General features: G+C 38.9%; 10 protein-coding genes, 1 long non-coding RNA gene and 1 other non-coding gene across 16 annotated transcripts; 6 read left to right on the top strand and 6 right to left on the bottom strand.

Annotated features, from left to right (window-relative positions):
* Positions 1–18,813: 18,813 nt before the first annotated feature.
* On the bottom strand, positions 18,814–29,550 carry tmem120aa (transmembrane protein 120Aa). 2 transcript variants are annotated; one of them, XM_059352294.1, is made up of 12 exons: positions 29,385–29,550; positions 26,337–26,455; positions 26,029–26,160; positions 25,685–25,744; positions 25,500–25,595; positions 23,723–23,812; positions 23,040–23,105; positions 22,801–22,862; positions 21,297–21,392; positions 20,120–20,184; positions 19,778–19,846; positions 18,814–19,296 (listed from the first exon to the last, which is right to left on the bottom strand). In XM_059352294.1, the coding sequence occupies exons 1-12, from the start codon at positions 29,460–29,462 to the stop codon at positions 19,183–19,185; spliced, it is 1,047 nt and encodes a 348-aa protein (XP_059208277.1). In that variant the 5' UTR covers positions 29,463–29,550; the 3' UTR covers positions 18,814–19,182. The 2 variants fall into 2 exon arrangements, with proteins under 2 accessions (XP_059208277.1, XP_059208278.1); XM_059352295.1 differs by having other exon boundaries at positions 21,297–21,389; positions 29,385–29,549.
* Positions 29,551–31,501: 1,951 nt separating this feature from the next.
* Positions 31,502–35,134, bottom strand: styxl1 (serine/threonine/tyrosine interacting-like 1). Its single transcript, XM_059351882.1, has 8 exons — positions 34,915–35,134; positions 34,049–34,110; positions 33,462–33,561; positions 33,190–33,323; positions 32,506–32,651; positions 32,319–32,416; positions 31,970–32,082; positions 31,502–31,664 (listed from the first exon to the last, which is right to left on the bottom strand). The coding sequence occupies exons 1-8, from the start codon at positions 35,015–35,017 to the stop codon at positions 31,533–31,535; spliced, it is 888 nt and encodes a 295-aa protein (XP_059207865.1). The 5' UTR covers positions 35,018–35,134; the 3' UTR covers positions 31,502–31,532.
* Positions 35,135–40,777: 5,643 nt separating this feature from the next.
* Positions 40,778–44,163, bottom strand: LOC131986994 (serine/threonine-protein kinase pim-2-like). Its single transcript, XM_059352137.1, has 8 exons — positions 44,088–44,163; positions 43,826–43,990; positions 42,870–43,121; positions 42,618–42,712; positions 42,453–42,503; positions 42,104–42,322; positions 41,007–41,400; positions 40,778–40,893 (listed from the first exon to the last, which is right to left on the bottom strand). The coding sequence occupies exons 1-8, from the start codon at positions 44,161–44,163 to the stop codon at positions 40,802–40,804; spliced, it is 1,344 nt and encodes a 447-aa protein (XP_059208120.1). The 3' UTR covers positions 40,778–40,801.
* A 788-nt stretch (positions 44,164–44,951) lies between these two features.
* On the top strand, positions 44,952–50,264 carry LOC131987260 (hepatic and glial cell adhesion molecule-like). Its single transcript, XM_059352447.1, has 7 exons — positions 44,952–45,051; positions 47,038–47,379; positions 48,386–48,667; positions 49,516–49,609; positions 49,702–49,778; positions 49,919–49,992; positions 50,115–50,264. Exons 1-7 carry the CDS (start codon positions 44,967–44,969, stop codon positions 50,262–50,264), a joined length of 1,104 nt encoding a protein of 367 aa, XP_059208430.1. The 5' UTR covers positions 44,952–44,966.
* Positions 46,753–52,915, bottom strand: LOC131987261 (uncharacterized). 3 transcript variants are annotated; one of them, XR_009395751.1, is made up of 4 exons: positions 52,783–52,915; positions 52,596–52,635; positions 49,513–49,632; positions 46,753–48,622 (listed from the first exon to the last, which is right to left on the bottom strand). It is a non-coding gene; the product is annotated as an uncharacterized LOC131987261 (long non-coding RNA). The 3 variants fall into 3 exon arrangements; XR_009395752.1 differs by having other exon boundaries at positions 49,513–49,616; XR_009395753.1 differs by lacking the exons at positions 52,596–52,635; positions 52,783–52,915 and adding an exon at positions 51,960–52,557 and having other exon boundaries at positions 49,513–49,616.
* On the top strand, positions 47,516–47,604 carry trnay-gua (transfer RNA tyrosine (anticodon GUA)). Its single transcript is given in 2 exon segments — positions 47,516–47,552; positions 47,569–47,604. It is a non-coding gene; the product is annotated as a tRNA-Tyr (tRNA).
* A 277-nt stretch (positions 52,916–53,192) lies between the features above and the next one.
* Positions 53,193–72,710, bottom strand: ap2b1 (adaptor related protein complex 2 subunit beta 1). The gene is made up of 22 exons (XM_059351504.1): positions 72,612–72,710; positions 69,873–69,927; positions 69,664–69,769; positions 68,855–68,990; positions 67,956–68,201; positions 66,916–67,106; positions 66,139–66,360; positions 65,797–65,917; positions 65,117–65,212; positions 64,518–64,633; positions 63,967–64,132; positions 63,434–63,532; positions 62,698–62,957; positions 61,204–61,396; positions 60,610–60,651; positions 59,688–59,840; positions 59,315–59,460; positions 58,591–58,720; positions 58,027–58,111; positions 57,557–57,643; positions 56,637–56,791; positions 53,193–55,376 (listed from the first exon to the last, which is right to left on the bottom strand). Exons 2-22 carry the CDS (start codon positions 69,907–69,909, stop codon positions 55,302–55,304), a joined length of 2,862 nt encoding a protein of 953 aa, XP_059207487.1. The 5' UTR covers positions 69,910–69,927; positions 72,612–72,710; the 3' UTR covers positions 53,193–55,301.
* Positions 72,711–73,252: 542 nt separating this feature from the next.
* On the bottom strand, positions 73,253–81,047 carry mks1 (MKS transition zone complex subunit 1). 2 transcript variants are annotated; one of them, XM_059351654.1, is made up of 18 exons: positions 80,686–81,047; positions 79,224–79,345; positions 79,033–79,085; positions 78,629–78,796; positions 78,197–78,297; positions 77,606–77,734; positions 77,272–77,376; positions 77,023–77,131; positions 76,856–76,912; positions 75,930–75,972; positions 75,774–75,836; positions 75,593–75,663; positions 75,435–75,504; positions 75,184–75,291; positions 74,506–74,639; positions 74,295–74,377; positions 74,063–74,160; positions 73,253–73,685 (listed from the first exon to the last, which is right to left on the bottom strand). In XM_059351654.1, the coding sequence occupies exons 1-18, from the start codon at positions 80,760–80,762 to the stop codon at positions 73,582–73,584; spliced, it is 1,695 nt and encodes a 564-aa protein (XP_059207637.1). In that variant the 5' UTR covers positions 80,763–81,047; the 3' UTR covers positions 73,253–73,581. The 2 variants fall into 2 exon arrangements, with proteins under 2 accessions (XP_059207637.1, XP_059207638.1); XM_059351655.1 differs by having other exon boundaries at positions 78,197–78,294.
* Positions 81,048–81,872: 825 nt separating this feature from the next.
* zw10 (zw10 kinetochore protein) lies at positions 81,873–89,446 on the top strand. Its single transcript, XM_059351265.1, has 16 exons — positions 81,873–82,109; positions 83,252–83,386; positions 83,492–83,593; positions 83,810–83,887; positions 84,233–84,392; positions 84,847–84,999; positions 85,543–85,740; positions 85,828–85,964; positions 86,061–86,243; positions 86,417–86,640; positions 87,044–87,115; positions 87,211–87,380; positions 87,588–87,718; positions 87,879–88,010; positions 88,929–89,125; positions 89,212–89,446. The coding sequence occupies exons 1-16, from the start codon at positions 82,005–82,007 to the stop codon at positions 89,330–89,332; spliced, it is 2,298 nt and encodes a 765-aa protein (XP_059207248.1). The 5' UTR covers positions 81,873–82,004; the 3' UTR covers positions 89,333–89,446.
* A 3,111-nt stretch (positions 89,447–92,557) lies between these two features.
* On the top strand, positions 92,558–95,880 carry LOC131986360 (G protein-activated inward rectifier potassium channel 3-like). The gene is made up of 3 exons (XM_059351267.1): positions 92,558–92,953; positions 93,328–94,531; positions 95,201–95,880. The coding sequence occupies exons 1-3, from the start codon at positions 92,759–92,761 to the stop codon at positions 95,395–95,397; spliced, it is 1,596 nt and encodes a 531-aa protein (XP_059207250.1). The 5' UTR covers positions 92,558–92,758; the 3' UTR covers positions 95,398–95,880.
* A 797-nt stretch (positions 95,881–96,677) lies between these two features.
* Positions 96,678–106,909, top strand: pom121 (POM121 transmembrane nucleoporin). The gene is made up of 13 exons (XM_059351264.1): positions 96,678–97,276; positions 99,015–99,221; positions 99,489–99,638; positions 100,172–100,252; positions 100,379–100,550; positions 100,642–100,730; positions 100,810–100,889; positions 101,777–101,898; positions 102,008–102,107; positions 102,316–102,588; positions 102,954–104,555; positions 105,188–105,286; positions 105,425–106,909. Exons 1-13 carry the CDS (start codon positions 96,705–96,707, stop codon positions 105,523–105,525), a joined length of 3,648 nt encoding a protein of 1,215 aa, XP_059207247.1. The 5' UTR covers positions 96,678–96,704; the 3' UTR covers positions 105,526–106,909.
* A 2,126-nt stretch (positions 106,910–109,035) lies between these two features.
* On the top strand, positions 109,036–115,142 carry tbl2 (transducin beta like 2). Its single transcript, XM_059351696.1, has 7 exons — positions 109,036–109,250; positions 110,896–111,017; positions 111,437–111,621; positions 111,921–112,072; positions 112,819–112,945; positions 113,421–113,573; positions 114,337–115,142. The coding sequence occupies exons 1-7, from the start codon at positions 109,121–109,123 to the stop codon at positions 114,794–114,796; spliced, it is 1,329 nt and encodes a 442-aa protein (XP_059207679.1). The 5' UTR covers positions 109,036–109,120; the 3' UTR covers positions 114,797–115,142.
* Positions 115,143–116,713: the final 1,571 nt, after the last annotated feature.

Here is a 116,713-nt window from a genome sequence, read left to right as displayed (position 1 = left end):
AACAAATAAATCGACAAATAAATCCCACCAAAGTTGTGGATTATTTTACAGTGTATTTTTTTGCTTTTTCACTGTCATGGCAATATTTTGTGCTGCATTTTATTTGTGTGTACCCATGTACATGAATGGAAAGAATGATGGGAGCAATGTTCATGCATAAAATAAGTAATTCACGGTAGAAATGATTAACTTGTAAGCAAGTTTATCACAAAATTCACCCATATCACCTGTCAGGCTCTGTCTCTGTTTAAGGTAAAAACAAACATGATGTTCCTAATTCAACAAAAAATATTTAATTTTGCATTACTTTTTCACTTCAACTCACATAATTTAATAGAGTGAAGCCTTGTGCTACACCTACACGCAGCAGATGCTGAATAAATTGAGCACACAGTCTGAATTGTTTCGCAGAAAAACAAAAAAAAAAGGAAACCATGTGCCTTCATCTCGTGTTAGAGGTGAAGTTTATTGGAGGCTTACTGGAACACGAATCATTAGATATACTACCAAGAATTTTCTGATTAGATTATAGCTGGAGCATTGTGCGTTGTGGTGATGTGTGTGTGCTCATTTGTGTGTGTTTTTGTAAGGCAGAGGGCATAAATAGGTTATGGGACCTCTGGATGTTTGGGGGATGGGTAACTGATTGTACCTCCTGCCATTGCTCAGATCCCATGACAGGTTTCGCCCTGAAGGGGACCGTCATGTTACCATTGACCCCTCTGAGAGATTGTTGCCATGGCCACAAGACACCTTAATGAACTAATGAATCACTCTGGCACACCTCAGCTCAGACAAATCAGTGTCTCGTTGAGGGCACAGAGGGAGGGAGGAAGGGGGCGGGGCCAGGACTCCATATAGACACCATCCCAGGGACCCAGGTGGCCAATTGTTCCCAAATGCAGTGAATCAAAATTTGGTCAGGGCGGCTCTTAATCACCAGCAGACAGCACACTTCAAATCCATCCATTCTTCTCTGATTACATTAACAAAAATGTCCAAGACTGTGCCATCTATTTTATACTCACATAATAGAGAGACTGCAACCGCCTTTGTGTGCTCTATGCTGCGGCATGTGGAAATCTTCCAGACTTGATTTGTTTTAACCCAATATTTTCATCCATCATATGAATTATTCAGTTCTGCATTAATTAATAATCACACTCCATATTTAAGACAAAGTTCACAATTTTTTGGATTTCTAGAATTATGCCTGTTTGCATTCATTCAGAGGGTGAGATGAAAGGATTGATACCATTTCGATGTAGTTATCTTAGCTTAGCATAAAGCCTGATTCTATTCAAAATAAAAATGACCACCTTAAAGCTCATTATTTAACTTGTACATATATTTAGGGAGATTTAAGGGTTTTTAACTGGTTATAACAGTCTCAATTTAATAATGATACCTCTATATGACCTACATAAGCAAACAAGAACATCAGCAAAAACATATGTCGATCTAGTTATTCTTAATGTCTGTCCCAGGGGCCTGAGTTACTGCAAAATCAACAAGAAAAAAAAGCTAAAGGGACATTGATAAAGCACAGGTTAAAACACAAGTCAACCTTCGTCTGTCATTGAACAGATGGAGAGAATTGTGGGACTTAAAAAGATTGAAATCCAATCCTGAATTGACCTTCTTGTAAAATGTGTATTTTATTTTATGAAAAAATTAGCAAGATATGGTTTTACATCAATAAATGAATTTACGTTGGTGGCTAAAACAATGTTGACTTTATTTCACCATCATCATATGACAGTTTTTAATCTTATATACACAAATAGATACATTACATCACTGTGCAACCTGCAAACAGTTATGTTTAAAAAATGAAAGAGTATTAAAAATTAGTTGCATCTTTCTTTTACTCGCTTCCAAAATGAAAAATGGCAAGAGGCGGAAGGACAAAAAGGCCGCCAAAATCAACACAAAATGTAAGTTCCTTGTTGCTTTAATCCGTGCAGAAACAAAAAAAATTTAAAGAAGACAAAGAACTATTTGTTGGTGAACATCAGCTGGGTGTACAGACTGTAAAGTTTTGTCATCACAGTGAGGTTGCCAGGTTTGGTACCAGCGCACCTGAAAGCTTTGCTCATCAATCATATTTTGGCAACTCACATGATAGCTAGAGAAGCTGCAAAGAATTACTGGAAGCCTTTAGTTGTTGCTTTGCACTAGCTCCTCCTCCCAAAAATTTAAAATACAAATCCAATCACAAAGCAGGCAAATCGAGATAACAAGAAAGCTTATTAATACTAATGAAGTGTGAATGCAAAGGCCTGTAAAATTCGTAATTTTGGAGATAACACAGATACAGATCACATGTTAATAACCAGGTTGAAAATGTGGTCAAAAAGTGTAACCTCAAGATAGTGCTGCAGACCAGTGGGAAGGGATTTACATTGTTTTACATAAGGTTTGACCATATACAGGCTACGGGCAGGGCAGAGATACAGAACAAAGAGTTAGATGTTCGTTGGGTTCAGCACCAGAGGCATCATTTGAATTAATAATCTTAAAATATTACTTAATTAACACTTATTACAAGTTTTTATTGTGCTAAAAAAAAAACAACAACTAAGGATTTTCTTTTTTTCTAGGTCTATGTGTCGGTACTAAGCTACTTTCCTGTTTTTAATGGGTGGGGACAAAGTGTTTTAAATATCCCAAAATCTATGCTAATGTGTACTAGAGACAGTTACTTTCTGACCTTCCTCTCTCACAATAAACAGAGCAGCTTTCATGTTGTGCCCCTTGAATGTTTACATGTGTTCAGTAATCCTGGTAAAATTTAATTCAGAAAAAAAAAAGCTGGAGCCTTCAGGCAGCTCTGATAAGGCAGCTTTAAACTCCCCCCTCCTCGGCCACATTATGACTGCAGCCCTTTCAGCTGTTTACAGCTCCGCAGACAAGAAATAAGAGCTTCACTCCTCTTTTCTGGGGCAGTTCTCACAGGCGGAAAACACACACTTAAAATTAGAATTTATGAAATGTAAGCAACGTCTTCAACAGACCTGGTGACAGACCTTTTAACTTCTCACATACAAATGTGGGCTTCGGTTTCTTGTTTATGCATTGGAAGGTATGTCACAGAGTGCTGAGATTGGCCCCTTGAAACTGGCCCCCCTGTTACTTGACTGACAACTCCAAGTGCAGAGGCTAACACTATTAACCTTAACCCATTCAATCATCCAATCACATAAAAAAGTCAAGCGTGCAGTTCTCCCAAAGGTGTTAACTGTTCACTGTGCAACATTTTGAAATTAGGGGGGTCAATTTGAGGGTAAAAGCTTCCCATTAAAGTGCACATGAAAACCGTCTGCATGCTTGAAGACAGTTGACTGTTGTTATTCTCTATATTTCTGGTCGTGCTGCAAGCAAACACACACACTCTTTAACCTCTAATTGGGTTAGCTGACAGATGCTTTTATTGTTGACATTTATAACAAGTGAAACCCCTGTGTTTTGAGCTGTTTTATTGTTACGCAGTTTAGTGCTGCAGCAGTGTTTTGTAACCCCTCCTGTGCACCACAGACAGCCATGACACAGCAGTGGCCCTATGGTTGCTTTGTTCAGTGCGGTTTTTATAGCAGGCTGCCTCTTGCAGCTGCCAGTTATGTGCTTTTGCATTGTATTTGTTGCATTTAGTGCGTTAGTTATGGGGAGTGAGCAATGCTTTCCACCACCAAGCAGGGCATATTTTCAACCTTGTCTGTTTGTCTGTCAGAAGAGGGAAAAACTACTGGCCCGATTTTCACGAAACATAGCCGATGAAGAACCTATTAAGTTTTGGTGGGATTCATACAGGTTTGATGTCTTTCTATACAGGTTTAGGTGTACAACTGTGTGTGTATGTACACCTACATGCATGTTTGTTGTATATATTTCTGTATTTCTTTTATTTTTTTATTTTCCTCAAACGTCCTGAAGGGTTGGATGGGGCAGGTTGTCCTCGTGAACGGTTTCTATGATTTCCTAAGAAAAATAATGAATTGGCATTCAGAGGTATCCCACCAAAGTTTGACCAATTTCAAAGCAACGTAATGTTGTAAGCCACATAGGTTGCCTCTCGGGTTGGTGGATGGGTCAAGTCTCTGGTCTTTGAACCAGGAGATCAGTACATGTGTCCTGTGTATAGACTGTATATAAATAAGGTCCTGTGTTAGAAGCTATTTACAGAAGTACAATTTGTATAAGCCTAACCCTGTTCTTTCTCATTAATCATTGGTGCATTGATGACCGAACTGTTTTACAACATTAACTTCACGCTTAAAAAAATTTGGTGATGGATCCCTTCCTATTTTGTTGCTGTTGCTGTGGGGTGTCTACATATAAAAAAAATATTTGAAATAATTTGGGGTGCATCCGAATCATGGGGTGGATAAACAAATTATTTTTCACATTCATTGTCATTGCGAGATTGGTGTTGGAATAATCAGGAAAAAATACTTGACTTGACCCGACTCTGGAAATGGGACCATCTGAGGCGCATGTGAATACACCACTGGCCTTGTCAGAGGTCTTTGCTCTCTGAGTGTCATTCTTGTTTTAAACTTGTGTTATACTTCTGTCTTTTATGTTTTTAAGTTGCCAAATTTTACTAGTAGTCAGGCTTAAAAAAAGGGACCTGCAAACTCACACACCCGGTACCTCATGATTTACATCCAGAACTAATGTTCAGTGCCAAAGCAGGAAGTCATGTCTCCTGTAAGGAGCCAGGCAGAAAGTAATGCCGTGTAGGTCTTCTGACTTTCAAAAAGGAGACCAGAGTTTGCTTCGCATCACAAACATGCAATTAAAGTTTGCCTTCTCAAAGACCACCACATTCTTTCCTGAATCTTAACCACGTGTTTTAGCTGCCTGACCTCAACCTTACACATAGTTTTATTACTCTGACCATAATCTTTCCCTTACCTCAACAATACTGTTGTTTCCAGATGTTGTAGAATGGGAGACTTTAAAAATTGTTTGCACTGGATATAAAGAACATAATTTAGGGTTTTAAAAAATACTGCTCTTTCTATCCAATAACCTTTAACCAGAGCAAGAATACTGAACACACCACTCTTATATTTGCTGTGGTAATCATATTACCCCCTGAAGGATACACGCTGATGTTTCTGCTGACCTGCTGGCCTTTCTGACCTGTCCTCGGGACAAACAATCCACTTGTACAAGAAGGATTAGGTTCTATTGGGCGGATTGCTTTGAAATTTGTTTTACTGACACGCAGTTATTTCCCCCTATTGTTTCCTTTTTGGACAATATCAGCTTTCCGGTGATCTTATTCTTAAGATAAAGTGTCAAATGTGCATGCAAGATATCTCGTCATTTGCTCGGCTTATTCACCCTTTTAGTGTACGCTTTTATTATTATTATTATAAGTTTTATTATTTTCTAATAATTTCCATGGATGTTTTCTGTCAAGAATGTTGTACAGTTATTTATATAGAAGCCAAATGAGAGACATATTAGACAAAATAACTCAGATGATGAATTTTCTTAGGCTAATTTCAAGTGTTCTCTCTCTTTCTCATTAAATATTTTGAATTGCATCTCAATTTGGTACTAATTACTGAGAAAATAGTTTTTTTTTAATCCTATCAAATCCTAATTAATTAATCAATGTAAAGTTGTATGTTTCATGTTCAGCTGACCTGCTAGGCACTGAAGAGTGTCCAGATTGTCAGTTCCTGGAAAGATACTGAGCTTCATTCCTGCAGCCTGGAGAACCTCATTAAAGAGTGGAGTGGAGTGTAAAATAGAAAAATGGTTACATATTGTAGTATAAACCTTTTGACTCAGTAGTTCCTGACCCTTAGGCAATGAAAAAAATTATCCCGGAAATCCAATGATTCAGCAGAAAAAACCCTGATATTCTTTACAGAACTTTACAGGATATTAAAGAATATTTTCATGTGAAGTGTCTTGAAGTTGATGCAGTCTGTGCTGTTGTTCTCTTCATCTTTCCTTGTCATATGTCCCCTAAACATACCGAAAAACATGACATAAGCCGTCCTTCATGACCAACTTTCAACATTCATCAGAAACTCTTGTGTGTTTCGTTCATTTTTCTTTACTACATATCATATAGAGTTTCACTTGGCCCTCTCTTTTCTTTGTTTCCTGTTTCTGCAGAGTGAACATGCAGAATCATCTGTGTTACAAATGTGTGTGTGTACTCTCTCCAGCTTTGTTTATTTGCTTGTTTACACCTCAGCTCAGTGCGGGGGCACAGGATGATTTAAAAGGGAAATGGTAACCAGGGGAAACTGGAAATAGCAGTGGCCGGCGCTCACCAACAATGGCTGCAGTGAAAGTAACAATAACAGATGGAGGCTTTAGAAGCCTTTTCACTCTGTTTTGTGCTGAAAAGATGGAAACAAAGGCAATAAACCGGATATTGCACAGAAAAGCTTTACAAAAAGGCAACACAAGCAGTGATGTGATATTTTAAACCTGTCACAGAGGGGGGGCTTCTGTGTGAACAATGTGAGATTTTTAGCCCTCAAGCCTGTGTGATTCCCTGCAGCTTCTTGTTCTTTAGAGCCATCAGTATTATACCTGCTTAAATTTGTTCCTGCTGTAAATATATAACCATTTTTTAAGCTTCTCTGCGTCAGTGCATTGGAAAGCAACAAGCCCATTCTCATTACAGAAGTGATGTACTGGGTACCACTGTAGCCCTGCAGAGTCACATCCTCTGTGTTGTTTTGTGAGAAGTTGTGGGTTTGACAGCCTCAGGACAAGTTTACATTGTAAGATTTTTTTTACTGTCAAGGTTTTAGACTTTAAAAGGCAAACACTATTAAATAGAATGCAGTTTTAATAAATTAATTCAGTGGCTCTCCTCCTCAATTATATTCCTGGCAGTGTGGAGGCGGCTTTGAAGAAGCATTTAGACCATCATGAGGAAAATAACATTTACAGAATAAATAATTAACTGTTATATGAAAAAAACCAATTAGAGTATTGAAGAGACTTGGAGATTATGTGCCAAGGAGCGCTGGAGCTCATGGTGAGGCAAACGGTCTTAATTCACAGAGTACTTTTTTAGTTTTTCAGGTAAATATATGGAATAAGAAGACTTTTTTTAGGCTAGACCAACACCTCAGGCGCAGTCGACAGAATATGTTGTTTGCCAATGACTCTCTGTAAAGGTAAGGCAACACATCACTTGTTTTGGAAAAAATATCAAGACAAATAAAAGACACAAAAGTGTGAAACGGTGAGTGTTTAACTAAACGTTTCATCTAAACCTAACCAAGCTGTGAGGTCAGAGTTAGAGGTCCTGTCCTGCAGTACTATGCACCTGCACATAAATCTACTTGTTTCAGACAATATTGTTTTCAGAAAATATGAACTGGAGTCTCCTGGGTGAGTTTTCCTGCATTTTTTCAATCTTTATACAACATCAACTAGAGGTGGCCGTCTAACAACAAATGTAAATATGGGTTGTAATAAGATGTGGGCACAGACAAGCTAAACAATATAACTGTTTATTTTGGGTGAAGAAAATCTGGCCAGACAGCGTCACACTAGACCTGTCTTGTTGTCCTCCTGTAGGCTACATGTAAATCCAGGCAGTAACAACAAATTCAGTAAAAAGCGGAAAAATGTCTTTGGCTGAATTAAATTTATACTGTATACAAGCCATGTTTAAGAAAGTACATACACACACGCACACATAAAAAGTAATTACAACACTTGATCACAAACTGACAGCTTTAGTGTTATACTGCTGATGAAAGTGTTTGCTCCTGTGATGCTCTATGGACCTCTGTGTATGTACACATTCAGTGAACGTGCTGCACCTGACCAGCTGACTGACTCTGCAGGAGGCTGCGGGCTGTTTATCCTGCACTGTGCAGGGTGATTGTACTCAATCAGACGGAGGACAAAATGTGTTCTGATTAATTTTCTTTTGGCTCACACTAAATTGGCCATCTGGCTCACAAGAGCACGCAGTGTGTGTGGGAGTGGGCCTATTGACCCACTTCATTGTTCATTCCTTGGCCCCTCAGGGCCAAATATTACCTATATGTGGGTCAAGGACTCTGTGGGGCGCAGTTGTGTATGCTCTAACAAATAAATGTGAGTTACATATATTTTTATGGCTTTATATACTGCTACAGTGTGTTTTTATTCTCTATATGTGCATTGGAATATTGATTTGTCTTTGTTTTCTGACTTTAAGGAATTTGTCTACTTTGATTTGGAAAATGCAAAATGATTTTGACCATATCTGGCCAAAGTGAGCAGGGCAGCTGAGGGTGGCATTTTCCCACTGTTATCCAGGTACAATAAAGCTTTTGGGAAAATAAACTTCTTTCCTTTCTTAAGAAAGAGCTGGAGAGCTGGAGAGCCCGAGTCAGCACTTCTTCAGCCTCAAAGCAGAGAACCAGCCAGCCAACTACCCCTTTAAAGCTCACTAATTAACATTACTTGTATCTTGTTTATTGAAGGTGACATACATGCACATGCTAAATTATAGTTTTATGGTGAGTTATGTGCTCTAACATTTTCTTGGGCAACAATGGCCGAATGCAGTCACAGCTTGCAGCATCCTAGAATCTTATCTTATTCAACTTTTGTGCTTTATTCAGCCACAAACTTCCAAACAACATCATTACTGTCCATCAGTGATGTAGAAAAGAGTAGAGTTGTGTGATCCTCTCCTTTAGACTACTGCAGCTTCTCATGTTTCTGCATTAGTCAAACTCAACTGCCACACTCATGAACACAGCTGATAGAGCCTCTTTTACATTATCAAGTATGGCCTCAGGACAATGTCTTCTAGCTGACATCTACCTGCTAGTATCTATCTGTGGGCCTCATGTGTTTGCTTTCAGGGCTTCTAAACTCTGGAGTTTACTTCTCAGAGTCAGTGACTCTGGATAATCCACAGACCTTGCCGTAAGCATCGGGACTATCTTTAATAAAAGCAGTTTACAGTGAGGCCTGTGGATTATGCAGAGTGGAGACACTGTTTCTGGAAAGATATGTTGCTGCTGAATATGTAAATATTATTCCTCAATGCTATGAGCAAACTAAGCACTACTGCAAACTTAATGCTAATAGAGGCAGAAGTTTCAAATCCTGGACACATAAAATGAAATGGATGGATGATACTAAGGGGAAGTGAAAAAATAAGTTATGGTTTGTTTGTTGATGATTTGGGTGAGCCAGCCTCTTTCACTTAGTTTCACTATCACAAACCCAAACTGTGTTATTGCTGATGCTCATGACTTGGTAAATTTTAGGTAACAAAACTACTTGGGTAGAACATTAGTAAAGTAATGTAGTAAAATAATTCATAACTGATGTTTGGCTTTTCACAGCACACCTGTGATTGTTTGACAAATCTGCCCATGCCCTGTTTTTTTTTTCTAATTTAACAAGATTATAATCTCAAAATTCTGAGAAAAGTTATCCCAATTTTTTTTATATCAATAAATATAATTATAAAAATATAATATAAATATTAAATATATTTTCCATGTAAAAAAATGGTCTGTTTTCTGAATTAATAGGATTTTTATCTCAGAGTTATGAGAAAAATAAATTGTGGAAAATATATTTTACCTTTTGGTGTTGGAATATTTGGAATTCTGAGAAAAGTTTTTGTGGAAAAAATGTTTTCCCTCGGATAATTATCTCATGAATTAAGAAAAAAAACACTGCAAAATTATAATATAAATAATATATTAGGACAAGTTATAATCTTAAAATTCTGAGAAAAGTTTTTAACGTAATTTTTAAAACCTGTTTTCCTAAATAAATAAGATTATTATCTCATAATTAGTTTTCATGGGAAAAAATATTTGCCCTCATATAATTATCTTTTCAATTTAGTAAAAACCACTGCAGATGATTTTTTGCTTGAAAATTCTGCACTTGTTTTTCAGAAAAAATGAAATAATATATTCAGAAAAACAAAGAGCAGAATATTTGTACATGAAAACAACAGGGCAAATATTGTTTCTGAAGTGATATAAAATAATGAAAGAAACTGTTGTCCAACATTCATAAAAGAAGAATATCTACATTATATTGGATGAAATGTACTGTAAGATTTGTCCTTTTTTCATCATCGAGTCTGACAAAGAAATACTTTGAGGAGCAGAAGAAGACACATCGCCTATTCCAAAATGCTGTTTGATGGCTCAAGAAGAAGGTAAAAATATGAAGCCGCATGGCAAGCTAGTCTACTCTTTACAGTCTGCTTTTTGTGGTTGCTATAGGAACCCGCAGCGCAAACCCCCAGAAAGCCAGAATGTGTGTAATCAGCGCTACAGTGTGGGGGGAAGTCCTGCTAGGGTTACTCCCAAAGAGCCGTGTTAAAATAAAGATGAATTCTCTTTTTTCTTTCATACTCTGCAGGCCATGAAGATCTCTTTCTCTCTCTGTCTCTCTCTCGCTCCCTCTCTCTCTTTTCTCAGATTTCCTGATTCCTCATGCTCTCATTTAACAAGTGGATGTAATCATGTTCCCTTCCTATTAAATATGCATATTTAATTTGGCACTCAGTTCATATTTCAAGAGGTGAAGGAGTGGCTGTCGTGGGACTCAATTTACTAATGAGGAGGGAAAATATCTGAATCTCTTTGCTGCAACAGAGCTGTGTGTTGTCTTTACAACCCTTATTTTGTTGAATCATTTACTTAAATCATATGCATTTATTTCACTCCCTCTCTGCTGATTGGCGAGATGTGCTGTTGGTCTGGATTGTGACTCACACTCTCGTCTACAGAGAAAGACGAAAGTTAATGCTACAGATTTCAGGTACATGATGAGGGCTGTAGGACAAGTTCAGATCTGCTTTGATACAACTAAACCTTCAAGGATGTATGACTTCAAAGGATAGCTTGGATTTTTTTGAAGTGTGGCTGTATGAGGCACTTATTCACATTACCCACAGTAGATGGAGGTCAGCATGCCCTCAGTGTGGAGAAGCAGGGAGGAGTACTGAAGATACAGAAGATAAACAGTGTACTTCACCATATTAAGAATATTTCCAGCCCTTTACCTTGCTGTCAGACAACCCTTTTCAACAGGGAACTAAAGCATTTACTGCATATTTCACTCTTTCAAAGCCACCAGATTTCTTTGACAAAAACAGTGGTTTTACCTCAGAATACAGGAGTCGCTAGTCTACAGCTGCCTCAGTCAATTTTGTTTATATTACTTTGTAGCTTTGGTATTTTAAAGGGTTAGTTCAGATTCACCAGAGATGAAAAGCAAGCAACTTTTACAATGCTTGTTTTCTGAATGAAGTTCAGATCGATCAGGGCTATGCTATGCATGAGAATCTCAGGGTACTACAAAGACAGATGCGTCAGTAATGTTGCCTGGAAATAATTTGCCTCTATTTGCGTCTTTGCATTGATTTAGTATGTAATTGCACTGTGCCAAAAATTTGCATTGTGCTTGTTCTGAACCAAGCAGCAACCTCGAGGCCTGAAAAGTAAAGCCAATGCAGAAGAGCCGTAAACCTGCATTCTATCTACTCGCCAGCAGGGGGCGACTACACAGTTTGCTAAAAAAGGAGTCCATTTCTATGAAAGTCAATAGGAAAATGACCCTACCTTTCACTGTTTTTTTAATTTTATTTATGGTCTCAATCACTTCAAGTCCACTTCAATGCAGCATGATGTTCATTTGGTAAATTATGGTCATTTAGAGTAAAATAGATGGTAAGATAGATGGTAGACAGATAGTAATAGAAGTAGGGTATGCTTTAGGGAGGGGCTACCACAGCTCACTGTGTGTTCATCTTTCATCTTTTCCATTTCACAGTTTGTCAATTCAATACAGTTTATTGTAACAGTTTTGGTAAACTAAATATGTCTTGTTTAGTGTTTAGTTGAAAGCGAGGCGGAGTCCTCATTAAACTGAAGGTGTCCCTGGCCTCCTCTTTCCACGATCCCTGTCGTCCACCAGCCGGATCCTTCACTGTCTACAGGGGCTACGATCTGCGGAGTTCCTCGGAGTACAGATATCGGTGGCTCCGGCCGGTTCTCCACGACACCGGGGTGCTGCTTCCGTGTTGTCGGCCGGTGCGGACTTCCCAGCGGGGCTGTGTGCCGGCGAATCTCCGCTCCCTCAGTCGCTTTCCTCGCCAGACTGATCTATGTGCAATCCACACGGCGCTGATAAATACCAGGTCTCTTACAAATAAGACATTTATTTTAAACGACTTTTTTAAAACTCACGATCTGGATTTCCTCCTGTTGACAGAGACCTGGCTGAAACCAGGTGAGAACAGCGCCTTTTTCGGAGCTCCTCCCTCCCGGCTGCTCCTTCTTTAGCACCCCGCGAGCTGCAGGTCGCGGTGGCGGTCTGGCCGCTATATTTAAGGAGCGTTTCAGATGCTGGGCGAAAAGCGCTACTAATTATTCCAGCTTCGAACTGCAGCTGTTCGTGATTGACCTCACGTGCCCTGTGCTGTGTGCCACAGTTTACGGCCCACCCAGATTTGATAAGGACTTCCTTCAAGAGTTCTCTGAGTTCTTGTCTGAGTTTATCCCGAAGTTTGATAAGCTGTTGATTTGTGGCGATTTTAATATTAATGTTTGTTGTGCAGCAAATCAACTGGCCAACGAATTCAAAGGCCTTTTAGATTCTTTTAATCTCACTCAATTTGTTAATGCACCAACACATGAGCATGGACACACCCTTGACCTGGTAATTTCTCATGGGCTTTCGGTTTCCCTCAGAGAAATAGTTGATACTGCTATCTCGGATCACCTCCCTGTTGTTTTTGACTATGCTGCCCCCCCATCTGCCAATAAACCAGTCTCCTCACCTCGCAGACACCGAATCTTCTCTCCATTAACAGCCGGGGAGTTTGCTGCTGCCTTCAGGGACTCTCAGCTGCTTGATGACTGTGGGCTGGTTCCTCCCCTTTGTCCAGACAACCTACTCTCCACCTTCCACTCAACATGTTCTGCGATCCTTGACTCTGTTGCACCTTTTCGGCAAAAATCTTCAAAAACTAAGCCAGATCCCTGGTTCGACGACCACACCCGTCTGCTCAGACAACGTTGCAGACAGGCTGAACGGCGCTGGAAGAAGGACAAATTGCATGTATCCCTGGGTTGCTTAAGGGACAGTCTGGCTGCCTATCAGAGAGCTCTAAAGGAAGCCAAGGCAAAATATCTGTCCTCCATCATAGCTCAGAGCTCTCATCATCCCAGATTGCTATTTAGCACTATTGACTCTGTCATTAACCCACGCCCCACTGTCCTGTCTGATGCCTCCACTGCAACCTGTGAAGAGTTCATGTCTTTTTTCACTGATAAAGTGGCATCTGTTAGGCAAACCATTTGTAACTTGAACTTGTCCCTTGTTGAAGTCTGTGCTCCTCCGGCACAGACTGCTGTTTTCGAGCAGTTTGAGACCATTTCCCTGTCATCTCTTTCTAAGGTGGTTAGTGGCATGAAACCCACTAACTGTCCTTTAGATATCATTCCAGCTAAGTTTTTGAAGGAGGTTCTGAGTTCTGTTGGGTCAAGTCTGCTTGTTTTTATAAACACTTGTCTTAGCTTAGGGTCTGTTCCAGCTGCCTTCAAACACGCCATGGTTAGGCCCCTTTTAAAAAAGCCGCATCTTGACCCCTCTGTGCTCTCCAATTTTAGACCCGTCTCCCACCTGCCTTTCCTTTCTAAGGTTCTAGAAAAAGTTGTTTTTATTCAATTACAGGCATTTTTGGAGCTCAATTCTACCTTTGAAAAATTTCAGTCTGGTTTTAGATCCCGACATAGCACAGAGACTGCACTGTTAAAGGTGCACAATGATATTTCTTTGTCTGTGGACGCTGGTAATCCTGCTGTGCTGGTGCTGCTGGACCTCACGGCGGCCTTCGATACAGTCGACCACGCAGTCCTTGTATCTCGCCTAGAGCAGCACATTGGTATCCGTGGCACTGCTCTTCAATGGTTCAAGTCATACCTGGCAGACAGGAGCTTCTCTGTCGTCATTGGCGACCACTGCTCCTCAGCCGCATCCCTGCCCTGTGGTGTGCCACAGGGTTCCATTCTCGGCCCTATTCTGTTTTCTTTGTACATGCTTCCTCTGGGATCAATTATAAAACAACACAATTTGTCTTTTCACTTTTATGCAGACGATTTGCAGATATATCTGCCCATGTGTCCTAACGATAACACTGCATTCACTAAGCTCCTGGACTGCATTTCTGATATAAAGCGGTGGCTGGCACAGAACTTTTTGCATTTAAACGACAGCAAAACTGAATGCATTTTGTTTGGTTCACCATCTTCGTCAATTGTTTCTGCCACAAACTCTGGCACTCTGGCCCCCTTTTTTAAATCACATGTTAAAAACCTTGGTGTAATATTTGACAATGGACTCAAATTCGACAAACAGATTAGTTCTGTTGTCAGCACAAGCTTCTTTCAGCTCCATCTCTTGGCCAAAGTGAAATCTTTCCTCAGTCGGCCGGATCTCGAGAAGGCAATCCATGCTTTTATCAGTTCGAGACTCGATTACTGCAATGCCCTCTACGTTGGCCTCAGCCAGTCTTCCATCTCTCGTCTTCAACTTGTACAGAACGCCGCTGCCCGATTTTTAACAGGCACATCGAGACGGGAACACATTACCCCTATGCTGTCATCACTCCACTGGCTTCCAGTCCGTTTTAGAATTGATTTTAAACTTTTGTTATTTGTTTTTCAGGCCGTTAATGGACTGGCCCCATCTTATCTGTCAGAGATTTTAACTGTTCGCAATTGTGGCAGAGCCCTGCGCTCTTCGGGTCAACTTCTCTTAGAGATCCCGAGGACACGGCTTAAACAGTGGGGCGATCGGTCTTTTGCCGTCGCTGCTCCAAGGCTGTGGAACAAACTGCCCCCTGACATTCGTTTCACTTCTGATCTCAGCCTTTTTAAATCAAAGTTGAAGACCCACTTTTTTAGGCATTCAATTCTGCCAACTCTGTTTCTTAGGTCTACTCATTTTGTTTGTTCCTTTCTATGTATGGCTATGGTCGATGGCTCGTACTACCTTGCAGCACTGCAGCACTTTTATTTTGTACTTATATGTTATGCATGTGTTATGTATTGTTTTTATGGATTTCCTGTGAAGCACTTTGGGTACCTTCTGGCTACTGTAAAGGGCTATACAAATAAACTTGATTTGATTTGATTTAGTTGGACTAAAAGACACACAGTAAATCTAGTTAGTGAGTCTAGTTAGCTAGCATTAGCGTTATCTGATTACGTAGTGTTATTCTCGCTCCTGATCCGTTCTGCACATACATTGTTTGCTAAAAAAAACCCAATATGGTGACCGCCATAAACCAGGATGGTGATTACCAAAACATTGAACTTGAGGTTTAAAAACCAGAGTTAACAGACCAGTGGTTGACATCACAATGACTACTTCCACAGCCTTTGGTCTTAACAGCGTTTGATCCACCTTTATTGATCTCTTGTAGTGTTCTGCATGAGGGCAAATAAGAACATTTCCCAAAAAGGTCAAACAATTTCTTTTACACTCAAGTGAGGAGCTATAAGTATTTTCAAAATACTTTGTTTTTAAAAAAACAAACTAAGACCTTAAACAATCTGTATTAAATCAAGCTTTCAAACCAAACTGTTAACACCACAAAACACAGACTATCACCAAGATAAAATGTCAGCCTCACTGAAAGCTTTCCACTCCTGGCTCAGTCTCTTTTCTCAGAAGCACCTCTTCTATCATGAGCTACTTCCTCTCTTCACCTCTCTTTTAATCAGTCTGTCCCAGATGGAAGCTGCCCTCCGCTTTCATATTCGTTCTCTGAGAGAAAGCTTGTGTATTTCGGACCTACTCAACCAGAGACGCCCCCACCACTCTCGCCCTCCCTGCTGCTGCCAGACTCGTTCCCAGGCAGGGAGAGAAGGTGAGCACAGATAAGAGGTCTTTATCTGGGTCCCAGAGGGACGCTGGGTTAAGTTTAAGGTGAAGGTTTGACATGGCGGCCCGTCTACTCGCTGTGGCTGGTCCCTCCTTCCCTCTCCACCTCCTGATGTGAGGCTCAGACATAGTCCCCGATCCCCATGTCCTTGGGCTCATTCTTGGCGGCCCCCACTGCTCCATGCTTTAATGAGAAAGATGAAAGAGGTGCAGGCTGGGAGAATACCCAGCCCTCCTTCTTCTCTGATACCACCCCATTCACTTTGCTCTTCGTCCCGTTTGTTCAGCCCTGCCTCGCTCTCACTAGCCCTGCAGCACTAACTCATCCAAGACTTTTTGCTGGGGTGGGGGAAGTTCTTCTGTAATGAATTGGGATTGAGGCTGGTTTCCATTTTAAATTTTTCAGGTATTATTCCCTCTGATCTTAGGTGAAAATTTCTGTGGCTCTACTGTAGATATGTTTAAATCACAAATCCCTAGAACGGCAGCTTTCCTGAAATCTTTCCATTCTTCTTTTTAGTTACAGTGGCAATGGTGTGCATTAAAATTTTATTACTGTGTCATGCATATGAAAACGTCCACGTGTGCAGAAAAGACACCACAGATGAATTAAACAAAACTTGTTTTCTAGGCATTGGAGACAAAATGCTACTTCCAATTATGTCTATTATATTCTGGATTTAAAGTCATGAAGTTCTGTGGCAGAATTTGAATTACATTTAATTCACATAGCTTGCTCCAGCACTACATAAAAAAGACATAATAAAGAATAAAAGAATATAAAAAAAATAAAAAATATGATGATGATGATGATGATGATGATGATGATAATAATAATAATAATAATAATAATTTAAAATAAACATAATAAAATACACAGGTATGTAAATTATAATATAAAATCTAGACTAAAAATCAAATAAAAATGATGCATTTGAGTAAAATGGGTAATATATATATATATATATATATATATATATATATATAAATAATTGTTTTTATTTTTTTATTTTTTCTGAAACCTGCATGTTTCTAGGATAGCATTGCATGCCACCCTGACGTATTACAGAACTTTTTTTTGTCACAAAATTATGATGATTTAATGAATAATGACTGAGCTGATGATTAGATTCAACTATTTAAAACACAAATGAACGTTCTACTGTTTTTTAATTAAGGTTAATTGTTTTGTGTCCTTTTTAACCATCAATGACTATCCCATCAGGTGGGGTTCTTGATGTGTTTGAAGCTCAAATGTTTCTGAAGTATTTACCTTGGCAACATATTTTCTTTAAAGGAATATTGCAAAGATCCATAACAAGTTGTAAAAGTATTACTTTAGCCAGTCATCAGAATTTTTGGTGGCTTTCTCTGTAAACTAGCAAAAAAACTGTCCAAAACTGCCTGACTTCAACCTAAAAAAAGTGTGATGATGTTTGTCCAAAAATAGAGTTCAAGTTTGAATGGATGAACTCTAATGAGTGTTTTAATCTACAGTGAAGCAAGAGCTAGATTGTGTTCGCTGTCACCTGTTAAAATGAAATGCTTCCACCTTGTGGTCATTTTGATGTAATGCAGTAAGACAAGTTGCTAAAAAACGCAATTTTGTTACCTTGGAGGAAAAAACATCGGCATCAAAAAACTGCCATAAAAATGCATATTAATAGTTAAATAATAAAAAAAAAAAGTTAAATCTTTTAAGTAACATCAGTCCTGATCATAACTAGCAATTTTCAGGATTTTAACCCTTTAAATTCCAGTTTGTTTAAATAATGCTACTGTTGATTTTATATATTAAAAATACATACCAATTGAATTATTTCATTTATGCTAAATGTTAGAGGGATTAATCTTTTCACAGTCTGGGATATGCTAATGATTGGCAATAATATTGATTTTGATGTATTGCTTCAAACACTACAGTGCTCCATAATACAGCAGCAATAACACAAATGGAAACCAGGAAAATTTCATGTATCTGCCCCATAGGGCTAACATGAGTAAATTAGTCTGATGGAAAAAAAGCCATGGCTCCAGATTGAAAGCCTGATATAATAGAATGCATGGCTTTATGCTGCAATGGCCTTGGGATTAAAAGAAAAAATGTTTTAATGGGTTTCAGTGGAACTCGACTGTGTTATTGGAGCTAAGGTTTAAGTTCCAAAATAAAAAAAATAAAAAAACAATCTATACCACGTGCAATAACACAGCCAAAATGACTGAATACATTAATTAAAATATAAAGGGACAGGAGTTAAATTCTGATCATATCATTTAAGTGTACTTTATGTTCTACATACATTTTGAAAAACGACAGAAATACTCCACAAGTGTGTTGAGCATGAGATTATACCAAAGACATTATATGTAGAAATATGTAGTGAAAGATCTTATAACATGAAGTACTAAATGTAACAGAAATATTGTATCACTAGTAGTGGGAAAAGTATAGTAAGATCCTTCACTCAAGCACAAGTATAAATAGATTACTGGAGAAAAAAACATTATTGCAAGTCCTGCAAATCCTTGTAGAAAATATTTCATCAAAATGTACTTTTAAGTATTATTATATAGGTTAATTCTATTGTATCAATGTGTAAGATCTGCTGTTATTGCTCAAAGTGGAGTGAATTTTGTTTATTTAGCAATTTCCAACCTCTTGGTTGGGCCCCTCAAAGGGCCACAATATACATTTGAGGGGTTGTGAGATGATTACGGGGAGTAAAAAAGAAAATATTCTCTTACACAAATCTACATTGTTTTTTCTGGATTTTTCTCTAATTGTTGCCTATTTGAGCATTAATACATATTTTTTCCTCGCAGGGACTCAAATGTAATTTAAATGACATTCTCTTTAGAGTTTGGAGGGGAAACAGAAAACAAAACAAATGAGGGTTTGGAGGAGTGTTTTATTCAGTACTTTCTGCAAAGTAAAAATACACAGCAGCTGCTAAGTAACAAACTTGTACAAAATGTACACAACTGAACAACCTGACTTGTAAGACCTGCCTGGTGTTTTTTCCGGACAGGTCAGTGTAACAATGTCTGTGACCTACCTGTACAAGTTATTGCTTTGACCATTATTGACACAAAAATCAAATCTAAGGACATTGATAAAAGTAGCAGTACATGTAACTGGTCCACAAGGACAACAATGAGAACATCGATAAAGAGCTCTAAAGAGAATATTAGAGCTGATTGTAACTTTGCACATTCCGTAAAGGGAGGATTTTTGGTGATTCTTGTTCATTTTTCCAGTTCTTAAAAGCTCTTGGGCTTGTCCTGGTTGTTCATGTATTTCTGGTAAACCACTCCCAGCGTGGTGAAGAAGTTTCCCATGAAGAGCACCATGTAAGAGCAGCCGCACATCGCAACCTGCACCACAGCAAGGGAAAAAATAATAAATATAGTTTGGTCAGAGACTCTTTATGACTCAAAGAACATTTGGAAAATAAAGTGATACACAGACAACTATCAGATTTCTTGTATACCAAAATATCTATGTTAATATCTGCATTCAAATTTACAATGAAAGATGTTAATGTCTGTCCCATATATTCCTCATAGAAATGTATCATATATAATATGATATAATATATCACAACTGAAAAAAAGTAGGCAGATTAAAATTGAGGTCTTAAGTTTACCAACTGGGGTTTTCTTATGAGTGTGGCAGTGAAACAGTGCTCTAGTTGATTCCAAGATTAAAAGCTTTAACATTATGGCCATTCTTACACAGAATAAGCATGTTTGGTAGGACCACAAGACACTCTGAGGAGTCCTCTGCAATGAAGAGGAGATATGACATTACACAAGTAAATGGATAAGGAGCATTGAAGCTCTCTGGCATACAAACCTGCCACTCTTTACACTCTGGGAGTTGAAACATCCTGAAGAGTGTGATGCTGTTGTAGAGCTGCCAGAACTGCAAGAGGAGGAACAGTCAACAGTCAAAAATGCCTTAAAAAGTCAGCTTTGGAATAAAAAAAGTTAATACATGTAACTTTCCGAACTGAGGCCTAGTCCACAACTATACAGATGATACAAAGGAAAATATGTACAGAGTATGTGTGGAGTAGGCCGGAGATTTTCAGCCAGATTGTTTTTATTTATGTTTTTCAATGGGACTTATTAGCTATGGATCTTCAGAATTTACAGAGATAAATAGCCACATCTTTTTTAGAGAATGGCTACTCACATGGCCAAAGAACAAGAAAGGAAGAAGGAAGGTCAAGCCTCTCCACATCCAGGACTGGAAACCCTCTGAACACCAGGAGAGAAGAGAAGAGAATCACTGAGCTGAAACTTAGAAGATATTATTCCTTATTCCTCTTACATAAACACTTTCTGTAAGAATCCATCAGAACTGTAGAGTTGAACAAGAATCTGAAGCCATGCTAGTGGCCCTGAATGCTAATGCGCTGATGACAAGGCTGTTATTTATCAGGATTACTGTTTACCATGTTAACCTACTTTTAGCATACGTAGATTTGTTAATGAGCACTAAACACCTCATTGCACAAAACCACTTAGGCTGAAGTTGCCCTTACATTTTAATCCCATACCTACTACCAAAGTATTGTCTAATGCATTGTTACAAAGTCCTTAGTAAACATATTTCCCACACCATACTGAAATCACCTGTGGATCTTAAGACAGTGGCTGAATTTATGGTGATTGAAGAGGAGGAGATACAAGATGATTTAAATCAGCTATGCCATTTCTTTGAAAACTCATGTTGATGTTTCTTCTTTCTTGTTGTCATGGTAATATTTCATATTTCTTCATTACTTCATCTACGGTTTTGTTTTACAGCAACATTTTGTGTCTCAGTGTTGTCAGTTATTTCTGCCACATATTCTGCTTGTGGGTATTTGTTATGGGCGGGTTAAATTTACTTTGGATTATATGCTTGCACTCTTTGAGGAAAACAACACATTCTGTATGCTGACAGTAACTACCGTGAAAGCCTCAGCAAGGAGACAACCTTTAGAGGCTTTACACAACGCTCCTTAATGAACCCCTGAGCTTAGTGAAAGATTTTGCATAAAGGACAAACTTATGCAACCACTAGTACTGGTATTAAGTCATGAACCGAAGTACTGGACACATTAAAATGTTGAGCTGTTGACGGTGCTAGATGTAAAATGTTGTGACAGTTACTGAGAAATTTCACTCAAAACCAGAAATGTGAGCCTGCTGGTGGCACATAGGAAAATGTATGTTTGAATCAAATTTAATGGCAATCCATCTTATTGTTGTTGAGACATTTCAGTCCTGTAGAGTTACCAGCTGGCCCACACTGGCAACCCTACAGACATGTGTATATCGTTATTGCCCCCAGAAGCCGACAGTGATGAGACATTTGTACTCACCGACTGTAACGTCCATGTTGTGCCTTTCTCCCAGTGCTCTGAGTCTGTACAAACAGCCACTCTGGTAGTAGTACTGGAGAAACTGGACAAAGCCTACTTTGCAAACAGAACAGGGAACACATAAAAAACAGTGGTTGTCAAGACATCAGTAATAAATGTCTGTTGACAGTTGACAGTAAAACTGTAAAAATGGGAATGTGTAAAAAAAAAAAAAAAAAAAAAGTAACAATATTCTAGGGATAAAATGTATATTGTTTCCAAATATAAAACTGAAAGTAGCTTTGTCAGGTTTCAGATTAAGTGCCTTTTGCTGCAAGTTTTGTACATGTTTCCTGTTCACACAAAACACTGTAATCACTTGATGAAATAAATACCAGAGGGAAAAAACTTCTAATGAGAACTTCATGCAATTAACTGTGCAAACAAACAGTGAAAGATTGAATGCATTTTTTGTAAAAACAAATCATTTCTGTGAATTCTGTGTTCGACCCCAAGAAGACAAGCTGACATCACGGTTTTAGCTAATTGTGATCCGGGCAAACTAAGCTAAACACTGTTGTACATTTACATGTATGTACAAAGTACATTTATTTTTATATGCCAACTGTCTAAACTAGTGGTTCAGCCTCAGTGTTTATCCTGAGTCCTTCATATTAGGGAAGAGCAGAGGTCACAAGATGATTCATGGATTAAAAAAGAGAAAAAATATTCCTGTGACATAAAATCATGCTTTCCTTTTATCAAACAACTGTAAATACTGGATTTATTTTCTCTTCATGCTGCATAAAACCCTAAAATTATCTGAATCCCACAACCTTTAAGAAACTGCCAAAATAACACCACTTATCACATTGGGAAATTATTGTCGGATTACCACATTCCTGTCGGCCCTTGAACTAATCATGTATGACTAACACTTACATCAGGAAAAGAAACCAAATCTAAGCTCAAAATAGTGACTTTTCAATAAAATCCCTTTATTTTACATGTTTTATATAATAATATAATATAATGTTCTATGTAAGTCAATTTTTTCCAACTTTTGTGTCAAGAAATTATTGCAAAAGACATTTTTGAGTTCTCCATGTTTCCAGCCATGATTGTTTTGTTTTCATAGAGGTGCAGGACTTGTATCTTGCAGTGAAAAACAAGGCCACAGTGAGTAAAATGTGACAGGAGCAAAGAGACATCCTGAAACTGCTTGAGGTTCAGATAGTGAAAATGAAATAATATGGGGAGAAAGAAATCACTTAAATCTGAAGTAACATGGTTTGAAGCACACAGTTATAGTTAGAGTTTTGTAATAGCCACATTAAGCAGGCTCACACTATCATCATATCCTGTGATGAGTGGTGGAAGTAGGCTTTGCTTCATTTAAGGCACTGCAAGCCAAAAACACTGGGAACCACTTGCTTAAACCGTTTACTATGCGGATTTGTAAATTCTGTATATTTAATTATGTAAGAATGTAGTGCGGAACTGGGACAGAGCTTCATTCTCTTACTTTGGTATAGACAGTATGTTAGGAACTGATTCCTAAACATCTGGTAGAGAACACCTTCAGGCCTGCAAACAAACACGATATTTAGTTAGAATGGAGCACAAACTTTAAACTTTAAGAGAAAAAGGGATTTTGATGGTACTTTTTCAACACCAGCCAGTCAATATATTATGATAACATTTTGTGAAGTTAAAGTAAAAGTATAAAAACTCTTCCTCTGAATAAATGTGGATATTACTCACCACGTGAGCATGACTCCAGACAAGAAGGTTGACACGTATTGATGGAAAACCCACCAACCTTTGATCCTGAAACAACATGAAGGACTGAAGGAATCAGGGCTGTATGTACAGAAGTACAGCGGGCCAACAGGATGTTATGACAGGTACATAGATACAAGCTGGATCTGTTTGACATCAAACTAAAATATATATATGTGTCACCCCCAACATACAGTCATGGAAAAAATTATTAGACCACCCTTGTTTTCTTCATTGCATTTGTTCATTTTAATGCCTGGTACAACTAAAGGTACATTTGTTTGGACAGATAAAATAAGAAGAACAAAAATAGCTCATAAGAGTTTAATTTAAGAGCTGATATCTAACCATTTTCCATTGTTTTCTTGATAATGATTATGGTTATTATCAAGAAAACCATGGAAAATCACTAGATATCAGCTCTTAAATTAAACTCTTATGAGCTATTCTTGGTGTTATCATTATAATTGTCCAAACAAATGTACATTTAGTTGTACCAGGCATTAAAATGAACAGGAAATTGAAGAAAACAATGGTCTAATAATTTTTTCCATGACTGTATGAAGGAAAATTATATCATGTAAAACCCAGAGGAGACATTTATGTTACCAGTGTATTTGTTATTATTATAATAAAAACAGTGGAGACAGTGAGTTGTGCCAGACCTTGAGCCGTTGCTGATGAGGATGCTCTCCCGAATGGTGAGTGTGCAGTAATACCACACCAACAGGAAGTTGAACAGTGCATCGAGGGCTCTGAAAATATCATCAAACAGGCGTATAAAGAAGATAAACACAACCTATAATAATTAATTAATAAATAACAATTCAACAGCCTCATTCATTCATAGTGTAGTCCGTCATATGGACAGTGCTATATGCCACTTTTGCTTTATCATTTTGAGTTCAATTGCTCTTGTATTAAATATTTAATTTCATTTACACACTAATTATCTATTGTTTGCTTTCTTAATATACCTGCACATATTTATGTTGGGGTTTTTTTATATGGACGTCACCGTAGCATTAAAATTTGTGATGTATGCAAAAGACCAGACACATGGTGTTAATTGTATGCCATCTGTACACAGGAGGTTTTTAAGAAAATACATCCACAAATTCATCGACAAAGAATACACCAGAAGAGACCATAGACACAAACAACAAAATACATCTACAAATACCACAAATAAATTTTTTTTAAAAGCCAAATACAAGTATGTGTATGTGGTATTGGGTGTAAGAATAATGTGATTCTTCTTTAGCCACGATTTAAAACCTCTATTAAGACCTTTTTGTCCTTTTGCTGCTGCAACACCCTTATATCCCCTTTGGGCATCAATAGAGGACAGAAACAAACATTGGTCAGTATTTGGAAATTTTGGTATTGGTTTTCAAAATACCAGCAACAGTCAGACCTGAGCATGCATGTACTAGGAGTTACCATGGTGACTTAATGACTGTAGATAAATTAGACTGGGAATAATTCACTTTGTTTGGGCATTCCCTTCCCTCTGAATTGTTGCACTAAGGCTACGTTTACATGATGACGGTCTGAACAGAAGACGCAAAAGTGGCGTTGCGTCTTCACTTTTTATTCCACGTTGAGACGAGCGTTTTCGGGAGGAAATCTGCGTGCATACGGTGACGCAAAAGTGTGTGGAATTGGATTGGGTATGCATGCCAGGCGGCATCACTTAAAGCGATAAGAGCATCTTTGGGCATGTGGAAGTTTTCACACCACGTATTTTCATCAAATACTCCTTCCACAAAGTTCTCCACCATCCACTAGGTCTCCCAGGTCCAAAGCCGTCTGGCTCGCCTCCGACCAATTGCTGCATCCAAAATGTGATAGAGGTAATTCCAGATCCTTCTCTGTTCACTAATACTATCTGTACATATCCTGTACATTTGGTGGAAAGACTCCTGTAAGTTTATTAGAGCTGCCAGAACAGCTTGAAGGTCCGACGCATGAAAATAATCCCACATGTTTGTTTATTTTCCTGTACTGGAGCATGTATGTGACGTAAATGCATACGTGACGTGAGCAGATCTGAGCAGAGTTTTGCGTCTTGGCAGTGTAGACGGACACGCTACGGTGGAGCGTATTCAACTTTTCCACTTTGGAAGGTGGTTTCAGATTTTTGCGTTTTTAAGCCCCAAAAACACCGTCACCGTCTAAACGAAAGGCACTTCCGATAAAATATTTTGTCGTTTTTACCCGCAAGCGTCCCTGTGTAAACGGGGCCTAAGTGGCATTTTCCTTCACAGACACTGTTTTTTCCCAGTCAATCCCATGTGCACCATCCTGTTGCAGTAAATAATTCAGAGTGTCAAATGATAAATAGAATCCAGCACAATGGCGTTTTCTTTGCACAGAAACAGATGCAGTATTCCTTCAGAAAAGTTCTGCAAATCTAAACAAGATGTTGGGAAATCTTACCTGTAGCTGAACAGAAAGCGACACGTGAAGGAGAACACGAAGAGGATGACCGTGAGGATCAGTTTAAATTTCTCGTATTCATCTTTGTAGGCAAATCTGAAATGATGACAGGATGTTAATGTCACATGACTTGACTTTTTTTAGAAAGACATTGTTGCAAGTAAAGGAACGTCGGTGTGACTTACTTTGATTGTTTGTTGAGGAGTGTTACGTTGACGTTTCCTAAAACGAGATTGAGGTACAACCTAAACAGGGAGACGTGTCAGTCAGTCACAATGCAAACACCTTAAACATTTTAATAATTTTTAAGTTTAAGTTTTAAAATGTGAAAAGATTAAAATAAAAATATGGTGCTTTGTTACCTCATGTATCACATCTGTTAGAGCAGTTATGATACATGTACTGTGCCTGTACAACTGCTTTGAACAGTTCAACATTTTCATGTTTACTGGGACAAAAATACAGCTAATTTATCATTAAGCTTCTTTTTGCCATCAAAATACACACAACACATCACAGAGAATCACACCCGTTCTTCTTTGGCAGAAAAGCTTCCATCTCAGAGAAAACATTTGCTCTGTCTTTGATGGAGCCCTCAATTTCAGTCATTGCCTCCATGTCCTCCGGACTTAATTTGGTTGTTGGATGATTTTCTTTGCATCTAATCATGGAAAAAAAAACATTATGACACCACAGCACAGACTGGCAAACATCATTCATGCAAGTTCTGTTGAGAGGAAAGGGCATTAAAGTAACCTAGCACGTTGTACACTATTGACTTGCTCTTGCACAAATGCTGCTAGAATATTCTCATTCAATTGCCCAACCAATGCTTACTCTTGTAGGGACACAGTGAGCTCTTTCAGTTTCTTCCTCTGACGTGCTATAGCACCGGAGCAGCTGTCTTGCAGTTTGGTCACTTCCTCAAGTTTCTGTTTATAAAGACGATGGGTGTCCTGCAGGTGAAAAAAGCAGGATATAAAGTTGTGTTGTGCAGTGCCAAAGTTTTATTTAGTCTTCTATTGCTACACGTTTTTAACAGGCTAAAACAAGCAAAATGTACCAGAATTACCTTTAAATGAGGAAGTTTTTTTGTATTATTGTTTGTCTTTTGGCATTAGACCTTTATATTATTATTATTATTATTATTATTATTATTATTATTATTGTTACATTGTTTTTGTGAGTGATGTAAGTGAATCATGTAAGTGAATGTATCTGTATAATATATATGTGAGCTGGCCATTTTGGTGAAATGACAGACAGAGGCTTACTTTTTTTCTACAAAGCATGTGACCTAATATGACAGTCGCTCCAGAATTAGTTGTGTCGTAATCATGATCATGCTTTGAGTTTAGAGGGCCCTGAAGCAATTCCTATTTCATAATTCTGTCTAACCAGTCATTCATGTTCCAGCAGCGATGATGGAACATAAATATAAAAAAAAGTTACTCTGACCTACTTCATAGGATTTGGGGCAGCCAGAGATTTATGTTTTATTTCACTTGCACTTCCAGAATTCTTCTCCCCCAAAGTAAATTTTTACTTTCCCTTTCACATATCGTTTCATTTATTAGCAGTTATTTAATCATGAAAACTTGAGTTTCGAGCACATCTGCCAAACCCAACAAAACTCCTGTTTCCAGGATAACTCAAATGCTCGATTGCACTTCAGCTCATAAACTTTCAGGACACAGCATTGGAGGTGGGGCCCTGTTCAATCCTATGAAAGTTGTTAAGTGGTGCATGAAAACAACCAAAAAGTTTGACTTCTATGCACTGCAAAATGAATGCCTAGATCTTCTATGCATCTTCTATATCGATGGGTCCATGAAGAAACACACACTTTAGTTGGCAGGTTTAGTGCTTTGCTAACTTGAATGGAAATAAAATGGTTTAAATCATGAGGCTCCTTGAGACTTTCCAAATGTTACTGGACCAAATTAATCAAATTCTTAATGTAAAAAAAGTTATTTTGGGGGTTTTTAAGTTGTTCGAAAAAATGTTTCTGCCAATTTACAGACATTTATTTCTCAATGTAAGTCTACAGGGAAAATTTTTTTATGGGTTCCATGGCATCAAGTGACAGACCTGGACATTTTAATTCCACGTTTAAGTCAAATTGGCTTCAAAGCCTGGTGCTCTCTCTGGGGGCATGGTATAAACCCACCACAATATTCTTTTAAGTGCCCAATCAGTATTGCACGTCAATCAGCATGTGCAACTTTCAACAGAGACAAGAAGGAATGGACATGACTAAGTTGTCAGGCAAGTGAGTTGCAAAATATACTAGCCTGACAAAACATTTCACTTGCCCCTCTGAGCCCTGCAAACTATGAATTAAAAATCAATACGGTATTTTTGAGATTCCATACAGTGCCACAAAACATAATATTGCGATATTCAAGGATATTAATATTTTTTCTCTATTTTTTTAATCTATTAATAATTTAAATCTGCAAAGTTACTAGTAATGTTACCTTAAGTTATCAAATATATTTGGTGAATTAAAGGTAATGAACAACGCAAATGCTAGTAAGGTACAAGTACTTGCAAAATTGTAGCTTAGCTAAGCTCAGTACTCAGAGTAAATGTAATGTAGCGTACTTGTGTAACTGTACTTTTGTACAGTTAAAAAACAGTTTATTTTAACTAATAAAACTAAGGAAGTGTCATTTAAACTGCTACATAAATTTTACCCAGCGGAAGTGCTGTTACATAAGTTTAAAGTTGACATTGAGGCGGAATGTGGTTTTCGTGATCTGTACCCTGAAACTATTTCACATTTATTTCGGTCTTATGAATTTACATACAAACTCTGGAAGGACATTGCCTCGTTTGTTAACACAAATATTTTCACTGGTTTTACTTTGCATTATAAAGATGTCATATTTGGCTGTTTAAAAATAAGGGTGATGATGCATATTTTCTGATAAATTAATTTTTTATTTTTGCCAAATACCACATGCACAAATGTAAGTTTTCAAGTAAAAAAACAAACAAATTTCTTTATGTTGAAGTCGGAGTTTGAACAGTATATCTCAACTCTCTCCTGTCTACAAAACAAAAAAGCAGTGAAGACTGCCAACATATGCACTTAATGCGTTTAATGTCTTTAACATGTAATCTTGCGTCTGTTTTATTTATTATTTATTTATGTGTTTTTATTTCATTCTTTTCCATTTAATTATTCTTCTATTTTATTTTTTTAAATATTATTTACTTCTATTTTATTTTTTGCATTGTTTATCTTTCTGTAACTCGTTTCTTCTTCTTTGTAACTGTGCATTGTATTGCTGTTTGATATAAATAAATAAATAAATAAAAATAAATAAATAAATAAATACATTTTTGTGGCTAACGTTAGTGGTGCTGCCTCAAAACAGTGTCGTGTTGGGACAATGTGACAACAGTTCCGGTAGCAGATTACTAACTCACTACTTTAACTTTCACTGACTTTTATTATTTATTTATTTGTTTTTGTTTCATTCTTTTCCATTTAATTATTCTTCTATTTTATTTTTTAAAATATTATTTACTTCTATTTTATATTTTGCATTGTTTGTCTTTCTGTAACTCGTTTCTTCTTCTTTGTAACTGTGCATTGCATTGCTGTTTGATAATACAGATAAAATAAAAAAAACTTGTGGCTAACGTTAGTGGTGCTCCCTCAAAACAGTGTCGTGTTGGGACAATGTGACAACAGTTCCGGTAGCAGATTTACTTACTCACTACTTTAACTTTCACTGACTTTGTGTTTTTCAAAGTACAACTATCTCGATCTGCCGAGGGCGGATCCCTCCCACACTCCTCCGGCTGTTAGCTTACCAGGGCAGGGCACACTTTCATAGGTGTTAGCTGGGACAGAGCTGTCGTTTGACCTACCTGGATTTGTTGGTAGTTCTTCTCTAAATCCTCCCATTCGCGTAAACATTCACTTAAACCCGTCGGACTGAACAACATTTTCTGGCATCAGGAAACCTCCAAGAGTAGGGTAACGTTCAACCTCAGCTGTGGTGTGCAACAGTTGCTGCTGTCAGTGTCAATGGAAAACCAACGGAGAAGTGCTACTTCCGGTCCCACCCTTCATAATAAAAGCATCTGCGACTGATTTTTTAACAATTTTATTTAATTTTCATCATTCAATAGAGGGCAACACGGTGGTGTAGTAGTGGTTAGCACTCTTGTCTCACAGCAAGAGGGTCGCCGGTTCGCCTGCGGCCCTTCTATGTGGAGTTTGTATGTTCTCCCCGTGTCAGCGTGGGTTCTCACCGGGTACTTCGGCTTCCCCCTACAGTACAAAAACATGCACTTAGGTTTAATTGGTGACTCTAAATTGCCCGTAGGTGTCAATCTCGCCCAATGTCAGCTGGGATCGGCTCCAGCCCCCGCGACCCGAGTGCGGATAAGCGGTTAAGGATAATGAATCAATGAATTATTCAATAGACTAATTTACAGACAGGCAAAATTCTCATCCTCCAGACTGAACAGACACCACCTAAGACACAGACAATACAAAAATGGTGTATTATAAAGTACATATCACACTTCAAAGAGTTGAAATATTATTTCAACGAAAAACCAATATAATTTATGTAAGTATGGCAAGCAATTAAAGCCCATACCTATAAAACCAAAACGTTTCTTTATTAATTTCTCTCTCTCTCTCTCTCTCTCTCTCAGCTATCCCAAATTGTATTTTGTCATGCATATTGTAATAAGAAATGTTATAGAATAGAATAGAATAGAGTCTTTATCTTTATCATCTAACATCCGAAGTTTAAAGCACAATTCAAATTAGTCAAACAGTTAAGTTTCCCTCTATTAGAGGGGTTTTCCCCTACAGATTAAACTCAGTTTGGGGTTTTGTTTGGCCTAATTGCAAATATATCCAATCATTCAACAGGGTCTACAGAATACTTTACTTTCCATCATTTTTACCTTACGATTTTACTTTATAAAGTCTCCATTAACAGTACTGTTTTATTCTCTGTGTATATAATGGCGATCTAACGCTATGCTTTTACTTTTAATGCCACATTAAACGTCCGGTATTCTCATATGTAACGATGACGCCCTTTACAAAACTCCTGCGGGCGTCGTGGTCCTCGTTTCAGCCAATCAGCAGCAGGACCTTTAACACCGCTGGTGTGACTTGAAAATATGCTGCTCTGTGTGCAGCAGCATTATATCTCATAAGCCCCGTTTTATTAGCAGGATTTGGCTATTTATATTCAGATTACTGCTCTAATAATAGCCATCTATAACAGAAACAAATCAATTTCAATGAAACAGGCTGTTTGTTTGGAACAAGATACATTATAAGAAAATATACTCTTACTGTTTGGCATGTGGCCTGTATTTTTAGAGCTGATGTAACTCCAGACAGGGGGAACCTATCAGTTTCTATATTGTTAGCATCTCTGGCAGAGCCATGTGAGGAATGAACTACGACATTTAAATAACAGTAAATTATATTTAACAATAAATATATAATATAATAATATAACTGTTTGTGAATACAAAAAGTACTCAAAAGCGCACAGCATACAAAAAAAAGTTTAATGTAAATCTGAACATCTTTTCTACATCTATATAATATTTTTAACCTTTTTTGGGGGGACAGGATACATGAGTTGTTACTTTACAAAGGTTTTAAAACCCATTATTGAATATCATATTGTTAAGTTTGGCAGTTCTATATAAAACAAAGATAATGAATATTTGTTTAATAATATTTTTATTTATGCAAACCTTGACAATTGCATCTTAATTAAATAGTTTTTTAAGCATAAGAAGCCCATAAAATGTACAGATAACTTATGAATTCAAGCGAATTAATGAATAAATGAAAGGATTGAGGTATGGATTTAATTGTTTATCTTCACTGTTTAAGGATTTTTTTTAAAAACCTAGAACTTATTCAACCTTCTCTCATTAAGGTTTATTTATGGCTTATCTGAATGATATAAGAGGTTTTAAAGACAAAAACTCCTGTAATGTGTCATTGTAATAGCTGCTGGTTCTTTTTAATCAAAAATGAGGTTCAGAGATATTAGTCGCTTTTGTTCCAATGGTGTGAAGCTCCCAGTCAGACAGTTGCTGTAGAAACCCTGTGTTCGGCCTCATGCTGGGTTTACATTTGAGCATGTACTTCCAGGCCTCCTGAAAAGTCACACCAGAACCATCTGTGATCAATATTATTCTCATATCACTGTTAAAAGCATTGTCATTTTCAAAAACAAAAACATGCACAATAGATAAACTTGCTCTTTTCAGTGCTTTGATGCACAACAATAACATACTGCATGTCAAGAATAAAAATAATTAAAAACACTTTTTCTCAGGCATTCTCAGCAGTGTTTAATCGCTACCATCCTAAGATCATGCAGTGGCACTAGGACTATAATTTTCCCAGCACATACTGCATTCTGCACAAACTGACACAAAACTGAATGAACCCCACTTGCCTCAAATGTGTATTTAAGGTGCTGCATGAGAAAGGCGATGGTGGCAGCACTGCATCGGCTCCTGCCGTGCCAGGAAACTATCAGGACTCGAGAGCCCATGCTGATGTGTGAACCTAAAAATGCACACAACGTATCATTTAATGCAAATTTTCATGCATCCATACAATGAGCTGCTTTTTGTTTTGTTGGTTTTAATAACCTTCTATAACCTTATATATTTTTGTATTGGAAAGTTTGAGAACTTGGAAATACAGCGAACACAGCACACATACGTAGGTATTTAACCTGAACGGAGATGCATTTTATTTCTAAGGAGTTAAAACAGCTTATTAAGTAAAGTGCAACTTACCAATAAGACTACAAATCCTTTCGAAACTTGAATATAAATCCGACATCACTGAGTCCGCCACAGGGATGTTATGGATGGTCTGGTTCCCGTTTCCGGATCTAAATTGAAAAGAAATTTGGAACAAATCTAACAGCAGTGACATTCAAAGTTTCTCTCATGATTTTTCAACCATCCAGTCTTGTCTTACTCCAGAGTGTTAGTCTGTGAGAAGTTGAGGACGGCGCTGATCTTCAGGTTTTTAAGGATGCTGGAGTCCATGCCATGCTCCTGGTCACCCATATACAGCTGCCCTGCTATGATCTCCACTGGATAAATCTTCAGGTTTTCCAGCTCCTGACACAGTCCAGAAATATTAATTTAACTTTAAGTAGCATGTTTAATTAAATGAGTTATTGGAGAACAAAATCTATTTCTGGAACACTTTCAATGAAGACCACATATTTTAGATATTTACAAGTAATTTATAAATGACTGTCATGTGTTGAAAACAGCATTCGTCACATTTATATAACATGTTTAAAGCAGCGTTTGTCATGTGTCACATTGAGAACAGGTTGCAGCAGTTCCGCAATGTTCCGCAATGTTTGTGTGTCAAAAATGTGGAAATTCGTCTGTGGTGTGTAGAAACTTACAATGCCAGCATATATTTTGGCAACTGGGTTGTAACTGTAGATACTCACAGGTCGGCCCTCTGCACTGACCAAGGATTGTGTTTTTAGTTGCAAAACTTAAACTAAATCACTGAACTTAACCTCCAAACTGAATTGCTGTATTTGGATTCAACTCCCTCCAGATGTTGTACCACCTGGATGACTGAGATGAACCTCCACAGACTTAATAATGAGCGATGAAGCCCCCAGGTGTGTCTTACCGTGATGGTGTACATGATTTTCTCAGTCCTTAAAAAAGGGTACAGAGCTGAAAACCTCTGAAAGCCTCCGCTCACTAAGTGGACTGGACAGAGGCTAGCTTTAGCCAAGACCTGGGCACATTCAACTGCTCTGCCTGCAATCACAGTCAGAAGCCAACTGGTGAACATCAATTAACATATTTTTGCTGCCAAAGCGGCTCAAGGGAGTAGTGGAAAATACAGATTTTTTTAACATGATGCTGCAGTGCTATATTGCTTCAATGAAGAATTACCTTTTTCCTGTAAACAGTTTGTGTTGCTGTCATAGACCACCACGTGCTGCATGCTGTCAACTTCCACAGCCTCTGGCAGGAGGAACGTCCCCTCTGAATCCTCCAAAGAGCAAAACAGAAAGTTTTGATATTTTAAAAATAGTCCTAAAAGACGAAGGAACTAAGAAACTAAGTCTTTCAGTTGATGAACAAGATGAACATTTGCTTACCATCATCATAAATAAAAGCACTCCTGAATTTAGCTACACAATTTCTTGTATGAGGAGATACAATCTTAACAAAACATCCACTAACATGCGATGAAAGAAAAACCCCAAAGCAAAAAGAGAAAACTAAAATATCCTGCAATAGTAGCAAATAATTCACCATGCACTATGAAATCTGGTCTTATTCTCAGTGGGTAGTGAAGTGAACTGTGAGCAGCTTTAAATCAACACTATAACTGATCTATTTGTGAAAGTACTGAACATTTGCTAAGCACAGATTTCAGATAGCATTTCATAACAGCCAAACTTTGCCCATTTACACCAATTTGTACTAATTAGGCCCAGACTGATTGAAAACTGTGGATACAGTGACATCCGTACCATTTTGACATTTCTAGCTGTTATGATGTGGCTCCTATTGTAGTCTTGGGCTTCACGAGCATCTAGAAACAAGACATTCAATACACAAGTTAGTTTCAACTCAATTGAAATAAAGGGATAGTTTGAATTGTTTGAAGGGTGATGTAGGGGGGGTATGGAGTAATAATCCATAGTCAGTATATAACCTGCAGTTCAGTTTGGAGAAGCAGGCAGGAGTACTGACAACAAAGCAATGTACTGCTGCAGGAAAAACTGAATGCTAAAGTAAAATTACTGTTTTTGTCAAGGGAATATGGTGGCTTTGACAAGAGCGTGGAACGGCTTCAATCCCCCCAGCATAAACTTCAACAGGGTTGTTTGACAGCAATGTAAACCGGGGAAAATATTCTGATGATTTTCATGCACAACAATCTCTGAGGTTTACAGAGAATGGTCCCTAAAAAGAAGAAATATCCAATGAGCAGTTATCTTGGCCAAAAGGCATGTCCATCCCTTTATGACTACAGTGGACCCATCTTCAGAAAGCTACTTCCAGCACCTTGTTGAATCTATGCCATGAAGAATTGAGGCATTTTTGAAGGCAAAGACAGTCCAACCCGGTAATAGCAAGGTGTACCTAATAAAGTGGCTGGTGAGTATATATGCCTCTGTCCACAGCAGTATAGTGTCTACTAGCTTCCATGCTTCTCCAAACTGGGGGCTTGCAGTCAACTACACATAGACTATGAATAAGTAACTTATACAGCCAATCATCACCAATACAATTATCACCATAAGTAGCATAATCATGCAAAGCAAACTCATCTTAAGAGTTGGCATAAACTCAAGCATTAACAACTGAGCAAACGTTGCTTCCCATCTCTTACCAATCAAGCAGAGGTAGTTGATCTCTGCCAGCCTTGACACATGGCTGCCCTGGTTGAAGAGATTGTAGAGCTCAAATGGCTCACACATAATTACTTCAGCCATTGAAACAAATATCAAGAGGAGTAATTAAATTGGCTCAACCTACTACGAAAACATGAACGTTAACTTGTGTTAACGTTAATTGTAACATGTTACAAATGAATACTTGAGGCGCTTGGTTGCTGTTTGTTTGGGTTCTGTTGCTAAGCAGTTCAACGTCTTCCCTCATTGGTGGTTGGTTGATGATGCAGAGCCTTAAAGTCACAGGCATCCATTTGTTGACCAATGTTTATCCACACATTTACCATTACCACACATTATGATTATTATGAACCAAATAACAACACTTTAATGAAGACAAAAGACTGGAGTTGAATTAAAGTTTTAAAAAATATATTTTTATTCAACTAAAATGTAATTAGAAACAATCATATTTTTCACAAATATAATGACTATCTTTATAAAGAAATATATTAATGCATTGGAATTAAGTTTATATTAAGTTTATTTTATTATATAAAATTAAATTATGTATAGCATTATTATTATTATTATTATTATTATTATTATTATTATTACTGCTACTACATATAATATTACCTTTTTATTATTATAAATGTATTACAAGTTGAAATATAACAGTATTATCACTATTATTACTATAATCATTAAATTACGGAAATTAACAGCTGTGGAATCTTCCACCACAGTGAGGGCAGCCAGAGGTGGACAGACTGGAATTTCTGGCCTCGAAGAGAAAGCACTTTTGGCAAAACCATAATACCTATCATTAATCCGACTTCACTTTGAGCGTCACAGGCCGGCACAGGCTGACACAGACTGACATAGACCGACACAACTGACACAGACGAACACAGACTGACATGGGACAACACAGGCTGACACAAATCGACATAGACTAACAAAGATGTCACAGACGGACACAGACTGACCCAGACAAGCAGAGACTGACATGGTACGACACAGGCTGACAGACTGACACAGATGACACATACTGACATAGATGACACAGACTGACGCAGACCATCACAGACCTACATAGACAGACACAACTGACACAGACCAACACAGACTGACACGGGCCGACACAGGCTGACACAGACTGACGCAGACATCACAGACCTACATAGATCGACACAACTGACACAGACGAACACAGACCGATACAGGCTGACACAGACTGACACAAATCGACATAGACTAACACAGACGTCACAGACCGACACAGACCGACCTAGACCAACACAGACAGACATAGACGTCACCGACTGACACAGACCATCACAGACCGACACAGACTACATAAGCAACAGACTGACACAGACCAACATAGACCAACACGACCGACACAGACCGACACAGACCGACAAAGACTTGCACAGACGACACAGACTGACACGACTGACACAGACGAACACAGACTGACATGGGCCAACACAGGCTGACACAGACTGACACAGACCGACACAACTGACACAGACGAACACAGACTGACATGGGACAACACAGGCTGACACAAATCGACATAGACTAACAAAGACGTCACAGACGGACACAGACCGACACAGACTGACGCAGACATCACAGACCTACATAGACCGACACAACTGACACAGACAAACACAGACTGACATGGGACGACACAGGCTGACACAGACTGACAAATCGACATAGACTAACACAGACGTCACAGACTGACACAGATGACACATACCGACATAGATGACACAGACTGACGCAGACCATCACAGACCTACATAGACAGACACAACTGACACAGACCAACACAGACTGACACAGACTGACCCAAATCGACATAGACTAACACAGACGTCACAGACTGACACAGACTGACAGACCGACATAGACAACACAGACTGACACAGACCGACATAGACCAACACAGACTGACATAGACGTCGCAGACATCACAGATCAACATAGACTGACACAGACTACATAAGCGACAGACTGAAACAGATCAACATAGACCAACACGACGGACACAGACCAAGACAGACCGACACAGACGACAGACTGACACGGACCAACAGAGGCTGACACAAACCAAGACAGACCAACACAGACGACACACTGACACAGACAGACATAGACAGACAACATAGACAGACACAGACGTCACAGACTGACATAGACCAACAGAGGCTGACACAAACCAAGACAGACTGACATAGACGACAGACTGCCACGGACACATAGACAGTCACAGACTGACACAGACGACACAGACTGACACACATGATATAGACAGAAACGACTGACACAGACCAACCCAGACCGACAAAGACAAACACAGGCGACATTGATGACAGACTGACATAGTCCAGCACAGACTGACACAGACCGACATAGACAAACATAGACCATCACAGACCATCACAGACTGACATAGACAGACACAGACTGAAACAGACCAACATAGACCAACACGACTGACACAGACCAACACAGACGACAGACTGACACAGACCAACAGAGGCTGACACAAACCAAGACAGACTGACATAGACGACAGACTGACACAGACCCATAGACAGTCACAGACTGACACAGACTGACACAGACTAACACTGAATGACAAACACGACAGACTGCCACAGACACAGACAGTCACAGACTGACACAGACTAACACAGACCGACATAGACTGACACAGACAGATACAGACCGAAACGACTGACACAGACAACACAGACCAGCATAGACGACAGACTGACATAGTCCAACACAGAACAACAACAGACTGACACAGACGGCAGAGGCCAATGCAGACTGACATTGGAGTGAGAGAGCTACAGAAGGATTTCAGGAGGAAGGCCAGACTGGCTAAAATTAATTATAAGGACAGCGTGGAGAAGAAACTAACATCAGGAAATGCAAAAAAGGCATGGCAGGGCTTGAACACCATGATGGGCAGAGCATCCAAACCTGCAGTGGTAGCATGTTCAGACCCCGCCTCCTTCGCAGAACAGCTAAATTGCTTCTTCACCTGGTTCAACATCAACAGCACACCAACAACCTGGACTCCTCAAACCCTGAGCTCCCCCCTCCAGGCTCCCACCATTGATGAGCAGCTGGTAACCTCCATCCTGCATAGACTTAACCCTAACAAAGCCACTGGCCCTGACAGGCTCAGTGTGCTCGAGGAATGCTCAATCCAGCTAGGTGGGGTGTTAACCAAGCTGTTTCAGCACCTCCTCGACACCAGCATCGTTCCCAACCAGTGGAAGGAATCCACCATCATTCCAATCCCCAAAAATACACAACCTAAGGATCTGAAGGACTACAGCCAGTGGCCCTGACATTGATCCTATGTAAGTGTAAAGAGAGCAGTGTGTACATTATTGCTAGATGGGCTGTCAGACAAGCTGGATCCATTCCAGTTTGCTAACAAAGCAAAACAAGGCACTGAGGTTGCAAGTCTCATGCTCCTCGACACAGTCACCAAACAACTGGACTTTACACACCCACACACGATGATTTATTTATGGACTCATCTGCTTTTTAGCAAAAATATTCTGGTTTTACTGTAGAACGGACAATACGCTGCACAGACTGACACTATAACATTATGTCAGTCTGTGTTGTCTGTGTTGGTCTGTGTCAGTCTATGTCTATCTGTGACGGTCTGTGCCATCTATGTTGGTCTGTTTCGGTCTGTGTCAGTCTGTCGTCTGTGTCGGCCTGTGTCAGTCTGTGTCAGCCTGTGTTGGTCTGGGTCAGTCTGTCTTGGTCTGTGTCTGTCTTTGTCGTCTGTGTCAGTCTCTGTCCTCTGTGTCGGCCAGTGTCAGTCTGTGATCTCTGTGTCGTCTGCAATGTTTGTGTTGTGTCAGTCTGTGTTGTCTGTGTCGGCTTTTGTCAGTCTGTGTCATCTGTGTCAGTCTGTGTTGGTCTGTGTCAGTCTGTCTTGGTTTTTGTCGGTCTTTGTCGGTCTCTGTCCTCTGTGTTGGCCTCGGTCTGTGTAAGTCTATGCCGTCTGTGTCAGTCTGTGACAGTCTAATTTGGTCTGTGTCAGTCTGTGTTGTCTGTGACAGTCTATGTTGGTCTGTGTCAGTCTGTGTCGTCTGTGTCAGTCTGTCATCTGTATCGGCCTGTGTCAGTCTGTGTCAGTCCCTGTCCTCTGTGTCGACCTGTGTCAGTCTGTGTCGACATGTGTCAGTCTGTGTCGTCTGTGTCAGTAAGTGTCATCCATGTCGGTCTGTGTCAGTCTGAATTGTCTGTGTTGTCTGTGTCAGTCTATGTCGGTCTGTGACGGTCTGCGTCATCTGTGTCGGTCTGTGTTAGTTGGTGTCGTCTGTGTCAGCCTGTGTCGTCTGTGTCAGTCTATGACGGTCTGTGACGGTCCGTGTCATCTATGTCAGTCTGTGTCGGCCTGTGTCAGTCTTGGTCAGTCTGTATTGTCTGTGTCAGTATGTGTCATCTATGTTGGTCTATGTTGGTCTGTGTGAGTCTGTGTCGTCTGTGTCTGCCTGTGTCAGTCTGTGTCGGCATGTGTCGGTCTGTGTCAGTCTGTCTTGGTCTGTGTCGGTCTTTGTCGGTCTATGTCAGTCTATGTTGTCTGTGTCAGTCTGTGTCGTCCGTGTCAGTCTGTCATCTTTGTCGGCCTGTGTCAGTCTGTGTCGATCTGTGTCAGTCAGTGTCGTCTATGTCGGTCTTTGTGGTTCTGTGTCAGTATGTGTCATCTATGTCGGTCTGTGTGGGTCTGTGTCGGTCTATGTTGATCCGTGTCATCTGTGTCAGTCTGTATTGGTCTGTGACAGACTTTGTCAGTCTGTGTCAGTCTCTGTCCTCTGTGTCGGCCTGTGTCAGTCTGTGACATCTGTATCGTCTGCGATGTTTGTGTTATGTCAGTCTGTGTTGTCTGTGTCGGTCTTTGTCAGTCTGTGTTGTCTGTGTCGGCCTGTGTCAGTCTGTGTTGGCCTGTGTCTGTCTTTGTCGGTCTGTGTTGTCTGTGACAGTCTTTTGGTCTGTGTCAGTCTGTGTTGTCTGTGACAGTCTATGTTGGTCTGTGTCAGTCTGTCGTCTGTGTCAACTTGTATTTTGTGTCGGCCCGTGTCAGTCTGTGTCTGTCTGTGTCTGTCTGTGTCAGTCTGTGTCGGTCTGTGTCAGTCCCTGTCCTCTGTGTCGACCTGTGTCAGTCTGTGACATCTGTGTCGTCTGCGATGTCTGTGCCAGTCTGTGTCGGTCTGTGTTGATCTGTGTCGATCTATGTCATCTGTGTAATCTGTGTCAGTCTGTGTTGTGTATGTTTGTCTCTGTCAATCTGTATCATCCTGTGTCAGTCTGTATTGGTCTTTGTCAGTCTGTGTCGTCTGTGCTGACTGTGTCAGTCTGTGTCATCCTGTGTCTTCTGTGTTGGTCTGTTTCAGTCTGTGTCGGTCTGTGTCATTCTGTCTGTTCGGGGTAGGGTTAGGGATACACACACACACACACACACACACACACACACATACACACACAAACACAATCTAAACATAAACATAACATTAAAACATTATTAACATATACATAAATATTATATTATATTAAATTATTAATATTATAACTATATTAAATATTATAACTATAATTACAATATGATATATAGGAATATTATTATTACAATATTATTATTCCTAATATTCTTATTCTTATTCTTATTCTTATAAACTGTGTGTATTTGGGGTAATATATATAATATAATATATATATAATATATATATATATATATATATATATATATCACACATTATATATCACACACATTATATACATTACATTAATATAGTATATGTTAATAATGATGATAATATGGTGTGTGTGGTTTTATCTGAGCCATTGGTGAAGTTGTAGCTGCTCCAGGGTAACACGCTGCTTGGGGTCTGCTGTCAAACACATCCTCAATAAGTCACTGCAGTCTGGAGAAAAGAAGGAGATGAAAGATTATGATGACATCTGCAATCCATCAAAAATAAAAAGCTAAAATTCAGAGATTTGTGTCTGTTGTCATGTTTGTGTGTGCTTTTCTTACCTTTAGGCAGCTTTTCGCTGATTCTTATCTTGTTATCAAGGAATTCTGTGGTCTCAAATGATTCTCGGTGGAGCATTTCATACAGTATCACACCTAGCTGCCAAATCGTGGTGAGGCCGGGCCTGTAGGTATTAGTAATGAACCACTCCGGAGGGGTGTGAGCAGAGGCACCTAGAATATACAGACATAATATTAGGGTGGTGAGGGTGAGGCAGAGAAAAAAGCTTTGTTCAAATGCAAAAGTCTCAAATAGGTAAGTTTGTGAAGCTTGACATCTTACCATATAAGACATGGTAAGAGTTTCGATGAGGATGTTGTCCACCTTGATGTCCCGATGAAAGATACGTTCATTCTGAAGTTGAACTACTGCACTAATGAGCTGTTTCATTATGATCTGAGAGACAAAAAGAGAGAGATGAGTGAGGGAGTCTGACGTAGCTGATTGAAATTTATTCATGATGATGGGTAAGCTGCTGTGATTAGAAGTCAATTGGTAACACTTTCCATGACATCCATGTCTATAACACATCATAAGTTCTCAAAGTTGTAGTACATTAGAATATTTTTATAATGCATTATAATCACTGTTATAATTCATTCAAATGTGATTTTAGGGTTAAGATAAGCAGTTAGGTGCAATAACTCAGTCATTATAGCATGCTATATTTATTTATATTTACTTTTAGGTTGAAAAATCAGTCAAAAAGAGCTTTTAATTTTAATTATTGAAATCAAAAGCAAGACTAGAAAAATCGACTTTATCACTATCACTTTCTTTAAGGAAGAATTTGTTGTCCATAAAACCAATGATCTGTTGACCTATACAGATCAAGATTCCATAGCATAACCATGACATAACCTTTGCATTTTGCATTTGGAGAACTGCTATGGAGAATGTGCTATGATTATTCTTATAAGGCAGGATAAGTACAAGTGTTTTAATTACTATATACATCACTGTAAGCAGAGTGCACACATGTCTTTAAAATGCATTTTGTTTTAAATGCAAAGTATATTTTTATTATGAATTATAGTCATGGACTTTATAGAGTGTTTCCCATAGAGTGATGTTTCTTAAATCAACAACAGCTGCTTACCTTGGCCTCTGCATCTTTTAAGCAACCTCCCTTGGCATCAATGTACTCGAGAAGGTCCTTGGAGGGAAGTGGTCTCTCCAGCACCAGAATCAGCTCCTTGCCCAGATCGTACCAGTCCAGGAGTGAAATGGATGCCGGTGACTCCACTGATCCTCTTGTTGAAGCAGCAAGTTTCAGCATGATGGCCACCTCAACAGAGAGAAGTTTCCCATCCTCATCCTGAAACATAACAACATAAGTGAAAGATAAAGGAGTAAAGAAAGAGAACAATTTAGAATGATTAATCAAAAATAAAAATAGTTAGATAGTGCAGGGCTGATTTCAACAGCAGGATATGTTGCTTACTCACCACATGTTTGCAGTATAGTATTTTGTTCCTCGGTATGTGTTTGATGGCAACCTTTGGGAAACAAACTTTGGTTAGCACTTTCTGACCATTCTGTGTGTGTATTTGTGTGTGTGTGTGTGTGTGTGTGTGTGTGTGTGTGTGTTTCAGTATGTGTGTGGCACTTACAGGTAAATGATCTGCTTTTCTGTAGCCAGCAAACAAGGATCCACATCCTCCTTCGCCAAGTTGCTTCTGCTGCTTGTATTTCGCGTTAAATTTAGCTAAACAGACAAAAAAAGACAGATATTGTGAGTTAATACAGCTGTGAGGAACACCAGAGAAATGTTACCGAAGCTCCCATATTAATCCCTCCTTTGTTATACTTAATTTAAATCTTTACGCTAAAACCAAATGGTACATTTTTTAAAATCTACTTACCTCTTTGGGCTTCTGGAGTCTGCTTGGTCTCTTTCTTGGCCTTATTTTTATTTGCCGTCTTTGTCACATTCTTCTTAGTCTCCTTCCTAGTCTCCTTCCTAGTCTCCTTCTTAGTCTCCTTCCTAGTCTCCTTCTTAGTCCCATTGAGGTCCATTTTCCTCATCTTCTTCCTGCTTGGTCCTTCTACATCAGTGTCAGCCTTCCTCTTAGAACCTCTCTTTTTCACATCCAAAACAGATGCGTTGCAGCTTTCTATGAATGAGAAAAAAAACCCAGAGGGAGTTTAGCTTGTGGACATTTACAGGCAACATGGACAACAGCCTAGGTTCTCCAAACTTAACGACAAAATAGGCTGTCATTCTTTCAAAATTCATTGCTAAAGTGAAAAAACATGCCTACCAAGGCCTTTGAAGTTGAGTCTGTTATCAACATTGTATTTCTATATGGTGTCTAACCATGCAGATAGTATTGGTTTTATATCTTCAGGTTTTGAGATGTCTCTCTATGGGTTGACACAAAACCCTGAGAGACAAATATCTCCAAACCTGGGGGTAAAAGTCAAACTATGCAGAGATACATAAAACTTATGAAGAGTGAGAATGTGACAATGTCAATGTCAATGACTTTTCAGATTAAATTGTAAGTTTTACTTACAATTTAATCTTTCCAAATTTGTTACTTATGTATAATTCTACCCCACCTTCATTTAGAGGGGAAACTATGTTACACAATTATTTGATGCCTTGATTTACCAATTATGTTACATATTTAGAGGAAAAATACAAATAAATATAAAGTATGGAGTATTATTTAGGATACATTTCAACTATATTTAGCTCTTGGTGAAATTTACAACCTATATATCAATAAATATAATAAAAGTTGAGCTCCACCTGCCAATACTTTTGTACTTTTGGTACAATTTTGTCTATCTGGTCCTAATGTCACATGCCTACCTTTGCCAATGTCCTTCGAGCAACACGCCTTCTCATTGTCGAAAAGGTCAAATCTTCTCCTCTTCCCCATCCTCATCTTCGATGGTTCCTCTCTGAGGGTCCTCTGGTCAGGACTGGCCTTCCTTTTTCTAGCCGGTCTAGCCTTTGCAGATGTTGAATTGTGCTCTATAAATGAGGAAAACACATACATTTGTGGTTAATTATAACTCTTAACTGTATGAAATTGATCTTTTCAATCATCACTCTGAAAAACCTCACTTACCTTGACATGTCCTATGGGCAGGAGAGTCACAAGTCTCGCTGTTCTTTGCAGAATCCTTGTGCATGATATTGCCCATGATAATTCTAACCCGATAAAGTTTTTATCGAGTTTTACCGTAGTTATTTTACTGTTAACAAACATCTCAATGTTTGTTAACATTGTTTAAAGCCCCTTAACAAATCCATTATAAACCAATAACAAGAATTAAGTATCTAAATCATTTTTTATCATCAGTTGCAACTTAATAATAGCCATCCAAATATTTTTTATAGATAAAATAAATAAAATATAAATAAAATATTAATAAAATAAAATATTTTTTTTAACACATCTTACAAAATCAAACAAACATCAAGTCCTTCAATCTATGTAATGACATTTTTTATGGTTTACAAATTATTTTTTAATCAATAATGATTTCTTACCATAGCTTACAAAGTGTTATGTATATTTATGTTAAGTTCTAGCATGACTAGAGACTAGAAAAAATTAGCAGTGGATTCTTTTAAGATGAATTAACTATTTATTTTCATCTATTTATCCAAGTCCTGTGGTGCGGCTGCAAGATAAAATCGGGTTTGTTTGAACAACACTGATTCTCTCATTTTGTATTCTGAGGAATGCTGACACTGACGACACTAAAGCTTTTATTCTGGTTATGAATATATCAGTTACTGTTGCAATAAAAACATGGAGCTAACAAGACAAACAAAATGAACATCCGGACACACACACTTTTGTCCTGCTTCTACATCAGCTTTTGAGAACAACATGTACTCAGTCCCAGCAGAGCCTGAATGAGAGACTGTGTTCTCCGTCCTGCCCAGAGTCACAAATCATGCTGGTTGTCTGGGAGGAAAACAAAGCTTGAGACCCAAGATGAAGGCAGAGAAGGAGGCTCCTTCAAAAGCTAAAATAATTTCTCTGATTTTATTGCTCATGTGTCTCGTTTCCTTCAATTCAGGTATGTTGCATTTTCTACTTTAGGAATATGCTTTGTGTCCGAAAGATTTCAGTTAAGAAAACAGCAGAATAAGTATGCTTTTCAATTCAGTTTTTGTTTGTTTGTTTATTTGTTAGTCTGTTAGTATCAGTGTAAGGCCACCAAAAATGTACAAAATGCAGATATGATTTTAGTCAGTTTTGGTCAACATGAGCTTGCTGGATGAAACAATTAGAGGGTCCTCCCACTAAATTATGGAAATGTTTATATATATTTACGGAGACAGCTGTGCTGTCAATATTAGCTGGAGATTGGAAGGAAAATTACAACAATAGGAGCTTAGTGGATGTATGCATAACAATTGCGTCACACATATAATTATTGCTTTTAATGTGACTTTTAAATTCATTTTTATTCTATAGCCATTATTTTTTTATTGTTGTCTTTTTAATCTTTATATGTCTTTAATCTTTTTTTTTATTTTCACTGTTTCACTGTTTTACTGCCATTGCTGTTTTTAAAGAATTTACATTTATTTGATCACATTTTCATAATTCTTATTGACCTGTGTGCATTGGCCTTTTCTGTTGTTTTTACTTTTAATGTTTGTTGTGTCTTGTTAATGGCTTGACAGCCATCTGCAAAGCACTTCGAACTGCAGTAACCTGTAATAAAAGTTGCTATACAAATAAAGTTCGACTGAGTGATATTAAATAGAAATAGAAATAGAAAATGTACAAATTTAGACACGTGTTATGACCAGAGGTCTATGGTATGCAGTGTTATGCATAATATTGCAACATGTTACATCTTTGAGAACTGACGATTATAGACATGACAAAGGTAGTATTTGTTGTTGGGCTTTCGGATTGCATTGGACTGTGTGGGTGCTTCTACAGTCTTGTGGCCACCCTTTGTAAGTAATACAGTAATTGTGCCTACAGGCTGACTCAGAACTAGTGTTTTCAGATGTTCTGGCATTTTCACTTGTGGCTGTGTCTCATCACTGTCCTGCTATTGTCGCGCTTAGCAGCAGAGTCACTGAGTTGCTCTGTTTCTGCAAAGCTAGCATGGCATCTGGATTGCTCCCAGTGTTCTTTTCATGAACTGCCAAGAAGGAAATTTGAACAAACAATCCCCACTTTTGTTGGTTCATGCTGGCCCATCCCAAGGACTGACAGCTGTTCCCATGGTAATGTGGATCTGCCATGCAAACTGGCTCCAGTGTAGAGCAGAGATGGGGCGTGATGCCCACACTAGCCTTCAGCTAACGACTGTAGCACTCACTGTATCTGAAAAAACAATAAAACTGAAATGCAAAGTGAGTAATGCAAACTATGTACATACTGCATGGATGCTGCAACTGTTCGTTGTTCATAAAGCCATTAGAATGGGCAACCCTGAAAAAATTACATTCAAATTGGATAATTGCACTGTACACAATGTCCTTATGTGTAACGCCAAAATTCAGTGTCAATGCAAGAAGTGTGCTCTCTATGTAGCGAGGCAGAATGTAAAGCAGAATGTTAGGCCTCTGACCGCAAGTAGAATGAACATTAGTGGGAACATGTATGCCGTCCACACCTCACCTACCACAAGAAGCATGAAACAGGAATAACTTAGCCTTCTAATTTTCAACAGTTGACTGCTACCGCTGTCATGAATATGAACAGCAGTACACATGGATTTTTTGTGATTTCATTACTTGCAATCAAAAACAAAACTAGTCGATAACTTTATTTACACAGCCAAACATCAAGTAAGTGCAACAACACCGGACATAACAAGCCAGCTAATATACTCATTAGTGCAACAACAAGAAGGCGGATCGCAGTCTGTCTCAGGAATCTCGCTGTCAGTGTAGTTTTGATTTATAATATAAATAATACAAGAATATAATATAATATAATATTATATAACATATTAAAATCTAATTGATTTGGATTTTTAATTCTAATTCTACTTGCTTGCCAGCCGATTTATTACCCATACACTTTTTCTCTGCAGGTGGAGTGCTGGCAGTGAATATGACTATCCCCAGCACTCTCATTAGAGGTGCAGTAGGGGGGGAGGCCCTGCTGTCCGTCCGCTACACCAGCTTCAGCCTTGACCTGCCGGTCATCAAGTGGCAGCTCAAGAGGGAAAAGTCCGTCACTGTTGTCCAGTCGATTGGAACCGACATCATTGGGACTCTGAGGCCTGAGTATCGCGATCGCATCCTGGTATTTGAGAATGGGACTCTGCTTCTCCACAACCTCAGACTCTCTGATGATGGAACCTACGACGTGGAAATCTCCATCACAGATGATACCTTTACAGGAGAGGGCAGCATCACGCTCACTGTGGATGGTAAGATAACAAGTTCAAGTTTAACTGAGACTCATGTTCAATTTGATTTTTGATGACTAGACTCTTCTAGACTCTAAATAAACTTTGCTCAGCATTAGTTTCAGCATCCATGCAGAGGTTGGACCACTGAGCGCTCCCTTCGATAGCTCAGTTGGTAGAGCGGAGGACTGTAGATTGATGATAGAAGTCACCCTTAGGTCGCTGGTTCAACTACGGCTCGAAGGAGTTACTTTTCATTGGTTCTGATTCAGAATGAAAAGATGTCAAAGTACCTCATTTCCAGAGCTCTGTGTTTCATTTCATCATTTCATCTGATGTAAGGAATGATCATCATCATCATCCACTATATGTCTTCTGAAATAATTTTAAGCACATGCTTGGTGATTTTTTCATCATGAATGGTATAATGAGTCTTTGTAAAACAACTTTGGTTAGCATCAATTTCAACATCCATGCAGAGGCTGAACCAATGGGAGCATGTTGCTCCCTTCGAAAGCTCAGTTGGTAGAGCAGAGGACTGTAGAATTGTTTTCCATCGCTTGATTTAATCAGACAATGTGGATCCATGCAAAGGCTGAACCATCAGACACAGCTTGCTCCCTTCAATAGATCAGTTGGTAGAGCGGAGGACTGTAGGTTGGTAATAGTAGTCATCCTTAGGTCGCTGGTTCAATTCAGACTCCAAGGGGCTACTTTTCATTGGTGCCCAATGTGTTCTTGTTTAAGCATATATTATGTTGAGTCTTTTCAAATTCCATGCAGAGGCTGAACCACTTCAATAGCTCACTTGGCAGAGCAAAGGACAGTATGTTGATAAAAGTGCTTATCCTTCAAATAATCTCCTATACTAGGCAGTTGTTTGTCTTGGGTTTGATTTGTTTCTGAAATGATTGTGTTTCAGACCTCAGACCTCAGGGTCAACATATTATACTGCATCAAACACTGCATCAGAAAAGCATGTTTTTATTCTACTTAAAAAACTGTATCTACTGTGGCCTATCTCCAGAGTCTATATCCAGGCCTTATATTGACATGGAGTCGGCATCAGTATTGGAGCTCAGCCAAAACGTCGTTCTCAATTGCTCCCATGACAATGGAACTAGGACTACATACAGGTGGTTCAAAGGTGGAAAACCACTGACCAATGTGACGAGGTTCGTGTTGTCATCTGACCAGAAGCTCTTGACCATAACACGGGTGTTGATGGCAGATGACGACATCTACAGCTGCACAGTGGAGAATCCTGTGGGCAATATGACAAGCTTGCCTATGAGACTGACTGTTTACAGTAAGTGATGTGGTTTTAGTTAATGGTTTAACAAGAGTTAATGCTAGGCACAGTGGCATGGATACAAGGTTCATCTGTTATCAACTCAAGAGAACACTACCATGCTGTCCATACATTTCAGTTTTCAAATTCTATCAGACCCAGAAGTCAAAATGATGAGTTATTATGGATGTATAAATGTGTTCACCCAATGTAATGGCGTTCAAACCAATAGTTGTTAAGATTTTTCACTCACAATTACAAATGTTAACCTCATGGTGGTGCTAGAGGATAAGTGGGGGATTGCCAAAGTCTGGGGAATCAAAGAGATGTTCTATATCCATTCTCTATGCACCACGGGTGTCATATATATATATATATATATAACAAAAGTTGTTGAGATACTCCAGTCTGGACTGGTGGTGGACTGACCAACAGACTGACATTGTGTTTTGAGAGTTAAAAGAAGCAATATTCAGTGGTGGAATGGAACTAAGTATTGTACTTAAGTGCAGTTTTGAGGAACTTGAGTATTTCCATTTCATGTAACTTTATACTTCTACTTCACCACATTTTGAGGCAAATGTTGTACTTTTTACTCAACTAAATTTATCTGGCAGCTTTAGTTACTTTTCAGCTCAAGATTTAGCTTTAAAAACATGATAAAATTAAAGTGATTAGACATTTCTTAAAATTAAACCTTATAACAGTATATTAAGTAGTTAAAATGAGCCCTTCCCTGAGAAAATTAAAATGTTGAGTTTTATTCTGACTGAGTATATTCAACAATCCTGTTCTGTGAAATCCTTTCTTGTGTTCTTATATTCACTTTTAACATTCATTCACTGTAGTTTTACATATCTTACCAGGAAGAAGTTCCCTCTATATCATCCTCTCCACTGGGGGCATCTTCCTCCTCATCACTTTGGTAACAATATGTGCCTGCTGGACGCCTTCCAAAAAGTATGAACTGCAAACAAACAACCCTAAGTAGCACAAAGCTGATTTTAGGAAAACATAACGTTAATGCACTGATATCATTTTATCTTTCTTAGAAAAAAAAAACATCCAGCCAGAAAGCCTCTCTCCAGGTTACATGACCACTCTGACCACTCACCAATCAATCACACAGGTATGGTATTGTTAAAGTGAATTAATATTCCACTGTGACCACAGTTAATGAAAAAAGTCATTGACAAATCTTCACTGAGACTTGAAGAGAAATTAGAAATGTGTTTGAATGACAGTCAAATGTTTCGTGCTTTGCCACAGATGGTGGGCTTCCAAAACGGACAGAGCACAATGGAGTAAATGCTGTAACTTCTCTTTACATCCTGCAACAAAAGGTACATTTCTCAACATCACTATGATTTCCACAAAATAAATACCATTTTACTAATTTGACTTGGTTTAACTGGATAACTGTTGTCAGAGAATGGATTTAGGCTGAAGCTGTTGTGTTTTGCAGGATCCCTCCATGGATGACTCGTCCAGCAACAGTATTGGATCTCCTTCCGAGCTGGAGAACCCGCCATGCTACAACAGCTGCCCTGACTACAACGGTTTTCTCCCCCATTCTAATGGCTCCCCTGCCCACTCCTCCCATAGGTATACCTGAGAGCCCATCAGTTTAAACGTTCTACCTTGCAGCAAGTGGGAGGTCTGAGCATCCTACTTTATACTGTTTCTCACCCTGGATGGCAACTTCCTGCACATTCTGTGGAGTTTGGGAAAAATCTCAAAATCATTTTCTGGGGTTGTACAATAATGTCACTACTGCCTGATGATATGTTGTTATTACAGTAAAATGTAACTTCGATATAAGTTGTTTTTACAGTTTGAAGCACGGGCCGTAGAGGAATATAAAGGCACTGTGACATCAGAAACGATTTAAAACAGCTTTGAAAATTTGGAAAATGGCAGGAAGACTGAATGAAGCTGAGCTGGGGTCGGTAAGTTGCAGCTGTCAAATTGTAGCATGATAGAGATTCTTCTGTTATTCTGTATTGTCAATTCCAAATCCTCATCAAACAAGATGGTGTGTGTTGTTTGTAAATGTATGAAAACAATTATAATGTTTCTTAAAAAACAGATTCTCACGCCTAGACTTGGTCAGTGCCTGTGGGCAGTCTCGATGTGTCAGTTTCTCCTCGTTACATGCACATCAGCTTTTCAAAATAATCTTTCATGTTGAGTGGAAACCGCTCAGTTAAGGCAACACAACTGCGGTTAGGTTGGTGACATAGTAGTACAGTATCTATGTACGGAGGTTAATTTACATCCTTAATTAAAATGACAACAGTCATTGACATTGACTCTAGATTTTACATGGGACATGAATAGTGGTCTTCTTTGTCATCCTGGCCTAAATGGAACTTCACTCTCTACATTATCTTCGTTACTCTGATCATCTGATAATTACACAGAAGGGTTTACATTGAAGTAAATGAAAGGCCCGGTGCTCATACAGGCGCTAAAGGCTGCCTTGTCTTTCTCTATTTGACACTGAGAGGCACTGACCAAGCATGAGTATCTTAAGACTTGTGAGAACGGGTTGAAGAAAAGAAAGAAAAGAAAATCACACTTGTAAATCTTTTACTCTTTTACAGATCTGTGATATTTTCTGTAGTGTTTGTGTGAAATAAAGCAGTTACTTTGAAATATTTTATGAAATAATGTAATATACTATTTTAGTTATACTAGATGATTTAATAGCATTTTCAGTGATAAGATAAGGCCATGTTGGTGGACGGCATTTCACTTTTATACACACTTTAATAAAATGTGAAACATTTCTCTAGTTTCTTGTAATATTACCACTGTGGTCCTTGAGTTTTAATGTCATGATGTTGATTTTTGCAAATTAAAATTTTGGTTAAGCATCAGTTTCAACATCCATGCACAGGCTAAACCTTTGAAAGCAACTTCCTCCCTTTGATAGCTAAGTTTGCAGAGTGGAGGACTGTAGGCTGGTAAAGTAGTCTTCCTCGGGTTGCTGGTTCAACTCCAGCTAACATGATATCCTTTGGTGCCAGCAAGAAAAGATGTCAAGGGACTTTTTAGCTGAGCTGTCTTTTAGTGCATCGTTTCAGCTGATAAAAGAATGATTGTGAAGCGCATCTGTCATAGCCCTGGCTCAAGGCTATAGCAAAGAAAGGGGGGTCAGGACAAGGTTAAATTAAGATATTCATTAGAATGAATGGAAAATAACAAATTAAGTACAGAATGAGGTGTGTTGAGTCAGTAGAATCAGTAGTGTGTGCATGTGGATGTGTGAGAATGTGCTGTGGAAGTGTTGTGTGAGAAAATATACCAAACGGCGAAACAAAACCAATAGGTGCTGTCAGGTTGGAGATTGTGAATACTGGAGCTTCAGCCTCTTGATCCTCCAAGGAGTGCTGAGTCTGGGTGTTCCACATCTGCAATCAGGCTTGAAGATAGCTCCACCTCAGAGAGCGGGACTGAGAGGACTGTAAAATTGTTTTTCATTGCTTGATTTAATCAGACAAAAGATGCAGATCCATGCACAGGCGGATCCATTAGAAGCACTTTGCTCCCTTCGATAGCTCAGTTGGTAGAGACTGTAGGTTGTTAATGACAGTCTTCCTTAGGTCTCTGGTTCAATCCCAGCTCAAAGGAGCTACTTTTCATTGGAGCCAAACGTGATCCCATTCAAACATGAATGTTATCGTGTTGAATCTTGGTGGTTATTTAATTCAGCACAATTCAATTTGGCCAAAATGTACATTGTGAGCACACTATAAATGAATTAAAACTAAATAAAGTTTATATTTGATTTGGCCTTCAGTCCAAGTAAAAAACAGTGCACTGTGGTAGTCGGGTACCCTCGCCCTACCTGCTTTTTTGTCTATTTTACTCTAAATGGGACCATATTATTCCTGAGGTAATAAATCAGATGAAATGTAGGGGCATTTTCATATGGACTTACATACAAATGGTCGTCTTTTTGCAACCACTGGTGTCTCCCCCTGTTGGACGTTAGAAAGAATGCAGGTTTAAGGCACTTCTGCATTGACTTCACTGTTTAGGCTCAAAGGTTGACGCTTGGCTACCACCCTGGTGATGTGCATGGTATTAAATATGGAGGAACATTTTAATCTGGCTTTTCCACTCACCTTTCTAACTGTGACCCGTCTCTTGAGTGTACTCTGCTTTGAAAAAGATAATTAAAAAAATGCAATTTTTCTATTTATTTAGTTGAACTAAAACATCTAAGACTTCTTCTGTGCACACTACAGACTTATTTTTGTTCACTTATTTGTTAAAATCTGTGCTAGTAAGCTTCTTGTACCTTGCAAAGGTACAACAGGTGCATCAAATCAAAATGCTGATTACACACAGATGTCATCAATGCACAGGTGTGCATCAGGGTGGACACTAATAAAAGGCCACTTTAAAACGTGCAGGAAAACTGGGAACAAAAAACTAATGTTGCAATTATTGCAGCATATTGTTGCAATATATATTTGTTACGTGTATAATATTATACACACGCATATATATATGAACACACAGTGATGCATCATGTTTTTGACAGTTTAATGACATAAGATGTGGTACTGTGACAATAACAAATCATTACAACAGGGTTACAGCAATTGAAATATTCCATCTCATAAGATGCTTCGATAGTTCTCACCATACATCCTGTATTGCTGGCAAAGGTTTTAGATATACGTCTATGTGTTGGAGTGCTGGAGACAATGCTGCTTTAAAAAAACAAACATGAGATCTACAATAGAGACTTGAAGTTGAGGGATTAGTTTGTAAATGGAGCAAAGCCTAAATGAGAAAGAATAAAAATGACAGTGGGCTCATGCAGGCACATAAACCTATTGTTACATGTAGGAAAATAGTGTCACCAACACAACTGTTACGCTGAAAAAGTCTTTTCTGTTGATTAGATAAAGGCAAGACTTAATTTCCTTTTCAGGGTAATACCAATACATGTTAATTTATTAGCTACATTAACTACACCACCACTGAAACACATTGCACTAGGGCCTTATGGCACAAATAGCCAACATTAGAAGATTATATTGACACTAAGGTATTGAAACATAAGCTTGGCATTTAATTTGCGTGAATGCTTGGTCCTGTGAGATTGGTTCGCTCGACTTGCCACAGCTTTAGACTGTCTTGACAGCAAATGGCATGAAGATAACAAAAAACAACACTGGTATCAAAAGAAAAAGGTGAATCGTTTAAAGCACATTACAGAATTGAAGCTACTGCAACAATAAAGCCAGTTAAAAAGGAAACACGCAGAGGTAGATGCACAATAAATAGGAATGACAAAACAGATGCGTAAAGCCACGTTCAACTGTGTGGTTGCAGTAAACGGGGCTATTACAGAAAGAATCACATGTGAAATGAATTAGCAAATGTTATTAAAACGGAGTGGCACTGGTGTGTTAACACATTATCAATAGCTGCTGTAGTTTGTGTAGTGGTTCCACGCTAAGGAGTGAAGACTTTCAAGTTGAAAATAAAATGGCAACCTAAACAAGAATTTAAACAAATGTGCTGTGCGTTACTTCAGTCAGAAGTTCCTTGACCGTCTGTTCTACTGACAGTTTTCCTCTAATAAACTGGATGTTTTGGAGTTACTTTTGTGTCTTTATAATGCAATCGTAGACATGTTTTATTTTTTTTATAATTATGTAAAAAAAAATTCTATAATGCCAGAACAGGTCCACTGAAGTTGCTTTATATTGCTGAATATTCTGAATATTGTTTTGTCACAGATAAGAGGACAAATGTCAGGAGACTTAAGTGTAGCAGCAATGAAATGCCTGGATCTGGTCACTTTCTTTTTCCATCTTTTGGAATGTCATGTCAAGTTTTCGATTGACGTTTCATACTTTTGTAGGAAAAAGTATTTTCGCTCTTAACGCTGCATAAATTGTAAGTTATCCCCTTAAATACAAGCTGTGTTAAAGTCATAACAGGAAAAACAGTGGTACAAATGCTCAATGTGCTCCATTTTTGTTAATTTAGCATGTATCTAAAAGTAATTATGAGCTCTGACCTTCAGGAGGCAAACCTGCTGTAGGGCAGACGTTGGCAGCATCTGATCATCACATTGTTGGTTTCTCTTCACTCACATTAATGGCAAAAGGAACAAATCAACACTGGAATTATTTTGCAGGTGCAACTGGAGCAAAGTTAATATAAAAAAATAAATCGAAACAAAAAGGAGTGTAAGCCGTACACCGTACAAAATAAAATAAAACATTGGCTTTGTGGAAACTGGGGAGATTTTTTTTCCACTCATGACAGTTTTACCATCAGTCACATCTTTACAACATTAAGACACTAAGTTAAGGATGGAATTGTTGACATGTTTTTACTGAAAGGTAAAAACAGAAGAAGGGGGTTGAATAAGAGGATTTAATTATGCTTTCAACTGCCAAAATAATGGAAACATCAAACATCAACATACTGTTTAACTTCAGTACATTATCTATCCACAATACTTTTGGATTTACTGACATTTGCCCAATATTCCAAATTATTTAGTAGCTATCTTTTACCGCTTGGATACCCTTATTTTGGCAGTTAGCTGCAGGTGGCAGAAAATGATAAAACACTGCAGTTTGTTGTCAGGATGAAGCATAGTTTCTCTGTGAGATCAGTTCTTCAGCACAGAGTCGTACGTCTGGTAGACGTACTGAGAAACCTCTGGGGCCCGACACTTAAGAGACAGCTGTGGAAACACAGAGAACACAGAGTTACAATGGGAGACACCTTCAATTCTACAGACATCATTCAAGATGCTGTTCCAAAACTGTCTTTGAATTCATTGTTTGGTGGGGCTGTTTGAGGACTACATTGACAAAAACAGTAATTTTACCTTGCAGACCACAAGAGTTACTGGTCTACAGCTGCCTTGATTAGTTAGTTTCTTTGTGTTAATGTGTGACTTAAAGGTTTAGTTCAGATTCATCAAATTCATGACGAATGTCTGGTGGCTTTGAACACTGTCAAAAAAGATGAACAATAGCTACTCAATAAAATTGAGGCACGCAATATTATTAATTAAATATAAAATTGAGTTAATAACTTAACAGGAAGTGACTGTCAAATAAAATATTATATTTATTGTGGTCAAAATAAGTAGATTCTATCTCAAATATTTTTCTATTAAAGTTACTTAAACAACCTCAAAATCAAGGACGCATACATATTTGATACATTTTATCAAATATATTAAGTAAAATGAAATGACTACAGAATAATTTATTACAGTGAATATTTAACATTTTTAACACAAATTTGCGAAAAAAAAAATCTCAAATTTGTGACCAAAAAATCTCAAAAAAATGGTTGACGAGATTAAAGTGGCAAATCTACAAGAGAAAAAAAATGCGCAGATTTATGAGATTTAAAGTGGTGAATAAAGTGAAATAAGTAGATTCTATCTCAAACATTTTTATATTAAAGTTACTTAAACACCTGCCTCAAAATCAAGGACGCATTTACATTTTTATCAAATATATTAAGTAAAACTAGAAAATTTCCTCTGGGGAAATTCTGAAAGGGCCACGGGGGCTACTGCCGGTGTGTGTACACCATGATGAGATTCTTCAGAGATTTCAAACTATGCCCTTTAACCTCAAAATATGTGTGTGTGTGTGGTCCCTACAGCTATTGCTGTATGGGACCAGTGCTCGGTGCGATTGCCCCGAGGCCCTAATGAAATGACTACAGAACAATTTATTACAGTGAAGGGCTTCATTATCTCTGCTGGAAAGTGGCTAAAATATTCAAATTATAGAATAAACTTATACCGACTGATACTTGGAGGCGCCTTAAAATTCTGCTTCGTTCACCTGCATTGGAGTTCTACAGTAGACCTTGTACCTTTTTTCACAAATAATTTGCAAATGATTGGACAACACACAACCACAAAGCAGAGCTGAAGGCCCAACAGTAAATGTTGACTGCACATTGTTGAATACTGTACCGTGTAGTTGGGGTTCCCGGGCTGAATACGGAGCTCAGCCAAGATCCAGATGCCGTTAGTTAGCTTGAGGGACTGGTAGAGCATATCCTGGCCTTCTACGTTCCTCTTGGCGATGGTGTAAATATTGTTATTCTGCAGCTTCCCTGACACTGTGTCTGTAAAACCAGGATTAAAAATCAAGTTAATAACTCACATGAATTCCTGAACAAAGATAAACCGCATGAAACACACGCACACGAGAGTCTTATCTCTATCAGTACTAACTCCAATACACACACACTAATGCTAACTTTAACACTGGCAAAGGGGATTTGACTGTATATTAGCGCTATGAGGATTTTAACGATCAATGACAGGGAACCTTTAGATTTTTTCAGTATTCACAACACTGGGCCCAGCTAAGAATAACCACCCCGGGGTTGTGAGTCATCCTGCTGCCAGGATGATAGTGAAACAATTATAGGTGAGTTGGAAGTATCCTTCAGGTACAGAAGAAGAAATGTCCAAAGATAGGCATGTGGGTGGAGAAAGAAAACACAAGAGAAAACCGTTGAGGTCTTTAGATGAGTTGTAGCTAGCAAAAGAGCTGCAAGGGGCTCATCAGATGCTGGTACCCCACCATGTTTAGACTTTAGTTTGAGCATTTTTCACTAAATTCTCTACATGGCACTGCATTGTCATGCCCTTTTATAGGATACCTGTTAAGTATGATCAACAGGCACGCCCTTTCAACTTTCAAGGAAATGGGTTTTTATATTATAGGTACACAGGTATTAGCAACTCTGCAGTTAAAAAAAACACCTTCTTTAATTTGACAGACTTTTCTTAAGAACACATTTTACAATTTAATAAAAAAATTGAAAGAGAATAAGGCCCATTGCTATGCAACTGAGGGCAACTTTATTTACAATTTGTCCTACCTGCATTTAGGTGGCACTCCTTTATCTGGTACTGCAGCTCGTTCTCGTTGGGGATGTCTTTCCAGGTAGCCAGGAACACCTGTCGCTCTGAAGAAGGAAAAACAAACAAACATTTTTTAGTCATTATTGTGATGTTTCCATAGAGGTGCAGGACTTATATACTGCAGTAAAAAAAAACGACGAGTAAAATGTGATGAGGGGGAAAAAACATACTGATTTTGCCCAGGGTTCAGAGAGTCAAAGACTTTGAGAGACCGGGATGGACATTTTTCACTATTTTCTATAATTGTATAAACCAAATTAACTCATAATGAAAATAATTGTTAATTTTAGTTTTAATTTCAGAAACCATTTCACATCAAATGTGATAACTACATAAATAGACATTCTACATGTAAATATTTATCCCTGCTTAAATTGTTGTACAAGATATTGTTTTTGGTGTGAAGACAGATGTGATGCTGTTTTACCCATTTTTCCATCCTCAACAAAGAATATGTTGAGAGGGATGAGTACGCTGAAGTAGAAGACATCGATGTTGTTCTTCACAGCCACCTGGGTACAATAAACAAAATAAGACAACATACGTCATGCATGTTCTGTACAGATGATGTTTAAATTGTCATCATGTGACAACAGAAATGACAAAACATGGGCCAAGAAACATTGCAGAAAGGCAGAAAGACACAAGAGGACACAATGAAATCAGTGCTGGTCATTCATAAATCCTGATGTTATGTGTTATCTGTTATGTGAGCTGTTGGGAGAACTTCTTGGTTTGATTTAGGAAAAAAATATGGCTTGCGTTAAAATAGCAAGACTTTTACCAGTTCACTTTTTATCTTTTAATATTGTGATTTTATTTGTTTCATATGTATTATATATATTAAAATTATATTTTATCTGTATGTGCTGCTATTGTTTACTTAAATGTTTGAATATTATTATTTTATTCTTGATAAAATAAAATAAAACAAAAATCGTTAAAATGTGTTTCGCTACTGTTCAAATGTCTGGTGAGTGAGTGCTTGTACCTGCAGATTATTGAGTGGGTCCATCTTCATTACTGGCCCGATGGTGTTGAGAGGCAGAGAGACCTCAATAGTCTGGCTTGGCATCAGCGGAGTGTGAACGGGCAGAGGACTGGTAGGGATCATCCCAAAACTACAAGGAAGGAAACAACAAAAATCAAACACTGGTGGCATTCAGTACCTGTATTCAGTTAGAATGTATTAACTCTGTTGCCAATGTATGAGGTACACCTAGCCAAAGTTCAAGCAGCAGCTCTACTTTTTTTAGAGAGATGTAACTGATTGTGGTTATCTTGTAGTTGAACACGGCTTTCCTCTTTGTCTCTATAGTCATGTTTCCATTAAAGTCGAAGTAAATTTTGATGCAAAATTTTGAAATGACGTATTAAAGAAAATGTGAATTAGGGACGATTCCATCAACTGGTTTAGAGAGAATTAACAAAGCTGCATAAACTTGGTCAGACGTCTTCAGGAACTGGATTCAATTGGGCAACTTATAACTGTTCTTTCATGTCAGTCATGTGAGTAAAAAGCTCCCTCCATCAGAAGTTATTTGGAAAAATTAACATTTCCATCTACCGTTCCATTGAGCGCATTAATTATTTTTTGAAAAAGACAAAATCCACCTAAAGCGAACGTAAAAACTTTTTTGCTCAGTTTTATAGCATTTCCATCAAGCCTTTCTCATGCAAATCTTCAAAATGCGCATAGAAACGCGACTACTGACCTGTTCTTGTTGAACTGCACAGCGAAGTCGGTCATGTGCTGCAGGGCCTTGTTGGTGAAGGACATGTCCATGTACATGTGGCCCTGGCGGCGAGAGAAGGTTCCAGAGATCTCCAGTCCCTTGGCTTTCACTGCAGGCAGCCACACCTGAAAAATATGTACCAGTGCAATCAACCCTATTGTTATTGTGAATTTTGTTTGGCTACAATAATCATCATCAGCATGTATTTAATATGCTTTTAAACCACATGTAAGTATGCTGCCTGCCCATGAACTGCCTCACATTACTTTGTAGCTTTGCATTTCAGCATCTGTAATTGACTGAATGTGTGTTTTCCATTATTCAAGTGAGTCGTGAAGTTGTGTGAACTTACTGCTTTTGGAGAAATAAAACCTCCAGTTGTGATGGCCATGCCCGTGGAAAGCTCAAACAGGTCGTTGAGGCCGCTGCTGACAGCCTGAGGAGCGGGCGTAGGTGACGGAGCAAAAGTGCTGGGGACAGATGAAGGAATGAAGTTCTGTCCCACCTAAATCAATCACAACAAAAAAAACACACACACACACACACACACAACACAACACACAATGTAAGTAGGTAAAATTTTAGTAAGCATCACTGGCAACGTGTCTACAATTTGCTACAAACCTACAAAAAGAAGCACAAAGTCATGCCAAAGGAAGAAACAAAAACAACAAAAAACAAACAAAATGTAAACAATAGCAAGCGCTTAGCCAAAACCCTTACAACAGAGACATTGTGAACTAGCTGTGGGGATTAAAAAAAAATTGATTCTTACAACTACAAAACAGTTGAGACAATGTAGAAAAACAAATAAAAACAGAATGCAAACATTTCCTTTTTGACCTAGATTTAATGTAATACAGTACAAAGACAAGATATTTAATGTTCAAACTGTTGATTTTGTAAATATACACTAAATGCTGAATTTGATGCATTCTGTTTTTGTTTACCTTTACCACAATTTCCCCTTTTTGAATATCTTCTATTGTAAAGCCTGTTTGATATTAATCATGGTAAGGCAGGTTTATTAATGGCTTATCCAGGCCAACATGAATGCAAGTTAAAATTGCGGGATGTTTTTTCTCAGCCAGAAAATGTGCTAAAGCATGCAAAACATCTGTGTGTTCTTCTAACTGAAAATACGAGAGTAAGACAGAGAAGCCAGGTTTAAAAACTTGGTGAAAAGAAGTTGGCTTAAGAGTGCAGTGGTTTTAATTGCAGCGAGCATGCAGCATGCAGACAGGCAGACTTCCAAACAGAAATGCTTGACTTACTGCTGGACTTCCCCCAACACCTCCGCCCAGGTCTCCCCCCAGCTACAGGAGAGAAGAGAGGCCCCCAAAGACAGCATCCAAATATCACAGACAGACCAAACACACAAAGACAGAGACAGAAACTTTCTTAGCAACCGCAACCCATAAAGAGGAGCCCTCACTTTCTGCAACTCTGCTCAGTATGTTAGATATTAAAATAAGTCTCAAAATCTGCAAGACGATTATCAAGGAGTCCAGTCATTCCAGCAGCTTGAAGTAGTGGAAAAGTGACCATTAACAGAGGAAAAACACAACAAGGTTAAATGTGGCTTTATATTGGAAAAAAATACCTGTTTATTAATATGGTAATCGAGCAAATTTAACAGTTTAGTGATATATTTTAAGAACAATTAAAATTACAAGCATACTTACATGACATTTTAATCCCAGGAAAAAAAAAGTCAGCACTAGATGACTTTTGTACATGCCACGCCAAAGCGTTGTTCAAGAAGCCTTGGTATGAAATGCCGACTGGGTCTTCGCCCAAGTATAGCCAATGCTTCCACTCTATAGCATAATAAATGTGTGCGTCTGTGTGTGTGTGTTTAGGCTCACCAAACTGTCCAGCCCTCCTCCCAAAAGGTCCACAGCACCCATCTGCATGGAGGAGACCTGGGGCACATTGACTGGAGGGCCCAGGTCCAGGTTCAGCAGGTCACCCAGAAGGTCACCCTGACTGGGGATGACATGTGGCTGGTCCATGGCAGCTGCTGGTCCGCCACTCACTGGGCTCTCACCTGTATCAATGCTGTCGAAGGAGAAAACGGTAGAACTGGTAAGGGACGGAAAGTTTTGACATCAACTGATATTTTTGTTTGGCTACAAATAACCCTAAATATAATCAAAAACTGGGTTTGATATTATGAATAACAAAGTGATGATTTCATGGTGTCTTTAGAGTCACACCCAACCGAGGTCAGCAACATTAATCTGCAGGTTGTTTTTTTTCTTGCTTGGGACATTTTGTCATCTCATGCTACAATGTTGTGCTGGGACTAGGGTTGGGCGATATAAATAAATATATCAATATATTTTTTAATGCGATATGGAATTAGAGCATGTTGCATATATCGATATATTTCAATTTTATTTTCTTTATTTATATATAAATGCTGCCGTTACTAGGATTTGTCATATTTAGTTCTTTTGTAATGTTTGTTATTCTTTTCTCAGATAAATACATTTATTTCAAAAGAAGATTGGCCTATTTAATTTCATAGGATATTTTTATTTAAGATATTTTTTTATTTAAATGTGCACTTTATGGAGCTTTGATTTTTTTAAAAAGGTACTCCTGTTGTTATACAGTATTTATGTTAATTAAATAAACGGTTTCAATAAAACTACTTGTGACATGTCATATTTGGCTTTGACGGAACATTTACTCTCACTTTGCGATAAAAATATCAGGATGTATATATTGTATATCAATATGCAGCCTAAATATATTGGAATAGGACTTTTGGTCCATATCGCCCAGTCCGAGCTGGGACTAATCCAACTAAACTGCAAATAGGGATTTTACATTATCAAAGCTCTATTGCGGACAAAATTTCCTTATTAAAGCAGACCAGACAAGCCAAATCCAGTCAGCCTGTGAACATCCACTGACAAACTGAAAACTTCTATCCATGATTTCCTGTAAATAAGCAGAACTGAATCTTTTTTAGCATTAATAAGACATGGAGCAATATCTTAAGTCTGTTGGGCAATATCCTGTTTTTAAGAACGGTGTGTGGAGTATAAAATGTGCTATGAAATATGGTAGTTTACATATACTCCAAGGTGGACTCCATTTTCAACTTGATGCGACAACTATTTCAGGCCTTACAGCATTGCTCAAGAGCTAAAAAATGACAGACCTCTAGACTGCTATTTGTATGTATCTATGTGTACACATGTATATTGTTTCGCCTTCTGGATGGTAACCTTAACCTTGACAGAATGGGTGATGGCACATCTATCAGGACTGAAAAAGTCACCTTAGGGCATCACTAATAAAAGACTATATAGTTCTGTAACAATGTGCACAGTGTTTGTTTGTCTGACCTGCTGTGCTGCACAGGAAGGTGTTTCCGGTGGATTCCGTGGCTGCCCTCGACGAAGGCGCTGGGCGGTTTGTGATAGACAGAAGCAAGGGAGCCAATGTGGCAGATGAGCTCGTCCAGCAGGGTGGGCTCGATCAGGTCTGTCTCCTCAGAGATCAGCGGCTTTTCTGACAGCACCACCTCCTTGGCGGTCACAGGGTCAGTGGACAACAGGCGCCAATAAATGTAGCCCCTGTCACGCAGATCAGGGTTGTCAGAATCCTGTACGAGGGCAGAAAGTTCAGAACATGTAAATTATATTTCTTTGTTTCCCATTTATTCAAAGTAGGAATATTATTTTAAATAAACTAAGAAAAGAATGGGAAAATACTTTGATATTCCCCAGAAAGCTTTGCTTCTCACACAAAACAAGGGCTTGAACTATGTGTCCACATAATAAGGTACTTTAATACATCAATATGTGAAAGTGAAAGCTGAAAGTTAGTATTTTTCAATGTCTCTTCCCAATGTTTTTTCAAGTTGTAAGCAGTTTGCTTATTACAATATTAGACCTATAAAACTTAATGACGTGGATATAAAATAACGTCATGTTGTAAGTCGGTGTGAGCAACCATAGACAAGATACAGCGTTTGCAATTTGTACCCATAAAGAGTGGAAGAAACATGCACCATTAAGCTGTAATACATTTTTAAAATCATCAAACCTGCACTTCTTCAGAGTAAAACACAACACTCACCTGAGTAGCCAGGCTGAGGACCTGCTGCACCAGCTCCTGAGTCTCCGATGGCTTCTTCAGGAACAGCTTGACAATGGCCGTCAGCAGAGTGAGCTGGACCTGGAAATCAAAGCACACAGTGTTATATTATGATATTTTCAGTGTACAATGTCTCCCAAAGTCCTTTTTTAACAGTCTAGTGGGCAGCAGAAACAAACAGAGTAAGAAATAGCCAAACAGGATGATGTGTGGGGGGATTCACGATGGTACGGGTTATAATGAAGATGTTTCCAAATAAAAATATGTTGACCAGCAGCATCCAGCTGATAACTACTGTTACAGAAACACAATAAATTCAGAGAACCTTTTTCTCATGCAATCACACACACAAAACCTCACAAACACTTGACCTGCATGACAAATGTGGGTGGCAATATTTTTGTAGACTGATCTCACAACCTGTGTATCTGCTGAACTTGATGTCTGTATCTGTATTCTGTATGTTTATGATCCAAGTGCACCTCAGTTAATTGGGAGCAAATGAATGGACCCACCTGGGTGCTCTCATCATGGAAGCCCTCAAGGAAACTCTCCAGCAACTCGTCGGCGTTGTCGATCCTCTCGGCATACTCGCCAACAATCCAGATCATGGCAGCACGAGCATCAGGCTCATCCAGAGAGTCCAGATTCTCACACAGTGTGGCAATGATGCTCTCATACCTGGAGAACACCAATATCTCAACGGTCAAAATGAAACTATGCTAGCAGCTTATTGCTACAATGTACAATACTCTACTACACTCAGGCGGAGTCATGGTATACCAGAGTATTTATAAATCCATGAATTTAAATACCGTCAAAAATACAGACGCTGCTCTTTTTATTTTATTTATTATTTACTCAGTGTAACAGGCAGTTGAGCTGAGAAAGATGTCAGGAAGGTATGATGTTATAAAAGACATATACCTCCAAAGCCTACAATCTACTAAACTCATTGAACCATGACTTTTGTGTTGGGTTACACCCCATGATACATGACATAAAAGAAAATAGTTAATAGTTAATATTCGTTGAGTAGTTCTCAACGGTTTAGTGGGAAACATACTTGTTGGGGTACTTGCGGAAAATGTCCCTGATGACCACAATGGCCTCCTGAACCACGTAGTTGACTTTAGTCTGGATCAGGTCCAGCAGGGTGCTGACGCAGCGCTCAGCTGATTGCTGGAGATGAACAGGACAGAGAAGAGAAACCTCATCAACATTACTCAAGTACAGATGACTGCAGCATCACCAAGCGTACAGTCTTTTCCTGAACATTACTGTGAACATATGTGACTTTTAAAAAATCTAAACAAATTTAATTTTAAAAACATATATACAGATTTTTTTTTGTTGCACTTAATTGCTTTATTAACAAACTGAACTGTAATGGTCTCTCCCTGATAAATATCTTTTACATTCCTCTTGTCTTGTTGCATGGATGAGACAGGCAAACTAGGAAAAACTTTCAACTTTTTCAAGTATCAAAGAGACACATAAATAATTAACTCAATTATGAATGTATTATAATTTTACCATCAGATTAGTGTATACTCCTACTACCACAATGACCTGCAGAGAAGTAGTGTAGTGTAGTGATTTCTTTTGCTCGATGCACATGAGAAGGCTTCAGCATAGAGATCATGTGTCGATATCATTCCTTACCTCCACTTTGATGGCACATCGTCCGATGGCTCGCACAGCCTTGCGCACAAAGTCAACATCCACCTCCGTGGCGTATTCCTTCAGTTCAGCCAGCACCTGAAAGTGACAGAGCCATGAAATATAATGTAAACAACGCTTAGTTGTGATTCATTCATTCATTATCCTTAATTGCTTATGGAGGGGCCTTGAGCCAATCCCAGCTGACATTGAACGAGAGACGGGGGACAGGTCGCCAGGCCTATCACAGGTCTGACACATAGAGACAGACAACCGCTCTCATTCACACCTACGGGCAATTTAGAGTCACCAATTAAACCTAAGTGCATGTATTTGGACTGTGGGAAGGAGCCGGAGTACCTGGAGAGAACCCATGCTGACACGGGGAGAAACACACAGAAGACCCGCAGGCCGGACTCAAACCAGCGACCCTCTTGCTGTGAGGCAAGAGTGCTAACTGTAGCCCTTAGTTGTGATTCAATTGTATTATTTTGTTCCAGTATGATGTCTTCATGAAAATAACCCTCAAACTTCTATAAACAACGGACACGATTTTAAGATTAGACTGGGAGTCAAATCTGGCTCCTTAGATTGAAATTGCAGAGTAGTTGACTATTCAGGGTCAACCCTGGTAGCAAAGTTATCCTTTAAATAACAGTCCCATGTAGTTTCATTAAAGGTACCTGGGCAATGTTGGCCTGGGAGGCCAAGCGGATCATGATGTCCAGTTTCTCCAGTTTCACATAGATAGGGTCATTGTACTTGACAAAGAACACCTTGATCTCCTGCTTCAGGATCTCAGGCCTGCACACAAAGCAAAACATTTCACATTAGATCGGATCCAAAACAAACACAGGTATTTGGCTTTATTGACCTGAATATATGACAATGTTTTTTACTTTCTTAGGTGGCAATATTTACTAGTGGGCTATAGTTTATCTCGTAAACTGTCTAAAGGGTGATTATCTTTTATTTGAATGGTTTAACAAGTTAATGGTTAAAATGTGCTGTTTGTGGTCACCCACCTTTTCTGCACAATGAGGTTGATGTTCCTCAGAGCCACGTACTGGACCTCCGGCTCTCCAGAGAGTAAGGTGACCAGGGGTGGGGATAATTTCTTCAGCAAGGTGTTGTAGTAGTCCGAATCCTTGGGCAGCAGCTCCAAGAACTTCATCAGCACCTTGACAGCTGACAGGACCACCGCTGAGTTGGCGTGAGACAGCCGGGGAGTGACGCGCTCACAAATGCTTTAAAACAGAGGAAGGAAAAGGTTGGATTTAGGGATTTAAGAGAAATGTAAGGTAACATGAATCTAAGTCAAGTAAGACACATATATAATAGGATGATGATACAGAAAAAAGAGAGTGGCTCTGACACGGTTTTAGCTTTTATCCTTCTTTAGTATCACAAATTGGACACAGCATTGACAAATTACATTTAAAAAATAACTAGATTGGCTTAGGCAAATAACAAATATCTATGCTGTCCCTTTCTCAAAACCTGACTTAATGGCAGACAGGACAAAGAAACAGCTGGAAGCTCCCTCTCAGATGGTCATATATTTCCACATTACATTATAATTCTAAATAAAACACATATTTGGTACTAAAGGATTATCACAGCAGACTGATCAGAATAAATACACAGTTCCCCACCACCCAAAAGGGTTGAATTAAATGACATTGTCTTGAAATCAGGAGGAAGAACAGCAATCCACAATTGTCTCTTCAATAACCAATAGTCATAATGATGGTCAACCAGCACAGGCCTACATTCCATACTTTAGTCAGAGTGACTGCTACCTTTGGGCCTCGCGCTCATCTTTGGGGTTGTAGTTGGACAGGCAGTCCAGGATGAAGATCTGTCCCCACTCGGTGCACTCGTTGAGGGCCGTCAGCAGCTTGTTGATGTTCTGAGGATTGAGGTCCAGCAGGTTGCTGTTGGGATGAGACTCGCTGATCTCAGACAGGGCAGCAACTGCATTGGCCACAACCTAAAGGACAGAGGTGTTCTGTGTTCATTCTCTTGCTATCATGTAATTTGGATTTCATCAACAACTTCACTGTAAATCAACACGTCTTGAAGGGTTGTTAGGATCACTGCTTATCCCAAAAATCAAAACATTTCTTCTAACACAATTAATGCAGCAATAGCGAAGCCAAAAGTGGGCCTATTTACAAGTATTTTTTTATCACTTACATCACACTTTCAGAATGGTGCCATTGCTTCAGTACTACAGTGCAGACTGTATAAGGTAAAATATGCACTAGCTTTAGCATCCTAGTGTTTTTAAATGCTTTCATATACAGGCATGGAAAAAAATATCAGACCACCCTTGTTTTCTGCTTGCTTTCTTGTTCATTTAATGCCTGGTAAAACTAAAGGTACATTTGTGTGGACAAATATAATGATAACAACAAAAATAGCTCATAAGAGTTGAATTTAAGAGCTGATATCTGGCCATTTTCCATGGTTTTCTTTATAATGATGGTTATTATCAAGAAAACCATGGAAAACGGCTAGATATCAGCTCTTAAATTAAACTTTTTGTTGTTATATTTGTCCAAACAAATGCACCTTTAGTTGTACCAGGCATTAAAATGAACAAGAAATTGAAGAAAAGGGGTGGTCTAATATTTCTTTCCACTTTACCAAACTGACACCAAACCATGACTCCCAACCCAGGACGTTTGTGTACCATTACACCCCAAGTGGCTGTGTTGAAGACTGGACAATGGATTTACATGCCAACATTTCAATCAAACTCTTTTCATGACTGCACTATAAGTCAAAACGTACATGAAAAAAAATAAGGCTCAGGTTGAGAAGAAGTGACACGTACCATGGGATTTGAGTCAGCAATGAGATCCCTCAGGGAGTCCAGGAAGCCCTGGTCCTCCACCATCTGAGCATTGATGTCATGAAGTTTAGCCACGCAAACAGCCGCAGTCTTCCTCACGTACGGGTCCTCATCCTTCAGGCACTTCCTCAGCGGCTCACACAGATACTCTGTGATTTTGTCCACCCGGATGCAACCCATGGTGCGGACAGCAAGAGCCCGGATGAGAGGGTTGGGGTCCTCACAGTCCTGGAAGGCGAGACAAGAAAAGAAGAGAAGTTATAAGTTAAAGAGAGTTTAATCAGATTAGCTTTCACTAAGGCACTTTCTCACTGCGAACCAATTATTAAATTCCATTCTATGACGAAGTCAGAGCAATTCTAAGACCTTTAATTTATCCTTTGTGTATTTAACATAAACCTCTAGCTGATTATTGTTTAATTGTAGTAGCCACAATAGTTCTCACTACAGCTATAAATAATATTCTAATGTAATAACAATACAAACACAAGTGCACATGCTGCCATACTCCAGACACGTTCATACTTCACATATTTTTGTACAAAATGTATGACTTGTCTTGAGTTAGAGGATTAAAACTAACGATTGTTTTCATTATTGATTAATTGTTTGATCTATAAAATGTCTTAAAATTGTGAAAATGTTATATATATAATTTTCCCACAGCCTAAGGTGATATTCTCCAACCAACAACAGAATAACAAAATAATAACAAAATGAAAAAACTCATTTTCCCAAGGGGACATATAATGTACATTATTATTTACAGTAAGAAAAACATAAAATGATCTGTTTACTGTCATATATGACAAGGAAAAACTAGATACCCTGACTGTGTTATACACAGTTAAAAACCATATCAAGTTGTTTATGGGCCTTGCCTTGACAAAGCTGTTGACAGCCATGATGGCCATGTCAGGCTGGCTCTTGGCGTAGTTCATTAAATAGAGGTACACCAACTTCTTCAGCTCCAGGTTGTCGGTCTGCATGCAGTTCACAACATCTGGGAACAAAGAACTGATAGCAAAGCAAGATGACTCAGTCAGCGTTAACAGGAAGAGGCTTTCAAGTTTGGTTCTTTCATCTTATGATCATATTGTGAGTAATGTGATAAACAAGTCACCCTAAAGGCCAAATGTATACTCTAGGGGTGTGTTACCCATAGGAAGAGTGAGCAGCAATGTGTGTTGGTGTGTGTGTGTGCGTGTGGATTGGCTGCGTTGTCTACGGCAGAAAACGCAACTTCTCATTGTTTTAACTTTACAAAACTGTCTAGATTTGATTTCCGCATGGCCAGATGTGCAAAGGTGTGACACTGGGCAGAGCTCCAAGTGTGCAACAAAGGGTCTCGTCCACATTCCTTCCATTCCTGCTTCAATAACCATCTGTGTTCAATTCACTTTTCACTCTTAAGAACAGACTTTCCGGCGGGCAAATTGCATATCTGCATTTCTGATGAGTAGGTCTGCACTTCTCTGCAGGAACCACAATACTTCATTCAGAATGGTATTATGACAAATATTGTACCTCCAGCAATTGCGATTTTGATCAAATTTTGATTACTTATGCAACTCTAAATTGTAGTTTGGCTTTGTTTTGATTTGATGTTCATATTACAGTAAAATGATAATTCATATAAACAGACAGTTCTATAAGAGTTTCAATTTATATAAATATAACATATAAATACCTGACATCCTTGCCAACAGTCATGGCAGCAATGACCTTCTTTACAGCCTCTTTTCTCTTTTCCTTCTTCTCATTGTTCAGCTCTGCCTTCAGTTCAAAGATCTCCCCTGTAAGATGAATCACACTGAGTGTTGGAAACGCAGCACAGTTTGAATTGTCAGGCATTGTGAAAAAAAGAGAATTTCTGACTTCACTTCCTTCCTTCCTCACCTTTTTTGTTTGTCGTGAAATATTTGGAGTCCGTCATGACTGGAGTCTTTTAAATCTGTACAGGACAAATAAAATGCATTATGCCATCAGCAAAATCTGCATCAAGGATTCCTGGTAACCATCCTCAATTTCCCCTTTGCCCATTCTCAAATCCTCATTGCATGTGAAATTCAGGATGTACTTTGCATTTTCCTCTATACGCATTAATATGGAACATAGATGACTGTGCATTTGTATATAATTTCTCTCTGTATATAGTAGTTTAACTACTTTTTAAATAATTCTTAAGATATCAAGGTTGCAGGACAATTGTATAAAAACACACACCATTGGCGTTTAACCTTCTTCATGAAACATGATTGTAATTATGGGCGAAATTAATATGTGGTTAAAAGTTTTAGTGGGTTCTGCCTTTCTCGTTAACCAGATGCAGAACATGAAACATAAAGCCATATTTGTTTCTCCAGCAAATATCTGCAGTAGAATGGGCAACACTGCAGAGCTCAGTGACTTTCAACATGGCACTATCACAGGATACATCTTTCCCACAAGACAGATTTCTCACTCAGTCAGCAAATAAAGAGTCTTTATTACCAATTAGAAATGTCTGGAAACAACAACAGTATTTCCCATGAAGCGACTGGCCACACAAGCTTGCAAAACAGGACTACCAAGTGCATAGTGTATCATTACACATCCCTAGTTGCAACACTCACAAGCAAGTCCCAAACTGTCTCAGGAAGCAAGGTCACCCCAGTTTACTGGCAGCTTCATGATATGGATCTCCATGGTGGAGCAGAGGCACACAAGCCTGAGATCACATGTTGGAGTGGGGTAAAGTGAGCACTTGATTGTGAAGCAGTGGAAATGTCATATCTGTAGAGATGAATCTGGCTTCATTCTCTGCAACCCAATTTGTGTTTGGCAGATGCCCAGAGTTTCCCTCCTGCCTGGATGCACAGTGACAACTCTAAAGTTTGGTGGACATGGAGTAATAGTCAGTGGTTTGATAGTCTGGTTACAAAGAAAGGAAACCTTAATACTTCCAAAGCATTTACACAAGAGGGTACTTCCAACTTTGTGGCAAAGGTTTAGGGATGGCTCTTTACCATTTCAACATGGCAATGGCTGGCTCACAAGCCAAGGTCTATATTTTTTAGGTTTGGGCGGCTGTGGCTCAGTTGGTAGAACAGTCACCCACTGATTGGAAGGTCGGTGGTTCAATCCCTGACCATGGCAGCTACAGTATCCTTGGGCAAGATACTGAAAAAAATGCAAATTGCTCCCATTGCTGCATTGAATTCCCAATAGTGGCAAGTGGCACCGATAGCCTCTGCCACCAGTATGAATGTGTGTGTGAATGAGCGCAGTCTATAGTGTAAAGCGATTTGGATAAAAGCACTATATACAGTAAGTGCAGTCCATTTACCATTTACCAAGCACCTGACTTGCCTCCACAGAACCCTGACCTCTACCCCATTCAAGGCCTAATCAACACTATCAGTTCCCCAACTCACTCACTTTGTAGCTCAGTAGAATTAAATCCCAAGCAGTTGGTTCCACAACATTATTAAAGTCCTTCTCAGAAGAGCAAAGGCTGTATAGCAGTATATAAATGGTTTTGATATGACATAATCAACAATCACATATGGGTGTATACCACATCACAGAGGAAAATATTGTACTTTTTATTCCACTACATTTATTTGACAACATTAGTTACACACACATTAATGCATCAATAATTACAATCCAGTAATATAATATTCATGCCATTTGGCATAATGAGTGCTTTTAATTTAGCTACTTGAAGTATATTTGTACATCTTCCACCACTAGGGTCCACATACTGTTGTCAATGTCACCTTAGTTTATCTTGTCATCAGGTTATTAATATTTGTACATTTGCGCTAGTAAATGAACAAAAATAGAACACAGACATTTAAAATATACTGTGATGTTTCTGTACCGTTTGTAGGATGCCATAAAGAAATGTTCAATGCTAACCTACACAGATATGTTCAAAGATAGCATCAAGCCTGACCATTTTGGTTTATCCATTTTTTTCACAGCTAGCTTGCGGTACACAATAGTGCAATACATTCTCATCATTAGGTGGACGCAAGTTAGCTAACGTGAACGTGACGTAATTTAAGCTAAGGTTAAATACAACTGAAAATCAAAACACCCGTTGCTTTCATTTTAACTGTAGCTGCTATGTGGTGTTCCTACTCACCCCCTTGTAAAAGCACAGCTAAGACTAAATCAGTCGTGACATGTCCGATAATGTATTGGGCGTGACAACATTTGACCTCTCCCAAATGTCCAGATTGCTACAATTAACTCGAAACACAGCAGTTTCACTTTGCTAACGTTAGCTTGCTGCATGCTAACGTTAAATGCAGCAGTTTTACGATTGGCGCTAACGCTACCTCTGGACTAGCGATGCTAGCTAGCTAATCACGACAAGCTAACATTATAAACCCACCATCGTATTTTGTACCAGCATCAGCAAGCGTTCCCAAGTCGGGTGTGACTTGTAATGTTAAAAGATTAAATGTGACATCAAAACAGATAAGTGAGACCAGCGGCCCAGTTTCCATTGCTGCTGACAGGCAGCTATGTTCACGTTAACAGAGGTTATATGATGAGCCGCAGAGCTGACGGATCGCCACGAAATCAAACAGCGAAATAGCAATAACGTTATAGAAATGTTGATTTGTGAAATATTTAAAATACCTGGTTGGGGTTATGTCAGCAGAAAAATGTTACTGTGGCTGCAAGACGCAAGTTGGTCCCTTGCCCTGTTGGAGGAAGATGGAGACTCGGGATTGTGGTGGTGCGTTCACTGTCATCGGAAACTGGACTACTTCCCTCTTGAGTTATCGACAGAAGAATAGACAGACCAATTGATCATAACATTAGTCGCTAGTTGCAGCCCTATACATCATTCACCATACACATCTCATTTTGTGTTATTAATCAGAACCCAGCTATCAAAATGTAGTGGAGTAAATAGTAAAGCATTGGCTTCACACATATGGAGTATGGATATTAAATATAATAGAAATTGAAACACTCAAATACAAGTAACTCAGAATTGCACTTGTAAAATTCTTGAATTAATGTTTTTAGTAAGAGTCCACCTTCCTTTGCCACATATAGCAGTACAGCAGCTCCTATACACACAACTTACATAGCCCTCAACTGCATATACAAAACATTTAGTATAAGCACAATTGTGTATGAAATTTGACTGACGATGGCTATAATCACAAGGGGAAAAATACCCAAAATTGTGGTTATAGTTCACTCTTTTTGAGAAAAAAAAATTAACACAAATGATAATGTTTGAAATAACCAATCAAAAATATACAATCAAAATCTAAGAAAGTATTTTATTTTATGTAACATTCATTTTCACAAGCAGCGCGGTCTGTAACTTAAAATTAGACTCAAATATGAGACGAAGTGACTGTACAAAGATTATAATGCAGGGTGATACTGTGTAGGCATATTAGCTTTGCTTTTGCTTTATTCTTAACCATAAAATCCATATCTACCTCCCAACATTGACAGCTGTCTTTACAAAAAAAATTCTCTGACTCTTTACAGTACACCATAGTCCTATGTTTTCAGCAAAACACAGCAAACTTGTCGTATTTTAAATGGCAATTGTCGTTTCTATTCTCCATAGTAGTTTTCACATCTATGCAGAGGATTCGAGGTGCAGTTGGGAAGTGGTGTTGATGAGATCTCTGGGAAGACTTTCGCGGGCCTCTTGCATCTTTCTCCTGGCCCTCTGGAAGGCCTCTGACAGAGAAAAAAACATAATAAACAATGATGTAAAAAATGTCATTCATCAAATTAAAAGTAAAAATACTGTGCTAAAAGCCAAATCAGATGTTCTTCTAAGATATCTTTGGAGAAGAAATCTCACTATACAACCCTAATGAATGAAATCAACCTTTCAGTGACAAGGTGTAAGCTGCAATTACTTTTTATGACAAGTGGAACAGTGCCATATATGTGTTATAATGCCCCTTTATTTAAATATATTTCATAAGGTCACACCCATGCAGAGGATTCAATGTAGAGTTGGAAAGTGGTGTTGACAACACAACTCAGCTTCAAACTGATCTTTACACATCCTGGTCCTGCTGAAAGTTAATCTGAACAAAAGTCTTTACCCAGGATGGTACAAACAGCTCCTTGCTGATTAAATCCTCCCAGCTGGTCAAACACTTTCTGCCTCCTCTTCTTCATCATGGTGACATCAACAAAAGCCCTGAAACATAAAATAAAATGGATATACTGAACCACACTGTACAGCTACAGTACATGAAGCATTACTTGTAAATTTAAACAAAAATAATAATAATCATCTCCACACTCATACTGACACATTCACAGTGTACTTACCTGGATTGTTGGATGCAATGCAGATTAAAGGTGACACTTCCTGCGGTTTCAGTGCAAAAGCCAAAGCGACTCAGCCTCTCTCCCTGCAGCCATATATGGGAATATAAAAATAAACCAAAGAAATCCTCAATATAATTATTGACATAGTATGAACATCAACCAAATATCTACTCTTAGTCTCAAGAGAGCTTAATCAGAGGTTTGAGTCTACCTTGAAGGTCCCTGGTATTCTGACATAGCTGTGGTCTTCAAGCTCCGGAGAACCTCCGATAAAGAAGCGTCTCAGTGCAGAGACTGTCCCCGTCTGAAGGGGTCTCCATGTATGGCATGTTATTGTATGTTTACCTGCCATACACAAGTATACACACACACACAAAACATAAAATGTGGGCAAATATATGTAAATGTGCCAATGTGATGAAAAATAAAATCCTGTCGGTTATTTTAATGTGAAACTTTCCAAAAATCTAGGATCTCAAAATAATTAATTATTTTGAGAAATTTTCTCTAATGAAAGAATTAGTCATAATATTGAAAAACGTTCTTAATATATTTCTCATTAAATATTAATGTACAGAACATGGAAATGCTTTTTTGTGGGAGAATTAGTGATTCTGGTTGACATCTACATTTCTAATCCCAACAGATATTTACACTTTCCTTCAAAATTCTAAATGAATAGTATTTTATTAATGCATTTTATAATTGTTAATTAGAGCTAAAACAACAGAAAAGTAAAAGCTAATATTTTAATAATCAAGTACTCATGCCAAGAATGTCAGGAATTACTGCTATTGTTGTCGTTTTCTGCATTTCCTGACATTTTCTTTAAAACAGTTTGCTGCCGCCCTAATTTTGATCTAATCACTTTGCAGTGTACATAGTTTACCCGTCATGGCAGGGAAAAGTAGATATCCATAGCCTTCAGTTCGATAGCGCTGCCAGGAGTCCAGAGAAAGAACCTTGAAGTAGACCACTGGCCACTGGGGAATTGACTCTGAAATAAAAAGAAACATCATGTGTCAGTTGAATCTCTTAGATGTACTGCATCAATAAAATAAACAAAATCACCCACATTGAACGAATGCATAAAACACATATATTATATATTATATCATATATTCCGTGGCTGATACCAACCCTCACTCTCTTTTTCACTCATGTAGAAAGCCTCAAAGCTGAAAGGGTAACTGAAGAAAGCAACATTTTCCTGTTGGCAAAGAAAATATTGAGGGTTTAACAAATCTCAGCAGCCACACTCTGAATCTGCTCAGCAGTTTCTTGTACAGTATACACACCTTCCCTAATGTTTTGGTCCTACAGGTCTGCGTAACCCCTGAGTGAGACTGAAAGGGCAAACTGGACCAATCTAAACAAACAAGAAAAACACAAGCTGAAGTGGAAAATCAAATTTGGTTTAATATAAAATATTGATGAGTATCACAATGTAAATGGTGTTGTAAAGTGTATGTGACTTACTGTTGGGAAGTTCCATGAAGAAGTGGATGTATAAGTTATCATATTCAAAGCCTTTGGCTGACACTGGGTAAGGAGAAGAAGAAGAAGATTTAAATATCAAAGACAAGCAGTTTTTGAAATTTACACAGGACAGATGACCACAGCTTTTCTACTTACCTATCTCTCCATTCATCACGTAACGCAGAATACCTAGAGGAGGCTAAGAATGTAGACCAAACAGATCACCATAAAACATGTTAGCTAGCAAGTTTCAAGGTTCTATATATGCCATTCAGAACCACTATATCTCACACAAGAGAACCAGCAGCTCAGACCACAACAAATGGGTTGCTTACTGTTATATTAAGATTCAAAATCTCGTAAATAGAAATCCAGTGTTGAAATGTCATCATTTATTTCAGTTATGTTCAAGCAGACATCAAACACATTGGTTCTAGCTTCTTAAATGTGAGGAATTGCTGCTTTTTTGTCATTTGTAGAATTACCTAATATGTATCCATGACAGTAGAAAATGCTTCAAATATAGATGTTGTTGCAAAGAAGCTACAAATTATAAAACATGGATGCCTCACACACATCCACAGTCACCACAGTTTTAGTCTCACCAAAACAGTTTTGGTGTCACCACTTCAGTATCTGACCAAATGTCTTCCCTTCTGTTCCTGAGTTATCCCGTTGAAAAGTGTTTTTACAAATGATGATGTCACAGTCAATTTGAAAGTTTGTCATAATTATTGTATGAATTCTTGAGTTATGCCTATTAGTGAGGTCACAGTGACCTTGACCTTTGACCTCCAAAATCCAGTCAGTTCTTCTTTGCTTACCAGAACAGATTTTAGTAAGGGCCAATTTAATGAAATAGCTTACGTTTGCTATCCCAAGCTTGCAGAAATGGCAGACCGTGGAAACAAACGGAGTGACAGTCAAACTCTATCCGGCAAGAGAAAACGACTTTATTGATGGATTGGAATCCTGTTTCCACTTTAAATATGTAACCTTAGCCTTTGGGAAACTTTAAAGGGCACTGATCCGTATTGTCACATCACACTCAAGCTGCAAGGATAGTTTGTTCAATGACTTACCATTTCAAAGTCCTGCCCAACAAGGCTGTTGAGGTAGTCCTTGTGCCGTAGGTACAGCTGGAGACATATGATAAGACATGTTGTTTGACTCCATAATATGTACATGAACATTTAAACTCTACTCTTCAATTCTGCTCTGATTCTAAACATAATGCAGATTAACTCACGTCTTTGTACATGTTCTGTTCCCTCTCCTTTTCCTCTGATTGCATGGCTGTGCATTCATTCTCCACAGTGAGACGCCAAACTTCCTTCTTCTCCCCTTTTGTTGTAATCCTGCACAACAACACACACCGGTTCATCACTTCATTTGTCCAAAAACCATGTATCCCTTTATCCCTTTTATTTTACAAACATAATTTCCTTGCATGTCATACAGTTAAAGTTTTAATAAAATGTTGATATTGTGAACTTGCCTGTAAGGCTCTTTGCCTTTGTTGAAGTCAGGTTTTACGGTGACTATTCCATTGCCATCTGTTTTTATGGTTACAAGCAAATATTCATTGTCTTGTTTGTCCAGCCTGATAAAACAAATAGAGAGAAAATCACAACGGGACCACACAATATTCACAGGTCAGTTTTAATTAATGCCTTCAATAAAATGTGCAAACAGCAAACAATTTCTTCACTTACTACTAAGAGGCAGAATCAATCAAGAATAACACAGCTTGCAAGTTTGTACTAGGTGTAAACTGAGCAAATCACCACATGTAGCAATAAAGAGTGAAATTATTGGAAATGTGGTTTTACCCTCCAGGGGGGCCCAGGTTTGCCATGATATGCATGGTCTGCATGGCATTATTCACCAAATGACTGTTCTTCAGAAACTCCTCTGTGGGCTCCCAGTTGACAATCTTTGACTTAGGGATACTAGAATCCCTGCAAAATATGCCAGACAACATTAAACATTACAACTGTCTTAAAGAATTCATAACCATCAATTGGATGTACCTTTTCTGTCTCACAAGGGATATTTTCTTCAGTAGAGTAAAGTGTGAAAAACAAACCAACAGTGGCATTTAAAAAACTTTTTTATAAAAGGAATCAATATTTGTTAGAGATAATCAGGTCTGAATTGGTTAAAAGATTTAGCTCAGTGAAAGTGGAAGATAATATATGATGTTATGACAGTTTTTTTATAAGTATATTTTTGCCCTCTAAGGACAACAGAGGATTTTTTAAAAAGTGAAATAAAAGAGTTAATGAAATTTGATCTTCACTGCCTAATTTAATGCATGTGCTGTACATAAATAATTACATGCATTTCAAAAATTGTGAAACAGAATTTCCCACTGGAAGACAATGAATTCATTGAAATAAGTGAGCTGCTGCTTGACCTACATGGTGCGTCTCTCCTGCCGTCTGTGTCTCAGGCTGGCCATCCTTTCAGCCAGGAATGTGGGGCTGGATTTAGTTGTGGTCAATATGTCAGTGGAGTGCTGCTTTCAGGGTCAAAAAACAACAAGCTACTTTCAAACACAGTAACACACAAGAATTGAAGAATCCTCCTTAATTATATCTCATGTCTGGTCTAGCTTTTATCTGTTATTTTATACACACACATATATATACATTATTATTAGTAGTAGTTTTTTTTTAATATTCTATTTTATTCCCTTTTTATATTTTAATACTTATTTTCATTCCAAGCAATTTTCTCTTGTGCACTGGTCTCCAACCGGTAAATATTTCTGATTTTTCTGGTGTATCTTTTTATCAACTGCAATATATACATATAAAGATTGACTGATTATGGGATGTAGCATAACCTACCAGTTGGTGGAATGGAAGGCAGCTGGTGTAGCGGTCATGATCAGTGTAAGTGGAAATTCTGCGATTACGTCTGCCCTTGGATTTGTTCAGGGCCTTGATTTCAGTGACGTACTGACGGTCCAGAGGGCTCTGGCATGCTTTCTCATTCTGGAACAGCTCAAACTCATACTGTGACCACAGACAGAGACACATGCTGGTGAGGGGGTTTAGCAAAGTAAACAGCTAAATTACCTTTAACTCTTGACCTGTAAGTTGTTCTTTTTAATCACTTTGAGCTATATGAAGTCATAAATCATTATAATTTGCTATGGACTGACAATATTAAACACAGGAGCTGCAACAATTAGTTGACTTATCAAATAAAAATGGCATAAAGTGCCCTACTAAAAACTCAAAAGTGCTACCTGACTGAAGAGTTTTTCCTGCCAGCCCACCACCAGCTCCTCCTCATTATCACCTGATGACAGAATAACAGAAAGTTATTAAAATTTGCTTTGAGGGAAATATCCACCCTAAAACATGTATGCATGGTTAAATACAAGTTTGTTGGTATAGATTACTTTCTGCCGTCTGCAGAACAAGTAAAGACCTATACCTGGCTGGACATGTGAGCTAAGGGTTTCCAGTTCAATGTCCTCTCTGTCTTGCTGGGACAGAACTTGCTGCTGGAGGTGCTGAGAGAGGGCTGCTGTGGAGGTCACCCTCTCTATACGCACCCTGAGGTGGGAAAACAAATAGATACTGTGATGAAATAATGTTTCCTGACTGAGGCTGGGTAACTCACCACTCAGCGCAAACAGAGAGATGGTCAGCAGAGACTACAATTCTATTGTCATGCATTAATGTTTACATTACTGTCAGTAGCTTAAACAATAATAATACATTGTAGTTTTTGTTGACTTAATTTTGTATTGATAACTTGAATATTGTCACCCTGTTAAAATAATCACCTAACTCATTTTTCAAGTTTTGCAGGAAACACAAAACTTCACCAAAAGTGTAACATATGACATTTATTGATAATTTCACTCAAAAAGGATGTAACAAATGATGGCTATTGGCATAGTAATATAATAACACTGTGTGTAAATTATGTAACTTAAGAGAAATAAATGACTTAGGCAATTTTTGAACATGCTTTTGTGACTTAAGCAAGATATGGTAACACTTTATTTTGAAGGTGTCTACATAAGATTCACACAAGCCTGTCAGAAACATGACATGACAAGAATCATGAGCATTAATGTTACTTCAAAGTGTCATTCATTTTCATGACACATCCCATGTCATGTTTATGACACGCTCATGTCACTCTTATGTAGACACCTTAGGGTAAAGTGTTACCAACATTAGTGTCAACAATAAAACACTACTAAACTAAACTGATAACTAAACAATCTCTCTCTAGCTCTTCTTTGCTGGGTTATTCTCTGATGCCTATGTGGCAAATTGTCAAAGAAGTGATGATCTTAAAGGGGTAAAATCACATGATCTGATCAACTGAGGATGTAGGCGATTTTACCATAGGTGGCCGGCGTCATGAGGAGATGAGATAGGCAAAAAACAACAACAATTTTGACAAAAAAATGACTTAGGCGATTATTTTAACAGTGTGACGATATGCAAGTAGAAACTAGTAACTGATGTTGTCAAATAAATGCAGAAGCATAAAGTATAATTAATTAAGTATAAATTAATTAGTATAATTTGCTTCCAAAGTGTAGTGAAGAAATAGTATAAAATTAGCAGAAAATGTAAATGCTCAAGTAAAGTAAAGTTACAAGTCTGAATACATCTTCCACCACTGATGGTCTGTAACTTTTACATGTTGTGTCTCTAAAACCTAGCTGACTAATGGGCTGCTGATGACTTGGACACGCTTGTAAAGAAGTTTTTATTTTATTTTTAATCTAAATAACGCTTTACCCGGTTAAATACATTACAGAAGCAGACTCTTACAGTAAAATGACACTGTAAATCCCCTCAACTCCTCCGACTTCATTAACTTAGCACATTTTTCGTTTTATAGCTATAGGTAACTGCTATTTCCTACTTACCTTATTTTCAAGTTTTTGACTGCATCCCGGGAACGATACACAGCCTCTCCAGTATCTGTGTTCCAGTTGTCTGCCATTAAATTAATATCAAACAAGTAAGCATCCGAGAAACAAACGTTAGCTATGCTAGCACATTTCAATAGCCAGAGTTAGCACAGAGCTACGTATTGTATTTGTCGTACACGAAACAACATGAAATGTATTGGCTATCCGCTCGAAGTGTTTGCTAATGCAAGCAGTAAGAGTGTCAGTAAATAGACGAATATTTTGCAGCGTTAAGTAGCTGCTAACTATGAGAAGCTAACAGACGGCTAATGGATAGTTGTCGTTGCCATAGAGATATGGGTAGTTAGATTTTTGGCGGTTTACAAACCACTTTACACGGTCATTACTGCCATCTACTGGACCGGAGTACACAGCAGTAAATTGACTTGTTTAAAGTCTTGAAAATAACCAGAATCATTATCAAGAAAATCATGGAAAATGGCTAGATATCAGCTCGTAAATTAAACTCTCATGAGCTATTCTTCTTGTTATCATTATAATTGTCCAAACAAATGTGCCTTTAGTTGTACCAGGCATTAAAATGAACAAGAAATTGAAGAAAACAAGGGTTGTCTAATATTTTTTTCAATGCCTGTATAGAGCTTAATCAGTGGCGAAAAAAATGCATTCTAAATTTGTTAAACGGCCCATTTCCCCAAAAAGTTTCTTAAAGACCTAATTTAAATTAATTAATCAAGTTTACCCTGATGCAGGAAGAAGTGTGTTTAAACAGTATAGCATGACTTATTTTTTTTAATGATTCCGATACGAGGATTACTTTTTAGAGCTCTTTATTTTCTTTATACATCCATGTTGTATAGTTGTTTGCTCAGACTGAATATAAATAAATATAAATATATATATAAATAATCATGTTTTACTCACATTTAAAACCAGCCTAGAGGGTACTTTAACTATTTTTCTTTACAGGAAGGACACCCTGAAAGACACTTAATTAAAAACTAAAACACAACATGACATTAAAACATTTTTAAGACAAGCTTTTGTCCATGACTTTATGTCCGATTCCTGAAGTTTCTGCATTGAGCAGCAGGTGGCGGTAGTGGTGGGGTGTGGTAACAACCCGTCTTCAAATAAATAACGAAGAAGAGATGGGGGGGTCCAGGATCCAGTCGCCGACATCTCCAGACCATGGACTGCATGAACAGACCAATCAGAGCAGCTGGCGGGTCCTGAGCAGGGCTTGTTGTTGAGCTGATCTGTCAAACACTCAAACTTTTAAAAACATTATAACGTTTCTGTGTTGATAAAGTATGGCGTCCTTTGTGACCGAAGTGCTCGCCAGCTCCGGCAAACTGGAGAAAGAGGACCTGTCCAGTAAAATCACCAAAATGTCGCGTAAAGTGCAAGATACGAAGGTAATAGCAGCTAGCATAGCATTAGCCACGCAGAGCTAAGTAAAGTTTGAACCAGTTAGCAGTTAGCGCTAACAGGGAAAGAAACCAAACTTCTCCGATCCATTGACCAGCGCTAGTTTGATTTCATGCTGCTCCTCGAAATAAAATGTAGCTGCAAATACTCTTAACCACACTATTTGCGATTACACAGCGGAGCAGCTAGTTTAATGAAGTGCATTTTCGTTAGCAGGTCTATTAGCCAGCTGTGTGTGCATCTGACGTGGCTGTCTTATTTACAGTTAAACTATGGAGATGTTTTTCTGGATGGATATTGAACATGTTTTTTGATATGTCATGTGGGTTCACTTTTAGCATGAAAAAATCCTACATTTTAAATATCCTCATTTTATGTGGTAAATGTTATACCCATAAGTAGCAAATTACCTGAATGAAATCTAACGTAATATTAACCAGTTTAAGAATTAAATTAAAAATATAGTTTAAAATACAGATTAGTGTTACAGATAAGCGAGTCACCAGGACTCTGAATATTTGCAATGCCTTAAATACTTATTTGTAATTCCAATATGTACCATGTTTCTCTCTTTTTAATCTTTGATGCTTGTTGAGAAGTTACGTTACCTTTTTTTAAATTAAGAAAATAACTTGAAGTAGGGCCCGTTTTGGATGAAATGTGGTAGAATGTAACTAAGTACATTTACTTAAGTGCTGTGTATAAGTTCAAATTTGAGGTAATACTATCAGTACTTTACGTATTTATTTTATTTAAGTATCTTCATTTCATGCCACTTGCTACCCCTTCTTTTTAACTTAGACTGCAACTTTCTGACAGCAGGACTGCTTGACTATGGCAATATTTTTGGTCAATATGACTGACTTTGGAAACAACAGGCATTTATTGAGGAGTGCCATGAATGACTCTGCTGAGATAGTAGCTTGACAAAAACAAATTAACAGAAATTAAATTGAGTTTGTAAAAGTGAGTAAAATGTGACAAGAACACAAAGAAACTGCTTGCGTTGCACAAAGTTAAGGGGTGTTATAGAACACAAGTTGCAAAAAGTTGTGTTCTGGGCTTAAATCAAAATGTCAGACTTGTTACAAATGATCTATTTACTGTTTTCTTAATGTTTATTTCATAGGAAGAAGTATGTGACATGATAAACAAAAGGTACAATGACTTCCTCCCCAACCTTCAAGCATCTGAGGAGTTAATGGTGCAGGTTGATGAGGTCTCCAAAGAAATGGATGCTCTTAAAGACTTTGTCGAGACTGAGGTATGTGTGAAACTATTTCTACATTAAAGCAATCCTTAGGCCATGTTCCCTGAGGTGGATTTACAGGAGATTTGCACAGTTTGGTTCTTGTGTATGTGGACACAGGTGCAGCAGAATATCCACGTGTCAGTGGCGGAGTATGCAAAGCTGAAGGATCAGATGGAGAAAAATACTATCATCATAACAATGCTTGGACACCTCAAAGAGGTACAAGAAACATTTGTCAAGTAAAATATAGTGTAGTCTCAAATTAATAGTGTCTGGAACTTTACACTAGGCTAATAAAAGTTATTATTTGGATTGTCCTGGTAGGGCTTTTTATTAGCCATTTATTAAATAAAAGCTGAAGCTTTGATATTTTGAGCATCCATCATTTAACGTCTGGAATGTTTCAGTGACAGTCCTTTTGTCTGTGTGACTCAGTTTCACAGTGCGATGGAGGAGTCCACCGAAGCTTTACTGGACAAGAAGTATGTTGATGCAGCCAACCAGCTGGAAAGGGTAAGAGCTGCTTACATCAATGTCCACACAACCTTACCTCCACTCTGGCTGACATTATGATATTCCAACAGAGATCATTTATTCTGTATGTATGTTAAATGTGTAATCTACCACTGTAATACATCTGAAAGTAAACACAAATCTTATCTCAACCTATAAACCTCAGTCACTGTCAGAATCAGCTGAGAAAATTGCAATCAGTGCATTTCTACTGTTGAAGGCTCCTGAAATGCCTCCTGTGGTTTGAGGTGTGATTTTGGGCTGTATAAATAAATTTCCTGAATGCACCGGATTATACTGATTTAACAGATTTTTATTCTCATTTAAGTTTTTATTTTTTTCCAGGCAAGGGCCAGTGTGGATTCACTGAAGGACTGGAAGACCTCCCAGCTGCCACTGCTCAGCGCTCTGAGGTCTGAGTTGACAGTGCAGAGAGAAAACTTAATTTACCATCTTGGGGATGAATGGAAGCGCCTCGTCATCTGGAGATTACCCTCCTCAAAAGGTTAGTCTTTTCCCAGAAGACTTATGTGTCAGGTGTGGCACTTATACAAGTGGAGTATCTGAAGTTTGTGCTGCAAAAAATAATTTCATTAGACAAAATAAGCCAAACGTTTTTAAATACATCAGTGTCCAGTGTTTTAAAGATACAGGAGACTTAACTTAGAATTGTTTCTCTTACGTACAGCGTATACATGTAGGTATACATGTGATTATTCTGAGAATTGTGCAAGATGTAAAAAAAAAAATACTTACTGGCTCTCACCTTTCACCCAATGTCTGTATTTTTTCCAGTAATAGTCTCAAAATGTCATAGAATCGCTGTCTTTACCAACCCAGCTTGTACAAAATGTATGCGATTTAAAAACTTGCCTTTTATTGTCACATGTTTACAAAATCATCAGCAAATCTATCTTGGTTTGAGGTATTAATAGTGACTGTTGGATGTGTGTAACCAGAGCCTGCAGGTCTGAAGTCCTTCCTGAAGGTGCAGTTGAACCTGAGCCATGCATGTAACAAGGATGATGAAATGAAACCACCAGCTCTGCTGCGTGGCGTCCTGCAAGCTCTGGCCATCCAGGGAGACCTTCAGCACAAGATCAAGCTCTTCAGTAAGAGATAGCAACACTCATCAGCTTGTAAAATTTGTGTTTTTATACTCTCCAGACTCTTTATTTCAGTTAATTGTCTGAACTCCGAGCAGCTTCTTATGCCATAAAAGATTAAAAAAAAGAAATGCAAGTTGAATTTGAACCAATATTGGGAAAAATCTACTGAACTATTTACATTTTTGCAACTTTTCTTGTCCTCTCCTCTCAGCCTGCAATTCAGTCCAAGTTTCACAGAAATTTGGTCATGTGACTGTTTGTCTCAATAGAGCTATTAGTGTCTAATGCCAGCTAGTTTATCTACCCTGTTAATCTGTCAATTTCTCTCTGAAGCGCAATATATCTGAGGTCAAAACCTGCTCAGTGGGGAAAAAAGTCCCATTGAAACCCATTAAAACCAAATGATCCCAAGGGCATTACAGCTTAAAATTATGCATTCTGCTATATCAGACTTTGAGTCTAGAGCCCTGACTTTAAAACTGTAGTTTTTACTATCCTCCAACAGACTGAACCTGCTCACTGCTTGTTTCTGCTGTTGTCGTTCAGGTCAGGTGCTGCTGAAGACCATGTTGAAGCCGTTGGTGATGTACCCATCACTGTCAGTGACGGTAACCGAGCAGCAGGAGGGGGGAACCATCCTGGCTTTGGAGTGTTTGAAGGAGAGTGAGGAAGAGAGATCCACTCCTTCACAGGTCTACAGCAAACTGCTCCTGGTGCTCAGGACACTGCACTCACACCTGCTTGGTACAGTACAGCTGGGACCCTAGTACAATTTGTAGCATTTAAATCATGGTTAGGTTACTAAATGTCACTGTTTTGCTTATTTTTTAGATGTGTCCATTGGTAATAAAAAGCTCTCTGCTATCTTGGGGGAGATGATTTGGGAGGAAATTTCTCAGTGCATCATCCAAGAGTGTCTGCTCAACTCCATCCCCACCAACAGCAGTCAGCTGGAGAAATACAACACAGTATGGACCCAACAGCAGTTTATATTATATAATGATATTGTACAGAAAAAAAATACATTTTTACTGAATATATTTATTCTGTTGTACCTGTTCAAGGTTATCAAGGAAACAGAGGAGTTTGAGAAGTCTTTGAAGGAGATGGAGTATCTACAGGGTGATTCCACAGACCTGCTGAAATATGCCAGGAATGTGAACTGTCACTTTGCCAGCAAGAAGTGCAAAGATGTCATTGTGGCAGCCCGAAAACTCATGACCTCAAAGATGCACAACACCGTCAAAGTATGTGTTAGCTGTGGCTGATGTGTGCATGTATAACTGGAGACTGGATTGTAAAGCGTACAACACTTGGACCCTCGTTTCAGATATACATGAATTATTCCACAAAATCTGCAGATGTTTTTTACTTTGTCTTGTTTAATTGCTTCATTTCTTTTCCAATCTTCTTCTGACAGATCACACCAAACTACAAGCTACGTCTTCCCAAGCTGCCGGCTCCAGCGTCAGAGGCGAAGGTGATGAAAGAAACCGTAAGGGACGAGATTACAATGGAGAACTCAAAGCAGCTGTCAGCGATGAGTCTGTGTCTGCCCGCCTGCCGCATCAGTGAGTCAGTGCAGCAGCTGATGGAGCTGGCACTCAACACTCTGAGTGAAGCCGTTGGAAGCTCAACACAATGGTATGTTACAGTGCTCAGTGACCGAACTGTCTTCTGTTAGTGTTTCTAAACAGAAAAAAAACAATCCCTTTACAGTAATTTCATATGCTGTAGAGTTTCAGCCTTGGTTATGATTATTTGGTAACCTTTTAATAAATGTACATACAAAATTCACACACCTTTAAGAACAAAACTGTTTCATTGAAACCAATTAAAATCAACATCCCACAGCTTTAAATCATGCATTCTATCATATCAGGCTTTTTATCTAGAGCCCTGGCTCCAAAATGTAGTTTTTTTGCACACGTGTGGCAAATACATGCTATTTTCCTGGGTTTTTTAGAGTTATTGCTGCTCTATTAAAGAGCAACCACTTGTACCTGTCATTATTGTAAAATCAAATCAATCTTTCTGTTTTTCTCAGTGCATTTCAACTCTTCTTCACCGTGAGAAACGTCTTCCAACTGTTCTGTGATGTCGTCCCGATGTACCACAAGTAAGGCTGCTTCCGTCATATAACTCGGAGCAGATCAACATATTCGCCTTGAAGGCATAAATGGTTTCCTACTTTTTCTCTCCTTCTCCATCCAGAGAGAATCTAGTCAAGTTCCCTCACCTTGCTGCCATCCAGCACAACAACTGTATGTACCTGGCCCACCACCTGCTCACCCTGAGTCACCATTTCAGAACTCACCTGCCACAGCAACTCAGCCAAGGCGTTGCAACATTTGTTGACATGGTGCCAGGATTCAGGAAACTGGGTAAACAAATCGTTTCACAGCTGACTGCCACAACATTCAGTGCAGAAATGTATCTCCAAAACTACTCAAATTCTCGGACAATTCGTAATTCTGATAGTTCTTGTCGCAGTATCAGGCCAATATTTCCACTTTACATATGGAATAACAACATCTAATCTCCAGATTGGCTTGAAATATACAGAGCGATCTTCTGTCATTTCCCTCCAGGCGCCCAGTGCTTCTTGGCACAGATGAATGTTCAGAGAGCTGAACTGTTAGAGAGACTTTCCACCGCTCACAATTTCTGCAACCTGGATGATGAAGACAACTACATAGCAGCCAGCAAAGCAGTAAGACAGGTGAGAGTAAATATAAATATAAATAATAAAAATAACATGTAACTGTTTTGAGAAAATTGCAATTCAGCTGCACCACATTCCTGTATAAAGCATTTTGTATATTTCACATTCATGCGCTCTTTCTCACTCACACAGTGATCCTCTGTTCACTTGACTGCAGGTCATCCATCAGTTGAAGCAGTTGGGCACAGTTTGGCAGGATGTCCTACCAGTCGGTATCTATTGTAAAGCCATGGGCACCCTCCTCAACACAGCCATCACAGAAGTCATTGCCAAAATCATGATGCTGGAGGTTTGTCTTTTCTTTTTTTTTTTATTGCAGTCCCTCTAGAAACATAGGAGGAAGTATTTAGATCCTTTACTTAAGTAAACATACAACACAGTAAAAGCACTGAAGATGTTATGCAAAATCCTATTAGCTCTTGGACTGAAATTGCAAGTGGGTGAAGCTCATACAGTGAATTCTCAAATAAAAGCTGGAATTAAAATCAGTCAGTGGCCAAGCAGAAACAAAAAATAATGCTAGTCATCAATCAGCAAGGTAAAAAATGTTTAAAAACACAGGGAAGGTTGAATTACCTGTAGTATAATAGCTAAGTCGGGCTGGGCGATATATCTATAAAAAAATATATCGATATATTTTTACATGTGATATGGAATTAGACCATTTTGCATTTCTTTATATGTAAATGCTGCCCTTACTAGGTTTTGTCATATTTATTTATTTTGAAATGTTCGTTATTCTGTTCTCATATAAATATATATTTATTTCAGGAAAAGATTGGCCTATTTTATTTCATAGACCAACTTTTATTTAAGATATTTTTCTTATTTAAATGTGCACTTTATGGAGCTTGTAATACTGTTATACAGTATTTATGTTCACTTAATTAACTGATTCAATAAAAATACTATGTCATATTTGGCTTTGACTTTGACTGAACATTTGCTCTCACTTTGAGATAAAAATTTCGGGGTATATATTGCATATTGATATTCAGCCTAAATATATCGGGATATGACGATTGGTCGATATCGCCCAGCCCTAGTGGTAAGATGACAAATTTAGCATGATTTACTTTTCCACAACACCAATTCCATGTATAGTGGTGGGTTCAAGTTCAAACACAGACATAAGTCTTAATCTCTTTTATATTATGTTAAACTCCATGACATTATTGAGTTTATTTCTCACTTTGACCATCTAAAGGATATCTCCTCTGAGGACGGGGAGCACCTCCACACTCTGTGCCAAACCATCATTGAGGAAGGTCCGCTGGTCTTCACCCCTCTGGTCGAAGGAAACAAGAAGTATCAGGAGGAAGTTCCTCTCTACGTGAGGAAGTGGAGTACCTTCAAGGAGCTAGTCATCGTGCTGCGGGCCAACCTGCAGGAGATAGTTGACAGGTAAGAAGGAAACATGATGATGAGTAATAAATGGGTTATTATTAATGTGTGTGATTGGCTGATTTGTCTGTGATTCCTGTCCTCAGGTGGGCCGACAGTAAAGGTCCGCTGGCGTTGGAGTTCTCCAGTTCGGAGGTGAAGAATCTGATCCGGGCCTTGTTTCAGAACACAGAGAGGAGAGCTGTAGCTCTGACCAAAATAAAATAGATACTTGGACCAAAAAGGAAGCAACTATAGCACTTTTTCCTCTGAGGAAAATATGGTTTATGTCTGTTCATTTCCATTTTCTGTTGCAATAAATATATGCATTGACGTGTGTAACAGTTGTGTCACAGAGACGTGCAGTGGTCTGTCTGATGGAGGTGCTATGGCGGTATAAACTGGTTGTAATCAATCTGGGATATGTTCTTTCTGCAATTAGTCCCACAGAGATTACATGAAGGCTTCTTTACATGCAGCCTATAGTCGTATAGCTTTGTGGCTTTACCACGACAAAGCCAACTGAGGTTGTGTAACCAGCAGGCTGCCATCTGTTCACATGTTTTGTCCTATCCAGGGTTAACTTTGCTACACGTTAATCAAACTACATATCAGCTTTTCTCTACTAATGTAATTTCAGGAGAGAGTTTGTTTGGACCTAAGCATCCATTTATTCTGAAAAAAAGAAACCCTGGATGTTGCATCTCAAACCATTAAAGTCTTATGTATTTATTATTTGAACAAATAAACCAAAATACTCAACTTTTCGAAAACATTTTCCAAATTGTTTGTCTTTGAGAATTATGCATTCTGTTTACACCCAGTATCTACAGATCAAGATGAGGTTACATTAATATTATTAGTATTATACTACACATTTACAATAACTCTCGTGTATTGTCAAGTCCAAAAGTCAGAATGCATTAAAAACATGTTTATAAATGCATAAAAGTTTTATCCAAAGGAATATTTAGCTTCAGTCCATATCTGTTGATATTTGAACTTACAAAAACTTCCAATTTTCGCCGAGGTTTAAAAAGTGCTTGCTTCCTGCTTCTGCACAAAAAGGGATGCATGCACCTTTATTAAAGGCTCGGTCTAGCAGTAATCTAAATGCTCAAACTGATTGTTAAAAATGTAATTTCATTCACATCATGGTGTTCAAAACAATACAGGACAACTGAAAAAATACAGGATTCAATAAAAGGATTAATTTTTTTGTAATCATAAAATGGCATAAATGGGCAGAGGTTTTGAACATTGCAACAGAGTTACATCCAGCATTCTGATTGCCTAAAATAATTCCATTATGAGAATGATGTAGAAAAATTATGATCAGTCAGGGAGACTCATGATTAGAACTTTGTGAAGAAAAATGCTATTTAAATTAGTATCATTACACATTACAATAATCATCCATTGTCCTTAATTATACACATTGTGGAGCTGCAGCAGCCACAACATGCAGTGTTTTGCTCTGAATGACACCAGGGGGGCGGAGACAAACAGCTGGACGGTCACACAGCTGCAGCACCTCCTCCTCACTTCTTTCACGCTGCCTACATCTGATCAAACCTGATGACTCCAGCGGGGAAGTTAAGTTCTGCTAGCAGCTGTTTTCATCCTAAAGGTATGCTCTACAAGGGTATGTCAGTATTTTTCTCTTTTTGTAACAATCTATTCAGCCCAAAAGTCAATGCTAGAAGTCAGAAACAATATCCATTTCCATGCTCAATGTGTCTCATAAGTTGTTGCAGCAATTTTGGGGTTGATGCCATTTGTTACACAGATTTGGTGCTAAATGTAGCATTTATTTAATTTTTTACCTCTGGAGAATTTTCAAAACTTTCTCCAGAATATGACACAATGACACCAAAACCTGGAGGAACATCACAGAAAAATCCATGCTGTAATTGGGTATCAAAAACATTTCACATTTTGGAAGTTTCAGCAAGAATAGCATTTTTCAGCAATTGAATGGCAAGCACTTGTTTTCTGGAAACCGAATTGTCAATATGCATAAAAAAGCTATACATCCTCTGAATGCTCTAGGTCTCTTGTTTGTGGTTGTAAAGTTTTATGAGGCTGTGATTATCCAAAAGGTCACAGCAGCTCATTGTATACAGTGAGGTCAAGTTTCTCACTGCAATAACATGGCAACTATTGGGACTGACATAATCACATAATTCCGGCCCATGCTGTACGAGATTAGCATAAAGTGGGCATGTCTGCAAAGGGGAAGACTTGTGGGTACCTAGAACCCATTTACATTCAGATTTATTGACGGCAATGGATACTTTTGGTCTTCTTGTCATTATGTTATGAATATCTTCATTGTAGCTCTCGGACTGCTACAGCCTCCGAAAGACAGAGAGAACACAGGAGTTGAAGTGGCTAAATAATTATAAAGGATGTCTGCTGTATCTGTAAAAGTGCCACTTGTGTTTATAGATAGATTATATTCCATCCTCCATATGTCAAATAATACAAAAACCAAAACAAATCACAGCACCTGCACATAAATCCAGGTATTAGTAGCTAAAAACAATCCAACAACACTGAGATTCAGAATAGACTTTTCATCTTTTATCCGCCCGCTTGAGAGGATAGATTTCCTATCGTGTTATTGTTGTGGCACAATAATCACAGCACTGTTTAAACATTTTCACCAGTGACAAGTGAATTTACCACAGTTCACATCTGGACAATACTTTCTCTAAGCCTTCTGGCAAAGACAGCCAGTAATCTTTTCAAATCCATCGTGCTCCTTGGTGTTTCTCCGATTAATTTTGAGGATTACTGATAATCCCTACATGTGTAATAAATTGTAGCAGTGACTGAGACGCTGATCAGCCCACTTCCAACTGATGAGACCTCATGTTATACTGGGGAGGAAGAGCAGAAACATTTTCTTTTGGCACGTTATCATACAGCATCACAGCTCGGGCTGATGTATAGATGAATCTGGAGGGATTTGTTCTTGGAAGGGCAGCAGGAGATGCATAAAGAAAATTTAAAATACTGTATATGTTTGATTTAAAAAGACAAAGAAAACTCTGTCAAGTTAACTTTCTGTAGTACAAATTTTAGCTACTTGTACTTTACTTTGGTATTACAACTTTATATTACTTCATACTTTTACTTCACTATATTTATCTGGCAGTTTTAGTAACTTTAGAATTTGAGATTTTTGCATATGAAGAGCCTAAAAAATATGATGCTCTGTTATTTATTAAATAACCGTAGTTTGAAGTCAGGCAATTTTGGAGAAACAACATTTTGGGTTCTTTAAATATTAGCAGCCAATCACAGTGTATAACACCAATAATGGTTGTAATTTGTTACATTTTGTTAACTTTTGACCTTATATGTTTATAATAATAAGCATTACTTTTCATAAGAGGGCTTTTGAGTGACCACTTAATTATTTCAGGTAAAAAAAAATTATATATATTTTTCAGTCCTCAGCCTATTTTGTTTTTACAGTGTGGTATTAGTACTTTTACTGATGTAAAGTATCTGAATACTACCTCCACCACTGTCTAAGCCTCGAAATAATATCAATGTGTTGCCATGAAATGGACATATTTGCCTTTGTGTTATCAAATCAGAAGGAGAACCTGAAGGGGATTCAACATCGTGAGGACCTGAGCGATGATCTCCACTGTGATGTGCAGCAGAGAAACGCTACAAAACGTTCAGTGCAACAATCACATCAGGAGCTCCGTAAGGGTCGCGCCTCGCAGGAACACCATTCCACAGACACAGGCTCTCACTGCAAAACACCTGCTGGCATACCTGCCCCGACCACAGTCAGAATCAATCCGTTACACTCCTTACACCTACAAGGTATAGCCTTACATATGATTGTCCCACTGCTGTCAAAAATGTGTTTTTGTAATTCTTACTTCACTTTAGCTTGATACCATTTGTTGCACAGATTTGGTGAAAGATCAAACTTTTTACCACTCGAGAATTGTTATAAAAAAAAAAAAAAGGTTTAAAAAAATAACTAAAAAATACCACATTTAGACACCAAGGAACACCATAGAAAAATCAATGCTGAAATTGTTATCAAAAAGTTTTGACATTTTGGAGATTTCTGCACAAACTGCATTTTTCAGGGATAGAATGGACACATTTTCATTTTGTTATCTTGAGGTCAGAGGTCAAGGGACCTGTGTGCCGAATATAATTAATATAATTGTTTTCCTTTCTTTCAGGCTACAGCTCAACCCGCTGTTTCTGCCATGATGACCACAGAAAGAGCTTCTCTCATCCACAACTTGAACTATACAAAGTGCTCATCACTCCCACCGTCCCGGGAGGCTTCTCCCACCCAGACTCCCTGCAGCCAGTCCTCTCATGCTTTGACTTGGGCCGACCAGGAGCCCCCCCAGCCGCTAACTCTCCACATAGCTCCTCTGGAACCAATAGAGGAGGCGCCGAAGCCTGCGCATTCACATCGCAACAGACACCTCAAGCGTTTCAGCTCCAGGTGGCAATCAAGAGGCTCCATTTGCAGCAGCAACCTTCCTGTCTCTGCAATCGAGAAGCTGCATGGTGCAAAGAGTCACAAGAAGAGATGTAAGCTGCTGGGTGACGAGCACTCGTTGCATGTTTCCGCCAGCAATCAGCGCCAACGTTACATCACCAAGGATGGCAAGTGCAGGGTCAATCTGGGACCTATTGTAGACAAGAGTCGCTTTATCTCAGATATTTTCACCACATTAGTCGACCTCAAGTGTCGCTGGTTCCTTCTCGTCTTTACTATGTGCTACATTCTCACATGGGTGGCCTTTGGTGGGATCTACTTCTTCGGTGCCTGGTTGCGCGATGACATCACACATGTTCATGACCCTCTATGGGAGCCATGTTTTCAAAATGTAGACAGTTTTCTGTCGGCCCTGCTGCTGTCATTAGAGAGCCAGAGGACAATTGGGTACGGCTCCAGGATGGTGACAGCTAATTGCCCTGAGGGTACGGTGCTTCTGATGGTCCAGTCCATCCTCGGCTCCATTATCGATGCTCTGATGGTGGGCTGCATGTTTGTTAAGATCTCCCGCCCACAGCAAAGGGCCCAGACGCTGATCTTCAGCAAGCACTGCGTCATATGTCAGCGTGACGAGAAGCTGTGCCTGCTCTTCCGCATTGGTGATCTGAGAGCAAGCCACATGGTGGATGCTAAGATCCGGGCCAAACTGATCAAATCCAGGCAGACCAAGGAGGGCGAGTTCATCCCACTGGAGCAGTCGGAAATCAACCTGGGCTATGACTGCGGGGGAGACAGGCTGCTTCTGGTGGAACCCCAAACCATCACCCATGTCATCAATGACAGCAGCCCTTTCTGGGAGGTGGGGTCCGAGCGCTTGAAGAGGGAGACCTTTGAGATCATTGTCATCCTCGAGGGCATCGTGGAAGCATCGGGTTTGTAAAAGTGTTCTTTAATTCATGTGCTGTCCTCTAACTAAGGTCATGATCATGGCAATGCAGCTAAAAACGTTGCATTTTCAGACACTTTTCTCTCCTGAAAGAAGAGTTGTCAAGCAATTAAATGGTGCATTTAGTTGTTGATTCGATGGAAAGACCATGGCCTACTGCTTGATCTTCAGGATACAGCTTTGATCCATCTACTGTCTCTCTCTGATCACCTATTGTGTGTGCTAGTACCATCAAACATAAAACACAGCTGTAGTCCTTGACATACCTAACATTATCAAAGGTATTTTACTGGTAACTAAACAAAGGCAGTCTAAGACCAGCATCAGCCATGAAGATTGATTATCTGCTCAACTAAGAATTTCTTAGAACATCCTTTATTTAAAGCTACAGTCTGCTCTAATTGGCTCTGGATAACAGACAGTTGATGTTCGCTGTACTTATTGATCAAGAATGTTGAATGTTGAAGCGTAGATGGAAGTTCAGAAATGTAGAGAAAAATATGTATTTGCTTAATAATGAACAAAGACTATTTAAAATGTTGCTTTACAGTGCATTTGTCTAACTGCAAATGCTGTCCTGAATTTACTTATCAAGTCTTTTTTCAAATAAAGTGACACTTACACACTTGTATTCTAATGCTTTTCTGTGTTGCAGGCATGACATGCCAGGCGCGGACATCCTACACAGAGGACGAGGTCCTTTGGGGCCACCGATTTGAGTCGTGCATTTCCTTGGAGAAAGGGGCGTTTCGTGTGGACTACAGTGCATTTGATAAAATCTTTGAAGTCCAAATGTCCCAACTCAGTGCAAAAGACAGAAGCACACTCAAGGAACAAGAAATCAGGTTTTAGAAAATGTGAGAACACTGAACAGTTCTTGTTTCTGTACATTAACATCACGTATAAGGAGTGACTGTGATATTCAGCCATAATTTCTGTTATTCTGTTCTAACAAGAGTTCTGTGTTTTACTTACAATCAATGTTGTATTATAAAAATGTTTTATCTTGTGTTTTAGAAAATAAACATTCTGCTGAGAGTTGTCTTTAATTTCTGAGCAATTGAAAAAGTAGTGTGGAAAAAATAAACTTAACTCAAAGGCTTTTTCTGGACACTTTAACATTAGAAGGATAAACTCAAAGGCATTAAATTTCAAGGAAAACAAAAACAATGTTCACTATAAAGGTGTAGACTGATGCTTAAGCTTATTTTACCCAACCTTTTTACACAACATATTAACAGGCAACCATTTCAACAAATAAATTGTTCTAAACCTTTTATATACAATAATTATCATGCTTCAATTTCATATATGTTTGTAAATTTATTTTTAAACTTTTTTTTTAATTTGCAAAGGGAACTACTCATTCTTAATTTTCTTGTCACAACGGTTTCACAAGTTAATCTCATATCTCTTAATATGCATTTATTATTTATATGTATCCTTACCCTTGTTTTGTTTTTTAACCTTAATGCTCTCTCTAATGCAATATATCATTAAAAAAAAGGCATAAAATCACACAAAAAAGAATGTCTCTGGTGAATTGATTTTGAAAAATTGGAGTAAAATGGAATCATATACACACACCAAGTGCCCACAAATGTCAGTAATATTGTTAAAAAAATGTTTTTAAATATATATATTTAAATATATTTATAAAAAGTATAAATATTGGATTGTTTACATTTTTACAGCCTCTCCTGTCCACTACTCTCTGCTCTGTGTAAACCTTATTTATATACAGGCTATGGTATAAACAGCCAGCTGATTCTGATTTTCAGTAAATATTTGTCACTCAACAATTCATCTCAGCAAAATCAATCATGGCTTCACAGTGTCACTGACGAGGGCATAATTTAATGTTTCTAGCAGTATCTAGTTATTTCACGTGTTTATTTTTGGCAACATTTTTAATGACACATGTAGAATAAAGTGATTTTGACTGAACCATCTGTCGGAAAGTTTAAATTCCAACGATAATGACAGTTTTTCACTTTTCTTTCTCCAATAAAAGGTGTATTTGTGCGATTTTTAAAAAGAAAACATACTTTTCAAATCCTGCGGTTTTCTCCGACCCGGTAGATGGCGCTGTTGCCCCGAACCGTGGAAAGCCTGAAATCCAAAGAAGAAGAAGCGTCAGAAGAACAGCATGATGGGATATGAGAGTCCTCCGGCGGCGCGCTGCCGCCATGTCACCTAGAGAGAAACATTTAGCGATTCTCTCTGTTTTAGCCATAGTTAGTCTTGCTCTTTATTATATTCCTACTTTTCTTTGGGCGACTTTAATTCTTGCTATTTGTTGTATTGTGTGTTACTATCTCAGCGGAGAACCGCTTCCCGCCAGGTTAGGCCTCAATCCGCGGGCTGGCCTGACCGTCCCAGCCGTTCTCCGGCGCTGGTTGTGGGGTTGGGGGGTGACCGGCGTGTCGGTGGCCGCACGGGGGAGAACGAAGAGCGGCAGAAACAAAACCGAGCTCCGGGAAGCAGAGGGACACTTCAGAGAAAGGCTCGTTGAACCTGGGATTTATCGGAGGGAAACCTTGGAAAGTGACTCATTTCTGTTCAGCCCTCGGGATTTCCTCATGGGGAGTTACATCGGGAAACCCGAGAGTCCAGCCGCCGACACCGGGAGGCCAAGAGCGGGGAGAAACCCCCGAGAGCAGCTGCGGGAAAAACTGGCCAGACCCAACCATGCTGTCTATACACCTAACAGGAGGCTGTCGTTTGCTGGGTACGTTCATCATCCAACCACGTTTAGCTCGTAGTCCGTCAAGAGTTCAATTTCTTGGCGGGTTTTAACGTTAATTATTAACTCTTAAATCTCACCTTAATCTGACGGATATCGCCACCCTGTTAAAAATAATCGCCTAACTCATTTTTTTCAAGTTTTGCAGGAAACACAAAAAACTTCACCAAAAGTGTATCATATGACATTTATTGATCATTTCACTCAAAAAGGATGTAACAAAGGATGGCTATTGGCATAGTAATAACACTGTGTGTACATTAAGAGAAATAAATGACTTAGGCAATTTTTGAACATGCCTTTGTGACTTAAGCAAGATATGGTAACACTTTATTTTGTAGTTGTCTACACAAGAGTCACACAAGCCTGTCAGAAACATGAAATGACAAGTATCATGATCATTAATGTTACTTCAAAGTGTCATGTTAATGTTTATGACATGCTCATGTCACTCTTATGTAGACACCTTCAAAATAAAGTGTTACCATATCTTGCTTAAGTCACAAAGGCATGTTAAAAAAATTGCCTAAGTCACATTTTATTTTGGCTTAAAAAAATGTGTGACTTAAGCAGATTTGACATAGTTCATAATCCTTGAGGGGTAAAATCACATGATCTGATCAACTGTGGATGTAGGTGATTTTACCATAGGTGGCCGGCGTCATGAGGAGATGAATTAGGCAAAAAAAAAATGTTTTGACAGAAAATGACTTAGGCGATTATTTTAACAGTGTGACGATATGTAATAGAGACAGATATTTCTAAAAAAAAAAAAGCAATAATGTCAATTTGTGAATCGTTATGAGTGTAAACTTGGCTTCAGTTTATAAAAAAGGCTTTTTCAATTGGAGACTGAACATGCTCAGCTGTTTCTTTCATCATATTCATTCATATAATCTGAAATAAAACTTATCAGACCGGTGGACTTGACGTTGTCGTTCTCATTCAATAAAAACAAACAGAAATCCATCAATGAGATGTACAGTTTTATAAAATCCATAAAGTCATTATAATGACAAACTTTCTCAATATAATGACTAAGTGTCTCAAAATAATGAGGGACTTTCTCAGAATTATGAGTTGGTTTCTTGATCAAGTTTTTCATTATTTTTGGGATAATAATACACTGCAAATATGAAATTGCCTCCAGGTCAGTGTGGGGTGTGCCCTTGACTCAAGTCCTGTGGCTTTATGGTATGATGATCCCCTAAGGCTACTATTGGTTGAGAAAAATGCCATTTATTGATACAAACATGAACAACTGACAACTTCAGCATATTGTAATCATGCCCCATCGTTGGCCTCAGCATTCGGCACATTACTCTGTGATTTGGTCTTATGGCCTTCTCCCTCAAACCTTAGAAGAATCATTTAATGTGTTATCCAGCACCAGATAGTAGCTTCAAAGGAACTATTTGTAAGCTCAAAGATGTCTGAGTGATGAAATGTTTACTCAGGGCTGAAACAACTTTTGGATCCAATATTTTATAGACTATACTGACCTGACACAGATAGCATGGCGGGGAAGAAGAGCAGGGTGCAATGTGTCCAAATATTGAATTAAATTGTTGTTTTAAGTCCAGGAGAACCTTAAATTATTCCTGGCAGACAGTAGCTGTCTGTGGGATCACAAAAATATCTTTGAAGATGCAACCAGCAGGTGAAAAACACGATGTTTGGACTTTTCTTGGCATAATTGCGTGATAATGTTTTGTCCCCCCAGGGAGCCGCTGGGCACAGGCAGGTTCACCATCACCCCCCAGCGCCACTACCCCCTGCAGCAGCCGGGTGTCTCATCAGTGGGAGTCTTGCCTCCTGTCAAGTGGGATGGCTTCAGGAAGAAAAACATCCTCAGCCCTCGTAACTCTCCGGCAGTCCACAGCCCAGTCACTGTGAAGATTGCCCGGCCTGACCACCACAGCTCCCCCAGGTCTTGACATTCATGCCAACACTTTTACTTCACAGTAATACATTCAGAATGTGTTATTCGTTTCCAAGTCTTGTCTTTCAGCTATTTATGTAAATCATTTCCCAGGTTAAGTTTGATACAACTCTGTTGACTGTTGGTGTTTTATTGTACTACTACATTATAGGTGTTCATTTTTTTGTCATAAGTTTAGTGCTCAGTAAAACCCGGACGCTTTGCTGTTTGAATGTTGACACTGACCAAAGCTTTATTGTCCCCTTTTGTTTTCAGCTTGGACCATCTGAGTTGTGCTGGCCTCCCCAGGGCCCCTGTGGACCCCTGCTCCAGAGAAAGTGTCCTCAAGGTGTTGAAGGAAAGTCGCAAGAGAGAAGTGGAGGATGAGGACAGAAGCTTCACAACTGAACAGAAAAGCAAAAGAAGGTATGTATGATGTGTTTCTCCACTATCACTGATTGCCTTCTTACAGGATAAGTAAATTAGCCAGGTTAGCAAGTGTACTGAAAAGTATCGTATGGACACCTTCGGTTTTCTGCATTTGTCTCTTGATCCTGACCTTGCACATTGTAGCCTTGTGAGTCTCCCACATCACTTCCCTTGACCTAGGATGACTTAACTACATTGTTTGTTAATCCAGGAGGGTAGAAAGAAGAGAGGTCACAGGGTCAAATTGCATTATACTGTTAGGAAAACACATGCATGTGCAGACCAGATTTCACTATGCATGAGTTGAACCCCGGTGATACGAAGCCATTTGACCCCCTGACATTGCCTCTTTTTACCCTCTTTGATTTTAATACCAGGTGGAAATGGAGTCTTAATGTCCAAAGTGAAAACTGAAGCTCATTTGCAGTTTTCAGTTACAGTACACATGACCAATAGGCCTAAAACACCAACAAGAGCAAACAAAGCATTTTGCATTAAGACCCATTTCATTTCCATTTTTATTTCCAAAGGCGTAACGACAGCGGTGGAAGTGCCCACTCTGCTTTTGAGCGTCTTCTGCCCAATGGGACGCCATCACAGCTGGTCCCCAAGTGAGTTTAACTGTTTCAATTTGATGACTGTCAGATCCTGTCTTTAAACTTTTACTTTTAATTTGAATTTTAGTATAGTGTAGCTGTCTAAATGTAGGTGGAAATTGTTTCTCTTCCTTCCTCCAGGCCAGGAAGCCTGAAAAGAGGGATGACCTCACTGGCGGAGGATTCCCTCATGAAGAGGTCTCGCACCTCCTCCATCAGCTCTGGCAGTGGGGTCCATGCTCCGAGAGGAACCCCAGGCAGCAGGAGAAACCCTATCCAGAGCTCCTATAGCTCTTCACTAGGCCTCAACCAGGTAACACTTATCCACTGCATTAAAGTACACATGCTCGTGCACAGATAAAGTGGAGTGGTCTCGCTTTAGCTCCATGTTTTTACCACCACAGTGGAAGAAGCGGTCGGCACCCAGCCCCCCTCTGTCCAGCCCCGGGTCATCTCGCTCTCAGACTCCAGAGGGAGCCTCCAAAAAAGCCAGGTATGTCTCTGCTGGTTTCCTGCTAGTCATCCATATTTAATCCAATAGAACGGTTTGTAATTTGTGGTTTCATTACCAGAGAGGACGATGGGCAGTCGCCCAGCTCAGCATCCTCAGTGAGGTCAGAGCAGACAGCCTCCGACAAGGCACCTGTTACTTGTAAGTATCATCTCTCTCCAATGGCTTCCTGGGCTTAAAAAGTGCAGCTCTATGTATGTGTTTGTGTATGTATATATATATATATATATATTTCCCTTCTATTCTATTTTTGTATCACCTTTTCCAACATGGAGCTAACCTGTGTGAGACTCCTCTGCTCTAAACCTGATTACCTGCACTATCCCTGTGTTAAGCTGCTGACATAAGATGCATCAAGCAGTGTAGCAGCGTGTTACATAAATGGGAAGACTGTTCGTCTCTGCTGTGAGATCAATATGACACCAAAAACTATGGATGCACTGAATGACTTGATATTAATTCATATACCTCAATTGGTATGTTGGTTTTTTTTAAATACAGATTAAACATCTGCACAGCTTGGAACTTTGCAGTACAATATATTTTCTGTTCAAACTATTTTTTGTAAATATACACTCTGTTACATTCTGTTGTGTCTCAATTTATTTAAAATTGGTTGTGTGTCAGAAAGGATTTGCAAATTATTGCATTCTGTTTTTTTTTTTTAAGTTTTAGACAACGTCCCAACTTATTTGGAATCTTGGTTGTGGGTTTAACTTCCATTTCAAAATGTTCACCTAAATTTCAACTTGACAATTGATAGGATCATAACAATGACTAAATGGCTGTAGCTGTCAATAAAATAAATTATTTTTTATAAGGACAGAGATAAAGAAACTACTTCACACCTGGGCATTACTTGATTCATTTAACAAGATCAGTATTAGTGCAGATACTGATCCAGCGTCTCTGATCAAAGCATCCCTACAAAAAATGTTGCCTTGGTTGTATAGAAGTAAACACTGTGTTGTTGTCATTTATTTGGATTTAACTTGCATTGTCCATTTTATATGATGATGTTGCTGCAGCCAAACTGACACCAGTCCCCAAGGTCCCAGTCACTACCTCATCTGACTCTACTGGTAGTGGTGGGAAGAGGAAACGGAAGATCCAGCTGGTGTCCAGCCAACGGGATGATCAAATCTCTCTGGTAAGGAGTGCTACATTTTCAGATTTGATGCTCCAAGAAACCCTTGTTTATATATTTGTGTGTCGACCTAGATATCTCCTCTCAACTCTCGGTGCTCGTTGATTTGCAGCCTCCGCCTCCAGAGCTTGGTTACACTATTACTGTGAAAGACCTTGATGAGGAGAAAAAGGCTGCCCTCAGCAAGATCCAGAAGGTCCTGGAGACACCTGGTGAGTGGAAGCAGATACAGAAATCAACCTCTTCTTCTTTAATCTCTGCACTGTTAGCCTCCATTCACTCAAACAGACTCAGGGCACTGTAAGAGTGACAAGCTGCCATTTTTTGCTAAGTAGTTTTTCATTGCTGCTTGTTTTGGTGTGACTGTTGAGACCATCAGACCTGACCTCTGACCTTCTCTGTTGATATGTTCCTGTTTAGCTCCAGAGCCAGAGAAGTCTGTCAGTCCCCCAGCAACCACTTCTACCCAGCCGGCATCCTCCACCAGCTCCACCACCACCACCACCCTGAGCAGCCTTCTGGCAGCTCCTCTGCCCACAGTCCCCAGCTCTGCCATCCCAGTCATCAACCTGGATCCCAGCCCCAGCATTAGTGTCAGCACGGCACCTGCAACCCCCAACCCCCTGCTGGAGGCTCTGAAAGTGAAGATCAGCACTCCGGCTAGCTCCACACCTGCTGCCAACACAACTTCAGGTACGATAACTGAACGAAACAACCTGTTTAAAGTTTTTTTATAGGTTTAGCTCATAGTTTTTTTTTTTTGTACAGGATATGGTTATTACAATTGCAAATGCTTTATTTTTGGCAAAAACTTTCACAAGAGGTAGAATATAGTGATTTTGATGAAATATCACTGTTTTAGGGATAAATGAATGGTGTCATTTTTATTTTTCTGTTTTTTAAACATGCCTTTCATTCCTGTGGTTGGTTCAGAGGGTTAATAATCCTTAACACCGAAGAATATTTAAAGGAAAAACTAATTTCATTTACACGTTGTGAAAATTTTGATGAGTTGTATTGCTCATCCACATCTTGCTTTGTTTGTTCTGTGTCTGTAGTGTCTGCTTCGACTACACCGTTACAACCCGGGGGCTTAATCCTGAAGGTTTCGACCTCAGTGGTTACCCCGCAGGTGCCTCCTTCCTCCCAGTCTCAGTCCTCCTCTGCTGGTGTGGAGCAGCCCTCTGCCTTTACTCAGGTGCTGGCTCAAGTCTCCAAGGCTTCCAGCAGCACTCCACCTGTAGCAGCAGCAGGCCTGTTTGGACTGGGGAGTCAGTTCAGCGCTGCTGCTGCTTCTTCTGCCTCAAACCCAGTCGCTGCTACTGCCGCTGCCCCTGCCCCTGCCAGCAGCTCAGCGTCACTCAGTAACACCAACCCTCTGCTGGCTTCAGGGTTCAAGCCCATTTTTTCTGTCACCACCACCTCTTCAGCTACAACAGCCCCAGAGAACAAACCCCCTGTCCCAGATTTTAAGCCCATCTTTGGAGCTGCCACTGCAGGCGCTGGCTTTGGACAACCTCCACCTTACACCGCCACCACCAACCCAGCTTCTACGGTTTCTTCAAGTAGTACATCCTCAATGTTTGGTGCACCAACAAGCAGCACTAAAGTTACCCCATCTGCTTTCCCTGTTACTGCCACCCTTACTGGCGCAGCCTCCACCGGCTCCATCGCCACCACACAGCCTGCAGCTCAGCCAGCTGTGAAATCCCTCTTTGGGAGCTGGTCAGCACCATCCACAACAAGTAGCAGCTCAGCCCCAGCACAGGCCCCAAATACAGGGAGCACATTTCAGTTTGGGACTGCTACCACCACTACTGCAGCTGCCCCCGCTGCTGCAACCACAACCTCCAACAGCACCTTTGGATTTGGTGCCGCACAGCCGGACCCTCAAGCAGTCAACCAGAAGGTATTCGCTTTTGGCCAGACAGCACCCAGCCAGAGCACAACTACTGCTTCATTTGGAGGCTTTGCCATGGCCACCACAGCCTCCACCACTGCCCCTGCCACCACCCAGTCCACCTTCGCTTTTGGAAAGTCATCGTTTCAAGCACCGGCAGCGCAGCCAAACTTTGGCTCCTCAGCGGCCCAGCCGAAGCCATTCACCTTTGGAGGCAGCGGAGGAACATCATCCACACCTGCCTCTAACCCCGCCCCGGCACCTTTTGCTTTTGGCTCAGCTGCTGCCACAACAGCAACCAGTTTTGGGACCCCAGCTCCACCAGCGTTTGGAGCCAGCTCCTCTGGTTTTGCTTTTGGTGGCACCACAGCTCCTTCGGCTGCACCAAGCTTTGGCGCAACAACTCAGACTCAGAGTTCCTCCTCAGCGACCTTCAACTTTGGCAGTTCTGCTCCTCAGCCGGCTCCCTCCACCTTTGGCAGTGCTGCTCCTCAGCCGGCTCCCTCCACCTTTGGCAGTGCTGCTCCTCAGCCGGCTCCCTCCACCTTTGGAAGTGCTGCTCCTCAGCCAACTCCCTCCACGTTTGGCAGTGCTGCTCCTCAGCCGGCTCCCTCCGGCCCTGCTCAGTCAGCAACCAGTGGATTTAACTTTGGTTCTGGTATGCCAGTACCCCAGTTTGGAACACCAGTCTCCAATAACCCTGCACCACAGATGGGAGGCTTCAACTTTGGGGCTACTGGTACTGACAAACCAGCTTTTGGTAAGGATATTTTTTCCTTTTTTGTTTGTTTTAAACCAGGGTTCGTACAAAGTCTTGAAAGTTTATAACATGCTTAATTTTAGCCATAACGTTTTGATGGTTAGGAATACGCTTCAGATATGCTCCCTAAAAATGCTTGTGTTGTCAACATAATCTGGTGTTTGATTTACAAAATCATTTAAACCAAAAATATTTTAATATTTGATATGAAACAATCCTGTAACTTCTCCATTTAAGCTATACTTGCATTCAATCCTTTTTGTACCCCAAAACTATTGGGTAGACTATCTGTATGGTTTTGCTTGCAGCAAGCATGAATCAAATTAAATACTCTACTCGGAGCAGTATCATGTTAAGGGGTAGTGATATTCGTACTGGAATTGTAATTTCTTAAACAATGCCGAATCCTTCCGGCAGTTCAGCAAACTGGTCTCAGTGGAGGTCACTGTCTGAAAATTTGAATAACTTAACAACAATAATTTGAAAATCTGCTGCAGTTTTTTGACTGAATGAGAATAATAAAAATTTGACTGACAATGGCATATATCATATAAAACTAAAACCTCTTCGTACAAAAATAGAAAAAAATTTTTTTTCAGGTTTAATGAAGTTGACTGCTGTTTTATTTGTAGGGACGTCAACCCCATCCTTCGGACAGAGTGCTGCGGCAGGTCCAATTCCATTCGGAAGTCCTGGAACTCCAGTCCAAGGCTTCAACGCTGTTCCTTTCGGTAGGTTATTACAGAAAATGACAGAGTGTTTTTTCAGGCAAATCATCTGATGCATGTGTGTTTTAAAAGTGTAGAAGAAGAATGAAATGTTTATGTTGATCATTAGAAATGACACATTCTGTGTGTTTTTGACATCAGGGTCTCCAGCGACACCCTCCTTCTCCATCGGAGCTGGATCAAAGCCATCCGGAGCTCGCCAGAGGCTGCAGGCACGGAGGCAACACAACAGGAAGAAGTAACTTGCTACATGTGTCCAGCTCCGCTTTCAGAGGACTTCAGCTGTTGCTGCTGTTGCTGCTATGGTTAATCTGGCTAACATTGCTCTGTTCTAAGTCCACCACCCCCCCACAACCAGGCCGCCACCATGCCCTCTGCTTCCTTCCCCTCCTGCTGTGGGTCGTGCTGGCCCGAAACATTGTGATTGCAGAGGAGTTTGAAAGAGCACACCAGCTTGTTGAGTTAATGCTGCCTGGATGACTACATGACCCAGTGAGGGAATGTAGCAGTGAGGAGACACAATGTACTATACTTGAAGAGAGAGAGGGAGGACAATTGAATAGTTTGATTCTGAACAAAAGCATATCCAAAGTTTTTTTTTTTTTCATTTTCAGTATGTGGACACTCCCATTGGTTCGTCTTAAGGAAAAAGTTGAGTCCGGCAAAGACATGGAGCCTCGGCTCAAACATTTATTTTTTTACGTGGAACGCTCGCTGGTTTGTATGTTACAGAATATTTGAGTACATTATCTGAACTAGTCTGAATAGGGTGAAATGCACAGTGGATTCAGATAAGGTACACAACACTGCAGTGTAAATGTATGAGACGTTTGAGTTTTTAAATTATTTTTTTAATTGGCTCTCTGACCCTGTAAATGAATGATGTGTTTCTGCACTTAAGGGCGCCGTAGTAAATGTCTTAATGTAGTTAGTGCAGACCCTTGTGTTCTTGTTTCATACTCTTTGTCATTGCAAGCATTCCCAGAGTCCTCCCATGGACGGCCTTTTTTTTTTTTTTTTTTTAATAGTGATTGCCAACACTGTTGTAATTAGCAGGTCAGTATCTGATTAGGATGACTACTCTTAACTTGTGCTGACAAAACCAAAGCCAATTCTTCAACTTCATGCCTGTGAAAAGAATCTGTGATCTTTATCTCCTCTTTAAATCCTGAGATGTGTTTGTTTGTGCCAGACTACCTCTCTTTACTCCAGGCACTGAATCCATGTTACTTCACTGAAAAATAAATCTGACAGGATCGATTTAGACTTTACCTTTAACTACTGTTAATGCAGATGTACCTTTAATAAATAGTGATTTTTTTTTAAACATCTGCACACCAACACATTATCTTCACCTCTGGGATATCGCTGTTATACTAGATTATACCACATTAATTTAATGTCAGATGTACTAAAATACAAACCCTTCTCTGTTTAGTAATTACAGAAATTCTCAAACTGTAATGACCGTAAACTCATTAATGTCGGCAGTCAAGTTATTTTATCAATGATTTCTGTTCTCACCTCTACTTGTGAAAAGTGAGCAGTATCTGATGCAGTTTTTGATGGTTAATTTTGAATTAATAAAAAATGAATTTTGGACATGGATGTTCCAACAAGAACACATTTTAACACTTCCAAGGTCCAATTCTTCTTTCCTCCCATGAGATCATGTGACCAGGCCATTTAAATCACTGTTATGATCACTTGAGTTTATCTGTGTCCCAACTGTATACTGTATACTGAATACCAATATTATGCAGTTCTTGTAGTTAACATACAAAAGACCAACATACTTTTACTTGTAAGCACTGTTTTATACTCATGGATGGATGGGTGGCCCAGGGTGTCCACGACTGGGTCCGAGTGTCTGTTTGAAATGCTTTATAATATATTTAGAGGGACAGTCAAACGAGTAAAGAAAGAAATCCAAAATGACCACTAATACTTGAAAAGTCACTTTAAAAAAGATTATAGATGCAAAATGACCACATACACAAACAAATTCTAACGGAGATTTAAAAAAAGACTAAAGAGAGAAGCTAAACCACTGGTTTTCAAACTTTTGTGCCCAAGGCACACCAAAGTGCAAACCAAAATCTCAAAGCACACCTGTATTCATAACCATGTAAAATAGCCTCTATAACACACATTATCAGTCTTATCACTCTGTGAATGCCTATTTATCTTTAAATTGTGAGGGTAGCATATCATTTGCCTCTGTATTGGGAAATGAGTGTACACAAAGTACTAATATAGTAAATTAAAAAAAGTTGTTGTATAGTTGTATTCTGCATTGATAACTTTGTCACAAAATCCCCACCATTTGGGAACTGCCGAGCTAGACAGCCATAAAGAAAAACGATATGTCTACAAAGACTGGGTTTTTCACTGACTTCTTTTTTACACAAAGAAATGTATGAGAACACAATTTATACACCTTTTAGAGTGTGCTTCAAGCAGTAAATATGAGGTGAGGTAATGTACTTTCTGCAGAGTACACACAATATTCTATAAGTTGTGTTCAGCAAACTATGCTTTTGAGTCAAAGCAACTTGCTTTGTGCTTCCTGTTAAATATGAAAAAGAAACGGAATTAATTGCTCACCGTTGTCTGGTTTGAGTCCAGCACTGACTCAATTTCCTCCTGAATTATCCCATCTGACTGGCTGATTTATTGGAGTTACTGTCTCCTCTATAATTGTATCTAATTTTGCTCCTGTATAAACCCCTGTATACTCTTTACTTGAGTAGGATGTTGAATGCAGGACCTTTACTTGTAGTGAGGATTTTCACAGTGTAGTTTTAGTACTTTAATACTTCCAAAACTGCTCATCAGGCATACAGGTGCATCTCAATAAATTAGAATATCATAGAAAAGTGTATTTATGTCAGTAAATCAATTAAAAAAGTGGAAATAACACATTATACAGATCCATTACACACAGAATGAAACATTTTATGTCTTAATTTATTTAATTTCTTCTAATTATAATGATTATGGCTTATATTTAATTTAAGACCTAAAATTCAGTGTCTCAAAAAATTTGAATATTACAAAAGACCAATTTTAAAAAGTATGTTTAATATTGAAATGTTGGCCTCTGAAAAGTATGTCCATCTATATGCACTCAATACTTGGTTGGGGCTATTTGACTTGAGCTACGGGAAATTGACTTTCAATGATAATCTAATGCAGGAATGGGCAACTGGAGGCCTGGGGGCCGCATACGGCCCGCACCTTCACTTGAAGTGGCCCTCAGTACAACTACATACATTTGAGCGTGAAATCTTAAAAGTTCAGTATAAAAATGCACAAAATTACTTATTGCAATTAATGTTGGTCTGCTGTTCTTGCACTGAAAAAAAGAAACCACAGTAAGTGGTTATTTTTTAATTTGCTTCAAACTTCTTGTATTCATATTTATACTGTTAAACATGCATTTGACCATGAAATATGTTAAGTTACTGCACTGTAAACATATTTAAAATTGCAGTTTCATCATATCTGGTTAAGTATATGGTCGATGAAAAATATATATAGTCGATGTATATACACATATATAGTCGATGAAAAATTGTGGCCCCCTTCAGCATTTAAGCTGCCCATCCCTGATCTGATGTATTGAGATGCACCTGTAATGTTTAGTTTATTTTTTCTGTCCATGCAGGACTACAGCCTGTCTATTGGGTGGCGGTAGCGGCGGTTATCTCGGTTTACCGCTGTACAGTGAAGTCAACGAAGAAGAAGGATTGGACGCATGCGCAGTGCCATCAGTAGCGAGTGGATGCAAAGTGAACGTTAGCAGTGCAAAGTACGTGGCACAAAACTTTAGACATGGAGGTAGCCGCGCTGTTCGCATTGACTTTGTTACTGGGTGCACTGGTCATTCTGGTCGCATTAGCGGTGGGCAGACGGAAAGAAGAAATAAGAGAGGAAATACAGCAAGCGGCGGCGGAGTTTGCCGGTAAGCGCCACACTGTTAGCTAACGTAACTCGAGCCGGAGCGGTGAGTCACCAACTCCGTCTCTGTCTCTCTGTGGCCTTTGACCCACGCCACTTCATTCGTTAATTTATCCTTTCAACGAGGGGGAGCACGAGAGGAGCCTGCCTATTCACGCAAAAATTCACACTTAGGAAACGGGTAAAAGAAACTAAAGCAACTTTCAGCGACTGTCACCCGTCGTTAGCCAATCTGCGAAGGCTATACTGATGGACCAATGGGATGACTGCTTTATTTCTAGTCTGACTTTTAATTATCGTCACCCTGTTAAAATAATCGCCTAACTAATTTTTTCAAGTTTTGCAGGAAACACAAAAAACTTCACCAAAAGTGTAACATATGACATTTATTGATCATTTCACTAAAAAAAGATGTAACAAAGGGTGGTTATTGGCATAGTAATAACACTGTGTGTAAAGTATGTAACTTAAGAGAAATACATGACTTAGGCAATTTTTTTGAACATGCCTTTGTGACTTAAGCAAGATATGGTAACAATTTATGTTGAAGATGTCTACATAAGTCACACAAGCCTGTCAGAAACATGACATGACAAGTATTATGAGCATTAATGTTACTTCAAAGTGTCATTAATGTTCATGACACATCCCATGTCATGTTTATGACACGCTCATGTCACTCTTATGTAGACACCTTCAAAATAAAGTGTTACCATATCTTGCTTGAGTCACAAAGACATGTTCAAAAAATTGCCTAAGTCACATGTTAGTTTGACTTAGGCATAATAAATCCGCATTATCTTAAAGGGGTAAAATCACATGATCTGATCAACTGAGGATGTAGGCGATTTTACCATAGGTGGCTGGCGTCATGAGGAGATGATTTAGGCAAAAAAAAACATTTTTAACAAAAAAATGACTTGGGCGATTATTTTAACAGTGTGACGTCATATAACAAGTCCTCTTTTCATACGGATGTTCTCGTTTATAAAAGGTTTGTTTTGTAGGTAGAGAACAAAATATTGATTCAATCAGACTGACAACTGAAAGGACAGAAAGAAACAACGATCCCTCTTAGTAACTGTTGAATGAGAATAGAGGAAATCAGCAGTCACTGGTAAAAGAAACTGGAGGCATGGCATTAAAATGTGTGCAGATTTAAACTGGAGCAGCCATAACAAGCTGGAAGGAACTGGCAATGTGTTGCTTTTATTTTATTTAGTATTTATTATTAAAGCAAAGCTCTTCTTCAGACTTTACAATACAAATGGCACTACTATGCAAATACAAGTGGGTGAAAAGAAAATATATCATATATAATTTATATAGCAACGATGAACAACAAAAAATACTATATATACACATCTCAAACTGTTTCTGTAACATCAGCACAGTTAATTTAGCAAATAATGCATAAAGTATTTTAAAGAACAAGTGTGCACAAAAAATAACCTTTTTCTGAGTCTGATAGCATTGTATTTACTACTTCAAAGGTGTGTTGTTTGTTGCCAGATGCTACAAGCTGCAACAACCCATGTCATCACTATGTTCATCACTTACTGTGTGTCAGAGATCTACAATCAAGAGAATCCTTGAGATTTTAGTCAGTTGTCGTTAAAATTTAAATGTTTTGTTTTTTTGTCTCTCAGCTGAAGGCAGTGCTGTGAAGGGTGCTGCATCGAAGAAACCGAAACAGGAGAAGCAGCGCAGCCGTAAAGAAAAAGCTTCACAGCACACTTTTAGTCATCGGTTGTTGGCATCCTCACTGAAGGTAAACTGGAGATCACAATGATACTGTAAAACACACAGACAGACAGACAGACAGACAGACATCTAAGATCATAAGGTTGAATCAACATTTTGCCCAAATAACAACATGAAAGGGACAGTTTGGATTTTTTTTAAAGTGGGTTTTATGATTTTTATCCATAGTATGTTTTTTGGCCACCTTAAAAATCATTATCAATATCAGTTTAGGTGCTATATTTAGGATATATTAACCTTAACCTTGCTGCCAGAGAGCCCTGTTTTAATGTATGTTGAGGGAGCTGAAGCTGTTATCTCTGCTCTCTCCAAAGTGTTTTTAAAAGATTTACATATTCAACAGGAACAAATGATGCCCCGCTTTAAGCTCCCTCTCAAAAGCAAGTCTTTAAATCATTTGTGTATCTATGTCCGTGTACTTTTCAGGCCCACAGTGCAAACGTGACATGCCTGGATTTCAGCAGTAACGGGAAGTACCTGGCGTCATGCGCCGACGACCGCACAGTCCGGATCTGGAGCACCAAAGACTTCTTGGATCGGGAACACAAGTGTCTGAGGGCCAATGTGGAGCTGGATCACGCCACGCTAGTCCGCTTCAGCCCAGACTCCAGGTCTCAACTTCTTGCTTTTTGCTGCTTGTGCAGATCCTCACTGACACAAAGGAATCTTTATCTTCTTGTTCTTTTATAGCAGGTTAATTCTAACAAACTCTTGACAGATTATTCTGTTAAGCAAGATGTTGTTTGTGGGCTAGTAACTTTCAAATGCAGTCTATGTTTCAATATGCGGAAAAAAAAACTTTTTTAGTCAATAAGAAATGTCCCTCTATCATCATGAGGTAATTTTTGGAATACAGACACACAATAATTCAATCACTTCCTTCATTGCCTCTCACCTTTTCTCATTGCAGGGCGTTCATCACCTGGTTGGCCAATGGAGATACCATCCGAATCTTTAAAATGATCAAAAAGGAGGATGGTACCATGACGTTCAAAGCCGCTCCTGAGGACTTCCCACAGAAACACAAGGCCACCATCCTCAACATTGGCATTGCAGAGACAGGTACACACAAGAAGATTTTAAGTTTAAGGGTGTTGTTTTTTTGTTAATGTCCTGAACCTCTCTGGAAACAGCACAATCATAGCTGGAAGTCAGAAGAAATCAAAAATGTCTTATGAGCAGTATAATACAGTTATAATCGCATAACCTATTAAAAAGAAAAAATAAACACAAGTTTAATTTCTTTGATAATTTGGGGAAAAAAGGTGTTACTAATTAGGGGGGGAAAAGGTGTGATCCACGTGCTATACATGTTGAACTATTTACTTTTACAATCTCAACCTCTCCTCTCTGCTCTGTGTAAATAGCCTCAGTCCAAATCAGTTTTTTCTTCACATGACTGTCCGTCTCAGCTGAGTCATTCATGGCTTCTCATGAAGTGCAGAATGTCATGTTTTTTTTTATACGATCTGTTTAGACTGAACCATTTATTTTTGGCAAAACCTGTAGAGTAAATTCATTTTGATTAAATATCTCTATTTTAAGCTTAGATTTGGCTATTTTTTCTGATAAATGCAATTATGACACATGGTTTGTTGAAAGACAGCCAGACATGTTTAACTGTGTGATTAAAGCTGTCGGAGACAAGAGAAACAAGATGTTTCTGACTGAGATCCTCTTTGCCAAAGTCTCAAGGTGACTATGGCTTCAAATGAGCAGAAAAAAACTGAGGAAAGATCTTTTCAGTATCCTTTCCAGGTTTTCTAGTTTGTCATCAGTCTCAAAGATTCTCTGTTTCCTCTCTGCAGGCAAGTTCATCATGAGCGCCTCCACTGACACCAGCATCCACATCTGGGACCTGAAAGGAGAGGTACTGGCCTCCATCAACACTAACCAGATAACCAATTCTTATGCTGCCGTCTCCCCATGTGGCAGGTCAGTCCAACCCGCCATCACTGCAAATCTTCCACTTGAAAGAACAAATAGTGATCTCAGAGAAGAGAGAAAACATTTTCACCCATTTATGTTTTATTGTCTTACAACACTGAATCAAAGTAGATTAAAACTGGCTTATTTGACTATTTAAATGTGAACACAAATGTGAAACACTGAAAAAAATCTCAACAGTGATACTTTTTAAGGCGCTGTATCCAGTAGAAATTGAATTAGATCTCCTAAAGTCATCACCTGATCAAATGAGCCCATCATTAAGCCTGAAAAGTGGAACCATTTTCATGTTTGAATTCTGTGATGATCATCAAGTTTTACTCAATGTACATTTGCCATAGAAGGTACTCAAGACTTCTTTGCTATATTTACATTTTTGTTTAACTTTATGTTACTTACATTCGCACTTCTGACTAAAGTGGAGATATAATTGTGTGTGTTGTGTCCGTCTTTGTGCTCTCAGGTTTGTAGCGTCATGTGGCTTCACTCCTGACGTGAAGGTGTGGGAGGTTTGCTTTGGGAAGGGAGGAGAGTTCAAAGAGGTGGCGCGAGCTTTTGACCTGAAGGGCCACTCTGCAGGAGTTCACGCATTTGCCTTCTCCAATGATTCTCACAGGTATCAACAGCTTTTCTAATTACAGTACAAAGCCACAGAGACACTAGGTGTGTTTCCATCAACAAATTTCTATGCACATTTTGATAATTTGCATGAGAAAAGCTTGATGGAAACACCAAATTCAATGAAACTGTTGAAAATGTGCATAAAAGTTTTAAACGCTCACTTGAGTTGTTTTTTGGTCTTTTTTCGAAAAATGGTTGATGCACTAAACTGGAGATGGAAACGCTTTTTACGAATAAGTTCTGGCCTAGCGAACATTTAACACGACTTATCAGCTGCTTCTGCTCTGCCGGTCAGGACGAGCAGACACGAAAGATCAATTATAAGTTGTCGGTTGAATCTAATTCCTGAAGACATATTTTCTCTCATGGGAGGCCAAAGTTGTCCTATTAGCAATCTACCGGTTTCTTTCTTGCATAAACTCTTCTTCTTCTCTTTACTGACAGATTAGCCTACAGCAATACATTACACTGCCGTCTTCTGACGAAAGTACATGTATGCAGCTTTGTTTATTCACTGTAAACCAGTTGATGGAAACATCTCTAAATCTCATTTTCTTTAATGCAACATTAAAAAATTTTGCTTCAGAATTTGATTTGACTTAAATGGAAACACGACTGTTGTCTATAGTTATGAGAAGAACGCCTTTAGTAAGCTTCAGATGTGCTGGTAGGCTGAGTGTAAATAAGAATCTCTATCTGAACTTCTTTTGTTTTTAATGCAATGTGTAACTGATGTTTTCTTTCCTTTTATTTATCAGAATGGTGACCGTGTCCAAAGACGGTACGTGGAAGCTGTGGAACACAGATGTGGAGTACAAAAAGCAGCAGGACCCCTACCTGCTGAAGACGGTCCCCTGTGCGTCATCTGAAGGTAGCCGGGTGGCTTTGTCTCCAGACGGCCGCGTGGTGGCCATCAGTGACGGCTCTAACGTGGCGATGTACAACGCTGCCAGCGGCCAGCTGGAGGAGGAGATGCACGGCGTCCACAGCGAGGACATCAACGACCTTAGATTTGACATTAACGGACGGTTCTTGGTGTGCAGTGGCGATAAAGCCATCAGAGTGTTTCACAACGCCCCGGGCTACCGGGCAGCCATCAGAGACATGCAGGACATGCTGAAGAAGGCCCAGAACGAGGCCATGAAGCAGAGACTGCAGCAGCAGATCAAAGAGGCTCAGAGCACCCTGGACACTGTGCTGGCTGCTCCCACCGAATGAAAGAACCCAAAGAAAAAAACACTGATTGTGATGGTGTCTCTTTTACCTCAACGCCCCCTCTGCCAATAAATCATCCGGTCCAGGAATCACACAATTTGCATGCAGTTTTAATAACATCTTTTTATTGAAAAATAAATGCTTTGAGTTCAGTTCTTTTTGTCCCATTTCAATAATGTCTAAAGTGGATCTCTGCTGTGGCTGTTTGTTATATTTGCCTTCTGCAGCTTCAATTTAGTCCTGTTCCACTCAGAAACATATTTTTCCTTCTTGTTCCTTCACTTGATGTTTGAGCTTCACTGTGCAGAAAGATGTTTGTGCAATTTGACAGTAAAGGGCTGTTTTCACATTCATCTGTGCTCTCCTTAAATCCTGATATCTCAGCTCATCTAGAAGTCAATCATGGTCCAGGATGCAACTTAAACCAGTGTGATGAAAAAAACTGTCAATCAAGTAGTAATTGTTGATTGTATTCATGTATTTTTTTAATTCTTTGAGCGCCACACATGAAACCGTGTATATATATATTTCTATGATATTCAAGAATAACCATCACACGTTAAAAACTATACTAGTAAGAGTTAAATGATAGGGTGTTTTGGTCATTTGGGTGAACTGACCCTATAAATTAAAAAGCAAGCCACCTGGAGGCTGTAATAAAACGTGATTCTAACATCAGAAGATATTTAAAATATTTGTCTATTTTAAGCTACTTCGGAAGAAAATATATATTTTTTCTTATATTTTCTTATATAGCTTTCTTACTCATACTAACAGAAAATCTGATTCCGCTAAAAAGCTGACAATCATTGAAAAACCACAAACGGCCTCAAACGTTTTTAATTGATATAAAACATTGTATCCATCCTTTCACAATTTCTAAGGTCCAGCTACACAGACATTTTTGAAAATATATCTTAATATTTATAACAAAATGATAATTATAAGTTATATAAATAGAACAATGTATATAAAAGTTGGAAGAAATAAAAAATGATAACTTAAATATTATTTACAAGGAAGATATACAGTTAGATATAGTTAATGTAAATACTTAAGTATGATTTTGAACTTTTTACTTGACTATTTCTGTTTTCTGCTTCAAGAAATGAATTATGACATTTTTATATATTGTTATACATTAGATATGTATATAAAAGTTATTAGAAGTTAACTACTCTTTTATCAGCTGCAACACTAAAGTGATGAACACATTTATGCATCAATAATACAAGGCCACGGGTTACTACTTTGTGCGCTCGAGATGCTGTGTCTTTGTTACTCATGATAGCTGATATTATGGACTTTGCAGCAGAGGGAGTGCTGACCGCCTACCTGGATGTGAGTTAACATCTTACTCAGATTATCCTTTTTTGACCTTATAGATAAAGACAGACACAGGCAGATCTGGGGATAAGGAGTTTTATCGTCCCACCTGCTGCTTCTCAACCAGCTGAGGAAAACCCCATCCTCCCGTGATGGGGTTGGAGCATCAGTGTGATGCCCAGAGACAGGAAGCAGCAGCTGTCTGTCTGACCTCTCGCTGTCAGAGAGGGAAGGAAGTTTAAAAGCAGTTTGCAGGCCCAAAACTGTCAGCTTGTTCACTCAGTGAAGTTCAAGGTGGGTTTTACCATGTACAAACCCAGGGTCCACATACAAAATGTCACTCAAAGAGACTCAAAATGATCATAAAGAAACATAAAATGAATATAAAGAGACAAAATTTTAAACCCAGCAGTACCGCAGTCCAGACTCTGTACTCGTGGGGACAGAGCCTTCTCTGTGGCGGCTCAAAAGCAAGGTTCTGACTCGTTTGATAAAAAAAAAGACGAATAGGCAAAATATTACAGTGACAAATGATTATATTAGATAATCATTCAGATTCAGATTAATTATATAAAAATGAAAACCAAACGAATT

Source organism: Centropristis striata, chromosome 15, assembly GCF_030273125.1.
Source record: "Centropristis striata isolate RG_2023a ecotype Rhode Island chromosome 15, C.striata_1.0, whole genome shotgun sequence".
NCBI lineage: Eukaryota > Metazoa > Chordata > Actinopteri > Perciformes > Serranidae > Centropristis > Centropristis striata.
The sequence above is the reverse complement of the archived record's forward strand: the minus strand, read 5'-3'. Positions and strand labels throughout refer to the sequence as shown.

Bases quoted from the DNA above. Each gene is read 5' to 3' on its own strand.
- tmem120aa (XM_059352294.1), bottom strand. From the start codon at position 29,462: ATGTTGTTCAGTCCGACGGGTTTAAGTGAATGTTTACGCGAATGGGAG. The intron at 21,393-22,800 runs GTAAGAGAATGA...CTGTTTGCAAAG, and splicing joins AACATACTGTCTATACCAAA to TAGGCTTTGTCCAGTTTCTC. The intron at 19,297-19,777 runs GTTTGTATGCCA...GCTGTGGTGCAG, and splicing joins CAGAGTGTAAAGAGTGGCAG to GTTGCGATGTGCGGCTGCTC.
- styxl1 (XM_059351882.1), bottom strand. From the start codon at position 35,017: ATGGCTGAAGTAATTATGTGTGAGCCATTTGAGCTCTACAATCTCTTC. The intron at 33,324-33,461 runs GTAATTCTTCAT...CTGTGATTGCAG, and splicing joins AAACTGTTTACAGGAAAAAG to GCAGAGCAGTTGAATGTGCC. The intron at 31,665-31,969 runs GCAAGTGGGGTT...GTGACTTTTCAG, and splicing joins ACCTTAAATACACATTTGAG to GAGGCCTGGAAGTACATGCT.
- LOC131986994 (XM_059352137.1), bottom strand. From the start codon at position 44,163: ATGGGCAATATCATGCACAAGGATTCTGCAAAGAACAGCGAGACTTGT. The intron at 43,122-43,825 runs GTAGGCATGTGA...TCTCATTCATAG, and splicing joins CTCGAAGGACATTGGCAAAG to AAAGCTGCAACGCATCTGTT. The intron at 42,504-42,617 runs GTAAGTGCCACA...TGTTTCCCAAAG, and splicing joins GAAAAGCAGATCATTTACCT to GTTGCCATCAAACACATACC.
- LOC131987260 (XM_059352447.1), top strand. From the start codon at position 44,967: ATGAAGGCAGAGAAGGAGGCTCCTTCAAAAGCTAAAATAATTTCTCTG. The intron at 47,380-48,385 runs GTAAGATAACAA...GCCTATCTCCAG, and splicing joins CATCACGCTCACTGTGGATG to AGTCTATATCCAGGCCTTAT. The intron at 49,779-49,918 runs GTATGGTATTGT...GCTTTGCCACAG, and splicing joins CTCACCAATCAATCACACAG to ATGGTGGGCTTCCAAAACGG.
- ap2b1 (XM_059351504.1), bottom strand. From the start codon at position 69,909: ATGACGGACTCCAAATATTTCACGACAAACAAAAAAG. The intron at 65,213-65,796 runs GTACCTTTAATG...TGTCACTTTCAG, and splicing joins CCCAGGCCAACATTGCCCAG to GTGCTGGCTGAACTGAAGGA. The intron at 64,634-65,116 runs GTAAGGAATGAT...GTTCATCTCCAG, and splicing joins GATGTGCCATCAAAGTGGAG to CAATCAGCTGAGCGCTGCGT.
- mks1 (XM_059351654.1), bottom strand. From the start codon at position 80,762: ATGGCAGACAACTGGAACACAGATACTGGAGAGGCTGTGTATCGTTCC. The intron at 75,837-75,929 runs GTAAGTAGAAAA...CTCCTTACCCAG, and splicing joins CGTGATGAATGGAGAGATAG to TGTCAGCCAAAGGCTTTGAA. The intron at 74,161-74,294 runs GTAAGTACACTG...TTTATGTTTCAG, and splicing joins CATTGCATCCAACAATCCAG to GGCTTTTGTTGATGTCACCA.
- zw10 (XM_059351265.1), top strand. From the start codon at position 82,005: ATGGCGTCCTTTGTGACCGAAGTGCTCGCCAGCTCCGGCAAACTGGAG. The intron at 83,387-83,491 runs GTATGTGTGAAA...ATGTGGACACAG, and splicing joins AAGACTTTGTCGAGACTGAG to GTGCAGCAGAATATCCACGT. The intron at 86,244-86,416 runs GTATGTGTTAGC...TTCTTCTGACAG, and splicing joins AGATGCACAACACCGTCAAA to ATCACACCAAACTACAAGCT.
- LOC131986360 (XM_059351267.1), top strand. From the start codon at position 92,759: ATGATCTCCACTGTGATGTGCAGCAGAGAAACGCTACAAAACGTTCAG. The intron at 92,954-93,327 runs GTATAGCCTTAC...CCTTTCTTTCAG, and splicing joins ACACTCCTTACACCTACAAG to GCTACAGCTCAACCCGCTGT. The intron at 94,532-95,200 runs GTTTGTAAAAGT...TCTGTGTTGCAG, and splicing joins GGGCATCGTGGAAGCATCGG to GCATGACATGCCAGGCGCGG.
- pom121 (XM_059351264.1), top strand. From the start codon at position 96,705: ATGAGAGTCCTCCGGCGGCGCGCTGCCGCCATGTCACCTAGAGAGAAA. The intron at 97,277-99,014 runs GTACGTTCATCA...TTGTCCCCCCAG, and splicing joins AGGAGGCTGTCGTTTGCTGG to GGAGCCGCTGGGCACAGGCA. The intron at 100,731-100,809 runs GTATGTCTCTGC...TTTCATTACCAG, and splicing joins GGAGCCTCCAAAAAAGCCAG to AGAGGACGATGGGCAGTCGC.
- tbl2 (XM_059351696.1), top strand. From the start codon at position 109,121: ATGGAGGTAGCCGCGCTGTTCGCATTGACTTTGTTACTGGGTGCACTG. The intron at 111,622-111,920 runs GTCTCAACTTCT...TTCTCATTGCAG, and splicing joins CGCTTCAGCCCAGACTCCAG to GGCGTTCATCACCTGGTTGG. The intron at 112,073-112,818 runs GTACACACAAGA...TCCTCTCTGCAG, and splicing joins CATTGGCATTGCAGAGACAG to GCAAGTTCATCATGAGCGCC.